Consider the following 113,835-nt stretch of genomic DNA (forward strand, 5'->3'; position numbering starts at 1 on the left):
AAATGAGTGTATATATGAGAATGTGTGTTGTGGGTGAAGTGGACACAGGGAGAATCCAAGGAGGATGTTATGGGTCAGTTTTTGTAAAGTGGAATAGGATTCAGGAATTTAGCATATTTCCTCTCTTTACTAATTAAAAAAAAAATCCTTTTCTAAAGGACAATGTATAGTTTTTTTCCCCTAATAATCAGAGTAGATGTGGTTTTGTTTAAGCATTTAGTGTTTCTAGTTTGATTTTAGGAGTATTTGGGTCAGAATAAGTATCTGTTGAAGTCCAAAATTCTTAACGTGGCTATCCTTAGATTTTGTGTTGCCTGTTGAGGTCATATTCGGAATGGATCGAACACAGGAGCAGTTAGAGCTCCCATAACTTCCTGCTAGTTGGAACTTACTAGGAAGTAATGTTGGAGAATGAATACTTGACGAGAAGAAAAAACATTCTATAAAATTAACCCTTTTGTGTGTGTGTGAGGAAGATCAGCCCTGAGCTAACATCCAATGCCAATCCTCCTCTTTTTTTTTTTTTTTTTTGGCTGAGGAAGATTGGCCCTGAGCTAACATTGTGCCTATCTTCCTCCACTTTATATGGGATGCCACCACAGTATGGCTTGACAAGTGGTGCGTCAGTGCGCACCCAGGATCCAAACCTGCGAGCCCCAGGCTGCCAAAGCGGAGTGTGTGCACTTAACTGCTTGCACCACCTGGCCAGCCCCATAAAATTAACCCTTTTAAAAAGTTACATGTTTCAGGTCCTAGATAGAGTTCCAATTTTAAGGCAGTATTAGGGAGCACTAGGATGAGAGGTGGAAAGAGACAAGGGTCTGCAAAAAGCTTTACGAAAACCCAGTACAACCTCTCCGTTTTTTAGAGATAAGCAAACTATAACCTAGACAGGTAAGGTTACTAATTCTTGGAGCAGGATGAAATCTGAAAAAAGCCTAGCTTGCCAGGACTGAGCAATGAAGACTTTGGGTGCTTGCTAGTAATCATTTCTGTATCTGTGAGACTTGGGAGCTAGAGAATTGAACTCATTTTTGATACTTCTTTTTTCCTGTGTGTGTGAGAAAAATGGGCCCTGAGCTAACATCTGTTGCCAGTCTTCCTCTTTTTGCTTGAGGAAGATTGTCCCGGAGCTAACATCCCTGCCAGTCTTCCTCCATTTTGTATGTGGGTCACCGCCACAGCATGGCTGACAAGTGGTGTAGGTCCACTTGTGTAATTAGAGCTGACATCATCAAGCCTTTACTAAGTCAGGCACTACTCTAAGCACTCTGCATGTGTTAACTCATTTAATAATTGTAGCACCACAGAGAGGTTAAGAAATTTATCTAAAATTGCTGCTGGCAAGTGGCAGAGCCTGAATTTGAGCAGTCTGATTCTAGGGGTCTTGCTCTTAACCATCACACTATCTAACAGAAAAGTGGAAAGTTAAGACTAAACAGTGCATTGGAATTGGCAATTAACAGATCATTGGTGCTTTTGTGTGTGTGTGTGTGTGTGTGTGTGTGAGGAAGATCAGCCCTGAGCTAACATCTGCCAATCCTCCTCTTTTTTTTTTGCTGAGGAGGACTGGCCCTGGGCTAACATCCGTGCCCATCTTCCTCCACTTTATATGGGACACCGCCAAAGCATGGCTTGACAAGCCGTGCATCAGTGCGCGCCCGGGATCCAAACCAGCAAACCCCGGGCCGCCACAGCGGAGTGCGCACACTTAACCGCTTGCGCCACCTGGCAGGCCCCCATTGGTGCTTTTTAAGAGAGTGTTTCCTCCGCACCAGTACAGTGACTATTTCACTGAGATGACAGAAGTAATTGAAGAGAATTTCTGCACATTCTCACCAACGAACCTACCAACCAACTTACCTGAATCTCTCCCTGGATGCACTACGTTCCTATTACAAGAAAGGAACAGTCTGTGGACCTATCACTTGATCCTACCCTTTCCCACCTACTGAAGGGAATCAATCCAGCAATTGTCCCATTTCTATCCTGTATCAATATTTCCCCCTAATGTATCATTTGCATCAGCTACAGTTATTTCCTATATTGGAAAAAGAAATGACCCCTTGAACTCACATTTCTCTCCAGCTTCAGCTCCTTCTCTGCTCCCATTTTATTTCTTGAAAGAGTTGTCTATTTGTGATATCTCCACTTCTCCCATTCTCTCTAGAACTCTCTCCAATCACTTCATTTCCTGGAAACAACCCTTGTCAAGACCACCAATGAGCACAGTGTTGCCAAATCCAGTGGTTATCTCAGTCCTCATCTTATGCAACCTACACAGCAACACCTAACAATTGATTACTCCCTCCTTGACAAATTTGCATTACTTGGCTTTCAGAACATTATTCTCTGGGTTCCCTTTTCACTGGTTATTCCTTTTCAATCTCCTTTGCAAGTTGCTCCTTATATCTCAGTCCTTGGACCTTTTTTCTATCTACACTCACTCACTTCCTGGGCAACTTCATCCATCTCTTGGCTTTCAACACCCTCTATATACTGACAATTCTTAGATTGATGTTTCCTACCTAGACCTCTCTCATGAACTTCAGACTTATATATCTAGTGCCATTTTTGTGTCTGATATCTTAAAGTCAAGATGTCCATAACTGAAATCCTAATTCCTACTCATTTCTCACAGGACTACTCCTCCCCCTAACCTCTCCTGGTCTATCTGAGAAAATGGCAACTCCATTCTTCTAATTCATGCATTCTCAATGGGGGCAATATCATCCCACAGGGGAAAAAATTGGCTCTGGGGAATGAAAATATCTTAGATATTACAATGGTTTGTGACCCTCAAAGCTCAACTCTACCTAACAAAATTTTATTCCTTATTATTTAATATCTCTCATTTTCTAGGGTATGACTACAAGCAGCAATGATATTGAGTTCATGGGAGATACACAAAATGCATGCAAGGTCAGTACTACAAAACTATGAGGAATAGATGGCTGTGATTGAAGAACTTTCTCTCCCTCTATTGCCCTATTTTTAAGTCCTAACACAGGAAGTGGCCTACACATGACTATTGGCTGTCATGTACCGCCTTGTGTGATTGATTCTCAGTGCTTCTGGCATATGACTTGGGCTTTAAAAAGCAAATAAAAATAGTTGATATTTTATTATTCTATAAAAGTTATTGAATGCATCATTAACTATGTCAAATGCTGAGAAGAAAAAATGTCAACAATATCTGAATACTAAGTGGCTAATAATTTTCTCATGTCAAGTAAAAGTTAAAAGTTCACTAAAAATTTTTAAGAAATTTAATTTTTTCAATTGTTTTACTTTCGCTGGAAATATAATAGTTTTGAATGATTTTTAAAAAGATTACATTGCTATTATGCATTTGTATGAATTGCTAATTTTCATATGTGATATGATAAATTACTATTTTTTAAATAAATACATTAAAGTTTACTCAGCAAATACAATTATAAAGTTAAGTTAAATATTAATAGCTTCAAAATTTTTAATTTTTAAAGATTTTAGTCATTCTTAATTCTGCATTGAATAGAAAGAGTAAACTTCATGCTTACTCTTGTATAAAGCACAGATATACATGCAATACATAAACAGATATACAATATATCTGTGGCATTAAAACTTCATGAGGGGGGCTGGCCCAGTGGCATAGTGGTTAAGTTTGCACGATCCACTTTGGCAGACCGGGGTTCGCAGGTTCAGATCCCAGGTGCAGACCTACACACTGCTTATCAAGCCATGCTGTGGCAGGTGTCCCACATATAAAGTAGGGGAAGATGGCCACCGATGTTATCCCAGGGACAATCTTCCTCAGCAAAAAGAGGAGGATTGGCAACAGCTATTAGCTCAGGGCTAATCTTCCTCACCAAAAAAAAAAAAAAAACAACCTCATGAGGGTTGGGGGGATTAGGAAAAAAATCTAAAAAGGATCTTTAGGGGCAACAATAATGAAAAAAAAGGTGGAGAAACACTGTTCTAATTGTTCAGGTCAAAAACCTCCATGTCATACTTGACTCATTTTTCTCATATTCCCCTTAAATCCATGAGTAATCCTTTTAGTTCTACCTTCAAAATATATATCCAGGATCTGACACCCCTTCTCATTATCTTTTTTGCTACAACTCTGGTAATGCCGCCATCATTTCCTTGTGTAGATTATTCCAAAAGCCTCCTTAACCGGTGGCTCTGAAGTCTATTTTCAACATAGCAACCAATGTGATTTTTTTTTTGTGGAAGATCAGCCCTGAGCTAAGATCCATGCCAATCCTCCTCTTTTTGCTGAGTAAGACTGGCCCTGAGCTAACTTCTGTGCTGATCTTCCTCCACTTTATGTGGGACGCAGCCACAGCAGCATGGCCTGACAAGCGGTGCGTCAGTGCGCGCTGGAGATCTGAAGCCAGGCCACCAGCAGCAGAGCGCCCCCACTTAACCGCTATGCCACTGGGCCGGCCCCCCAATGTGATCTTTTAAAAAGATCACCACGTAATTTCTCTGCTTAAAAGGGCTCCCCATCTCAGAGTTAAAAGCCAAAGTCCTTACAGTGGCCTGCAAGGCCCTACTCAAGCCCTCTCCTACCACTTGTCCCTCTCTTACTGTTCTCCAGCCACACTGGCCTCCTTGTTCTTCCTCTGATATGTCAAGACATTCCTGTTTTAGGGCCTTTGCACTTGCTGTTCCTTCTGCCAGCATGTTCTTCTCCACCTCCGCGATAGCTGCTTGGTTACTTTGTTCTTAACATTCAGATCAAGGGTCACTTCATTCCAGAAGATTTCCTGGATCACCAAACCACCATTCCCATCCCTATAGAGGATCACACACAATGTCCTCTCCCTCCCTTACCCTGCTTCATACTTCTTCATAGAACTTCTTACTCTCTGATATACATTTGTTTATGGTCTCCTGCCACTAGCCCGAAAAAGAAGGGATTTTTGTCCGTTTTGCTAGCTGTTATTCCCCAACATCTAGAACAGTATTTGGCACAAGACGTTCAGCAACTTTTTGTTGAATTAATGAATACTAGATATGAGCTTGATAAAACAGGTTCCCTGCATCAAGAAACGTGAGCCTACTAGGGAGATGTAAGAAAATTAAAATACAATACGTAATTGCATGTGTTCAGTGGAACACAGGAGCCTCCAAATCTGCCCAGAGGATTTGCATAGGCAGATGAGATGGAATGCTTAATCTAGGTTGTGCTAATCAATATAATAGATATCTAAGGCTCTGGTAAACTATAATGTATTATGCAATTGTGAGATTGCATCACAACTGAAGATGAGATCACACTTTGCCTTTTATTCTTTCCTCGTCTCGAAAATTTTACGGGGCAATTTTTCGTTTCACTTCACTTACTTCCTCTTCCTATAATCCAAATAGTTAAGTGACTGCGAGTGGTATCGTCCAAGGGGCAGTGTAAAATATTGTTTGGTCTAGAGTCTGCGTAGTGAATGGCTCGCAGGAGCTGGCGCATGCGCATCTTGTAAGGCAGGGCAAAATGGCTGCCAGCCCCTTTGTCGCCCGTTGGTGCTTCGAGGAGTTAGCGGCGGCGGCGGCGGTTGCAGCCGCCAGAGAGTAACAGTGCCCGCTGAGTGGGGGGAGTTTCCCGGCCTTGTTGTGTGAGCTGCACAGCCTCAAGAGACAGACCTCGCTAGGAAGCAGAAGGCGGGGCGGAGCGGTGAAGCCCCTCCCCCCAACCCTTCTCCTTAGTTTGACCAGCTCCCTCACCCGTCCCTCCCCGTTTTTCTTCTAACCCGCTACACGTTTATCTACTGCGCAGGCGCACAAATAATCAAAGCGCCTCCTTGGCCCTTGGGGCTTGCGGGCTCCTGCGCGCGCTTCCCGTTCTTCTCCCTCGATTGGTCGGATTGCCCCGCCATCACGCCTCCCTCTGCTTTCCAGGTTGAGAAGGAAGCGGAGGGGGGGCGGGGCCAAGCAGCGCGTGCGCGATACTGTTGCTGTGCCTTTGCTGCTGTTGCGTTGCAAAAAAAAAATCCTGACTAGGTAGCCTTGGGCCTTTTCTGTGTTAGAGGATCTAAAGGAGAGGGAAAGATTTCTGCAACTGAAGGGGCAGTCGGGTACTATTAAATTTAAGATATTAACGCCCGCCCTTACTGGAGTAAGTGGGAAGAGGAGTGGGGAAGGGCCTTAGCGTTGAGAGCCGAAGAGTATAAAACCATTAGTTTCGCGGCCAGGCATTTTGAGAGGCTTTGCAGGACCTGTTTTTTGCGTATTTCTTCCGTGATTACTGACTGGTTTAAACACAAGTCCTTAGAACAATTCTGATAAACGTTCGAAACGCGCAGCCCAACCTTGCAGCGTGTAGGAGCCGCCAGCGTGCCCAGCAGCTTGGTCCTCCCGTCCTACCTCCAGAAGAGCCTAGCGCGTGCACCACCCCACCCCCTGGCCTCCCTCCCCACCTACGGCTTTCACGCATTCGCAGTGATTGTTTTGCCCGCGTCCGCTCCCGCCGCCGCCGCGGCCGCCAGAGGAGCAGCAGCGCTTGTGCAAAGCGGGAAGATGGCGGCCGGCGGCGGCGGAGGCAGCAGTAAGGCCTCCTCCTCGTCGGCCTCTTCGGCGGGGGCTCTGGAGTCCTCGTTGGATCGAAAATTCCAGTCGGTAACTAACACCATGGAATCTATTCAAGGCCTGTCGTCTTGGTGTATAGAGAACAAGAAACACCACACTACTATCGTCTACCATTGGATGAAGTGGCTCCGGAGATGTGAGTGTTGGGGGTGACTGGGGAAATGGAAGGAAATACTGCTCGAAACGTTTGGGATTTTCCCACGGAGCCACTGCCTTCGGTTGGGGTTGTCTCCATTAAAGCTTTGGCTCGAGTGTTCCCAAACCTAGACTCCATTCCTAGCCAAGGGGTGTCCTGAACTGCAGGAGGCTCATTATTTCTTGGATTTTTTTAGCCACTGACTTGGTGTAACCTTGGGCCATCGGGCCCAGATCGATAGAGATTTATGTATTATTTCATTTCAGAGCCTTGTAAGGTGCTGTTGACTTTACTGAACCTTCACGTTAATTGTCGCGTCCGTTTATTTCTTATAGGCCTTGTCGTGTTAATGATTCCTGGTTTTCCTGAAGATAGACAAGCTATGGTTTAAGCAGTAGTAAAGCCACGTATTTCGCTGGAATATGTTCGACTACTTTATTTTTTGACTGATCTAAAACTTGTGAGGTGTAGTAAGAAAGGCTTACCTTGGTGAATGTTAAGAAGTAACATGAGCTCCATACGGAGCCGAGGCGACGACCTGGGGGTTTCCCTGTACCTGTGTTTGCTGCAGTAAAATCCAGGCTTCTTGATACTGACCGGAAACAACTGTAGTCTGTATCATCACTAATATCTTAAAGTGTAAAACATATCTGGCTACTTTGGAATCACTTGAAGTACCTTTTTAAGGAATTGAGTTTGGTTTCATAGGTAATCAAAATAGGAAATCAAGAAATGTGCTTTTTGAATACACCTATAGTACTTTTTTACCCAGTTATTGCTTTTTTGTTTTCATGGGGAGTTTTTTCCACTTTGCTGCTTTACTACGGAAAAGAGGTCTATTAAACTGTCAGGAAGCATGGATTGTTTGCAAAAGATTTCAAATCTTTTTGGAGGAAGTCTGGAGAAGTCACTGTTGCTTCCTACTGAGAAGAGGTTAACCTTAAATCCATATATCTATTTGAATTTTAGGTCTTTTGTTGCTTCCTGTCTATGGTATGTCACCAGTGAGACCCATCATCCAGTTATTCTTCTTCCACTTCTGCCATTGCCCCTGTAGTGTTGTGATTTGTTTACGTTTTAGGAAACCCAAGGGTAAAACCTGCAAAATCATTGGCCCCAGGTTTCAAACCATTTGTATACAAAGTTATTGTTGGGAGAGGTGTTTTGTGGCTCTTTGAATAATATATGCTGAAAGAGTTGTAGAACCAACACAGGATTACCTGTATTTACCAATAGCAGATTGAAGTTTCTTTCTTTCCAAGAGGTAAAATTAGAACATACAATTTCAAATATAACAGTCATCATCAAAGACTCTCACATATTAAGTATCTGCTATGTGCCCAGCCCTTTATTGTCATTTACAATATCTATTGCATTATACTTTAAAATAACCCCTGGTAGTAGATTTTTTAGTCATTGATTTACAGATGAGGAAACTAAGGCTCAGAAATGTTAAGCAAGTTGCTTAAGGTTAGACAGTAAAATGGTGGAGTTAGGATTTGACTCCACCATATCGGATAACAATGGCCACATTTAACTTTTTAAAATAATGTTTTGAAGATTATTCTTTCATGTACTTGGTACACCAGTGGTAGCAAGCAGTGCTCATGTAAGCCTGAGGACATATTCTCCTTAAACATATTCTCCTTCCTGTTTTAAAACGTTTTTACTAAATTATTCAAACATTTAACATTTCCTACCTTTGGACTCTGGTGCTTTAACTATATGGTTACATCATTTGCAAGAGTAAGTTGGTCCCCATCCCTGCCTTGTGGGATTACAGATGACAATTACAGTATTTTTTTTTTTTTAGTCAGCAATAATGAGATATACTGGAGCCAGAATTTTTCGGCCTCTACTGTTGTTGATATTGTGCCTGAGCTTATTTCCCTTGTTGATATCTTAAGAGCAAAAAAATGATTGCTCTAGGAAGACAATACTTAATTTGGAAGTGGATAGTGGATTATATATAGTTTATATAGTTAAATGCTTTTGGCTTTCTAAAAACCTGCTTTTTTTCCCTTAGTGAAATGGAACTTAGCTTTCTAAAATGGTTAAGGGTAGTTTTGAGTGGTTTTGTATTTACATTTAATGAACATTGTCTGTCTTATTGTAAATAAAGCCTTTTGAGAGAAGTATTCAGGAGAGTGGTGAAGGGCATGATGAAAACAGTTTATGCATTGGGCCTCATTTTCATTTAATTTTGTATTTCTTTACAGTTAATACTATTTTAGTTTGAGTTTGGTTTCTAAGTCAGCTTTAGGCGAATTTATGAAGTAGGTGTCTTTGGCATTCCCAGCCTTTTTTCTGTGCATTTTCTTTTTTTTTTTTTTTTGTTTGTGAGAAAGATCAGCCCTGAGCTAACATCTGCCAGTCCTCCTCTTTTTTTTTTTTTTTTTTTTTTTTTTGCTGAGGAAGACTGGCCCTGAGCTAACATCCGTGCCGATCTTTCTCCACTTTATGTGGGACGCTGCCACAGCATGGCCTGACAAGCAGTGTGTCTGTGCGCACCTGGGACCCGAACCTGGGCCGCCAGCAGCGGAGCACGCGCACTTAACCGCTATGCCACGGGGCTGGCCCCTGTGCTTTTTTTTTCTTTTTTTAAATTTTTATTTATTTATTTTTCCCCCAAAGCCCCAGTAGGTAGTTGTATGTCATAGCTGCACAGCCTTCTAGCTGCTGTATGTGGGACGCGGCCTCAGCATGGCCGGAGAAGCAGTGTGTCACTGCGCGCCTGGGATCCGAACCCGGGCCGCCAGTAGTGGAGTGCGCGCACTTAACCACTAAGCCATGAGGCCGGCCCCCCTGTGCATTTTCTTGATGCCACTTTTGCTTCTCTTTTTTCTTCTGGCTTCCATTATTTAGTAATTTATATTTAGACCTCAGTGTGAATTTATGTAACTATGTTAAGCTCTTCCAGAGATATTTTCATTTTATCCCTTATTTCATAATGTGTAATAAGAGACTTTTGTTCACTTTAAAGGAAATAATTTAGAGAAGGCAAGTAGGCTTCCTGAAGATATATACTCCATAGGTGGGTTCTACTGATTTTATTCAGGCTTCTTTTAATGTGTTTGACTGAAGCATTCATTACCGTCATTTTTTAAAGTGATCTTTCTGTAGCATAAACAGATGTCAATCCTGTGCTTTCTAGTCCTCTAGTGATATACCATTGCAACAGGGTTAAGATCTAAACTTCTTTTACTATGGTCTACAAGTTCCTACACCATCAGCCCTGCCTACTATGGCTCAGGCTTCTTCCAGTCTTGTCTTCTCATCATTAGATCCAAGCTCAATTATTACCTGCTCAGAAAGTCCTTCTCTAATGACCTTATTTCAAATGGTCCCTTCAGTTGCTTTCTATCACATCACTTTATTTTCAGTATATGAAATTACCATATCTATTTATTTACATGTTTATTGTCTGTCTTCTCCCACCAGGGCTGTCTTCTTTGCTACTGTATCCGCAAGCAACTAGAACGATGTTTGACACACAGTAGTAAGCAATCAGTAAATATTTGCCAATGTAATTTTGTGAAATAGTTAATCAAGTACTTGAATTGTTTTAATTTCTGTTTATCAGAAGGAAACGTTTATAATTTAGTGAAAGAATTGATAGATATGTTTGTTGGCAGGTTCAAGATATGGCTCTTCTACGGACTTGATGTACAATTTGACCAGATTATCATTTCTGTACTTCATTTGTCCCTCCCATTTTTAATGTAAAATGGGAATCAATATGGAAAAGTAGAAAAATACAGACTTTAGAATTAGACCTAGGTTCAGATCTTAATTCCGTCACTTAGTACCTGAGTGATTCTATGCAAAGTACTTAAATTGTGAGCCTCAATTTCTAATCTGTACATAGAGATAATTATTTCTCATAGGATTATTGTCTAAGAAGATAACGCATGTATTTTAGCATAGGTCCTAGCATATAGAAAACATTCGATGATTTATGATGATGACGATAGTACAGATACAGATAGTCTTTTTTTTTTTTTTTTTTTGATATCCGTCACTGTACGTTTGTGCCCTTTTACCCCTTTCGCCCTCCCCTTTTCCCCTCTGGTAACCACCGATCTATTCTTTGTGTTTATGTGTTTGGTTGTTGTTGGGTCACTCATATTCCACATATGAGTAAAATCATATGGTATCTCTGTCTGACTTATTTCGCTTAGCATAAAGCCCTCAAGGGCCATCTATGGATGGACCTTAAAGATAGTCTTAAGATCCTGCGTATTCAAAATATTACAGCAGAACTTTATTTTGGGTACAGTGCTGGAAATTGCATTCTTAGTCAGGGGCGGATGAATTGAACCAGCCTCTCTGTAGTGAATTAGCAAGTGCTCTGAAGAACTAGTAGGACAAAATGGAAAATAGTGTGTTTATGATATTTCCGTGTTGTCTTGTTTCTAACCATTGAATAGTTGGTCTGTTTTATAAGGTGGCATGAGAAGTTAAATCAATTTTTGAAGAAAAGGGGGATATAGGAAAGTAGAATCATTGGTAGAGTAGAAAATCTGTTAAGATTTCCCTTCAGCTCCTTTTGGTATAAACTTTAAATATGTCCAAGATTAGAAAAGTAATGACATCCCCCACTTGTACTGATCACTCCACCTTAGTAGTTAATCAACTTAATGGCCGATCTTTTCTCTTCCATCCCCTTTACTCCCTTGCCCCTGAAGCAAATCTCAATACAATCTGTTACTTTTTCTACAAGAGAGACTGTTATGTAAACATGGACTAGCAAAAAAAATTCTTCATACAGGATTAATTTGTTGCAGAGAATTTGCAAAGTGCAGTTAGCAGTTTTGATCTATGGCAATGGTTTCCAAGTTTGAGTCTTGGGATCCTTAGGTGGAACATGAAGATGGTAATAATTTCATAGCTAACTTCTATCAAGTGCTTACTATGTGCTGGGCATTGTTCCAAGCATTTTATACATATTAATTCATTCGACCCTCACAACTCTTTGAAGTAAGTATTATTATGATTCCCATTTTACAGATGAGAAAACAGAGGCAACTGAAAGGTTGAGTAAGTTGCCCATGGTTACAGGACTAGTAAATGATAGTGCCAGGATTCAACCCAGGCATTCCTAATTCAAAGTGTGCACTCTTAGCTGCTGTACTAGACAGCCTTTCCTATTCATCACATATTTTCTACAATGCAGAAAATCTTTGATAATGTGCTTATTTATTCAAGATGAGGCCAAATAGATTAATAGAATGTTGAGATTTTAAATCTTAGTGGGTTTTTTTGTTTTGTTTTTGCTTTCTGTGGCAAAACTGATTATCTTGTGTAGATTTGAAGTTCTGATAGGGATTTATTTATGTTTTCGATTAATAAAAAATGGAAAAACAAGTTGAACATGTTATTAAAGCTGACTACTAGATAAAAAATCTCTAAATATGAGGTGCATTTAGATTAAATAAAAGTTTTTTGGTGACAAAAAGTTTGGGATACAACACTGGTTAGTGGGGAGTGCAAGTCTTCTGTCTCATATCTGATATTCCACAAATCTGAGGGTCTGGGACCATTTTCTGCAGCTCTGGCCTCTGAAATGTAGCTATTCCTTTAACTGTTTACTTTCTTTGTAATCCATCCTTTGTAGCAGATATGTAGGCTTGACCTGAAGAGTATAACAATACTGCCATAGGCATAAAGCTTTTTAATCACATATCATATGTATACAAATGAGTAAGACAGGTGGACTAGATACAGATTCTAACTTTGAGTTCCAAGGTGAATTTTGCTTATAAGTCCCTAGTTTACATTCAGTTCTTTTAACAAATATTTATTGAAAACCTAGAGTGCCAGGCATTGGGGATACAGCAGGTGAATAAAATGGAGAAAAGTGTTTGCCCTCACAGAGCTTATACTCTAATAAGGGGAGACAAATGACAAACAAGTAAAATATTAAATATATTAGAAAGTATAGATGTTAGAAGTGCTGTACAGAAATATAAAGCAGGGAAGGGGAATACATAGTGTTATGGGAGTTAGCAGTTTTAAATTAGGTGGTAAGGGAAGGCCTTACTGAAAAGGTGATGTTTGAGCAGGGAGGTGAGGTATTAGGCAATATAGATATGGGAGTGTGAGGGGAGAATGTTGCAAGACTAAGAGAACAGAAAAATACAAGGGTCTTGAGGTTAGAGTGTGCCTGGTGAGCTAAGGAACAGCAAGAAAACTTTTGTGGCTGGAAAGAAGTAGTTAAAATGAGGATTAGCAAATGAACTCAGAGATGATGGTAGGTGATGGTGGGAGGAAGGGCAGATCACAAAGAGTTGTATAGGTGTTTTAAGAACCTTGGCTTTTAGTCTGAATGAGGTGGGGAGCCATTTGAGCAGAGGAGTGCTGTGAACTGATTTATGTTTTTGAAAGGTCCTTCTGGTTGCTACAGAAACAAGGATACTAGTTCGTTGGCTATTGTAGTAATCCTGGGGTAAGATGGTGGTGGTTTGGATCAGGTCATGGCCAGTGGAAGTGATAAGAAGTAATTTAATTCTGAATCTGTTTTGAAGGTAGATCCAACAGGATTTCTAGATGGATTAAATGTGGGGTAAGAGAGGAGAGTAATCAAGAATAACTCTGGATTTTGCCTGAGTGACTAGAAAGAGTTGACATTGATATGGGGAAGGCTGTAAATGGAGCAGATTTGGGGAGGAAGATTAGAAATTTAGTTTTGAATATGTTAGGTTTGGGTTGTCTACTTTTAAAAAAATCTTTTTTTTTTTTAATAATTTTATTTATTTATTTATTTTTCCCCCAAAGCCCCAGTAGATAGTTGTATGTCACAGTTGCACATCCTTCTAGTTGCTGTATGTGGGACGCAGCCTCAGCATGGCCAGAGAAGCAGTGCGTCGGTGCGTGCCCGGGATCCGAACCCAGGCCACCAGCAGCGGAGCGCGCGCACTTAACCGCTAAGCCACGGGGCCGGCCCTAAAAAAATCTTAATTAAGATATAGTTTACAAATATAAACTTCACTCATTTATAGTGTACAATTCAGTTGCTTTAGTATATTCACAGAGTTGTGCGACAGTCACCACAGGGTATCTTTAGTGTGTAGATTGTCTTTAGAGCCACAGGCTGGAAGAGATCTGTTAGGGGGTAAGTGTAGGTAGAGAAGTATAGTAAGATAGAGTGATAAGTGTAGATAGAGAAGAGGTCCAGCGAGAAGGTTCTGGAGCATTCTCGTATTTTAGATACCCCTTTGTACTTACTTGGTCTAATGTGTTCTTGGCTTTGGTTCTTTTTGAGGTTCAAGGTGAGCTTTATCTCAGCTCCCCAAAGAAGTAATAAATTTATTTTGACCTCTTGTGTGTTTCTGCTCTTGGTTTAGGCTTACTGGCACGTCTGGATTAGTTAGGCATTAGCTCTGTTATAATTCCCAATTGTAAAATTATTGCATAATCTGTCCTCTCCCCCTTGAATGTCACCTTTTCCTCATTCCATTGCCCTAGGTTCATAGAGAGGTAGATAATATTTTCTGTGTTTCTTGACAATGTTTCAAAACACGGAACTAACTTAATTATAATGTATAATTATTGTAATGGTGTATACTAAATGAGCCTTTTTACCTGTATTCTGAGACTTTACAAGCAGTTGTTGTGTTCTTCATTTAGCTGCTTTGTCTCTCAAATGCAGAAGGGTAGTATTATATACATGGCCCTTGGGGGTTTTGAAGCAATATGTAAAATATAATTTCACTATACATCCCATAGTAAGCTAAATGTTAAATTATGTAGCAAATAAACATTCCCATAACTCAAAGTGTGAAACAGTATTGACAAACTTCAAATGGTTCTGTGGTATGGAAATATCTTGAAAGGAAAATTTTATTGACAGTGGAAAAATACTAATATTAAAATTTGCTGAAGCAGGCCACCCCAAAATTACAGTTAGCTCCGTAGAGAAAGGGTGAGTGTATGTATGTGTGTAATTTCTTAGGGAGTGGAGGCTTACCAATTTTATTCTTAGTGATTTGGCTTCCCACCTTTCATAAACTAATACGAAATAGACACGTCCAAACTCCCTTTCCTCCTAGGCTTTTGTCAGTCAGTTATGATCTTTTTTTTTTTTTTTTTCAAGTTTATTGGTTTATAGCAGTACTTTAAAAAGTCCAAAGAGGATACTTGGGTTAGGTGTTTTAAAATTTCAGCTATCAGGACTGGAGATAACATGAGGCTTTTTAATGTGTAGAAAGAGCTCAGAGACCCTGGTAAAAATTATTCAAAAACTTAACACGGTTGTACACACCAGCTTGACTGAATTTCTCATCTGTTTTTCAAGGAAAGAAAAAGTAGTTGGTGTTTTATAGTGCTTTCAAATTCCACTGCCCCCACAGATTTTAATTATAGAATACTGGAGCAACGCACATCTTGTAGAGAAAGTAGTAGAACCTAGTTACTCCTTTTGGAAAAAGGCAACAATTCCATCTATGCTTTAGAACGTTGAAGTTCTGGCTAAGATAAAGATAGTTTTTTAAAAAAAATACCTCTTTTTATTCTTCTCTTAGAGAGAAACATTCAAATACAAGGTCTTTGATGAAAGAAATGAAATGTTTAGTGTGCTGGGTTTAAATTTTGGTTGTGAATTTTATCTTTGGTTTAAATTTTATCTTTCTTGCATCTCTCTTCCTCCCTCCACTTCACTCTCTAGTGATTAGTTTCACTTACTTTCATTCTATGGTTCTTTGGTCCCCACTAGCAGAAGGAGAGTGAGTGTTTCTTTATTACCCTTTTAGTAAAAGTTGCACTGTTAGACGAAGAAAGATCTTTTAATGTTAGGAATAACTTGACATTTTTAACTTTAAGAAGACCAGACTGGATCCTGTGCTGTTTTCGTGTTCTCTTTACCATCAAAATAGTTTTAATGCTGTAGCATAATGCATTATTTTAAAATGATAATTTCTGTGTCCAGGAGGCAATCAGTATTACTTGAGTTATTTTTTAATTTTATTTATTTTTTAATTTTTTTTTTATTTTTTGAGGAAGATCAGCCCTGAGCTAACATCCATGCCAGTCCTCTTTTTGCTGAGGAAGACCGGCCCTGAGCTAACATCTATTGCCATTCCTCCTCCTTTTTTTCCCTTTTTCTCCTCAAGGCCCCAGTAGATATAGTTGTATGTCATAGTTGCACATCCTTCTAGTGGCTGTATGTGGGATGCCGCCTCAGCGTGGCCAGACAAGCGGTGCGTCGGTGTGCGCCCGGGATCTGAACCCGGGCTGCCAGTAGTGGAGCGCATGCACTTAACCACTAAGCCACGGGACCGGCCCCTACTTGAGTTATTAAAATTACTTTTATAGTGTGTTCCTATGTCCAAAGTTACAGAATTCAGAAAATGAATTCAGAAATATTGAGTGCTTGCTCTATGTAAAACTCTGTATTGAATGCTGAAAGAGTTGGAATTACGAAGAATTTAACGTTTAGTGACTAAGATAAGAATTGAACAAAAATAACTGGTTCTGGGGAGTATGATAGTATGAGTTTCTATATGCTGTAACAGTTTAGAAGAGGGGTCACTTTCTGGTTGGAGAGAAGGTATTATTCACTGAGCACACTTACTAGATATCATACAGATGTTACCTATAATCCTGACATCAGCTCTGCAAGATATGTTATCCCCACTTGAAAAAATCTATAAACTGAGGCTCATGGGAGTTAATTGGTTATTTTGAGGAAATTGTCAGAACGTTTATAGCATAGGACAAGGAAGCCATACCTGGTTTCAGAGTGGCTAAGCATAAGCTTAATTTTGTTTTGGTTTTTGTTTTATGTAGGCAAATGGTGAGAGTGAGTGGAAGAAAGAAAAGAAATACAGTGGGTTCAAAGCCTGAGTTGCTTACAAGTACATTGTTATTATTTAACAATGTTCTTTATTAAATTTCCAGTCATTAACGTAATTAACTTCACAAACATATCACTAATAGATTTAGTAATAAATAGCTAGCATTTACTGAGTTCTTATCATGTGATCTCATTTAATATAATAATTCATGAGGTAAGTACTATGTATTTTTATTACTAAGTCTATTAGTGATATATATGTAAAATTACGCTGATGACAGGCAAAATAATAAAGAAAATATTATAAGTTATAATAAGTGAAGTACTTGCAGGATCAGTGAGGTAAAATAAATTGTTCAAGGTACACAGCTAGTAAACAGTAGAGCCAGGATTCAAATCTAAGCAGTCTTGACTCCAGAGTCTACACTCCACCACTGTGTTGGATTGCTTCCCACTTCTTTCAAAGTTTATTGGTATTTTGTAGTGTTCCATAGGCAGTGTGGTGTAATTAGTATAATGGTTCCCAAACAGCCTTGTGCCTGTCTATTTTTTTCCAGCGTTATTGAGATGTAATTGACATATAACATGGTATAAATTTAGGGTGTACAACATAGTGATTTGATACACATATGTATTGCAAAATGATTACCACGATAAGGTGAGTTAACACTTCCATCACCTCACATAATTACCTTTTTGTTGTTGTGAGAACATTTAGGGTCTACTCTGTTAGCAACTTGCAAGTAAATAATACCATATTGTTAACTATGATCATCATGCTGTACCTTAGATCTCAGAACTTACTCATCTTATAACTGGAACTTTGCACCCTTTGACCAACATCTCCTCATTTCCCCCACTCCCTAGCCACTAGCAACCACCATTCTTCTCTGTTTCTCTGAGTTCATGTGCCTATCTATTTTGATGATTTCACTGAACTGCAGAGTTTAAAACAATTCATTAATTCATGTATAGCAATAAGTTGAATATAGAAGCAGATATGAGAACCTAGCTGTCTTCTATTAAGTCAGACATTAAATAGATTTTCAAAAATGTAAAACAGTGCTATTCTCACTAAATTTTTTTGTTTTTCAAAATATATTTTTAATAAATATGTAACCTATTAACTGTAATGGTTTTATTATTGTTTAATGAATTAATACATATTTTTTAATTCTTAGTTTTAATTTCTAATGCGATAAATAGCATAGATATAACCCACATAAACAAAAACTCAATTTTTAGTGTAAAGGGATCCTGAAACTAGAAGGTTTGAGAAACATTGCTTTATAATGTAGAATGGCCTTTATCAAGTTTCTACAAGGACCACATCCATTGTCTCTCATCTTAATACTGCATATTGCCCAGTGGTTTCCAGACTTTATTTTATCAACCATTTAATTATTGTTTTTTACTTTGTGAGACTGTAAGTTTGCCAACGTTTTATTTTGCCAAATAAGGACATAAAAATACACTACCATTTATATTATCACCACCATTTTATAAACTACCACTTGATGTGAAAAAGTTGCCTTGATATCCTTGTCTTTCAGGTCTTAGCTCAAATGTCATCTCTTTAGAAATTTCCCCCTTATCGAGCTAGCCAAAGAGCTTCCCCCCTTTCCCTCCAGCCCAGCATTCTCTTACCACATCACCCTATTTTATTTTCTTAATACCTTTTCTCATTACTAGATACTACCTTATTATTTGCTTATTTACTGAGATACATGTTCCCTCCTCACCCCCAAGTAGAAGGTAAGCGCGTGACAGCAGGGAATTTGTTGTATCCACCACTATGTACGCAGCGCCTTGAAGATGGTGTGGAACATAGAAAGTGCTTAATTAATGAATTTTTCTTAAATCTGACCCCAGGCAACACTTTGAGAATTGCTGCTATAGAGGTTATTCCCGGTTTTGTTAGATCTACATACGTAGAGGGATATACAGTATTGTATAGTGATTAATTGGCAAAGATCATGGGCTTTGGACTCTGAGGTATTATAGCTGGCTACTTAACCTCTTAAAGCCTTTAAAAGGGGGGCCGGCCCCGGTAGCTTAGCGGTTAAGTGCGCGCGCTCCGCTGCTGGCAGCCTGGGTTCGGATCCCGGGCGCGCACCGACACACCGCTTGTCCGGCCATGCTGAGGCCACGTCCCACATACAGCAACTAGAAGGATGTGCAACTATGACATAGAACTATGTACTGGGGGTTTGGGGAAATAAAAGGAGGAGGATTGGCAATAGATGTTAGCTCAGAGCCGGTCTTCTCAGCAAAAAGGGGAGGATTAGCACGGATGTTAGCTCAGGGCTGATCTTCCTCACACACACACAAAAAAAGACTTTAAAAGGGGATAATAATAGTATAGCCCACCTTATATGATTGTTGGTGGTATTAAAAAAGATAATTCTGTAAAGTGCTTTGAAAACTACCTGACATTTAGAAAGCTGAGTAAATGGTAACTATTGTCATTTTTAAATGTAATTATGGTATCTATACATTTTATTACACTGTGTTTTCATGCAGGCCTGTGTGCTTAAGCTTTAAATTCTTCCAATTAATCCTGCATACCTGAGGTGAAATTTTAAGGTTAATAATCTGAAGGAATGAACATAGATTTTCTTAGTCTCTTCTATTAATGTTAGTGAATGCTGGAGAACACATTAATTTAGAAACTGTTTACTTATTTTGATTATTTCATGTATCCATATAGCAACATCTTGCAGTTCCAGAGATTCATAGAATTTCAGAATCTCTCATATGTTGTTAAAGCTATTGTGCTAATATGAAAATGCATCTCAAAGGAGGGATTTCAAAGGCACAGCAATATCTTTAGTATTGCTGGATTTTTTTTTAAATAACCTATCGAAAACAAGGGGTTTCTTTTTTTTTTTTTTTTTTTGGTGAGGAAGATCAGCCTTGAGCTAACATCCATGCCAATCCTCCTCTTTTTGCTGAGGAAGACTGGCCCTGGACTAACATCTGTGCCCATCTTCCTCCACTTTATATGGGACGCTGCCACAGCATGGCCTGACCAAGCGGTACATCGGTGCGCACCCGGGATCCGAACCTGGGCCACCAGCAGCAGAGTGTAAGCACTTAACTACTATGCCATGGGGCCGCCCCCAACAAGCAGTTTCTAAAAATTGAAGTTGGAGTAATAAAGACCAAATATTAATCATATTTTCATTTAAATTTAAAAAATTTTAGTTAAAGATTTTTTTATTGGTGTCATAATAGTTTATAACATTGTGAAATTTCAGTTGTACATTATTATTTGTCAGTCACCGTATATATATGCCCCTTTACCCCTTATGCCCACCCCCACCAACCCCCTACCCCTCTGGTAACCACTAATCTGTTCTCTTTGTCCGTGTATTTGTTTGTCTTCCACATATGAGTGAAATCATACCGTGTTTGTCTTTCTCTGACTGGCTCATCTCACTTAATACCCTCAAGTTCCATCCACATTGTTGCGAATGGGACGATTTTGTCTTGTTTTATGGCTGAGTAGTATTCCATTGTATATATATACCACATCTTCTTTATCCGTTCATGAGTCGATGGGCACTTGGGTTGCTTCCACATCTTGGCTATTGTGAATAATGCTGCAGTGAAAATAGGGGTGCGTAAGTCTCTTTGAATTGTTGATTTCAAGTTCTTTGGATAAATACCCAGTAGTAGTATAGCTGTGTCATATGGTGTTTGGATTTTTAGTTTTTTGAGAAATCTCTATACTGTTTTCCATAGAGGCTGTACCAGTTTGCATTCCCACCAACAGTGTATGAGGGTTCCTTTTTCTCCACGTCTTCTCTAACATTTGTTGTTTTTTGTCCTGGTAATTATAGCCATTCTAATAGATGTAAGGTGATATCTCATTGTAGTGATGTTGAACATCTTTTCACGTGCCTGTTGGTCATCCATATATCTTCTTTGGAAAAATGTCTATTCACATCCTCTGCCCGTTTTTTTTTTTTTTTCTTTTGTGAGGAAGATCAGCCCTGAGCTAACATCCATGCTAATCCTCCTCTTTTTGCTGAGGAAGACCGGCTCTTCTGAGCTAACATCTATTGCTAATCCTCCTCCTTTTTTTTTTTTTTTCCGCTAAAGCCCCAGTAGATAGTTGTATGTCATAGTTGCACATCCTTCTAGTTGCTGTATGTGGGATGCGGCCTCAGCATGGCCAGACAAGCGGTGTGTCAGTGCGCGCCTGGGATCCTAACCCGGGCTGCCAGTAGTGGAGTGCGCGCACTTAACCGCTAAGCCACGGGGCCAGCCCTTCTGCCCATTTTTTGGTCGGGTTGTTTGTTTTTTTGTTGTTGAGTTGTATGAGTTCTTTATGTATTTTGGAGATTAACCCCTTGTCAGATATATGATTTGCAAATATTTTCTCCCAGTTGATGGGTTGTCTTTTCGTTTTGTTCATAGTTTCTTTTGCCTCACAGAAGTTCTTTAGTCTGGTGAAGTCCCATTTGTTTATTTTTTCTTTCATTTCCCTTGCCGGAGTAGCTATGGCATTCGAAAATATCCTTCTAAGACCGATGTCAAAGAGTGTACTGCCTATATTTTCTTCTAGGAGTCTTATAGTTTCACATCTTACCTTCAAGTGTTTAATCCATTTTGAGTTAATTTTTGTGTATGGTGAAAGATAACGGTCTACTTTCATTCTTTTGCATGTGGCTGTCCAGTTTTCCCAACATTTACTGAAGAGACTTTCCTTTCTCCATTGTGTTTTCTTAGCTCCTTTGTTGAAGATTAGCTGTCCATAGATGTGTGTTGGAGTAATAAAGACCAAATATTAATCATATTTTCATTTAAGTTTTTAAATTAAAGATTTTTTAAAAAGAAAATTTCCTATCAAGTCACATTTTGGAAGATCAGTTTCACTTTGTTTTAAAAGACTTTAAAAACCTGGTAATAGAAAAGGGAAGAGCTTTTGAAAACCATTTATAGGACATGCTGACACATATATGCTGTGTTTAGTATCAACTAGTTTAAGAAGTCGTTTCTATCCTCTTAGGTTTCTCAGATTGCCACATGCAGTACATATGTATAAATTGACAAATGTGGATAAGATACAGAGAAAATAAAACATAGCATTGAGCAAAAATAGCAGTATGAATTTGTACAACAGCATTTCCCCAAAAGTGGTGACGTTTAGTTTAAGAACTACCAAAGTAAAGTTAAAGCTCGTTTCATGCTGTTGAACTTCCGTACCCCTAATAAAATGGGTCATGAATTTCCAGGAGGAGTGAGAGAGAGAATATTCTGCACTACCAAACTTATTTACCATGGAATCTCTTTCTTTTCTAGCCATCTTATGTGATTAGTGTTCTGTGGAATATGCTTTAGGAAGCTTTGTTATGGAAGTTTTCTAGGAAACCCCCAATTAAAGAACAGAAAAAAACAATTTATATTTGTGTGTGGTAAGAAAGATTTCATGGAGGAGACAGTTGTTTAAAAAAGATATGAAGCAGGAAAAAGAAGGCATCCCAAATCTAATCAAAAGCGTGAAAGAATCAGAAGCAGAGAGTGACAACCACAGGTACACATAGACAAGTGAGGACGGAAAAGACAAAGAGAAGGAATAAAAGGCATGATTTTTAAGATGTAAGGGAAGACAAGTATGTTAAAAAGAAAGTATGTGTAGGCACAAAAGCTATAGTAGATAGTGATTGTAACACTGGAGCAAACTTATTTTTTGTAATACTGGTATTAGTATAATTTTGGGTTTTATTCAAAACTTTTAGAATTCAAAAATTGAAATCAAGTAAGTGAGGGCAGATATTTCATATTTTTCAGATTACGATCATATTCTAAAACATCAAGTAAAAATACAAATTTATAAAACATAAATATTAAACATAGGTTATCATTCTAATATAAATCATCAGCTGCTCCTGGCTTTGCTGCTTCCTTTGACTTTGATCTTTTTGCCTGAGGCACCGTTATAATTGCCAGGTATGATGTAGCTGGTGGATTGGACTTCAGTATCTTCTTGCCATATTTAACTCCTCTGACCCGTGCTTTCAGAACCATCTGTCTCTGTTCATTAGTTCACAATTGCTGATGTTTTAATTTTTTTCTTGGCCAACTTGGGAAAGATTGCTCTAATGAAGGTCTAAATCCTTTCTTTCCCCAAGGAGAGATCCTTTGTTATGGAAGGTTCTTTCCCTCAAGTGCAGACTCACCCTATAAGTGGGAGGTGACAGCGGTAGAGGGGAGTGAGTCAGGAGGATTTCCTAAACTGGGTAGTAAATAGGGTAAGGAGTTTGTGGTGAAAGTGAGAGGAATGGGGGTGAGTGAGTAGGTAAGGAAGAGATAAAGAACCAAGAAAGATGAATGAAGCTGCTTTTGTACTAGGCCACCAAAAATATTGTATTTGGCGGGGGGTGGTCCGTGTGCTCCACTTCAGTGGGCCGGCCGGGTTCGGTTCCTGGGCACAGACCTACACCACTAGTCGGCAGCCATGCTGTGACGGCATCCCTCATACAAAAGAGAGGAAGATTGGCATGGATGTTAGCTCAGGGCCAATCTTCCTCACACACACACACACACACACACACACACACACACAGACAAAAATATATATATACACACACACACACATACTATATATATGTAGTATTTTGGTCTATAAGATAGCACAGTAAACTGCAATACCTGAAACTGATACTACAGTTACTAAAAATAAATAATAACATGTTTGGGGGAAATGTTAGGAGGCCATTATAATTAACCACTTGACGAAGATTTGAATTAGTATAGTGGTAGTGGAGAGGGCACAAAAGACTTGAGAGGTATTTAGCAAGTAGAGTTTGTCAGAACTTGCTGACCAGTGCATGTTGGGGATGAAGTTAGAGGAAAGCTTGGAAGATGGATGCTGTGGATTCTGTCTTGGGTGACAGGGAATTTGGGAGGAAGAGATAGAGAGGTGGTGAAAGCAGGTTTGAACAAATGGAGTTGGAGTATCTGGAGGGCATCTGAGAAGAGTTATTTAGTAGATAATTAACGATTTAGATAGTGCTTATAATTCTAATACAGGCTCATATTTATTAACAGTTGTGTACTTGATGCTATCCTAGAAATTTTACGTATATTATGTCATGTAATCTTGAATACAACCTTTGAATAGGTGGGTACTATTATTATCCCATTGTATGGATGAGGAAATCAGTGTTTTGAAAAGGTCGTGCAGTTGGAAATAGAGGCTGGGCTTTGAAACTAGGTTTGACTGACTTCTGAAATATATTCATAACCACTGTATTGTATTTGGGAGAGAGCTTGGACTAGAAATGTAGACTTGGGAATTGTAAGCGTATTGGTAGTAGTTAATAGATAAGCACTTCAAGGGACAGTGTTTTAAGTGAGAAGAGAATAGGGCCAGTGAAAGAACCTGGAAAATACCAGAGTTTCAGGGGTTAGCAGAAGAAAAGGTGTCCTAGGTGTGGAGGAGAGGATCAGAACCAAGTGATTTCTCTGAAACTAAGGGAAGAGAAAGTTTGCCAGAGGAGTTTCAGTGGAGCATGGTTCTGGGAGGAGCATGATTATATTGAGCAGAAGGGTGAATGGGATGACTTCTGTTTCTGGTGATGTGACAGGCTAGATATTTTGCAGGATCTTTCCACTAAACATACAACTAAATGCTGAGAAATTGCAACAAACATAATTTTTAAAAGTAAACTTTTTATTTTAGCATAGCTTTAGATTGACAGAAAACTTGCAAAGATAGCATAGAGTTCTTGTGTACCCTGAACCCAGTTTCCCCTGTTGTTAACATCTTAAACAGTAGTATGTTAACATCTTAAACAGTAGTATGGTACATTTGTTACAACTAATGAACCAATATTGATACATAACTATTAACTAGAGTCCACACTTTATTTGTGGATTTCCTTAGTTTTTGCCTAATATCTTTTTCTGTCCCAGGATCCCTTCCAACATTCCACATTATATTTAGTCATCAGGTCTCTTTAGGCTCCTTTAGACTTTAACAGTTTTGAGGAGTATTGATGAGGTATTTTGTAGAATGTCCCTTAATATGGGTTTGTCTAAAGTTTTTTTCAGTTAGGTGGGGTTATAAATTCTTGGGAAGAAGAACACAGGTAAAGTGACATTCTCATCACATCATATCAAGGGTACCCTATCAACTTGACTTATCACTGATGATGCTAACCTTGATTACTTGGCTGAAGCAATGTTTGTCAGGTTTCTTCACTGTAAAGTTACTCTTTTTCCCTCCCTTGTCATACTGTACACTTGGGAAAGAAGTCACTATGCATAGTACACACTTAAGGAGTGGGGAGTTATGTTCCACCTCCTTGAGGGGGCAGTATCTATGTAAATTATTTGGAATTCTTCAATATAGAAGGTTACAAGCGTAATTTTTAATGTATTACTAGGTACGCTAAAAAGTAAGGGAGCTCTCTAAGGGTCTATTCTCACTTAGAAAAGTGACGAGTCAGCTGAAACAGGAGCAATGAGCTGTGAGCAAACAGAAAAGGCAAGGTTGCCCCAAAGGCAAATGCCCATATTAGCGCTAATGGGAGACTAAGCCTTCGGCCCACAGCAAAGTGGAAGAGTCCTCTGAGAAGGATGCTAAATTGGACCAAGGTCAGTACTACCCCTGACTCTGCCAGAGCAAATGCAAATACGTTTTGAGAGAAAGCGTTTTCTGTCTAGGCTCTCTGAATTCCTACAGATAAAGTTCAACAGAATATAAGCTCACAATAAAAGAGAATTACCAAACAGAAAGAAATAAACCACTACGAGTGAGATTTGGTAGAAACAACCTCCTCAAGACTTAAACTATTGGAATGAAAAACATACAAAATATAAAATAATGGCATATGAAATTAATAAAAAATGGAATCTAAAATACCGCAAGAAATGAAAGACTCTCATACATGGGTATGTAGATTTGGAAAAGAACCAAAGTGAAATAAAGGAAATGAAAAATATAATTGTTGAAATTAAAAGCCCAGTGGATGGAGTAATGAACTGAAAGATACATGTAATTTCCCAGAATGTAATGCCAAGAGGTGAGTTGATGGCAATGATATAATAATGAAACTAACATATGTGTGATTGAAGTCCCAGAAGGAGAGAATGGAGAGCAGGCAATATTTGAGGGCTGAGAAATTTGAAGAATTAATGAAAGACATGAATGTATAGGAAGCAGAATGTATATGAAGGAGGTTAACCAAAAAAAAATCTGTACCTACACACTTTGCAGTTAAACTGAAGAATACCAAAGACAAAGAGAAGCCCTTAAAAACAGCTGGAGAGAACAGATAGGTAGCTTGCAAAGGAGTGACGATCAGACTGATAGCCACAATGGAAGCCAGAAGACATTGGAATAAAATATTCAAAGTGCAGAGAGAAAACAACTATCAATCTAGAATTGTATACTTACCGAAGCTATTTTTTAAGAACAAGGGCAAAATGAAGACATTTCCAGAAAGACAAAAGCTGGAAACCAACAGATCTTCACTTTATGACCTTCTGAAGGATATATATTGAAGGAAGAAGGAAAAGAATCCCAGGAGGAAGATCTGAAAGATAAAATGCAGTGCTGAGCAAATAAATTGATAACCATGAGACTAAATCTAAATGAACGTTATCTGTATAAAATAATGTTTAATTTCTGGAGTTTTAAAAAAGTCAGAGCTAAAATACTTGATAATATGTTGTAGGTCAAGAAGAGATTGATTTGAGATAAAAGTATTCTCAGATCCTTGTATTGTTTCAGGCGAGAGAGGATGTTTAAGATATTTAATTTGAGACTTTTATTTATATATATTTATATATATATATATATATATATGGTAAAATTTCAAGAGTAACTACTAAATGACTAGAAATAAAATATGTAACTTCCAGCCACTAAAAGAGAGAAAACAGAATTAAAAAACAAAAACTTGGAGCCGGCGTAGTGGTTAAGTTCACACGCTCTGCTTCGGCGGCCCAGGGTTCTCAGGTTTGGATCCCAGGCACAGACCTACACACTGCTCATCAAGGCATGCTGTGGTGGTATCCTACATACAAAATGGAGGAAGATTGGCACAGATGTTAGCTCAGGGACAGTCTTCCTCAAGCAAAAAGAGGAAGATTGGCAACAGATGTTAGCTCAGGGCCAGTCTTCCGCACCAAAAAAAAACACTTCCCAAAGAGGCATGAAAGGAGAATAGAGAAACATATGCACAGAAAAAGCAAAGCAAATAAAAAACACATCCAAATATATCAGTCACAATTAAATGTAAATGTAATAATCCTACCAGTTAAAAGACAGAAATGATCAGTTTGGACTTAAAAGAAAGTCTAAGTGTATATAGAGGCATATCTAAAATGGAAAAGTTAAAGGTAAAAGGCAATTACTAACCAAAAACAAACAATCAGAAACACACCACTATGGTAGCTGATTGAATAATAAAAAATAAGACTTGTTTTTTTTTTTTTTTGGCTGAGGAAGATTCACCCTGAGTTAACAACTCCTGCCAATCTTCCTGTTTTTGTATGAGCTGCCACCATAGCATGGCCACTAACAGACGAGTGGTGTAGGTCCATGTCCGGGAACCGAACCCAGGCCACTGAAGCGGAGCATGCTGAATTTAACCACTACGCTACCGGTGCTGGCCCCAAAATAAGACTTTAAGACAAAAAAACATTAGAGATAAAAAAGATTCCTAAAAGAGAGAACTGTTTGGTGGTTACCAGGGGCATCAGGGTTGGGGGGGAGTACAGAGGGTGAAGCGAGGCATTTATATGGTGATGGACAAATAATAATGTACAACTAAAATTTCACAATCTTATAAACTATTAAGACATCAATTTTAAAAAAAAAAGGACCCTAAAATGACAAAAAGTTTAGTGCACTACGAATATAGAATAGTTCTAAATTTGTATGCACCTAATAAAATAGCATAACTATATAAAGCAAACATTGGTATAGTAAAAGGAGACTTTATCAGCTCCATTATCCTAGTGGGAGAGTTAAAACATAGCTCTTAATTATTGGTAGTTTAAGCAGATACAAAATATGTAAAAATATACAAAATTTATACTATTACCATATCTGATTTAATGAATTCACATATAGGGAGAACCTTGGGCTCTAAAATTAGAAAACGTGCATTCTTTTTGAACAAACAAGGAATATTTAAACCCCTTAATGATGTGTAGTAGTCCCTAATGCAAGATTAATATAATTTCAAATGCTCTATATCATACAGATTCTTGTTCTTTAGCCATGGTACTATTGCCCTAGAAGTTAATAACAAAAACAGAAAGTTCTACTTTGTTTGGAAATTAAAATATGCATTTCTGAATAACTCATGGGTCAAAGAAGAAATCACAGAGGAAATTTTAAAAATACATGACACCGAATAGTAATAAGAATACTACATGTCAAAACTGGTGACTCATTTTATTGAGTGCTTACTATGTATGTGTCTTTTGGGATCCATCGGTGAATACAAGATTTCTGACCTTGTGGAGCCAACATTTGATAGGGAAAGGGGCAGACAATAAACATAACAAAAAAGTAAATTACCTAGTATAATAGAAGGTGATAAAGTCTTATGGGAAAAAAGTAAAAATAGAGCAGGGTAAAGGGCATTGAAATTAACTGGAGATGGAGGGACAGATTGTAGTATTAAAGGAAGCACTTAAGATAGGTTTCATTGAGAGAGCGAGAATTGAGTAAAGACCTAAAGATACTGAGTTAGCCAGGTGAATATCTGGAGGAAGAGGATTCTATGTAAAGGGCGCAGTTAGAATTAAAACCCTGAAGTATGAGTATATCTGGTATGTTCAAGGAACAGTCTTCCAGAATACCATGGCTGGAATGGAGTAAGTGAGGGTGACAGTAGGTGAGGTGCGAGAGAGAAGGGAGATGGCAGATCATGTAGGGCAAAGTCTTTGGCTTTTACTCGAAGTGAAAGGAGTAACCATTGGAGGGTTTTGAGCAGAGAATAACGTGGTCTGACTTACGTTTTAAAAGGATCCTCCACTGCCTTGGTAATAGACCATAACCAGGAAAGGACAGAAGCAGAGAGATCTGTTATAAGAGTAATGTAATAGTCCAGGTGAGAGATGATGGTGGCTTAGACTGGAGTGACAGGAATAAAGGGGATAAGAAGTAAATGATTTCTGGATATATTTTAAAGATAGAACAGATTACTGACAGTATGGGAAAAAGAGAGGAATTAAAGAAAATTGCAGGGTTTGTGTCCTGAGTGATAGAAGGATGGAGTTGTCATTAACTAAGTGATGAAGGCTTCAAGTGGGCAATATTTGGGGGAGATCAAGAGTTTAGTTTGTAACATGTTGAATTTGAGATGTCTTTTAGACACATAAGGGGAGATGTCAAATTATGTAGGTAGGTATATGGGTCTTGATTTAGGGAAGAGGTCTGGGCTGGGATGCCGTGAAGCTATACCTAAGGGAAATTTATAACCTAAAATGCAAGAGGTTGAAAATTAATGAGCTAAGCATCTCTTATAAAAAAATTAGACAAAGAACAACAGAATAAGCCCAAGGAAAATAAAAGGAAGGAGAAGATAAAAATAAGAGCAAAGAATAAGTACAAAAGAAAGATATAATACAGATCAGCAAAGACAAAACTTGCTTCTTCAGAAAACCTAGTAAAAGATAAGCCTTTGTCAAGATTGATCAAGGGGAAAAAAAAAGAAAGCATAAATAAACAATATTAGGAATGGAAAAGGGGGCATGCCTACAGAAAAACTCGAAATTTAAAAATTATATGAACAACTCTGCCAATACATTTGAAAACTCAGATGCAATGGACAAATTCCTTTAAAAAAATTAATAGTGATCCAAGAAGAATTAGAAAATTTGAGGGCCGGCCCCATGGCTTGGTGGTTAAGTGCGCGCGCTCCGCTGCTGGCAGCCCGGGTTCGGATCCCAGGTGCACACCGACACCGCTTCTCTGGCCATGCTGAGGCCGCGTCCCACATACAGCAACTAGAAGGATGTGCAGCTATCACATACAACTATCTGGTGGGGCTTTGGGGGAAAAATAAATAAATAAAATTATAAAAAAAAAAAAATTTGAATAGTTCTGTAGTTCATAAAATCTTCCTATGAAGAAAACATAAGGCCCATGGAACGAACATCTTGGGCCAGAAAGGAAGAAAAGTGCTCAAAGATGAATGATATCATATCAAAAGGATGTGAGAGCTGGCTCGAAAGGGATTTACTGGCTAAACATAGGAGGTTTGCACATTAAAAAGAATAATGACAGTAATGAATGAAGAAAAAATCCCTTAGTCCATAGTGATGTTCATTAAAAAAAGAGAGAGAAAGAGAACTCTTCTTTATAGAAGAATGTCAACTAATAAGTTACATACATTTTTTTGTATGTTCAGTATTAAATGACTAAAATTCTTTTTCTTTTTTTTTTAAAATAAATAGTGAATGGTAGGTGAGGAAGTGGAGAGATATCTGGCCATTGTACTAGACAGTTACTTCCAAATATTTGAATGAGAAGGGAAGGTAAGAAATAAGAAAGTAGCTGCGATGGATTATGTAGTTAGGGAAGGGTTATTTTCAAATGAGAGTCACTTCAGTATGTTAGGGAGACATTAACTAGTTTTGGTTTTTTTTTTGTTTTTTTGTTTTTGTGAGGAAGATCAGCCCTGAGCTAACATCCGATGCCAATCCTCCTCTTTTTGCTGAGGAAGACTGGCCCTGGACTAATATCCATGCCTATCCTCCTCTACTTTACATGGGATGCTGCCACAGCATGGCTCGACAAGCGGTGCGTCAGTGCATGCCCGGGATCCAAACCCCGGGCCGCCACAGCGGAGGGTGGGCTCCCAATTGCCATGCCACTAAGCCGGCCTTACCAGTTTTTTTGTGTGTGTGTGTGAGGAAGATCAGCCCTGAGCTAGCATCCATGCTAATCCTCCTCTTTTTGCTGAGGAAGACCGGCTCTGAGCTAACATCTATTGCCAATCCTCCTCCTCCCTCCCCCCCCCCCCCCCCCCGCCAAAGCACCAGTAGATAGTTATATGTCATAGTTGCACATCCTTCTAGTTGCTGTGTGTGTGACACAGCCTCAGCATGGCCGGAGAAGCGGTGCATCGGTGCGCGCCCAGGATCCGAACCCGGGCCGCCAGTAGCAGAGTGCGCGCACTTAACTGCTGAGCCGCGGGGCCAGCCCCCCACCAGTTTGTTTTTTAAACTACTGTATTATTATAAAAGTACACGGTAAATTCTAAACAATGCATGTGTTATAAAATGAAAAGTAAATTATCCTCCACCTTCTTCCTCTATGTGCCCAGTCCCATTATTAACAATTTCTTGTTTTTCTTGTGTACATTAACATTGTTGTACAACCATCACCACCGTCCATCTCCAGAAATTTTTTTTCATTTTCCCGAACTGAAACTCCGTACCCATTAAACAATAGTTCCCCATTCCTCCCATCCCTCAGCCCCTAGCAACCACCATTCTACTCTCTGTCTCTATGAATTTGACTCCTCTAGGTACCTCATATAAGTGGAATCGTACAGTATTGACCCTTTTATGACTGGCTTGTTTCATTCAGCATAATGTCTCTTCAGGGTTCATCCATTTATAGCGTGTGTGAGAGTTTCTGTCCTTTTTAAGGCTGAATAATATTCCATCATATGTATGATATCTATTATCTATATATTTATATCACATTTTGTTTACCCAATGTGTTCTTAAAAGAGGACTAACTATAGATATAAAGATTTTTTAAAATTACAAACAAATATGTATTTAACTTTAATGAGTTTGAAAGCCTAGAGGAAATGAAGAGAATGTCCATGAAAATATTAACCATTAATCCTATTGGCTCAAGAAGTAGAAAACCTGAAATAGGCCTCAGACTCAACTGGTTTAGCAGCCACACTTGTATGATCATGTATGTGTGTTTACTTTTATTTATTTGTGTTTTGTGGCTAAACATTAGTTTGAAATAATTTTTTTACCTTCAAAATTTTAAACAAGGCTGCTTTTCATATCCAAGTGGATGTCTTTGCCAGGCTACATCAGATCTCATCAAATTAAAAAAATCTGTAACTTAGATTCAAGAGATCCTAACTATTCAGGATTCAGTCTGTATTATAGATATTTTTCTATGATGAATAATATTGCTATGTACACTTTTATACTTGTATCCTGAGGCACATGTGCAACAGTAGAATTGCTGAATTAAAGGGGATGCAACTGTTTGATACTACAAGTACTGCCAATTTGTTTCCCATTTAAAACCTCATCAAAAGTACTTTGAGAGCCAGCCCTGATGGCCTAGTGGTTAAAGTTCAGTGCTCACTGCTTCGGTGGCCCAGGTTCACTTCCTGGTCATAGAACCACACCACCTGTCTGTCACTTGCTGTGCTGTGGCAGCGGCTCACATGGAAGAACTAGAACAACTTACAACTAGGATATATAACCATGTAGTGGGGCTTTGGAGAGGGAAAAAGAAAAAAACAAGGAGGAAGATTGGCAACAGATCAGGGTGAATCTTTCCCTGCAAAAAAAAAAAGTACTTTGAAATGATTAATAAGTTGATAAATCTTTAGCCAGACTAAGAAAAAGAAAAGAGAGAAGTTGTAAATTACTAATAACAGGAGTGAAAAAGGAAAACAGTACAGATCCTGCAGACATTAAACTTCCAGAAGTTTTATAGTCAGGTTTTACATTTAGGTGTATAATGTATTTTCAGTTGATTTTTGCAAATGGTACAAGGTATGGGTCAAGTTGGTTTTTTTTGTTTTTTTGTCTGTTTGTTTTTGTGGGTGTCCAACTGTTCCAGCACCATTTGTTGAAAAGACTATCCTTTCTTCATTGAATTGCACATGCACCTTTGTCAAAAACCAATTAACCATAGTTAATTAACTGTAGTCCAGTCTGTTTCTGGACTCTGTTTTGTCCTATTGATCTGTGTGTCCTATTGATCTGTGTGTCTATCTTTTTTCTAATACCACACTGTCTTGATGCTATAGCTTGTCTTGAAATCAGGTGGTTTGTGTACTTTAACAAAATTTTCAAAATTGTTTTGGCTGTTCTAGGTCTTTTGTCTTTCCATATAAATTTTAGAATCAGCTTCTTGATTTCTACTAAAAGCATGCTGGAATTTTGATTAGGACTATGTTGAATCAATACATTAATTTGGGGGAGAATTGACATCTTAACAATATTGAGTCTTCCAATCCATAAATATGGTATATCTCTCCACTTATTTAGATCTTTTATTTCTTTCATCAGTGTTTTGTATTTTTTTTTCTGCATACAGATCTTGTACATATTTTGCTAGGCTATGCCTAAGTCTTTCATGCTCTTATAAATGGTACTGCTTAAAAAAAATCATTTTCCAGCTATTATGTATCCTTATCCTGCAACTCTACTAAATTAAAACTCTTTAGTAACTCTACTAAACTGACTTATTTGTTCTAGTACCTACTTTGTAGATTCTTTGTGATTTTCTGTATAAAGTCATGTTGTCTGCAAATAGAGACAGTTTAACTTTTTCCTTTCCAATCTATATGCCTTTTATTTCTTTCCCTTGTCTTACTGCACTGGCTAGAGGAAGGGTGAGAATGAACATCTGTGCTCTGTTCCCCATCCTTAGAGTGACAGCTTTCCATCTTTCACCGTTATGTATGAGGAAGTCTTTGCAACCTTGGGCTAGGCAAAGATTTCTTAGATATGACACCAACAACACAATCCATTAAAATTTTTTTTTGATAAACTGGACTTCATCAAAATTAAGAAATTTTGCTCTTTTAAAGATACTATTAAGAAATGTTTATAATGACTTTGTAATTATCAAAAACAAAAAACCTCAAATATCCTTCAACAAATAGTGAAACAGACAAACTGTAAGACATCTCTAAAATGGAATACTATTTGACAATCAAAAGAAAAATGTTTTGTATATTTTACCATAATTTAAAAAAAAATGACTAAAAAGGGGGCCAGCCCGGTGGCGTAGTGGTTAAGTTCACACGTTCTGCTTCGGTGGCCTGGGGTTTGCTTGGATCCCTGCGCGGACCTACACACCACTTATCAAGCCATACTGTGGCGGCATCCCACATACAAAATAGGGGAAGATTGGCAGGGATATTAGCTCGGGGACAATCTTCCTCAAGCAAAAAGAGGAAGATTGGCAATGAATATTAGCTCAGGGCCAATCTTCCTCGCCAAAAAAAAAAAAAAAAGACTAAAAAAAATAAATGAAGTACTGGTATGCACAACAGAGACATATGTCAAATGCATTAAGCTAAGTGAAAGAAGTCAGACTCAAAAGGTTACATATTATATGATTCCATTTATGTGACACCCTGGAAAGAGCAAAACTATAGGATTAGAGAGTAGGGTGGAGAGAGGGGTTCACTAAAAATGGGCAAGAAGGATTTGGGGGGTAATAGAACTGAATCATAACTGTAGTGGTTACACAGCTAAATTTGTCAAAATTTATAGAACTATACATTGAAGGGGTGAATTTTGCTGTATGTAAATCATACCTCAATAAATCTGACTTTAAAAAAGAAAACAAAATACCAACAGACTAAATAAGACTTCCTATTTCTCCATATCTTCGTCAAATAAGTACTGTCAGTTCTCTTAAATTTTTGCCAATCTGTGGGGGTAAGTGCTATTTCATTGTGATCTTAATTTGCATTTTCCTGACTTTTAATGAAGTTCTTTTTTGATTATCGACTATTCAAGATTCCTGTTTTGTGAATTGCCTGTTTGTGTCTTTTGCCCACATTAGAAGTTACAAAGGGCTTCTCCCAATTTGAGGTATGTCTTTGTATTCTCTTTATGGTATCTTTTTGATGAAGGGAGAGTCTTAATTTAATAATATTGAGTTTATAAATGTATTGTGGTTAGCACACTTTTTCTTATGGTTAGCACACTATGTCTGGTTTAAGAACTCTTCCCTACCTTATGGTCATAAAGATGTTCTATATTTTCTCCTAAAGCCTTTTTTTGGTCAGCCTTTTGTATTTATCTTCATTCCATTCAGAATTGATTTTTATGTATGACATGATAGAGTTCATTTTCATTTTTTGTATATATAGAAACACAATTGTCCCTGTCCAATTTAATGAATAGTTTTCTTCTTTTCCCCGGTGATCTGCAATGCTACCCCTGTCATAAGTATCAGTTAACACACAGATCTGTTTATGGGCTTTTTTTAAATCAAGAGTTTTTCTGTAAATATAGTGAGTAATATTTATGGATTTTCTAAGGTAAAGCCACCCTTGCATTCTTGGGATAAATAAAATATCATCTTTATATACTACTGCTGCTTCTTGGATTTTTGTGATCCTCAGATCATGGGTCCTTATAATCTCAAGAAAGGAGTTTTCCCAGCACAGTTAGGACACAAGTCTAATTATTGATTGTAAAAAGCAGATTAAGCAGATGAAGTATTTAAGCATGCATTTATTTTGGTAGCTTACAATGAGTCAAGGTCAGAGAAGATCCACTGAACTAGTAGTTTCTAGACATGGGCCAATCAATTTAAGAAAATAAAAACTAAGGGTGCCATTGGGGCCAGCCTGTGGCTTAGCGGTTAAGTGTGCATCCCTCCGCTTCTGGCTGCCTGAGTGAGGATCCTGGGCGCGCACCGACACACCACTCGTCCGGCCATGCTGAGGCCGCGTCCCACATACAGCGACTAGAAGGATGTGCAACTACGACATACAACTACCTACTGGGGCTTTGGGGAGTAAAAGGGGAAAAAAAAAAAAAAAGGAGGATTGGCAATAGATGTTAGCTCAGGGCCGGTCTTCCTCAGCAAAAAGAGGAGGATTAGTATGGATGTTAACTCAGGGCTGATCTTCCTCACACATAGAAAAAAAAAAAACTAAGGGTGCCAAAACAAGATTGTTTATATTGCCAGTTAAGGACATTAGAATTGTTACCATCATTTCATAAAGATATTTTAATTACCATAAAAGTAGGAAGAAGATAATAAAGAACTTTTTTTTTTTTTTGTGAGGAAGATCAGCCCTGAGCTAACATCCATGCCAGTCCTCCTCTTTTTGCTGAGGAAGACCGGCCCTGAGCCAACATCCACTGCCAATCCTCTTCCCTTTTTTTTTTTTCCCCCCCAAAGCCCCAGCAGAGAGCTGCATATCACAGTTGCACACCCTTCCAGTCGCTGCATGTGGGATGCTGCCCCAGCATGGCTGGACAACTGGTGCACCGGTGCCGCCCGGGGTCCGAACCCCGGGCCGCCAGTAGCGGGGCACGTGCACCCAACTGCCAAGCCACAGGGCCGGCCCCAGAACAATCCTTTAAATTGGATACATTTCGTTTTAGGAAAAATAAGCTGCTGTGTCCTTATTTTTCTCATTTCTCTGCAAACCAGTGGAAATTTCATCACAGGCCAAGGCCAGAATTTGGAAACTACTGCACTAGGCCTTACTATACTGCTTCTTGGAAATTTTTCATTACTCATTAGATAGATAGGGGAAAAAGTCAGAGCACAGTATCTAACTGTGACAACTGGTTGGCTGACATTATATTATGCAAGTTTTATGGAAACTAATTCTTCTAAGTTTTTTTGTAAATGTATAATTTTGCAACTCCTGATCTCAGATATGCTTTGTGGGTGGTGGTGGTGGCATTGATGTTGAAATGTCAGATGATACCCTGGTTAATATATTGTTTTCTCACAAGTCATCCTTTCCTACTCTTTGGGGCATCTCTCTTCCTTACCTATTAAAGTATAAGCTTAAGCATATAATTCCCAAGGTAAATTTGTTAAAAGAATTGATATGATATGTTTTAAATGTATAAGGTAAGTGTTTTGGGAATTAGTTTGGATCAGCCACACTGTTTCCCTTCATTTTTGTGTTTAATAAGTAGTTGTCTTGTGCTAATACTCATTGAAGATGAAAAGGAATAATCTGGCTTTTTTGGCCTCAAGTTAGACCAAGGCAGACAGGCAGGCACTCAACAAATGCATATTAAAAGGCTAGTTTGTGTTCAGCACTATGGAAGATAGAAAAGAAGTAAAAGATATAATTCTGTTTTCAAAGAGTGTACCATCTAGCAACGGAAAAGCTGATGTGTGAAACAGTGTATGATATTAAATATAAGAAGAGTATGAGTTCAGAGCAAAGAAAGATGGAACTGATTTCAAGAGCTTTCATTGAGGACCAGGGATTTGACTTGGGTTTTGAGATGAGTGTTCAAATAAATGAACGGCGAAGAGTAAGGTCATTTTAGATGGAAGGAATAGTATAAACATTTTTTTAATCCGTGAGCAAACAGCTCGGGTATGTGATTAACCAACATTTGAATCATGCGTGAACAGAGTTTTAGCTGTAATCAACTTTTTAAAACATTTTGGTAATTAAATAATATGTGCATAGTTATTATTCTGCATAGCTTTTAGGTATAAGCAATTATTACAACTCCTGTAAATCTCTGTACTTAGTATTACTACAGGCAGACCAAACATTTCGGAGATCAGCTGAGAAGAAAACAGTTGGCTTGGGCTCTAAGACTTCTTTGAAGACTGAGGTTCCCAAGTGATTGGGCCTCTGATTTTTCTTTTTTTCCCCACAAGCCTCCTAGGTGTTAGGAGCCAGAACAGAGCAAGGGAGTCCTGGGATTGGAGGAGCTAAGAATCATAAAGCCTTTTTTCTCCCCATTTTCAGAGGCCAGAGTTAAGGAGGAAGAAACTATTGTCATATGTATCTTAATTTAGATTAGATTAATTAGATGGCATTCTCTTCTCATACTCACCTGATAATATACTAGCTTAGAAGGAAGGAAAACTGGGAGAAAACAACTACTGTTAGCGAAGTATTTGACTTGCTCTGTAACAGGTACTACAAACAAATATTTAACATATATTATTTATTCCTTCCAAAAGCCTTTCAAACTATTATATTCATTTTAAGATATGGAAATTCAGGCTCAGAGGCATATAATTTTAGTCAAGGTCATAAACCAGTTGGTTATTGAGGTAGAATTTGAATTGATACCTGTCTAGGTCCAATTTCTATTTTCTTTCTACTATACGATCCTCTGGAAGGAATGAGAATTCTGATATGTTGATTTAGCACCTAAGGTGGGAAAGATTACCTTATTTATTTGATATTCCTCTTTCCCCCAGCATTTTCATATTAGTGAAATTAGGTCAAACTTGAAAGAGTATATGTTATAAAAGAGCCATTTGGGCAGGGAAGTTGTTTAAGACTCTGTAATAATAGAGAAGATGGACTTGGGTAATAACGGTTGGTAATAACGGTCAGGAGTAAAAGATGCCTTCTCCTTCACATCCTAGACTGTTGCTTGGTGTTATCTAGGGGACCCCAAAACATTTGGAGGTAATTGATAGGAGAGAGAAGCAGATACTTTGAAGCATGGGGGAAAATGAGGCCTGAATGGAGGTGATTTTAGAAGGGAGGCTTTGGTTAGTATTCATTTATTCAGTAGAAGGTTTTTATTGTATACCTGCTCAGTGGTTGATTGGCATTGATGTGCAAAGCTGCTGTGCTCAAGGAGCTCATGGTCTAGTGAGGAGACATTTATAAATGGTTATTTTCAACTCCAAGTGAAAAGTACAGTATCTTTATACAAGATATTTTAGCAGTATTGAGGAGGGGCATAAAATCTAGCTTCATAGAGGTATTTTCTTTTTAATTTTTAATGTATTATTTTGAATAAGTAAATCCATGTCCAAGTGAGATTCCGGAAAGTGTACAATAAAAAATGAATTCCTCTATTCTGACTGTCCCAGTCTCTTTTGATCCCTTGGTTTCCTTCCGTAGAGGCATCACTGTTAACAGTTTCTTGTATATCTTCCCAGAGGTATTCTCTATGAATATAAAGTTTGTGCTTGTTTGTATTTTTTGTACATGTGTAGTAGCATTGTAGACCCATTGTATCTTATATTTTTCACTTTATATCTTGGAGATAGTTCTAAATGAACTATAGAATGTCCTTGTGTTTTTTAATAGTTCTTTGTACTATTCAACTGGATGGAGGTAATGTAATTTATCTAGCCAAGCCCCTAGTAAAGGGCTTTTAGGATATTTCCAGACTTCTGTTGGAATTAGTGCTGCAAAGAGTATCTTTATACATAAATCTTTGTACGCAGGGGCAAGCATATCTGTGGGATAAATTCCCAGCAGTCTGGAGAATGCACTGCAGGGTGATGAAATAGAGGCAGAGATCGGTTATTAGGAGATTTGTTGTAGTAATGATGAGAAACTGAAGTAAGGTAGTGGCAAAAGGAGTGGGGAGGGAGAGGATAAATTAGAAGTTATGTATTCCGTCAATTCTAAGATGCACATTGTTTTTTCGTGTTTTACTATGTTTGAAATCAGTGTATATTTTACAGTTGATGGTTTCATTCAACTAACTGGAAGTACTTTTTATTGTTGTTGTTGTTATTTTTGTTTTTGCTGAGGAAAATTCACCCTGAGCTAACATCTATTGCCAGTCTTCCTCTATTTTGCATATGTGAGCTGCCGCCACAGCATGGCCACCCACGAATGGTGTAGGTCTGCGCCTGGGAACTGAACCCAGACTGCTGAAGCAGAGCACACCGAACTTAACCACTAGGCCACTGGGGCTGGCCTTGCAAGTACTTTTTAAATTTCTTGGTGGTATATATAGAATGGTGACAGGACTTAGATGTAGAAAATAAGGATAAGCAAGAGTCAAGATTGACATACCTTTTTTGTTTTCTTCACTTTCAGTGTGTAAACCATTTTTCTGTTTTCTGCATGGTCTTCGTATTTGATTAGTGGTTACATTAATTTTGTGAATTTAATAAACCAGCTCCACTATTGGTGGGTATTTAGATTCTAATTTCCTTTTGACTTCTACAGGTCATTGATAACACTGAACAATTTTCTGTTTAGAATTAGGGAACATTTGGATTTAATAGATTTCTAGATAATTGTATGTAATGATATTTAACATGTTCTAGGTGGCAAATTATTTAAAGAACTTCTGAGTTGATACCTTATGAATGTTAAGAGACTTCTTTGAATTTTTAGTTTAGATGTGGCTCTTTCAATGTACATTGAAGTCATTTTACTTGGGACTCAGGTTCTAAAATCAGTACCTAAGACAAAAGATTAGCCTTAAAATTGTTTACTAATTACAATATCCATGATTTTTTGGTAAACAACTTTGTACAGAAATATATATGTATGATGTATTCCTCCACCTTTTTTTTTTTTGCTGAGGAAGATTTTCCCTGAGCTGACATCTGTTGCCAGTCTTCCTCTATTTTGTATGTGAGCTGCCATCACAGCATGCCACCTGATAGATGAGTGGTGTAGGTCCACCCCCGGGAACCAAACCCAGGCCACCGAAGCAGAGCACACTGAACTTAACCACTAGGCCACTGGGGCTGGCTCTGTATTCCTCCACCTTTGATTACTAAAAGCACACTTAGGGGCCGGCCCAGTGTCCTAGTGGTTAGGTTTGGCACACTCTGCTTTGGCGGCCTGGGTTCAGATCTCGGTCATGGACCTACACCACTCATCAAGCCATGCTGTGGTGGTGACCCACCTACAAAATAGAGGAAGGTTGTCACAGATGTTAGCTCGGGGAGAATCTTCCTCAGGCCAAAAGAGGAAGATTGGCAATGGATGCTAGCTCACAGCCAATCTTCCTCACCAAAAAAAAAAAAAAAGAAGAAAGAAAAGAAAAGAAAAGCACACGTAGACGCGAATAGTAAGATAAGAATAATGAATGTAATATTAATTGGTAGTATATAATTCCATAGAGTGAATCATTCAGAAATTAAATCAGTTGAATGTTCTGATGCTTGGAACTCCAGCAAATTTAGGGAGATTCAAACTTGCTGGTTCTTCAGTTTCTCTTCATCTTTGTGAAGATAATCTTATGATTTCTTCCAGTTCTTCATTAGTCAGTATTTCTCTGTGCTCTCCGATTTCTTTCTGAAATTTAATTGCCTTTGTCCCTGAATTTGTTTAACTTTGTTGTAAGTGTTTTTGCTCTTAAACTCTAAGTACTTACAGATGAATTCTTACAAGTTAAATGCAAATATGATGTGACCTCCAGTAACCTATAGCTCTTGAGATCTCTAATTTCTGTATTAGGATATTCTTTGTACTTTATTCTCTGGAGCATGTGATGTTAATATAAGACTTTTGGTTATTGGGAATGGAACATAGATTGCTCATACTCATGGCATCACTGAGTTAATATGTTGTTTCTCAGTCCCAACAAGAACATCTCATCAAGAGACAGGTTAAGATACGTTTTAAGTTTGTTGATGAATCTTTTCGCAGATAAACTTAATTGTAAATCTGAGCCCCCAACCAAAATATTCAGTTATTTGTTATTTAAAAAATAGTTTAGTAAACAAAGTAAGCATCTCTGACTTCTATACAGTATAGCACTGTTTAGTATTTTGAGTTCATAATTGAGAAAGAAAATTGTATTTTAGCTCCTAAAGGGGCCTTAGAAACTATTTAAATGCATTCGTTTTACAGAAGCTTAGGCTAGTTGGGTCTTAGCTCAGTACTACATGTAGGTGACCACGTGTCCTGATGTGATCAACACCCCTTTCTCTCTCGTAGTGTCCCGGTTTAGATGATGTATGATCGTCCTCACATAGTGGTAGATCCTGTGGCACTCAGATTTTCTACAGAACTCTCTGTAGTTCAGTGTTCTTTCTACTCTCTTGATGCTTTTTCAAATATTATTCTTTTGTTGTAAACCCTCAACAAAGCAACTAAGTGATTTTAAGTAAGTTGGAGGATTTATGTTTTTAAAGAGAAGATATGGATTCTTTGGGAAAAAGCGTAATTTTCTTCTCTTTAAATATTTATGTGGGGCCGGCCCCGTGGCTTAGCGGTTAAGTGCGCGCGCTCTACTACCAGTGGCCCGGGTTCGGATCCCGGGCGCGCACTGACGCACCGCTTGTCCAGCCATGCTGGGGCCGCGTCCCACATACAGCAACTAGAAGGATGTGCAGCTATGACATACAACTATCTACTGGGGCTTTGGGGGAAAAATAAATAAATAAAATTAAAAATATTTATGTGGCATTCCCATTGTTTGTACTAAATAGCCTCACAAATAAATATTTATTTCATTATAGGATATTAAGCCAGAGGGTACATTATAGGTAATCTAATACAAATTAGTTATTTTATATGCTTTCATTTTTAATATAAAGATCATATAACTGTGTTACAGAAAATTTAGAAAATAATCATCCAGTTTTACATATGGTTTGTGTACATTTTTCTTTCCTGTGTTTTTCACTAACTCTAATGCGAGCCTCTTCATCTTATTTACAGACACTTATCAACCATATAATATGGATGTACCTTTACTTATTTCCCTATTGTTATTATTTAGGGTTCTTCTAGTTTTTCTACAATTATAAGTAATATTTTTGTCCATGTAGCCTTTTCTTCTGTTTTTCCTTTCAACATCTTTCTTTTACAAATGAAGTCTAAAGCTAAATGAAACTTAATCCTTTTCAAGGGTTACAGTTCAGGTCCTCTGACTCTAGTGCTTGTGCCCTTTCCATTATACATAATGCTTATTCTCTGAATTGAAAGATCACTCAGGTTGAAAACACTTTCTATATTGTATCAGCTGCCTTAACCCATTTTTGGAACAAGGCAGGGCTGACATAAAATATTAATATTAACAAGGTAATATCTAACCCTTCTGCCACCAGGTTAACAGTTTTGTTTTGAAGGTACTTAAGCTTAAATCAGTAGCCCTCCCTTTCCTGTTGTCAGTCTCTTTCCCCTTCTTCATATGATAAAAAGAGCAGTGAGTGCCTTGTTTCCAGATTGTTGAGGAATTGCTATTGTGAGAACACTGACTTTATATCTAGATTAACTTCTATAGCAGCTTCTAGAATACCCATCTAGGGGCCGGCCCCGTGGCTTAGGGGTTAAGTGTGCGCACTCCGCTGCTGGCGGCCGGGGTTCGGATCCCGGGCGTGCACCGATGCACCGCTTGTCCGGCCATTCTGAGGCCGCATCCCACATACAGCAACTAGAAGGATGTGCAGCTATGACATACAACTATCTACTGGGGCTTTGGGGGGAAAAAATAAACAAATAAAATTATAGAATACCCATCTATCCCGTATAGTTACACAGAAGCCAGCTGCCCTATGGGATTATTAACCAAACTGAATAGAAGACTACTCATTTTTATTCCTTTTCTTCTTTTCCTTGTATTATCCTTCTCTTGTTTTCTAATTTATTCATTCAAGAAATAGTTACTGAAAGCCTACTATGTGTGAGGCATGGTCCTAGGTACTGAGAGTTCAACAGTAAACAAAAATGAGGCAAATCCTTGCCCTCATGAGGCTTACATTCTCATGAGGAGACGCAGGCAAAAAATAAAGTAAGTAAATTGTATAGTATATTGGGAAATATGTTATGTGGGAGAATAAAACAAGGAAGGATGATAGGAGTGTTGGTGGCTTGATGTTACAGTTTTCCTGGTCAGGGAAGTACAGGAAGTCACTGAGAAAGTGACATTTGGGCAAAGATTTAAAGGCAGTGAGAGAGTAAACCATGACAATATATGAGAAAAAAATGTTCCCATAAGAGGAAGCAGGGAGCTTAAAGGACCCTGAAGCAGGGAGTATGCTAGGGGTATTGTAGGTCTTGGAGCAGCAAGGTGGAATGGAATGGATGATGACCAGGATGGGAGATCAGAGAGATAATGCTGGGCCAGATGGGGTAGGACTATAGGCCATCATAAGGACTTGGATCTCTACTCTAAGTAAGAAGAGGCGCCATTATTGGAGAGATTTAAGCAGTGAAATAATGTGATCAGATTTATTTTTTAAAGGATCACTCTTCTGAGTTGAGATTAAACTGAAGTGAGGCAAAGGTAGAAGCAGCGAGACCACTTAGGAGGCTACCACAAGAATTCAAGCGAAAGATGATTATGACTTAGACCAGGAGGCAGTGATAAGTAGTAGTTGGAGTCTATGTATTTTTTTGTTATTTTTAAATAATTTCAAATTGAAAGTTGTGATTTATTATAAAGACCTCTTATGTACCTTTCACCCAGATTCCCCGATAATTAACATTTTACCATATTTGCTTTATCTCTTTTTGCTCTCGTTACACACACACACTTTTTTCTGAACTATTTGAGAGTATGATGCAGACATGATACCCTATTTAATACTTCAGTGTTTGTTTCCTAAAAACAAAGATATTCTTCTTATATAGTTGTATTAATAAGCTTGAGCTGCCATAACAGAATACCAGAAAACTGAGTGGCTTAAGCAACAGAAATTTATTTTCTCACAGTTCTGGAAAGTGGACAAGGTCTGACAGAGTTCAGTTTCTGGTGAAAGCTCTCTTCTTGGCTTGCAGATGGCCTCTTTTTTACATCCTCATATGATGGGAAGGGAGTTGGGGAATGGGGGAGATGGAGATCTCTGGTGTCTCTTCTTATAAGGACACTCTTATTTTCTTATAAGGCCCCACCTTTGTGACCTCATTTAACCTTAATTACCTCCTTATAGGCCCCATCTCCAAATATAGTCACTTTGGAGGTTAGGACTTCAACATATGAATTTGGGGGAGACACAATTCTCAGTACATTGCAACATTTGTGTAGCATCTGAACAACCATCAAAATCAGGAAGTGAACATTAATACAATACTACCTTCCAATCCACAGACCCTAGTTAAATTTTGCCATGTCACTATTCTGCTATCTCACTATTGGTCTTTAAAGGTCCAGGGCCATGTGTTGCAGTTAGTTGTCATGTCTTTTTAATTTTCTGCAGTCTGGAACAGTTCTTCAGTCTTTCCTTATCTTTCATGACCTTGACATTTTTGAAGAATATGGACCAGTAATTTGTAAAATATCCATAAATTTGTGTTTATCTGATGTTTTCTTATTATTAGATTCAGTTTATGCACTTTGGGGCAAAAATACCACAGAAGTGATGCTGTGTTCTTAACGCATTATATTTGGAGGAACATAATATCAATCTACTTCATTAATAGTGATGTTAACTTTTATCACTTGGTTAAGATGGTGTTTGCCAGCTTTCTCCACTGTAAAGTAAGTATTTTGTGAGGAAGTAGTTTGAGACTTTATAAATATCCTATTCCACATTAAACTGTCTCTCACTAACTTTAGCATCCATTGGTGATTGTTGCTTGAGTCAGTTTTTACTGTGATGGTTGCCAAATGCTGATTTTTTAAATTCTGTCATTCCTTATACATTTATTAGTTGGCATTTGATTATAAGGCAGGGCTTTCCCCTTCCCCTATTTTTTTATTTACATCAGTATGTATTCATGGTTTGCTTATTTATTCCATGGGTCATAATCCTTTACCATTATTTATTTTGACACTTAACTTGTCCATTCTTTATTTTATTATTATTATTTTTAATGATTTTATTTATTTATTTATTTTTCCCCCAAAGCCCCAGTAGATAGTTGTATGTCATAGCTGCACATCCTTCTAGTTGCTGTATGTGGGACGCAGCCTCAGCATGGCCAGAGAAGCAGTGTGACGGTGCGTGCCCGGGATCCGAACCCCGGGCCACCAGCAGCGGAGCGCGCGCACTTAACCACTAAGCCACGGCACTGGCCCCTTGTCCATTCTTTAGATTTGGCCAGTGGGAACCCCTTGAAGGTAGTGCTTGTGTGTGCTTTTGACATCATTCTTTGAGCACTTTTTTACTTTCTGGTACAAGATGTTCCAAGCTATTGTACTTTCTTTCCTGGCCTGGAATCAGCCATTTCTCCAAAAGCCCTGGTTCCTCTTAGAAACCAAGACCTAGGTATTAGGTACTGGGATATTCTTTTATCTAAGCCTTTTCAGTGGAGAGATTTAGCACGTAGTTGTATGTACACACACACACGCATGTTCATTCATTGTATGTTTTCTGTATATAACTGAGTTTCTACCAAGACTTCCAATTACAATCCAACACCACAGAGTTTATTCTAGCCTTCCCCCTTTCCACATTTGTAACTTCCTAAGTCTATATATTTCAAAGGTAGCATTAATGAGATCTGCATTGTGAGTTTGGATGTAGAAAGATAGAAAGGAGTCCAGGATGACTCAAGATTTTTTGCTGAAAAAAACCACCAAAAGAAAGGCCATTTACTGAGATGGAAAAGACTGTAGAAGGAGACAGTTTGGAGGAAGAGAGCAGAAAGTCGCATGTGAATCTGAGCTGTGTATTAGACATCCAAGAGGAGGTCTTGGATAGGCAGTTGGATATTTGAGTCTGCAGTTCAAAGAAGAGGTCCAGGCTGAAATACAAATTATTTCAAGACAACCAGTTAATGGGGCCGGCCCCGTGGCTTGGTAGTTAAGTGTGTGCGCTCCACTACTGGTGGCCCGGGTTCGGATCCCGGGCACACACCGACGCATCGCTTCTCTGGCCATGCTGAGGCCGCGTCCCACATACAGCAACTAGAAGGATGTGCAACTATGACGTACAACTATCTATTGGGGGGCTTTGGAGGAAAAAAAAGGAGGAGGATTGGCAATAGATGTTAGCTCAGTGCCCGTCTTCCTCAGCAGAAAGAGGATTAGCACGGATGTTAGCAGAGGGCTGATCTTCCTCACAAAAAAAAAAAAAAAGATAACCAGTTAAACTTTCTAGGCAAAAATGATTATATTTCTTTAATAATCTATTATTATGGAAGCAGTAAATATGTATTGTAGAAAATTAGAATACAGGCAAGCAAAAGGAAAAAAAATAGAGATCAGTACTGTTAAAACTTAATTCCATGTCCTTTCTGATCTCTTTTACAGATTTTTTTTCTAACATGAGATCATTCTGTAATAACTGTTTTTTTTCTCCAGTTGATGTTTTCTTTATTTCGATTTCAGTAAATTTTCATCTTATCTTCTCCCATACACATTCAGATTTCTTCACTTGATCCAAAAATGTCATTTACAGCTGGTTAGTCTAAACCTACATCCAATTCAGGAACACAAATTAATTACATCAGATTGCTATGTCCCTTGAGTCTCTTAATCTCTCCAGCATATTTTATGCCGCTGATTTGTTGATGAGACAGGGCCAGTTGTCCTGCAGAATATCTCACCTTCTAGATTTGTCTGGCCGCTTCCTTGCAGTGTTATTAGCTCTTTTTATTATTTTTAACAATAAAATTATTTGATGCTTTTTTCCTAAAACACACTTCTATATAAAAACTTTTCATGGCTTCTTGTTAGTCACAGAAAAAAGGCTAAAACTTTTCAGCTCATTATTTAAGTCCCGTCAGCATTTGTCATCTTTGCCTGTTCTCCCACTGTTCTTCCACCCAAACCTTCCTGGTCAGACAGAAATAGAAATAGATAATGGTTAAGAACACAGACTCTGGAGCCAAACTGTCTGTGTTAAAATCCCAACTTTACCACTTACTAGCTGTGACTTTGGACAGTTCACTTCACTCCATCTCTTAAATGGAGATAACAGTACCAACCTCATAGAATTGTTCTAATGGTATCAATTAATAATTGTATCATCTTTAGAACAGTGCCTAGCACATAGAAAGTGCTATATAAATATTTGTTAAATAAATTTAAAATTCTAGGCTAAGTTTCTCCCTTCTCCAAAATAAAAAGACACTCACTACACAGTCCTATTCAGCACCTTTGCTCATGACTTATTCTCGCTGGAGTACTCTTCCCCTTCCTTCCTGCCTATGAAAATTTAACTTCTTCTTCAAACATTTATCTAATATGTATTGAGCACCTACCAGACACTGATTTGTCATTGAGGACATGGCAATAAACAAGACAGAATCCCAGCCTTCAGGGAGCTTATACTCTGCTGGAGGAGGCAGATAGGTACACCACAATGTGATAAATGTTATGACAGGTGCAAGTTCAGGTTGCACTAAAGGCATAGTCTTGTGGAGTCAGGGGAAGCTTCGTGGATGTTTACATGTGATATGTAGGCTGAGACTTAAAGAAAAGGAATTAACCTATTGAAATATGGGCAGCAAGACAAGGGAAGAGGGTGGGGCTTGGAGATGAGAACAAAGTATTGTTCACTAAATTGGAGCTTTAAAGAAGAAAGTGGCTAAGTTGAAGCTAGACTGGTAAGCAAGAACTAGGTTACAGAGGGTTTGGAAAGCATTCAGGATGGGCCTTCTCAAATTCCACTGCTTTTAAGCATCTTCTTAGACTACCTCAGCCAGCTTCTCTCATTCTCCTGAATTTCTACAGTACTCTGACTAGAGTGGAGGGTTTGCCTTGGGAAGAAGTGGCAATAAAATAGTTTGGGGTGATTTTGTTTGGGGAAGAACAAGTAAGATGGGGGATCAGAAGACATGAATTAAATTTAAAATTTTGGTGTTTTTCCAATGGATGAGTAGAAAACTCTGAAGATTATTCAGAATGAGTTATCATAGAAAAGGAAAATTCTGAGAGAGAGAGAGAGAGAGAAAGTGTGCACGCAAGGTTTCTGGGAATATGAGTAATTCATTAAAGATGGAACTTTGAATTTGAAGGGGAAGAGACAGTAGGTAGGGTCCAGATCATAAATGGAGACTAAGATGTTTGGGGATTTTCCAGTAAGTAGTTGGAAATCATTGACAGATTTGATATGAGAAATAATTGGATAATGTTTTCATATTAGAAGATGAAGTTAGCAACATTGTGGAGAGTAAATTTGAGGGGACCAAGTCTAGAGGCAAGATAACCAGTTAGGAGGCTGTTGCAGTAGTCCAGGTCAAAAGTGATGAACCCCCAGCAAAGAGCAGTAGTAGGGAAAGCACAAGAAGAGGGGGTAAATTTGACAAAAATTATCGGAGATAAAATTGGCTGGACTTGGAGATTTATCAAATGGGAGTGAGGGTCAGATAGGGAAGAGGAGGAGCCAGAATAGCTAAAATTCTGGCTAAATACAAGAGCAATAACAGATGGAAGAGGAAGAAGATTATTAATAAAATATTGAAAAATCCATTTCAAGGTGCCTCTGAGATATAGAAGTGGATGTGTACATTGACTGGGAAAGGGAAATCCAGGCTTGATATCTGTGGATATGGGAGTCATTGATAACATAAGTGGTAGTAGTTAAAGCCATGGAAGTGGATGATTATACTGATAGTATTCCATTTTCTGTGTGCTAAGCACTGTCCTAAATGCTTAACATACACTGTTTCATTTAATTCTTATAACAACGCTAGTGAGACTGTCATTTTACAAAGAAAAAGAAAGTGACATATAGAAGAGTTAAGTAATGTATAAGACCCCAAAGCTAATAAATGACAGAGTCAGGAATGGAACAGACTACCTGATTTAAAACCTGAAATCTTAAAACACTGTGTTATGGGTGAATAGAGAATAGTGCTCAGGAGAGAACCCTGGGGAGCATCAATATTTAAAGGAGGATGATCATAGGCAGAGCTGCCTGCATATCCATGCCCACCTGTATATGTATGGGGGAGGAGCCAGAGAGGTAGGAGGAAAACCAGGAGAATGGTTATAGCAGAAACCAAAGGAGGAATTACTGTAACAGATAATTCTATGTGTCAAAAGCCGCAAAGAAATAACATTTTAAAAAATCTCCATTGGGGCAATGAAAAGAAAGCTGGGGTAGCAGTACTGATATCAGACAAAATAGACTTTAAAACAAAAACTGTAAAAAGAGACAAAGAAGGGCATTACATAATGATCAAGGGAACAATCCAACAAGAGGATATAACACTTGTAAATATCTACGCACCCAATGTACGTGCACCTAAATATATAAAGCAATTATTAACAGACATAAAAACAGAAATAGACAGTAACACAATAATAGTAGGGGACTTGAACACTCCACTTACACCAACGGATAGATCATCCAAACAGAAGATCAATAAGGAAAGATTGGCCTTAAACGACACACTAGAACAGATGGACCTAGTAGATATATACAGAGCATTCCATCCAAAAACCGAAGAATACACGTTCTTTTCAAATGCGCATGGAACATTCTCCAGGATTGATTACATATTAGGCCACAAAACAAGTCTCCATAAATTTAAGAAGATTGAAATAATACCAAGCATCTTTTCTGACCACAACGGTATGAAACTAGAAAGCAACTATAGGAAGAAAATCAGAAAAGCCACAAATACGTGGAGATTAAACAAAATGCCACTGAACAATGACTGGGTTAACGAAGAAATCAAAGAAGAAATCAAAAAATACCTGGAGACAAATGAAAATGAAAATACGACATGCCAGAATTTATGGGATACAGCAAAAGCGGTTGTAAGAGGGAAGTTTATAGCGATACAGGCCTATCTCAACAAACAAGAAAAATCTCAAATAAACAATCTAACAGTGCACCTAAAGGAACTGGAAGAAGAAGAACAAACCAAGCCCAAAATCAGTAGAAGAAGGGAAATAATAAAAATCAGAGCAGAAATAAATGAAATAGAGACCAAAAAAACAATAGAAAAAATTAATAAAACCAAGAGCTGGTTCTCTGAAAAGATCAACAAAATTGACAAATCTTTAGCTAGACTCACCAAGAAAAAAAGAGAGAAGGCACAAATAAGTAAAATCAGAAATGAAAGAGGAGAGGTTACAACAGACACCTCGGAAATACAAAAGATTATAAGAGAATACTATGAACAGCTATATGCCAACCAATTCGACAATCTGAAAGAAATGGATAAATTCTTAGAATCATACAACCTTCCAAAACTGGATCAAGAAGAAGTAGAGAATTTGAATAGACCAGTCACCAGTAAGGAGATTGAAACAGTAATCAAAAACCTCCCCAAAAATAAAAGTCCAGGACCAGGCGGCTTCCCTGGGGAATTCTACCATACATTCAAAGAAGACTTAATACCTATCCTTCTCAAAGTCTTCCAAAAAATTGAGGAGAGGGGGAAGCTCCCTAACTCATTCTACGAAGCTGACATTACCCTGATACCAAAACCAGACAAGGACAACACAAAAAAAGAAAGTTACAGGCCAATATCACTGATGAACATCGATGCAAAAATCCTCAACAAAATACTAGCAAATCACATACAACAATATGTTAAAAAGATTATACACCATGATCAAGTGGGATTTATTCCAGGGATGCAGGGATGGTTTAACATTCGCAAATCAATCAACGTAATACACCACATTAATAAAATGAAGAATAAAAATCACATGATCATCTCAATAGATGCAGAGAAAGCATTTGACAAGATACAGCATCCATTTATGATAAAAACTCTGAATAAAATGGGTATAGAAGGAAAGTATCTCAACATAATAAAGACCATATATGAGAAACCCACAGCTAATATTATCCTCAATGGTGAAAAACTGAAAGCCATCCCTCTAAGAACAGGAACCAGACAAGGATGCCCACTGTCACCACTCCTATTTAACATAGTACTGGAAGTCCTAGCCAGAGCAATCAGGCAAGAGAAAGAAATAAAAGGGATCCAAAGTGGAAAGGAAGAAGTGAAACTGTCACTATTTGCAGATGACATGATTTTATATATAGAAAACCCTAAAGAATCCACCAGAAAACTTTTAGAAGTAATAAACGAATATGGTAAAGTTGCAGGATACAAAATCAACATACAAAAATCAGTTGCATTTCTGTACACTAACAACGAAGTAGCAGAAAGAGAAATTAAGAATACCATCCCATTTACAATTGCAACAAAATGAATAAAATACCTAGGAATAAACTTAACCAAAGAGGTGAAAGATCTGTACACCAAAAACTATAAAACATTGCTGAAAGAAATTGAAGAAGACACAAAGAAATGGAAAGATATTCCGTGCTCTTGGATTGGAAGAATTAACATAGTTAAGATGTCCATACTTCCTAAAGCCATCTATAGATTCAGTGCAATCCCTATCAAAGTTCCAACAACATTTTTCACAGAAATAGAACAAAGAATCCTAAAATTTATACGAAACAACAAAAGACCCCGAATAGCTAAAGGAATCCTGAGAAAAAAGAACAAAGCTGGAGGTATCACACTCCCTGATTTCAAAATATACTACAAAGCTATAGTAACCAAAACAGCATGGTACTGGCACAAAAACAGACACACAGATCAATGGAATAGAATCGAAAACCCAGAAATAAACCCACACATCTATGGACAGCTAATCTTTGACAAAGGAGCCAAGAACATACAATGGAGAAAAGAAAGTCTCTTCAACAGATGGTGTTGGGAAAACTGGATAACCATATGCAAAAAAATGAAAGTAGACCCTTACCTTACACCATACACAAAAATTAACTCCAAATGGATTAAAGACTTGAATGTAAGACCTGAAACTATGAAACTTCTAGAAGAAAACATAGGCAGTACGCTCTTCGACATCGGTCTTAGCAACATCTTTTCAAACACCATGTCTGACCGGGCAAGAGAAACAATAGAAAAACTAAACAAATGGGACTACATCAAACTAAAAAGCTTCTGCACAGCAAAGGAACCCATCAACAAAAAGAAAAGACAACCTAACAATTGGGAGAAGATATTTGCAAACCATACATGTGATAAGGGCTTAATCTCCAAAATATATAAAGAACTCATGCATCTCAACAACAAAAAAACTACCAACCCAATTAAAAAATGGGCAAAAGACCTGGACAGACATTTCTCCAAAGAAGATATACAGATGGCCAACAGACACATGCAAAGATGTTCAAAATCACTAACTATCAGGGAAATGCAAATCAAAACTACAATGAGATATCACCTCACACCCGTCAGAATGGCTATAATTAACAAGACAGGAAACAACATGTGTTGGAGAGGATGTGGAGAGAAGGGAACTCTCATACACTGCTGGTGGGAGTGCAAACTGGAGCAGCCACTATGGAAAACAGTATGGAGATTCCTCAAAAAATCAAGGATAGAACTACCATATGATCCAGCTATTCCACTGTTGGGTATTTATCCAAAGAACTTGAAAACACCAATTTGTAAAGGTACATGCACCCCTGTGTTCATTGCAGTGTTATTCACAATAGCCAAGACTTGGAAGCAACCTAAGTGCCCATCCAGGGACGAATGGATAAAGAAGATGTGGTATATATACACAATGGAATACTGCTCAGCCATAAGAAACGATGAAATCCAGCCATTTGTGACAACATGGATGGACATTGAGGGTATTATGCAAAGTGAAATAAGTCAGAGGGAGAAGGTCAAATACTGTATGATTTCCTTCGTTAAGTAGTAGATACTAACAACAATAAACAAATACATAGGGACAGAGATTGGATTGGTGGTTACCAGAGGGAAAGGGGGGAGGGAGGAGGGTGAAAGGGATAATTCGGTACATATGTGTGGTGATGGGTTGTAATTAGTATTTTGGTGGTGAACATGATGTAATCTATGCAGAAATAGAAGTACAATGATGTACACCTGAAATTTTTACAATGTCATAAACCAATGTTACTGCAATAAACAAAAAATTAAAAATAAAAATAAATAAATAAATAAATAAAACAATGGAGGCCATAAAAAAAAATCTCCATTGGGTTTAATAAGTTGGAATTTATTGGTAATCTTGGTAACTGCTGCTTGAGTGGACTGATGACAACATAAGTGAAATAGCATAATCAGATCCGTGAATCTGAAAGATCTTAGCTGATTCAGGTAAGTTGATCTGGTTGGGTTTAAATATGGACACATTTTTTTGAGAGAACATAATTCCCATCTAATGATTTCTGCTTTCTTTGTGAAATAGCATATGTTTATCTCCTGAGAGTGAGAAGGAATGTAGTAAGATTAGGGGGCTTACCCTAATTAAGGACGTGTAGAAGGACTGTAGCATTGAGGACCCAGTGGAAGGAGGAGACTGAATTTATATGGTTTCAGTTTTCCTGGTGGTATGATTTTTCTTCAGCAGAACCCAGGAGCAGAAATAAAGGTACAGTAAAGGCGTTCAGTTAGATTGATGCAGATTTAGAATTTTGTTGAATGCACGTGACAGAAAGGGTAAATCGGGGGGAGGAGGAAGAGAAAATGAAGGTTCTGATAAAAGAGTGGTTTAAATAAAGGATCAAAGACTCTGGAATTGATAAAGAAAAAATTGAGTACTAGTAGAGACTGTAGAGTTAGAGAAAATAAAGAACTGAGATCTTGATGAAATTGAAGAACAAATATGGGAGAGAGAGAAGTTGTGATCAGACAAGGGGATTTTAAAATGTACAATGGAGTGGTTCTTGGAGGTAGCTGAATTTGAGATCAAGAAATTGAGAGACTAGAAAATGTGATAGATCATCCGTATAGACATTAAAATTGACCAGGACAATAGTGAAACTTGGGGTGGCTTTGCTTAAGGTTCCAGAAAGTAAATTGATTGGGCCTTGTCATGGGCCTTTGAAAAGGTTGACCTAGGTGTGTGTATGGGATCAAATTACTTATTCCCAGGACGTTCACCTAGTGATGAAAGTAGCAACAGAGCCTCTTTTTCAGTAGCTGAGAGGACTTAGGTGTATCTGAGTGGTATCTGGACTAGTTGATGAAAAGAATCTATCTACAATAATAATGTAGAGGAGGTTAAGCAATTTGCCTAAGGTCATATTCTGATTGGGTTCTAAAGGCTGTGCTCTTCTTACTAACCCTGGTATTTTTGCAACAGGTTGAGCTGCTTCAGCTCATTTTTTTATTCTTTCCAAATGTTTGGGATAACAGTCTTGTTTTATTTAAGCTTCTCCAGAGTTAATGAGTTTTTTAGTGCCAAACATCTACAAAGTGAAGTAGAAATCTACTCAAGGAGTACATTGAACAGAAGCTTAACCTGAAGCAGTCAAGATTTTTAGGCACTAGCTTCAATAAATTGGTCCATTAGTTCATTTGTCTGTTTATCCATCTATCCATCCATTCATCCATGTAATAGCAGTTACACAGTTTGAGAACACTGTATTTGGAATAAGTTAACTCAGTATAAATTGACTCACTTGGTTTTATTATTCTTTCATCATCTCTAGCTGCCTATCCCCACCGTTTGAATCTCTTTTACCTTGCCAATGATGTCATACAGAACTGTAAAAGGAAAAACGCCATCATATTTCGTGAATCGTTTGCTGATGTACTTCCTGAAGCAGCTGCTCTAGTGAAGTAAGTAAATTCTTACTGTTCTTTGAGATCTGTCTAAGCTTACAAAATTTAGAATTTTCGTTCCCCTTTTTACCCATTAGTAAGAAGTGTAATAGTTGCACATGCTTGAAGATCCAAGGATATTTTGCCCAAATTGTTCATTGTAACTCTCCTGCTAATACACACGTTTTTCTTTTAAAAACTCTTTCTTCCCTTTTTGAAAGCTTGTCTATTATTTACTGTGTCTTCTCTCCTAACTTGACCGTATATATCTCCTGATCATACTCTCTGGCTATACTTCCTTAACTGCTTCTTCTGTTTTTGTGTTTTTTACACATTTCCTTTCTTCTTTCAGAGTCTTCCTGAAATCTTGCTGCCTCCATTAAATCTGTATAATTAAAGAGAAATGGAAATATTTATTCCTGACTCCATATCGATTTATTCCATTCTAAGCAAAATTGTCCAGCATTTCCCAAAGTGCATGGAACACTTATATTTGATCTTATTTTTGCCCTATATTAATAGTGTTTTCCTTGTGTTTCATCCATATTTGTAAGTTGTTTGGTGCAAGAGACACACACACACAGTTGGAGGATAAATGGTTATATGGAACAATCAAAATAGCTAAATACTTCTTCAAATGATAAATTATTAGCATAATATTATATTTATATAAATATATGGATGTTATATATTATTGATCCATTTGTTAGTATTAACCCAGTTAGGACTGAAGGATCTTTGTTTTTTCCTTTGGATTGTTAACTTGGGATTTCTACTTTGGTATCACAAAAGATTAAAATATGGTCCTACTTGAATGTACTAAGTAATAAAAAATTTATACACGTCAGCAGTTCATAAAGTAATAACAATAATAGCACCAAACATTTATTGAACACTCATAATTGACCAGATGTTATACAAAGTGCTTTGTGTGCTTTAAGTCATTTAATCCTGAGAACAACCTTATAAAGTTGTTACCACTACTATCCTTATTTTAAGGAGGAGGAAACTGGCTTAGAGAGATTAAGGAGCTTGCCTAAACTGTCACAGCTACCTGTGGTGGGGCGGGAGAGGGTAGGCAGAATTCCCACCCAAGTTTGTCTAGACCCCAAAGCCCATATTCTTTGCCACTTAACCACCAATCTGTGCTGCCTCTTTACATATATAAACCCAGTATAATTTTAAGTAAGAAAAGCAGTATGCTGGATGATTGCACTTAGAGTTTCTGCCGTGAATACCAGTATAGTCTCTTTAAAACTTAACCTAGTGGGGCTGGCCCTGTGGCTTAGCGGTTAAGTGCATGTGCTCTGCTACTGGCGGCCCGGGTTCGGATCCCAGGTGCGCACTGACGCACCGCTTCTCCAGCCATGCTGAGGCTGCGTCCCACATACAGCAACTAGAAGGATGTGCAACTATGACATACAGCTGTCTACTGGAGCTTTGGGGAAACAAAAAGGAGGAGGAAGATTGGCAATGTATGTTAGCTTAGAGCTGGTCTTCCTCAGCAAAAAGAGGAGGATTAGCATGGATGTTAGCTCAGGGCTGATCTTCCTCACAAAAAAATAAATAAATAAAACTGTTTTAAAAATCAAAAATAAATAAAACTTAACCTAGTGTTTCCTAGACTTAGATTTCATGACCTAGTTCATGGATTAATATAGGGTTGTCAGCTTTTATTTTACCATGTAAAGATTTTTTTGTGTGTTTGAGGAAGATCAGCCCTGTGCTAACATCTGCCAATCCTCCTCTTTTTTTGCTGAGGAAGACTGGCCTTGGGCTAACATCCATGCCCATCTTCCTCCACTTTATATGGGACGCTGCCACAGCATGGCTTGCCAAGCAGTGCGTCGGTGCGCGCCTGGGATCCGAACTGGCGAACCCCAGGCCGCCGCAGAGGAGCGGGAGCACTTAACCACTTGCGCCACCAGGCCGACCCCTGTAAAGATATTTTTATTTTTATTTATTTATTTTTTTAAACATTTATTTATTTATTTATTTTTAAAGCTTTCAGAAGCATTTATTTATTTATTTATTTATTTTATTTTTTTTGCGAGAAAGATCAGCCCTGAGCTAACGTCCTTGCTAATCCTCCCCTTTTTGCTGAGGAAGACCGGCTCTGAGCTAACATCTATTGCCAATCTTTCTCTTTCCCGCCCCCCCCCCCCAGAACCCCAGTAGCTAGTTGTATGTCAAAGTTGCACATCCTTCTAGTTGCTGTATGTGGGTCGCGACCTCAGCATGGCCGGAGAAGCGGTGCGTCGGTGCGCGCCCGGGATCTGAACTTGGGCCGCCAGCAGCGGAGCACACGCACTTAACCGCTAAGCCATGGGGCTGGCCCTGTAAAGATATTTTTAAAAGCAGCTACTTTGTATTACTATTTCATAAAAAAAGGTGGGAAGGACATAATCTCAAAATAAAGTTACAGTCCTTTAAATTAAAATTTTAAGCTCTGAAAATGTTCTTAACCCAATGAAGGGTATCTTCAGAAACCTGTAATAAACATCAGACTTAATGGTGAAGCAATAAAAGCCTTCTAAGACAATGATGTCCTCTATTGTCATTATGCTGGAGATCCCATTTATTTCTAAATAAATTAATTAATTAAGAAGATTGCAGTTAGAAGAGACAGAATTGTCATTATTTGCAGATGATATGATTACTTACCTACATTAGGGATGGGCAACCTTTTTCTGTAAAGGGCCAGATAGTAAGTGTTTTAGGCTTTGCAGACCATAGAACTCTGTCATTACTCAACTCTGCCATTCTAGCATGAAAGCAGCCATAGACAATACATAAACAAATGGGTGTGGCTGTGTTCCAATAAAACTTTATTTACAAAAACAGGCAGAAGGCCCAGTTTGGCCTGAGGTTCATAGTTTGCCAATGCCTGGCCTACGTAGACTCAACTAATAAAAGGGTTCAGTTAAATAGCCAGATTCAAGTTCAACATACAAAATCAGTAGCTTGCCTATATATGCTAGTAGTAACCAATTAAAAAATGTAATTAGAAGAAAAGATTCCTTTTGCAACAAAAAGTACTGCCCCCTCAAATAAAAGAAACTCTACCCAAGAATAAATGCAATAAGTATGTAAAGCTTTTATAAAGAAAATTTTTAAACTTTACTAAAAGCTGTTAAAGAAGACTTGGATAAGTGAAGAGATATATTTACCATTTTGAAGGGAAAGATTTGGTATTGTTAAAAATATGATTCTTTCCTAATATGTAATCTGTAAATTCATTCTAATCCCAGTCAAAATCTCAATAGGATTTAATGTAGAAGGATAAATATCAGATAATTTTTTAAAAGAACAGTAGAATTCTCCTATCAATTATCAATGTGTATTTTAAAACAATAATAAAAGCGAGAATAGAAGACTATGTCAGTGAAACAGAATATATTCTTGCTTATAAAGTCTGTGATAAATGAGAGGACATTAAGATAAGAGCTTTAGTATTCCATAAATAGCCCCATCCTAACCACCACTATCCCCTTTTAAATTTCTATTCACAGTTATACTTTAGACTTATTTCTACCGTTTTGTGAATTCTGTTCTCTTAATTTAAGGCTATCATTTTAATCTCTTTAATTAAGGAGGGGCAAATGTCTAGAAGTTCCAGGCAGGTAACAGATGAGTGAAGTGGGTTGAATGTGAGGAAAAACCCATTTAAAGGGGCGGCTTTCCTCATCCCTAGCCTATGGCCATAAAGAAGTGTGAGTCCAGTGTTAACACATGCTACCAGACCTTCCAAAGACTTTTCTTACTTTTTAAGCTAGGTCAGAATCTGGCTTTTTATGTGAAGTCTCCCAGTTTTTAAACGTGTAAAGCTAAATCACATTTAAAAATATATATTGCTAGCCAGACAAAACACATCTAATGACTAAATTTGAGCCATGGGCAGCCTATTAGAGACCTCTGCATTAAGGCGTTTCCTTTAATCCCTTTAAGGAGTTACTCGATTTCAGTTGATTAGAAGTTGGTATGGGGTGGACTCACAGCCGTATGTTAAGAGATGACCCAAGAGGAAAATTAGTGCTTTCAGATGGGTTGGGAAACTTTTTCTTTCCAAATAATTATCCAGTTATTCCAGTTCCTTTTTATTAAATTTCAATTTATCCTTCCCTCGCTGGTTTGAAATTCCATAGGCTGACAACGGAGATTTTGTTTTAGACATGCTAGTTATTATTGTAATGGAAATACGTATGTGAGAGGGAGGGGCATAAAAAAGTAAACCAACCTGATGATATTTATTTGTCATTTGTGTCCTAAAGAGCCTAGGTGAGGGACAAAAATGCCAGTTCATCTGAATGTGTACATCTTGGTAAGAACAGAATAGTTGAAACTTGAATTGGAAACACAGGGAAAGCATCATTATGAATGTCAGAGTTGAGTTACCACTTGGAAAACTATGGACTACTCTGCCAACAGCAGTGACTTCAATAAGTTTATATACACACATATATTATATATAGACTATAGAAGAATTCCTATAAGAACTGAAGGTTTACTTGTATTGTGTGAGTGTAGGTATATCTTTGATGTGGGTGGAACTTTCCTAAGGCCTGTTGCTACCCCAAACCTTCATAAAAGGCAGTCATTCTTGCTTTTAAATTCTCACCTTTAATTGAACTGAAAAGTGAATTTATGCTAGTTGTTATCATCAGAGCTTAAGGTGATTTCGTGGGTTTTTGTTTTTTTTTTGACTGCGGGTGTAGAGAAAATTGTATATATGACCTTTGTTGGGAAAAGATGTCATGACAGATTTGGAGGAAATGATGTGCTTTGTACTCTGAAATAAACCCAACATAAAAAGGGTTTCACATGACCTCACAGCTAGTTGTTGGTTAGTGAGGAAAGTCTTAAAACCATTTGGGAGTTTGGATTTTGGCAATTTTCTCACTTTCTGACTGAACTGTCAGACCCGCATTTCTTCTGTCTTTACACACTTTCTCTCGGAGACTTACCTACTCCTGCATTTAACTGTTATATCTATTTCTGCTATATCTATTTCTCTAGGTTTTTAACTATGTCTTCAGCTGCTTTCTGGGAATTACTGCTTCATTGTTATAGGATGATATTCAGCTCAGAATGTCTAAAACAACAATATACCTTACATTTGTATAAAGCTCTACTCCTACAATTTGTGTGAAAGTATAAGTTAAAAATTGTTATACCAATGTTATTTGAAACTCACAGTAACCAACTTTGCAGGTAAGCAGATTGGCTATTATTATTCCTTTTTACAAAATGAGAAAACTGAAGCCCAGAGCAGTTAAGAAATTGCCCAAAGTAAAATGACAGTTTAGTAAAAGAGCTGAGACTGAAACTGAGATATTTCTGACTCTTAGTCCTCTATTATTTCTATTGTACCACATAGTCCTCCTAACTGTAACTTCAAGTTTTTCACCTTAGTAATTTTAAATTCTTGTCCCTTCGTTTCTTTAGTCACTTACCAGGGGCTGATTCTTTTGCTGTTTCTTCCTCCTTTTTTGTCTGCCTTTTAATTTCCCATTCTCATCTCCGTTTGACATATTTATATTATTATAACAGCCTGCTAAGTAGTTTCTCAGTTTCTGATATCCTTTTCATTCACTTTAGGCTACATACACATTGATGTCCAGAGATATAATCGTTTAAGACCATAGGCTCTGGAACCAGTGTACATGGGTTTGAGACCTGGTTCTGCCCCCTCCCAGCTCTGTAACTGTAGGCAATTTTAATTAGCCTCAGTTTTCTTATCTATATAATGGAGCCAATAATAGTACCTATCCCATAGAGTGTGGGAGCTAAATGAGTTAATAATACATATAATGAGCTTAGAACAGTGATTGGCATATAATAAACACTTAATAAATATTAGCTGCTGTGATGATGATGATGATTATGCTTACTATTTTTGTTAACAGATTAATGTTACCAAATCACTACTCTGATCATTCTTTAAAATATATATTTTTTTATATTACTTTATGATTTAACAAATTTCTTTCCATCTTTGTTATTTTCTTTAATTCTTAAACCAACTATATAATATAATTAGAGGCAAAGATTATTATCTTCATTTTACAAATAAGGATACTGATAATAAAATAAGTAATATAAAACTACCTTAAGATAGGAAATTGAACATTTAAAAAAATTAAGAAAGAATATGATCATGTCATTCAGTAGCCTTCACTGAGTTCTTTTAGCTTGCTGGTACCATTATCCAAGCTCCTTGGGAAGGCACTTAAAGCCCTCTACAATCAAATCTCAACCTTTCTTCCCCTTCCTGTGACCAGCTCTCCCATCTCCTAGTAATGAGCCCATTGCTCTAGCCAAACGCTCAAACTGTATGTCTTAATATAAGTGCTTGTGAATTTTTCTTCCTGGGATAGCTCTTCTTTCTTGAAAAGCAGTGGAGGTTAGAAGTTAAAAATGCAAGCTTTGGAATCAGGTTTTTTTAGGTTCAAATCCTGGATCTATCGTTTGTTAGACTAGTTATTTAGTTGTTCTGTGTTTCAATTTTCTCACCTGTAAAATGAGAATAATAGTACAGCTTTTATAGTAGAGTATCTCAGGGTTATTGTGAGGATTAAACAAGCTAATATATGTAAAGCACTTATAAAAGTATCAGGAACATAAAAGTGCTCCAAGAATTAATGAGCTAAGTGTCTATCTCAAGAAGTTCAAACAAGAAGAGCAAAATAAGCCAAAGGAAGGAAGGAAAGATATAATAGCAAAAACTAGTGAAATAAAAAAACCAAACCTACAGTAAAGTACCTAGAATAGTCAAATTCATAGAGAAAGTAGAATGATGGTTGCCAGGTGCTGGAGGAAGGGGGAAATGGGGAGTTAATGTTTAATGGCTATAGAGTTTCAGTTTTGCAAGATGAAAAGAGTTCTGGAGATGGATGGTGGTGATGGTTGCACAACAATATGAATATATTTAATACCACTGAACTGTACATTTAAAAATGGTTAAGTTGGTAAATCTTATGTGTATTTTACCACAGTAAAATAAAATTGAGGGAAAAAAACATAACCATACATACAAACATACAGTAGAAGGGTTCAACAAAGGAAATGTTGGTTCTTTGAGAAAATAGTAAAATTGATAAACTTTAGGTGAGATTGATCAAGAAAAGAGAGAAGACATAATTAAATGGTATGAGGAATGTAAAAGGTGGACACAATTACAAATGTGGCGACCATAAAGAGAGGATAATATGAACTGCTTTATGCCAATAAATTTGAAAATTTAGACAAAATGGTTAAGTTCTTCAAAAAATACAAATTATAAAAATGGCTCAAAGAAAAAATTGAGGATATTATAATCCTATAACTATTGAATAAATTCAGTTAGTAGTCAGAAATCTTCCCATAAGAACATCCCCCTTTTTCACAATGAATTTGCCATAAGAACACAGATGTCGTGAAAACCACGACTAAAGCTAAGCCAGATAAAGGAAAGGACTTGTACCACCATCATTGTCATTGGACACAAGTCCACTGTTACTGGCCATCTGATCTACAGATGTGATGAGATCGACAAAAGAACTGTCAAAAAATTTGAGAAGGATGCTGCTGAGCTGGAAAAGGGCTCCTTTAAGTATGCCTGGATCTTGGATAAACTGAAAGCTGAATGTGAGTCACCATTGATATCTCCCTTTGGAAATTGGAGACTGGCGAGTATTAAGTGACCATCAGTGATGTGCCAGGACACAGAGACTTTATCAAAAACATGATTATAGGCACATCTCGGGCTAACTGTACTGTCCTGATTATTGCTGCTGGTGTTGGTGAATTGGAAGAAGATATCTCCAAGAATGGGCCTGCCCTTCTGGCTTACACACTGGGTATGAAACAACGATTTGTTGGTGTTAACAAAATGGATTCTATTGGACCACCCTACTGCCAGAAGAGATACAAGGAAATTGTTAAGGAAGTCAGCACTTACATTAAAAAAATTGGCTACAACTCTGATACAGTAACATCTGTGCCAATTTCTGCTTGCAATGATGACAACGTGCTGGAGCCAAGTGCTAACATGCCTTGGTTCAAGGGATAGAAAGTCACCTATGAAGATGGCAGTGCCAGTGGAACCATGCTGCTTGAAGCTGTGGATTACCTTCTGTCGACCTATCCAACTGACAAACACTTGTGTCTGCCACTCTAGGATGTCTGCAAAATTGGTAATATTGGTACTGTCCCTGTTGGCCAAGTAAAGACTGGTATTCTCAAACCCAACATGGTGGTCACCTTTGTTCTGGCCAGCGTTACAACTAAAGTCTGTTGAAATGCACCCATCAATCTTTGAGTGAAGCTCTTCCTGGGGACAATAGGGGCTTCATTGTCAAGGAAGTGTCTGTCAAAGATGTTTATCATGGCTCAGGTGATTATCCTGAACCATCTAGGCCAAATCAGTACTGGCTATGCACCTATGCTGGATTGTCACACAGCTCACATTGCTTGCAGGTTTGCTGAGCTGAAGGAGAAGATTGATCACCATTCTGGTAAGAAGCTGAAAGACGGCCCCGAATTCTTGAAATTATTAATATTGTTCCTGGCAAGCTCATGCATGTTGAGAGCTTCTCTGACTGTCCTCCTCTGGGATGTTTTTGTTGTTGTTTTGCTTTTCGTGATATGAGACTCATCGTTGCTGTGGGTGTTATCAAAGCAGTGGACAAGAAGGCTGCTGGAGCTGGCAAGGTCACCAGGTTTGCACAGAAAGCTCAGAAGGCTAAGTGAATATGATCCCTAATATCTGTCACCCCAGTCTTAATCAGTGGTAGGAAAACTGTCTCAGAGCTGTTTGTCTCAATTGGCCATTTAAGTTTAATAGTAAAAGACTAGTTAATGCCTCTAAAAATAGTCTGTTAAATTTAAATGATTACATAAGTGATAATAAAAGCTAAAAGACAATACAAAAATAATAGGACTGGTTTATGATAACAGTGCATCATAAAACCTTCAGAAGGAAAAGAGAACGTTTTGTGGACCATTTGTTTTTGTGTGTGTGTGTGTGGCAGTTTTAAGTTATTAGTTTTCAAAATCAGTGTTTTTTTTGATGAAGAGGATCAGCCCTGGGCTAACATCTGTTGCCAATCCTCTTCTTTTTGCTGAGGAAGATTGGCCCTGGGCTAACATCTGTGCCCATCTTCTTCTCCTTTATACGTGGGATGCCTGCCACAGCATGGCTTGATAAGCAGTGCCCAGGATCCAAACCCATGAACCCTGGGCCCTTGAAGCAGAGTGTGTAAACTTAAGCTGTACACCACCGGGCTGGCTCCTAAAAGCAGTACTTTTCAGTGGACACAATTTGACCAAAAATCTGTCACAAAATTTTGAGACCCATTAATACAAAGTTTAATGAGAAAAAAACATCCCTGACCTAGATTCTTCACCAGCAAGTTCACCAAATATTGAAGGAAGAAATAATTCCAGTCTTACAAACACTTGGTCAGAGAAAAAAGGAGAATGCACCTCAGCTCATCTTAATGAGACTAGTATAACCTTGACACTAAGACTTGACTAGGAGAGTATGACAAGAGAAAATTTATAGACTATCTTATTCATGAACCATAGATGCAAAAAACCACCTCAGTCTAGTGGAACATAAAGAGTATAATACATCATAACTATGTGGAGTTTATCCTGGGAATGGAAGCATGGCTTAATATTGGAAAATCATATAATTTACTGTGCTTAAAAATTAAGAGGGGCCGGCTGGGTGGCATCATGGTTAAGTGCGCATGCTCTGCTGCTGGCAGCCCAGGGTCCGATCCCAGGTGCGCACCGACGCACCGCTTGTCAAGCCATGCTGTGGTGGCGTCCCACTTACAGCGGAGGAAGATGGGCGCGGATGTTAGCTCAGGGCCAGTCTTCCTCAGCAAAAAGAGGAGGATTGGCAGATGTTAGCTCAGGGCTGATCTTCCTCACACACAAAAAAAATTAAAAATTGTATGATGATCTCAAAAGGTACAGAAAAAATGAGTAAAGATCCATTTTTTATAAAACAAAACAGAAATAGAAAGGAACATCTTCAGTCTAGTAACACATTATTTTCCAAAAATAAAAACCTACAGCAAACATGCTACTTAAGAGGGACAAAACAAGGATAATGCCCAATATCAACATTTCTGTTCAACTTTGTAATGGAGTTCCTAGCCAGAGCAGTAAGGCAAAAAAAAAAAAAGGAGTAAATGAAAGGATTGGAAAAGGAAAAAACCAGAATTGTCATTAGTTGCAGATGATATGATTGTATGCATAGAAAACCAAAATATCTACAGATAAATTACTGGTGTTAAGAGAGTTTAGCAAGATTGCTGGGTTCAAATCAATGTGTTAGATTAATTATTTTAACTATACATCAGAAACAAAGTAAGAAAATGAAAAACGTTTGAATTCTTTATACTGGAAAAAAAATACAGTTGATTCTTATTATTCACAGTAATTATGTTCCATAAAGTTGCCATGAACACTGAATTAGTGAATACTGAATCATTGCTCCTGGGGAAAATACAAGGTTAGGTTCCTACAAGCCCCTGGTCACAGTATTTTCGTCAACTGATCAATGCATAACCTTGTTTTATGTGTTTTTCTATATAAAGATACTTTAATATATATATTAATACATTGCTGATTCATTAACATTGAATTCACGGCTAACAGCACTATAACTAATGTCTGAAAAAAGTTTATCTAATACATGTATTTTCTCTATAAGGTACAGTACAGTCTTCTTGTGCTTAGGAACACTAGGCAGAACTTTAATACTATGCGTGGGTGCCATTTTAAACAGCTAAATCATCAACAAAAAGCACAAAAATGCAAAGAAATGTAGCACTAAGTAGACTATGAGAAGGACATTTGTTTCTAGTATCATAGCTGAAACAAGATGGTAGAGCATCACCTTGTTTGACCTCATCTGGAAACACACACATTGGCCAACTCAGATTTTTCACCACACTGTACATGTCCAAGAATGATTGCAAAAGCACAACAGGTACTGCTTTGGGATTACAAATAAATGTTAGTGCAAGTGGGTGAATTTGTAAACACAGAATCCATGCTTAATGAAGATCACCTGTACCTAGAAATAAATCTTAACAAAAGATGTGTAAGTTCTCTATGGAGAAAATTATAAACCGTAATTGAGAAACCTTGTAGAAAACCTAAATAAATATTTGTGGGTAAGAAAGACTCAATATTTAACAATGTCACTTCTTCCCAAATTGATTTGTAAATCCAGTGCAATCTTAATTGAGGTCTCGGTAGGGTTTTCTTCCCCCTATTTTACAAATTAACTCTGAATTTTATATGGAAGTGCAGACAGCTCCCTCCTTCCCCTCTCCCAAAAAGAGAAAGCGGAGAAACTCTGGAAGAATAACAGTGTGGGATGCCTGGCTCTACCAGATTTCAAGACATATGGTAAACTGTGATAAATAAAGCAGTATGGTATTGGCCAGAGATAGCCAAAGAAACCAGTGGAACATAATACAAAGTCTAGAAACAGACCAATGTATATGTATATTTGGTCTGTGTATGAAACTACAGGTAATGGAAAAAGAAGAACTTTTTCATAAATGTTGCTGGGACGGTTGGCTACTTATATAGAAAAAAGGGAAATTAGGTCCTGTGCACAACATATACAAAAATTAATTCCCTGTTAAATACCTAAATGAGAAAGAACTATAAATCTTTTTTATTTTTATTTTTATTTATTTTTTTGGTGAGGAAAATTGGCCCTGAACATCCGTGCCAATCTTACTCTATTTTGTATGTGGGATGCCGCCACAGCATGGCTTGGTGAGCGATGTGTAGGTCTGCGCCCGGGATCCAAACCTGCGAACCCTGGGCTGCCGAAGCGGAGCATGCAAACTTAACCACCACACCACCAGGCTGGCCCCACCTATGAAACTTTTTGAAGACAATATAGGAGAATATCTCATGACGTTACCTCATAAGATTGATAAATTCAGCTACGTTAAAAGGAAGACCTTCCGTTTATCTGAAGATACCATAAAGAGTCAAAAGACAAGCCACAGAACAGGAGAAAATATTTAATGCAGTCAGCAAAGGGTTCGTATCCAGAATGTATAAGGAATTACAAAATAATATGACAAAAAAAATTAGAAGATCTTACCTGGCACTTATCATATTAGAAATTAAAACAGAAATTGTTTAGATATTTATTAATCACTTTTAAAACAATAAATGTAAAAAGCAAAAATAAAATAAAAATTTTTAGTGAGAAGAATGGTGGTTTACATTCTCGCAGATCTCTTTAATATCTTGTTTAAAGACAGCTAAATTCTTTTAGCTGCTTCTGCATTCAGTCTGTTGTGATATCACATGTCATATAGCCCTAGAGCTGCTGAGATATATCATTACATACAATATAAGGCAAGTTCCAATCAGGAGAGAGAAACCACACGCCAGTAATTTAAACAGGGAAAATTTAATATAAAGAATTGTGAAAAAGTAGCTAACTATCAGGAGGAATAAAAGAACTCTAAGGTGTGATGGGATAGTATCTGCTGAAAGCAGCTACTACCTCTGGAGCTGAGGGAAAAGTGAATAAGGAGCCCCCCCACCCAGCTGAGGTTCAGACCTGAGGAAAGAGTGAATTGCTGCGTTAACATGCTGCCTACCACTGTAGTGGCTAAGAAACAGGCTGGAGAGCACTCGTTGCTGAACTGCAAGAGCAGCCCTCCACTTGCTAAAACATTGCCAGGATGCCTGTATGCTGATCCACTTGAGAACACCAAAAGAAGAATCCCTGTAGCCTCTTCCAGCCTCTCAGTGTCACTCTAGGGCCCTCTATTGGCAGAGTCTAACACTGAGCAAAGGAGAAATAGAGTTTGCAGAGTCTGACTGTAGTATCACAAGGAAGGGTAGGTTTAGAGCTGAGAGGCAATAAATTAATAACTGGCACACATACATACCAGATAGGGCATAAACTCTCAAATCCACCAATACCAACATTAGTAAGATTGTGGCACAGTGGGAGCTCTCATAATGTTGGTTTGAGGCTTGATTGGTGTAAAACAGCCTCCTTTTAAAAACAGTTTGTTATGTACACCTTATGATCTTGCAGTTCTACCCGTAGGCTTTAAATCCTGAGAAACTTTTGCATATGTGCAGTAGGATCAATGGAAGAGAATTTTTATAGCAACATTGTTCGTGATAAAAAATTGGAAACAACCCAGATATTTTTCTGCAGTGAAATGAATTTGTGGCATGTTGGAATACCAGACAGCAAAGAAAATTAATGAATTTGTTACATGCAACAACATAGATAAATCTCACAAAATGTTGATCGAAAGTACAAAGGAATATTTATAGTATGAGTCCATTTATATAAAGTTCAAATTTTGCAAAAATAAACTATTTATGCATACCTAGATGTTAAAACTATAAAGAAGAGTAAGGAAATAATTACCACAAAGGTTTACCATCTCAGGTAAGATGGAAGGGATTGTGATCTTGAAGGGGCCCACTCAAGTCTGCTGGGGAGCTAGCAATGTCTTATTTGTTGGCCTGGGTTATGATTACAAGGGTATTCACTTTATAATTATTTTTTGAATAATTATATGTTTTATGCAACTTTTCTGTCATGTTTATTTCATAATTTCAAAACGTAACCATTTAAAGAGATTGAAATAGAGCACAAAAATAGGCTTATTTGGACTGACCATGATTTTCAAATTACAGTATTGAGTAATGAAGAAGTTGTTTCCTTTTGAAAGTTAAATTGGCACCCTAGAAGACCAAGTTGTGTAATAAGCCATAGAGCAGTATTGTAGTCTCAGTTAGGAGATAAACCCTGTAGGATTTTGGTCACTCCATGCCTCCACCTTCCTTAAAGATTCAGTATCCTCAAGAAATTTTCTTTTCCTGACTTCTACTTCTCAGTCGGGATTAAAGAATTCTTTTTCTTTGCTACCATTATACTTTGTCTCTTCTTCTATTATGGCACCTAACATACTGCATCGTAATTGATACAGGTGCCTTTTGTCACAGTTTCTATCCCCCGGGCTTTGAGCTTCTGTTCCCAGCACAATGCCTGGCACTTGATAGATGATTAGTAAATGCTTCTAAAATGGATCATTGATGGATGGATGGAAATACCATGGAGCGCTGTAAATCAGTGTTTCTTAACTACAGGCATATATTCCTAGGTGGATCCGTGGATGTAGTCTCAAGAGTCTAAGAATTGTCTATAGGAAATTAAATTTAAATTTTTAATTTATGATAATTCAAAAGTAATTGTAAGCATATTCAGTATCATCTGTATGATTACCTTACAACAGTTCTATGACTTATTTTCATGGCTATGTTGACATGTGTTTGTGATTGTATTTTGGCATGAGATAATATTACTTTATCAGAGGCTAATGAGGAAAGATTAAAGATGGCTTTAATATGTAAATAATTGTTTGCATCAATTGTGAAGGCACTAATGGTTTCACCATACACTATGAAAAAAATTTTCATAGTAGTTCAAATGAAGAAAATGGTGAAATAATTGAATAATGTGTATGCTTGATAAAACAGTGTATATATTCAATGTATATATTCAGTATCATTTTTACTTTGCAATTTGTAATTAGTTTCAACAAAGTGTCATCTATGACTTTAATGTTGATATGCATGGTATTTGCTTTATTTATATTTAATTTGTAAATTCCAATTTACAGTTGTTGAAGAACTATAAAATGTAATCAGTGGAATCACCTAAGGATAAAAAAGACTTTGCGATAGTCTTCATAGGAAATCCAAGAGAATTTACAGACTAAAAAGGATTTAGCAAAGTTATTGGGTACAAATTAACATAGGAATCAATAGCATTTCAGTACATCAGAAATAACCATTTAAAAAATATAATATTTAAAAAATATAATAGATAAAAAGATATTAACTAACAGGAAAAGCTATATAAGATACCTAGAATAAAAGTGTGTTAAAAACTTTTTGGAGAAAATTATAAACTGTTATAAAATTCAGCATGTAAATACGGAACACTTTAATCAAAATCCCAATAGGACATTTTAAGAAACTTGTTACACTTATTCTGAAATTCATATAGCAGAGTCTGAAATTCATATAGAAGAGTCAGTGTAACAATGTGGTATTAGTACAAGGATAGACAAATAGATTTAAGGAACAAAACAGAAAGCCTAGAAATGGATTCATACATATATGGAAACTTTGTAAATGGTAGAAGTTGCATTACAAATCATTGGGAGAAAGATGAACTCTTCAGTAAGCCAGGGACATAGGCTTTCCATGTGGAAAAAATAAAATTAAATGTCTGGTCTTTTCCTACACCATACACAAAAATATATTCCAAATAAATTACCTTGGTGTATAAAACAAAACTTTAAAATGTTAGAAGAAAATATGGATATTTTATGACTATTGAGGTTAAAAAGCTCTTAAGACACACAGAACAGATAATAAAGAAAAGTATTTATGAATTTAATTACATCAAAATTAAACTACTACATTATAGAAGCCACCATAAAATTAAAGATAAGTGACACACTAGGGATGATATTTGTTAGAGGCAAATAAAAAAGATAAGTGGTATAAATGGGGGATTATTTTAGGAGATATAGAGGAGCAAGTTTTTAGAAATAAACTCTGTCTCCCTCTGATTTCTGAGCTCCAAGGTTTTTTGATTAAGTATTGACTGCCTCCTCCTTGAGTTGACCCATTATTTAATCTTCCATTCAGTCAGTTAGCAAATATTTGCCAAGAATCTGCAAGATACAGCACGTTATTCTGTTGACGTCCCAGAAATAAGATATTGATAAAGAAAAGATACTTGGGCACCTCCTCTTGTACTCTTCATCAGCTTTATGCTTTGAAATAACTTGTTAATATCTTGCTGTTTTAAAGGCGGGGGATGGGAGAGGGGGTTGCTAGCAAAGGAAGGATCCATTGAACCTCCTAGGAATCCTGCAAGGTCAGCCAGTTTTTGTTACAAGTCAAACAACAAAGTTTGTAATTAATTTGTTGTGTGTTGTGTGTGGTGGTAATTGTACATTCTGTAGAAATTGAGGTTGTGATCAGTAATGGCTAAAATAGAGGTCTAGAGTAACAAGTAAAACTGCTATTTTAGATTTTGTTTTGGTTTTATTTTAGGAGAATTCTTATTTACAAGAGATGGTTGAATTGTAGAAGTTGAAGAGTTCTGTGTTTGTATAAATACAGAACAAATCCAGCTAAGAATTTTAGAGCCAACAGAAATTATCTAGTAAAAATCATTTTACAAATGAGGAAACCTAGCCCCCAAAGACTTCTTACTAAAGCTGGAACTAAAAGCCTCTAGTTTCCCCATCTAGTGCTATTTTTACTATATTATACCCTAGTCTTATGTGTATATTTTCTTAGCGGTTGATGTTTTTCCAGCGTATTTTCCTTGAGGACTTTGGTAAATAGCTGTTGGGACTTCATAATGAATAGTTTGGTTTGAAAATGACAAAATCCAATTGTCATTCATTCAGTTACTATTTAGTGAGCACCTTGTAGGTGCCAAAGAAACAATGAATAAGTTACAATCTCTGATGTGAAGAGGCTGGTAGTCTAGTTGAAAAAACAGATATTTACAGATTGTGACGTAACTTCTGGCTGAGTGGCCAACCAACTATTCCAAAGGGTTCTTTTTTATAAAACAATTACATCCTTGAGAAAATATAAGCTGAACCAGCCACAGAGGACATATTACAGTGGCACAGCTGACATTACCCAGTATGCCCATATCAGAACCGTGTGATCTAGGCAGTTAGACTGAGACTCTGGAGAAGGGATAAAGTGGTCTGGAGTCATAAACTACTCCTGGTTTCCAATACAAATTTTCTCTCCAGGAACATATTTCTCTCCAGGAATAACTTAGACCACCAGGACTCCCATAGGTTAAGATTAAACAAATATGTACTCACAGTCAAAGATTACCAAACACATTAGGATTAGGAAACAAACCACTGTGAAGGAGAACCAGCAGATTTAGATCCCACCACAGTGAGCCTCAGGTAGTAAAATTATCAGACAGAATATGTAAAACAACTCTGTCAGAAATGTTAAAGAAAGATTAAATTGAATAAAATGAACAATGGATAAGATATTTGGACCGATTTGAAAAGAACCAATAGGAATTCTAGAAAGGAAAAAGAGACTAAACTAGAAAATAGTTCTGAAGAAAGTAGAATGCAGCAATAGAGAGAAGGAGGTAGAAAAATGAAGATTAGAGTGAGAGGCCTAATTAACATCAAATTAGAATTGAGGAGGAGAGAACCTCTGAGTTCTTTTGAAGAGATAATGGGTAAGAATTCTCTAAAAGTGATGAAAAACATGAATTTGCAGATATAGGAAGCACAACACATACTAATAAGCAGGATAAATAAGAAAGAAATTCACACCTAGTCATTGCAATGGAATTACACAACAAAAAGGTTTTAAAAGCAGCCAAAGAGTTCACACCTACTAAGATAACTGTAATTTGTAAACAAAACCAAACCAAAAAAATAAAAAGTGTTAGAGAGGGTGGGGAAAAAAACCTACATTTCTGGGAAGAATGTAAAATGGTGCAGCAGATGTGGAAAAAGTTAGGTTTTTCCTCAAAAAGTTAAACGTAGAATTACTATATGATCCAGCAATTCTACTTCTGGGTATATACCCAAAAGAAATGAAATCAAGAACTTGAACAGGTATTTGTACGCTTATATTCATAGCAGCATTATTCACAATAGCCAAAAGAGGGAAGCAACCCAAGTGTCAATTTTCAGATGAACAGATAACCAAAATGTGGTATATACATAAAGTAGAATATCATTCATCCTTAAACAGGAAAGAAATCTGACACATATACTACAGCATACATTAAACCTTGAAGATGTTATGCTAAGTGAAATATGCCAGTCACAAAAAGATAAGTATTGTATGATTCCAATTCTGTGAAGTAACTACAGTAGTCAAATTCATAGAGACAGAAAGTAGAATGGTGGTTGTAGGAGGAATGAGGAGATGTTGTTTAATGGATATAGAGTTTTAGTTTTGCAAGAGTTGTAGAGATGATTATGCAACAACATGAATGTACTTAACACTATTGAACTGTACACTTAAGATGGTTAAGATGGTAAATTTTATGTATATTTTACCACAGTTTTTTTTTTAAAAGGAATGAAGTTCTGAGACATGCTACAATGTGGATGAACCTTGAAAACTTTATGCTGAAACAAGCCAAACACAAAAAGGACAAATATTCTATGATTCCACTTATGTAAAATATCTAGAATAAGCAAATCCATACAGAGAGAAAGTAGATTAGATGTTATCAAGAGCTGGGGGGAAGGGGTAAAGGGAACTTGTTTAATGGGTACAGAGATTCTGTTTAGAATAATGAAAAATTTGGGAAATAGATAGTGGTGGTGGTTGTACAACATTGTGAATATAATTAATGCCACTGAGTTCTATGTTTAAAAAATGGTTAAAATAGCCAATTTTATGTTATTATTTTACCACCAAAAAAAAAAAAATAGTAAAAAACAAAGCAGCCAAAGAGAAGGACAGAAAGATCACATACACAAGGACTACAATTAGACTGACAACATACTTCTCAATAGCAACAGTGGAAGCTAGAAGGCAGTTATGAAAAATATTTTTATAGCATTGATAGAAAATAGCTTTCGGGGGCCAGCCTCATGGTGTGGCAGTTAAGTGCCTGCGCTCCGCTGCTGGTGGCCTGAGTTTGGATCCCAGGCGGGCATTAATGCACCGCTTGTCAGGCCATGCTGTGGCGGCGTCCCATGTAAAGTGGAGGAAGATGGGCACAGCTGTTAGCCCAGGGCCAGTCTTCCTCAGCAAAAAAAAAAAAAAAAAAAAAAGGAGGAGGATTGTATGGGGATGTTAGCTCAGGGCTGATTTTCCTCACAAAATAAATAAATAAATAAAATCTAACTTAAACATTGAAGTGCAAAATGAGGAAAGATTTGTAATGTTGGCAAAATAATATTTTTACATGTAAAACTTAATAATTAGAAAAACACTAAAATACTAGTGAGCAGATAGGCACAGTTCACAAGAGACTATACCACCTCAACCCATTGATCAATCTTAGTATTATTAAAGGTGGGATAACCAGACATTGTATATGTCCTGATGGGATGCAATATAAGCATATAGCATCATTTATTAAATATTTTTTCCAAAATTTTGAACATAGATGTACTCTGATTTTCATCTAGAGGAAATTCAGGAATTGGTGGAACAAGGTAAGTGACACTAAAGAAAGCAAATAAAGCTAGAATGTGGGACATTCTGCTGCACAGCTAACCGCTTGACTGTAACAAGACAGCATGGAAAAAATACTGAGAACAATTTAATCTAATTGCTTTAGATTAAAGGAGAGTTAAGAAACATAGCCAAATGCAGCATGTTGACCTTCTTTGGATCCCAGTTCAGACAAACTAACTGTTTTTTTTTTTTTTTTTTTGTGAGGAACATCTGCCAGTCCTCTTTTTCTGCTGAGGAAGACTGGCCCTGGGCTAACATCCGTGCCTGTCTTCCTCCACTTTATATGGGACGCCACCACAACATGGCTTGCCAAGCAGTGCGTCGGTGTGCGCTTAGGATCCGAACCGGCAAACTCCGGGCCGCCCCAGCAGAGCGCGCACACTTAACCACTTAACGCCACCGGACCGGCCCCCAAACTAACGGTTAAATGACATTTTTGAAACATTCATGGAAATTTGATTATAGAATGAATGTAGGTGATACCAGAGAATTATTGTTAATTTTATTAGGCATGGTGGTAGTATTATAGTTATATAACAAAATGTTAGAATTTTTTTAGAGTAGGGATAAAATGATATGATAGCTGGGACTTGCTTTAAAATACTTCAGCCAGGGGGCTGCCCCAGGACCCCAGGGCATAGTGGTTAGGTTCGCGAGCTCCACTTCAGTGGCCCAGGGTTTGCAGGTTCAGATCCCGGGCACAGACCTGTGCACCTGCTTATCAAGTTGTGCTGTGGTAGATGTCCCACATCTAAAAAGTAGAGGAAGATGGGCACGGATGTTAGCCCAGGGCCAATCTCCCTGAGCAAAAAGAGGAGGATTGGCAACAGATGTTAGCTCAGGGCTAATCTTCCTCAAACAAAACCAAAATAGTTCAGCAAAAAAGAAAGAGATAGATGGAGAAAATGTGGCAAAATCTTGATAATTTTTTGGATCTGGGTGATTCTGCTTTTAAGTATATTTGAAACTTTTGATACTAAAATTTTTTAAAGAAAGGGAAATGGTTAAATTCAGATTACAAATGCAAACTGAAGTGAGACTAACCATTGCTGCAGAAGTATGGTGGACGGTATACTTCATACTGGTGGTAGCAGTATAAATTGGTACAACCCCCTTAGAAAGCATTTTGGCATTATTAAGGAGAAAAAGAGGCTTTGACCAAAAAATACTCATTGCAGCATTAATTATAATAAATTTAGAACCTACCTAAGTATCCAGTAGTAGGCAGGTGGTAAATTTTGGAGCAGTCACATGGTAGAGCATTGGGTAGTCATTAAAAGCAATGCTGATAAAGAGCAGATTGGAGGGGGCTGGCCCGGTGGCACAAGTGGTTAAGTGCGCGCGCTGGGCTATGGTGGCCTGGGGTTCGCTGGTTCGGATCCCAGGTGCGCACCGACGCACCGCTTGGCAAGCCATGCTGTGGCGACATCTCATATAAAGTGGAGGAAGATGGGCATGGATGTTAGCCCAGGGCCGGTCTTCCTCAGCAAAAAGAGGAGGATTGGCAGATATTAGCTCAGGCTCGATCTTCCTCGCAAAAAAAAAAAAAAAAGAGTTGATTGGAACATTGGGAAATGCTTGTTTTGTTTAATGAATAGAATAAAGTACAATTATGCATGCACACACACATACAAAATTGGTTTCAAATACAATACTAGCATCCATAGGGGAAAAAAAGACTAGAAGATAGTAATGCTGAGATTGGTATACTATAAATCTCCACTTGATGAAAATGAGTGCAGTTTTTCTTTATACTTTTCCATAATTTTCTCAGTGTTATGTATACATACATTTATAGTATTTGTAGTATAGTATATAGTATATATAGTAATATATATGGTATTTATAATATATATTCATATATTATAGTGTTTATATGACATAAGTGCTATATATACTACTCTATACTGTAAATACAATAAATACTACTATATAAATGCTATATGTACTACTATATATAAATGGTATATATACTACTACATAAATATATATATACTTACTATATATGTAAGTATATATCTTTCTTTTATAATGAGAGAAAGAGTATCAGCATAAAAAGCATAAAAAAGAAACAAGAATAGAGTCTGTCCGTTCTGGTTAATAAATCTCTAGAAAATACAATTTTCTAGAAGTTTAATATAGTTTTCTCTGTTTCCTATACGTGCTGTTATTAGGCAAAAAGAAAAAGTCCTTTGTTGGGCCGGCTCCATGGCTTAGCGGTTAGGTGCGCGCGCTCTGCTACTGGCAGCCCTGGTTCGGATCCCGGGTGCGCACCGACGCATCGCTTCTCCGGCCATGCTGAGGCCACGTCCCACATACAGCAACTAGAAGGATGTGCAACTATGACATACAACTATCTACTGGGGCTTTGGGGGGGAAAAAAAAAGGAGGAGGATTGGCAATAGATGTTAGCTCCGAGCTGGTCTTCCTCAGCAAAAAGAGGAGGATTAGCATGGGTGTTAGCTCAGGGCTGATCTTCTCACAATAAATCAATAAATAAGTAACTAATTAACTAACTAAATAAATAAATAAAAGAAAAATTCCTTTGTGAGCACATGGTGTTACAGATTCATAGACTCTTGTGTTTGAAAGGGGCCATAAAGTTGACATAGCTCAGTTTCTTATCTTCAGTCTTCTTATGGGTTGGTAGATTCACCTGGGGAAAGGCTAAGTTCCTGTTTTGTCTTTTGTTTTTTCCTGCCATTTTGTCTTTTGACAGATCTGTTAAGAATGTTAGAATGTTCTCAGTTCTTTGACAAATTGGTTAGAATGAAATTTCTTTCCCTACAACTTCATGCCTTTATCCTTATTTTGCCTCCTGGGATCACACAAAACCAGGTTGATTCCTCTTCTTTACAACGGTTAATGCCCTCCCTGCATTGTTTTCTGTTTCTTCTATAGTTCCACGTAAAATATGATTTTAATTTTTGCTTCCTGGTAATTATTTGTCAAGCATTTCTACTTTAACAGTTTTCCTCCTAAAGTAAGATGACCAGCCTGACACAGAAGCTCATCTGTGAAGCAAACAGAGTAAAGTGATACTCCTCACCTCCGTCATTCTGATATGTATTAGATGATAGCTTTTTGGAAAACATGCTGTGGTACATGATTGTTTCATGATTGTTTTCAACCAAACCTTTAAGAAAAAAACAAACCTTACAGTATTGCTAAACCTTTGTCTTCTCATTTATACTAGTGCAGTTGGTTTTTTGGACCAGCTTTTTCCTTATTGGATTTCATCTTACTAGATTTGACCTCTGTTTTGGGATACCAGTTGTGTCAATGAGACATCAACTAGCCCTCTCAACTTCATATCCATCTAAAAATTCAGTGTGTCATTCGTAGCCTCATCTATGTCATTGATAAAAAGTGTTGAAAAGAGTGTTTAAGATTTTAGTTAGTCCTAGGCAATGTAGAAAGAAGTGTTTTAAAATAAACATCAGAAGACGTTTGGAAAATAATTCTGTTGACAACTTTATCTTCAGATTTCCAGTTTAAGATATAAGGTAACATTTTTATATGTCTGTCTCACGTTTTCTTTCTCCTCAGGGATCCATCTGTCTCTAAGTCTGTAGAACGAATCTTTAAAATCTGGGAAGATAGAAATGTATACCCGGAAGAAATGATTATGGCATTAAGAGAAGCTTTGAGTAAGTGTCTTTTCTCTCCTAAAAGAAAAACTTGAGTCATTGTTTAGTCTTTAAAATTATATACATTTTATAGATCTGGCCTTGTTGCTTAATAACGAAAACTAAAGTTTTGGATGTAGCCCCGTTTGTATAAAATTAAATACTTATAAAAATCTGTTTAAATTGAAATTTAAGTAGAACAGTTTTGGGGGAGGGTTGGATTTTGTTTTTATTGACTAAAGAAAGTCAAGCATATTAAGTAATGATGGCCATCTGATTATTTTCCTGCATTTACTTTACTTTGAGTGTTTTAAACTGTTCATGTTTGTGTTTGATAATTAGCTGTCCTCTTCTCCTACTGTTGGAGGATTTTTGGACAGGGTTCCAGTTTTTACTAAGCTATTTGACATTAAGCATATGTCAGCATTCTTCAGTCTCTGTTTTGGTTTAGATTTGCAGTAAGTTGTGTACCTGTTTCTTAAGTTATTTAGTTCCTATATATTAGATGCATGTAATTAAGTCATTGAATAGAAGCTGCTGATATTTGATACCATGACCATTATTTGACTAGAAGTTTCCTTTAAAAATAATATCTTCTAAGAAGCTGTTAAATTCTTCATTTGAATGTGTTAACTGGTATTTTTAGCTTATTGCCCTATTCTTCTCCAAATCAATAATTTCATTGATTATAGAAATCATGTTTATTTGACAGCTTCTTAGATCTGGTGGGTGTTTTTATTTTATTTTTTTGTAAAAATGAAAGAAAAGGAAAGAAAGAAACAACACAGTCTCGGATTGCCTTTTTTCATGCTACAACTTTGACACTGAAGTGGACAGACAGAACAGCTTCCCATAATGCCAGATTGCAAAAACTGAAATGTTTTCCAGGTACCACTTTCAAAACTCAGAAGCAGCTGAAAGAAAATCTGAACAAACAACCGAATAAGCAGTGGAAGAAATCACAAAGTAAGGAACAAAATCTCAACTAATGTAAAATTACCTCCTCTTTTTGGAGCAGAAGAAAATGTAGACCATTTGACATCGTACCTGGCATAAACCATGGGCAAGCCTGTGTTTTCCAGGCCTGGGAGGCTCCAGTGACTTACACTAAACAAGCCATCATGGAGTTACTTCTTTAAAAAAAAACTACTTTTAAGCAAAGGAAATGCAGAAAAAAGGTTTAAATGAGTGAAGATTCAAGAGTAGTTGGGGGATTGAAAGAAGAAAAAAAAATACTTGATAGTGTCCAGGCTAACTCTCAGGTTCAAAGATATATGAAGTTAGAGACAGCTGGCATTAAACAACAGAGCTGAAGAGGAGACTAGGCGTTAAGAAGCGTTTCTGTGGGAGCCATGAAATCCTTCAGATTTGGGGATACACTCTACCGTTAGACATGGGCCTCAAATCCTGGCCCAGAAGCCCATTCTCTTAACAGGAGCTCCTGCTATGTTTATCATGTTTACCCAACATGAGATCAAGGGAGTGGAATACTGCATGTTATAGGCTGCTGTGGGCCAAACTGAGGAATATTGAGAAAGACGTGAAGGTGTGGAGGGAACGAGGTAAAAGACAGTGAGAATTGGGAGGTGAAACAAGACACTTGGGATGGTTTTGCTCCAGCAAGTATATGATATTCATCATGATAAGGGAGCCCTCTGACATCCTTTTGGTTATAAGTTGCATGCTTAGGAACAACAGGAGTCATCATTTCAGCCAAAGTTCAACCACAGTGGTAATGTACTTAGAACTTTCCCTGCCTGTTGTTACTGTCAATTGAGTCAGCAGAAAAAGAAATCTAAAGCTAAATACATAGGAATGGAGTTGATGTTTGTAAGTAATTTTCTTCAGCCAGTGCTCAGGATTAACTTGATGTCCTGCTCCTGAACACTCTTAATTTGAAGTATTGAGATCCTCTTACACTCAGTCAGACTAGGAAAAAAGGTACTTTATGTATCTCAGTATCTCCAAATCAATAATTCTAGGACTTTATGACTTAAAGGTTCTGTTGAAGGTAAGTAGGTTAGACTTATCTAAATAGTATATTTTTATATTGACCATGCTTAAGAGTGTTTAAATTTCATATTCCACTGTTTATTCTAGGAATTATATTATGATTTAAGTGTGCATGTTTGACACATGTTCAAAGATTACACCCTTAACTATAGAGTTGAAAATTTTCCTGAATATTAGTTAATTTTTTGTGTCTGTATTCTTAATTACCTATTGTTTAATTCCAACAGCATCCATGAATCCAAAAGCTGCTCTCAAGTCTAAGATAGTTGCTGAATTTCGAGTAAGTTACAGAATATGTTTAACATGACAAAGTCTTATTCACGTCTTTTGTGTTACAGTTTCCTGTATAGTCCAGTAGAGTTTATTTTTATTCAATTGCACATGAACTATATTTTAAACATGTTTGAACTGTTCTAAAGGAACCCAGATTAGGATCAGATTACTTGAAGTTTTATCTGTTTCCCTAATGGAAGAAATAACCTTCTTCCAGAATATCTATTACCAGCTGAGTTCTATATTGAACTCCCCAACAAGGGGTTCATCTTTCTAAATTAGAATTTTCTTAGAGTTAACATAATAAGACTCTGCTTATCTAATTAAAATTTAGAGTGGAGGGCCGGCCCCGTGGCTTAGCGGTTAAGTGCACGCGCTCCGCTACTGGTGGCCCGGGTTCAGATCCCAGGCACGCACCGACACACTGCTTCTCCGGCCATGCTGAGGCCAAGTCCCATATACAGCAGCAAGAAGGGTGTGCAACTATGACGTACAACTATCTAGTGGGACTTTGGGGGGAAAAAAAATTTAGAGTGGATCTAAGTGGACCTTTGTCTTTTCAGTCTTAACCCTGTATCCATAAGTTAGCTTTTTTTTTTTTTTTTTGTGAGGAAGATCAGCCCTGAGCTAACATCTGCCAATCCTCCTCTTTTTGCTGAGGAAGACTGGCCCTGGGCTAACATCTGTGCCCATCTTCCTCTACTTTATATGGGATGCCGCCACAGCATGGCTTGCCAAGCCGTGGGTCGGTGCGCACCCGGGATCCGAACTGGCGAATCCCCGGCTGCCGCAGCAGAGCGCATTCACTTAACCACTTGCGCCACCGGTCCGTCCCCCATAAGTTAGCTTTAAATAACAAGGAAGGGCCGGCCCCGTGGCTTAGTGGTTAAGTGCACGCGCTCCGATGCTGGCGGCCAGGGTTCAGATCCTGGGCGCGCACTGACGCACCACTTCTCTGGCCATGCTGAGGCCGCGTCCCACATACAGCAACTAGAAGGATGTGCAACTATCACATACAACTGTCTACTGGGGCTTTGGGGGGGGGGAATTAACAAGGAAAAGGGTCTTTTAAAGTATATAACAAAATATGATTTTAACATGAGAATTGATATTGATATCTGATTATGAAGAAATGTGAAGGATTTTTTCCTCTTGGCTTTTGTTAGATTTTAGTCATGTTTTATTTTAATGGGGAAAGATAGAAAGGTGAGTGATCTCATAAATGAAATATGACTTTGGTGTATGTTCAGTCTCAGGCCCTCATCGAAGAGCTGTTGCTGTACAAGCGCTCAGAAGATCAGATAGAACTGAAGGAGAAACAGCTATCAACAATGAGGGTGGATGTCTGCAGCACAGAAACTCTCAAATGCTTAAAAGGTAATACTTATATCCCTTTAAATAGAATAACTCAGATTTTCTTTCCACATCTGTCGTTTTTAGATCAGACTGGCTTCTCCCATAAAGAGAACTTTAGGTTGTGGAGAGCAGTTTTGGCACCTCTGGTTTCCCAGGTGGTGATTTCATGCATATACTTTTCATAAGTATATATTTCATACCTTCACATTGTGCACCTTAGGCTTACACAGTGTTATGTGTTGATTACATTTCAGTAAAGCTGGAGAAAAAATAAAAGAAATAAAAACAAGCAAATTCTGTCCTTTTCTCCATTTCTAGTGCTTTCTTGATGTATTGGGTTATATAGAGACAAGTGTATTTCACATGTGTAATTAACTGGTTTGGGTGTGATCTTTAATAAGGTCACTGTAATGCCTCATAAAATTTAGTTGCTCTCTCTTATAACTGAATTATAAGTGATAATCATACTAATAATTTTTTAGAATGTAAATCTCATGATGGTAGAAATTATCGTTATTTGTTCATTGAAGGTAGAAATTATCCTTATTTGTTCATTGCTATATCCCAGTGCCTAGAGCAATGACTGGTACATAATAGGTATTTGATAAATATTTTCGAAATAATGAGTAAATGGCTACTAGTTATTCATTTTGGCACCTATTTTGTTCTTGCACCATGCTTTAAATTTAGCGTGTGTTATCTAGTTTAATCCTCACAACAACCCAGAATCATATTAAAAAACCTCCATTTTGTACATGGGAATTCTGAGGCTTCAAAAGGAGATGACTAGCTTGCCCAAGTTACACAGCTGATAAGAGGCAAAGCCAAAATTTGTGCCCATATCTAAAGCCATATTCCAACAGTCATGGGGAAAGAAGTATATTTAGGAGAGTAAGTAACAATTTGTAATGTCACTATTGTTGGAAAAATAATTTATGGTTTATACTCTTCTGATAGGAAATTATCAGGGATCTTCTTCAGATAGGAAAGAATTTTTAGTATGATACACACAGTGGTCACTTTATCTTTACTTTTTTGAACCTTAGTTTTCTCATCTAAGAGATGTATCTTATACATTCTATACAGTAAAAAGTAATGGTCTAAGTGAACAGAATTGAGCCTCATTCCATTATTCCTAAGTAGCAGTGTGGTATCAAATTTGTGAAAAAAAGCAATCAACAAACTTTCTTTTAGTTGGACTTTTCCCCCCCCCCCCCGAGGAAGATTCACCCTGAACTAACATCCATTGCCAGTATTCCTCTATTTTGTATGTGGGCCACTGCCACAACATGGCCACTGACAGATGAGTGGTGTAGGTCCACACCCAGGAACTGAACCCTGGGCCGCTGAAGCAGAGCACGCCAAACTTAACCACTAGGCCACCAGGGCTGGCCCTGGACTTTCTTTTCTTTGCCTTAATTACAGCTGCCTTCATAATGCACTCTTGCTTAACTCTAGCAGATTCACATGAATCATTTTAGTAATCTGTTTTGTGATTTTTGTGATTTGGAGAAGCTTCTTTAAGGTGAAACTATGAGACTAAGAATATTACACACTAAGGCAGCAAGAACAGGTTCACAGGTCATCTAGAGAGGGATTTTCTTCAAAAGATTAAATTTTTTTACTTTTTCTTTTTCATCCTGAAATGAATACTTCCTCTGTTATTTTAGATAAGACAGGTGGGAAGAAGTTCTCCAAAGAATTTGAAGAAGCAAGCTCCAAGCTGGAGGAATTTGTGAATGGATTAGATAAGCAAGTGAAAAATGGGCCCTCACTAACAGAAGCACTGGAAAATGCTGGAATTTTTTATGAAGCACAGTACAAAGAAGTAAAAGTGGTGGCCAATGTGAGTAATAATTAAAGCTATCTTATATGGATTGCTTTACCATATGTCAATGACTGTTTATATGTGTTATCTAGCTCTATGAGGATAAGCATTATTATCTCCAGTTCACAGATGAAGAAGTTACTTTTGAAGAGGGTTAGTAATCTTGTATAGGTAATATAGCTAGCAAGTGGTGGAGTCTGAGTTAAGACCTGGGTATGCTAAAGCTTATGCAGAGCCTGACCATTGTGCTTTACTAATGCCTCATGTCTTAGCATTTCAAAGGGATTGTGCCAAGTTACTGTTACAGGATATAAAATTAGGCAGAAGTATATACACCTTTTTTTTTAACCAGAAAACTAGATGGAAACATTCTGTTACTAAATTTTATGTAAATTGACTGAATTAAGGACCCTCTTGCTTCCTACCTTCACTGGGAGGGGTGTTGGTAGTTGGACATTTGCCTAATGGCCTCTGAAAGAAACTGTCCATTTTATACTTAATTTTTTAAAAGTTTTAATCACTATATATGATCATTAAAGCATATGGTACTATAGATCCCACCAGTCCCACTTCCTAGAAGCAATTTCTTTTGACTCATTTTGATATTTTTTCTGGCATTTGCTCCCATATTTCTAAGTAATATGCCTATATTGTTCTTTCTCGATTTATCCTATTTAAGAAATATTACCTTCTTGGTATGATAAATGAGAATTTAGCTTATACTCACTTGCCTTCCCCCTTCTCCCAATATCATTATATAACTGTTTTAAATCTATTGATTACCTTTGTAAATTGAACTACTATATGTACTGTTTTTTGACCACTAACTCTAGACTCCTCACTTTGCAAAATGAGGATATTAACATCACTATTCTTTCCCATTAGTTTTCATCTATCCCTTTACTTTCCCAACTTCAGTAAACTATACATTTACATTGTCAAGGTTGATAATACTTACATTCCATTCTATAATCATAATTGTCTTCCTTGCTTTAAAGGTTAAAAATTAATAGACAAAGCTTACATTATAACTATGTAAACGTTGTTCACTGCAAGGCCTTATGGTAACTATGGTTATACTAGAGATTTGGGGGGTTTTCCTAGAATTTCTTTTTTTCTTGCATTGTTGGCCTTCCCATAGCCTGTTTTTTATTTTTTTTCCTCTCTCTCTCTTTCTAAATTTTCTATCACATCAGATATTCTGAATCCACAGTTTCCCCAGAGACCTCCCTACCTGAACTTTCATTCTCTTGCTCTGGTTTTAGATCTCTAGATCTCATCCTAGGACCACTCTTTACTGCTATTTTTATATGAGCCCTCTATTTTCCAGATTCCATGTCTTCTTTTCTTGATTTTCTCTCTTATTTTGCTGGAGCACATCCTCAATTAATTTCCCAAAAAAAAGGTTTGTGAGAGAGAAATTTTTTGAGTCCTTATGTCTAAAAATGTCTTTATTCTGTTTTCACATTTACTTTTGATAGTGTGCCTGGTTGAAAATCAAGACATTGATTTAGACATTAGAAGACATTACTCCTGGGCTGGCCCCGTGGCTTAGCCGTTAAGTGCGCGCACTCCGCTACTGGCGGCCAGGGTTCAGATCCCGGGCGTGCACCGATGCACTGCTTGTCTGGCTGTGCTGAGGCAGCGCCCCACGTACAGCAACTAGAAGGATGTGCAGCTATGACATACAACTATCTACTAGGGCTTTGGGGAGAAAAAGGGAAAAAAAGGAGGAGGATTGGCAATAGATGTTAGCTTAGGGCCGGTCTTCCTCAGCAAAAAGAGGATTGGCATGGATGTTAGCTCACGGCTGATCTTCCTCACAAAAAAAAAAAGAAGACATTACTCTGTCATCTTTAGTATTGTTGATATGAAGTCTTTGCAAGATCCTTTGTATATGACTTTTTCTATCTGGAAGCTTTTGGGGATTTTATCCATGGTTTTCTGAAATTTTTATAATGATGTGTCTACATGTGAGATTTTGTTTTTCATTCACCGTAGGTTACTTGGTGTGCTCTTTCAGTCTGAAGATTGGTATTTTTGAACTACAGGATAATTTCTTTCTCTTTCTTTTCTCTTTCTGGAACGTTGGTTAATCAGATGCTGGACCTCTTAGATTAATCCTTTTTGTATCCTATGTTTTCTCAACCTTAATCTTTTTGTTCTGCTTTCTGGAAGATTTCAACTTTTTCTTCCAGCTTCATCTTTTCATATTTTTATGTTTGACATTAATATTTTAAATTTATAAGAATTCTTTTCTGTTCCCTGTTCCTTTTTTATGGCAACTCTTTCTGATTTTATGGATACAGTATCTAGTGTCTCTGAGGATACTACAACTTTTTTATCTTTCCTGAATCATCTTATTTTCCTCTAGAGTCTTTTTTTTCCCCCTCTAGTTATCTTGGTCTTTCTCTTTTATGATTCTGCCTTTCCTCAAAAATCAGATAATGTCTCTTCGTCCATTCATATTTAGGAATGGGGTATGAAAAAATTGAAGGGCTCTCTGTACATAGGTAGGGATTATCTACTGTTGGGTTTAACAATTAAAGTCTGTGTAGGTGAGGAGCTGGCTCTTAGGGCAGAAGGAGCCCTGAATGTCAGAAGGCTAGAGTCTTTTTGCCCAGATATTTTAACTCTTGAGAAAAGAACTCATATTTTTTTGCCTGGGGCATAGTGCCTTGGCTGCCAAGTATGAAGATTGCAGAGGAGGTGGTATAGAGTGTTTGGTATTCACATTTTTACTTAATTGTTGTGACATCAATCCTACTACTCACTCCACCCTTTTATACTCATCATTTCCTGGATCAAAGTTTCTCAGGAATTCTGCAAGACAAATCAGCTCCTTTCTCAGGTGTAGCTCTCTTTCTGCTTACTTCTAACCTCAATTTTTCTCTACCCTGCCTCATCACTTCTCACTCTTCCATTCACTTTGTCTTCTGAAAATTTGTAGAAATCTTTTTCTCAGGTATGTTTCTTATTGTTGGTTTATACCTTTGTATTTCTTTACATTTCATTTTATAGGAGTCTCAGGAGGGAGAAACGATGAATGGGAATGGTCAGTTCACCATTTTGACCAAAAGACCGTTTTATAATTTTTGAAGAGTGACCTGTAATCCCTAGCCCCTTGTATATGAAATCATATAAAATCATTTAGTCTGCTCTGGAGGCTCCTCAACAAATGGCTGGGAGAGGTTTATTCAGCAAGCATTTATTGAGCATTCATTGTGTGCCAAGCATTGTGTAATACAGAGAAAAGCGACAGAGACTCTACTCTCATAGAACTCTTTTGATATGATGGAGAAAATGCAATGAAAACACATAATTGCAATTCTGTGTGATAAATGCTATAATAGAGGTAACCATGGGGTACAGTGAGAACAGATTGAATAGGTGCTTTAGCTGATTTGGAAGAGGGGATGGAAGATACAGATAAAAATTTCCCGAAGGGGACCAGCCCCGTGGCTTAGCGGTTAAGTGCGCGTGCTCCGCTACTGGCGGCCTGGGTTCGTATTGCATTTTAGAATCAAAATAGCAGAATGGAGAATATTAGAGGCAGGGAGACAAGAGACAAGTTAGGAGGTTGTTGAAGTAATCCAGGTTGACTTATGTTGAAAAACTAAATCTCGGACCGGCCCGGTGGCTTAGCCGTTAAGTGCACACGCTCCGCTACTGGCGGCCTGGGTTTGGATCCCCGGTGCGCACCGATGCACTGCTTCTCCGGCCATGCTGAGGCCGCGTCCCACATACAGCAACTAGAAGGCTGTGCAACTATGACATACAACTATCTACTGGGGCTTTGGGGGAGAAAAAAAAAGGAGGAGGATTGGCAATAGATGTTAGCTCAGAGCCAGTCTTCCTCAGCAAAAAGAGGAGGATTAGCGTGGATGTTAGCTCAGGGCTGATCTTCCTCACACACACAAAAAAACCTAAACTAAATCTCTAAGCAATATTTTCTAAAAGATTTTGACTACAATCCACAAGAAAGATTTTACGTGGAAACTGAAAACCACACACACATGCATGTGCATATAGACAGCAAAAGTTTTACAAAACAAAACTTGCTCTTGTTATTTGCAGTACACTGGGAGATATTCTTTCTTCTGCATTATTTAATTTCTTTCTTTTTCTAATTTATTAGGATGAATATTTAGGTAATTGATTTTCAGCTTTTTAAAAAATGTGTTATTTAATACAATAAATTTCCTTCTAAGCTGCATCCCATAAGTTTTTATGTTTAAGTGTGTCTTTTACAGTGTATAGTTGGATCTTGTTTTTGTTTTATTGTTTTTTAATTCAGTCTGATAATCTTCGCCTTTTAATCAGAGTGTTTACTGCATTTATTGATTTGCTTGAGTTTAAGTCTACCATCTTGATGCTTGTTTTCTGTTTGTCCCATCTGTCCTTTGTTTCTTTGTTATTCCTTTTCTGCCTTTTTTTGGTTAAGTAATTTTTAGATTCCATTTTCTCTTCTTTTTGCTCTCTCTTCCTCACTTTCCTTCCATCCCCCACTCCCTCTCTCCTTTCCTACCTATCTGTCTCTCACTCTCTCTCTTAGTGGTTGCTCTGGGGATTACAACATACATCCCTAACTTATCACCTTAAATTAAATTATCTTAATGTTAATATCTTAATATTGTTTATGAAGATTCCTTACATTAAAATTCTATCACTTCATATACAATGTAAGAACCTTACAATAATAGAGTCCCCCTCCCCCAGGTCTTTATGCTATTGTTATCTATTTACTTATATATATTTTATATAGTTTATAATTTTTATTATTTTTGTCTTAAACAGTCAATAGACTTGTAAAGAAATTAAGGGAAAAAATAAGTCTTCTATATTTACCCACATATTTACCATTTCTGGTGTTCTTCATTCCTTTTTGCAGATCCACATTTCTATCTGGAATCATTTCCCTTCAGCCTAAATCCTTTAGCATTTTTTGTAGTGCAGGACTGCTGGTGATAAATTTCTCAGATTTTGTTTATCTGAAAATGTCTTTATTTTACCTCTGTTTTTGTGAAGTATTTTCTCTTGATATGGAATTGTAAGTTGACAGTTTTTTTCTTTCATTACTTAAAAATGTTTCTTCATTCAGGCTTCTCTTGTTGTAATGAGAAGTCAACTGTGCTTAGATGTATTCTTCTTTGTAGTTATTCTCTTGAGAGTTCACTGAGCTTTTTGGGTCTGTAGTTTGATATCTTTTATCAATTTTAGAAACTATTTGACCATTATCTTTTAGAATATTTCTTCTCTTCCGTTCTCTTTCTTCTCTTTCTGGGACTCCAGTTACATGTCCCTTGTGGTCTTAAATTTCTGCTCTGTTTTATTTGTTTTTTTCCCTCTGGACTAATTTTTGGCTAATTTATATTTACTTGTCTTCAGGTTCAAATATCCTTTCTTCTACTGAGTTCAGTCTGCTAAGAAAACCCATCTAATGATTTTTTAATTTTAGATATTATATTTTTCAGTTTTGCAATTTTCATTTGATTCTTTTTTGGAGCTCCTTTTCTCTGTTGAGATTTCCTACCTGTTCATCCATTCTTCATCTTTTCCTAAAAATTCATTAACATATTTGTAATCACTGTGTTAAAGACCTTGTATGTTAATTCCGGTGTCTGGGTCATCTCTAGGTATACTCCTGTTGACTGTTTTATCCATGATTTTTTTTGTGTGTATTTTAATCATATTTATATATTCTGTGTGTCTAAGAATTTACTTTATAGTAGACATTTTGGGTGATAACTTGTGGAGACACTAAATTGTGTCATTTTTCTTTAAAAAGAATTGATTTTTTTTCTGGCCATCAGTTTAATTATCAATGGATCACTATGACGTAGAGGCTTGGTTTTGGGCTTTGTTAGGGTAGGTTTGTTTGGACATGACTTTTAGTCCTGAGACATGGTTCTTATTCCTAAGACATGGGCTTTGTGGGGTTTTAATCAAAAGTGAAGGTGTTTACTAAGCCTCTCTAATTTGACAGTACTTAAACTCTAGCCTTTGTCTACCTGGCGCTGGGCAGCTGCTGAAATCTCTCCTCAGATCTTTAGCTTTCTAGCTGCTGCTGCTTTTGGGTTCTTTGGAGTTATCATCAAAGGAACTATATCCACCATCCCAATTTATATATTTTTATTGTTGATTATTTTAATTATATATAAAGTTATGCATTGCTTAACGATAGTGATACAGTCTGAGAAATGTGTTGTTAGGCGATTTTATCATTGTGCAAACATCGTAGAGTGTACTTACACAAACCTCGATGGTATAACGTACTGCATACCTAGGCTATATGGTACTAATCTTATGGGACCACTGTCATATATGTGGTCCATTGTTGACGGAAATGTCATTATGTGATACATGATTATATATACACGCATGCATACATATATATACTATAATTGTTTTACGTAGTCAGTGGTTATTTATTTAGTGTTTATTAGACTTACCATTTTTATTGTACTGCATTAATTTGTACATCTTTGACCTTCCATCTGGGACAGTTTTCCCTCTGCTGAAGAATATTCTTTAGAATTTCTTTTACTACACATGTGATGGTGGCAAACTCTTTAAATTTGCTTTTTTGTTTTTTTGTTTTTTTTTTTTTTTGTGAGGAAGATCAACCCTGAGCTAACATCCATGCTAATCCTCCTCTTTTTGCTGAGGAAGACCGGCTCTGAGCTAACATCCATTGCCAATCCTCCTCCTTTTTTTTTTTCCCCAAAGCCCCAGTAGATAGTTGTATGTCATAGTTGCACATCCTTCTAGTTGCTCTATGTGGGACGTGGCCTCAGCATGGCCGGAGAAGCGGTGCATCAGTGTGCGCCCGGGATCCAAACCTGGACTGCCAGTAGCAGAGCACGCGCACTTAACCACTAAGCCATGGGGCCGGCCCCAAATTTGTTTATTTGAAAACGTCTTTTTTTAATTAGGTGTAGAATTCTAGGTTGACAGTTATTTTCTTTCAACACTTTAAAGATGTTATTCTGTTGTCTTGTAGGTGTCCATCATTTCAGTGGGAAATCAGCCATCAGTCTTAGTATTTCTTCTTTGACTATGTCTTTTTTCTCTGGATGCTATTAATATTTTCTCTGTTTTTGGTTTTTAGTAGTTATACAGTGATGTGCCTAGGTGTGCTCTTCTTCATATTCATCTGGTTTGGAGTTTGCAGAACTTTTTGAATCAATGGTGTATTAGTTTACCAGGGCTGCTGTAGCAAGGTACCTCAGACTGGGTGGCTTACACAAAATTAATTTACTGTCTCATACTTCTGGAGGCTAGAAATCCAAAGTCAAGATGTCAGCAAGGTTGATTTTTGCTGAGGGCTGTGAGGGAATGCTCTGTTCCTGGCTTCTCTCTTTGACTTATAGATGGCCATTTTCTCCATATGTCTCTCCACATTGTCTTCTCTCTGTGTGTATCTCGGTGTCCAAATGTCCCCTTTTTATAAGGATACCAGTCATATTGGATTAGGGCCCATTGTAATGACTTCATTTTAACTTGATTACCTCTATAAAAACTTTGTCTCCAAATAAGGTCACATTTTGAGGTACAGGGTTAGGATTTCAACATATGATTTGGAAGGGGGCACAATCAACCCATAACAAATGGCTTGATGTTTTTCATAAATTTTGAGAAATTCTCGGCTGCTATCTCTTCAGATATTGTTTCTATTCCATTCTCTCTCCTCTCTTCCTGAAAGTCTATTTATATATATATTAGATCTCATCACACATGTTCCAAATTTCATATTTCTTTATTTTCCATCCTTTTTCTCTCAGTGCTTCCTTCTTGATATTTTCTATTATCTAGCCTTCTGATTCATTAATCCTCTCTTCTGCTGAATCTTATCTACTGTTAAACTCATCTATTAATTTTGGTTGGTTTATTTTTCAGTTCTAGAATTGCCATTTGATTCTTTCTTAGAAAGAATCAAACTTTCTGGTAAAATTCTATCTATCTGTTTTCATTTTTCTCTAATTTTTTTTTTAATCCTTTTTTATTTTGAAATAATCTCAGAAACTTAAGTACATTATGAAAACTTTTTTTTTCCTGAATCATTTGAAAATAAATTGCTGACACCCTATCACCTCCAAATATTTTAATTTATATATTTCCTACCAGGCAATTATATTCTCCTTCATAACCCATAAGGTATAGCTATTTAATCAGGAAATTAATTGAAATGTTGACACTTATTATTATCTAATCCTCAGACCCTATGCAAATTGACTAGTTTTTATAGCAAAAGATCCTGTTCAGAATCACAAGTTGCATTTATTGTATTTCTCTTTATTTTCCTTTGATCTGAAATAGTTCCTCAGTCTTTTCCTTGACTTGCATGACCTAAATATGTTTGAAGATTATAAGTCAAATATTTTGTACAATATCCCCCAGTTTGGATTATGTGGTGTTTTTTGTGATCAGATGCATCTTCAGTAGGAATATCACAGAAGTGAATGTATGTTCTTCTCATTTCATCCTTTCAATTAGCACACCAGTTGGCTTTGTTTTACTATCTGTAATCTTTCCTTTGATATCTTATTAATGTGGCATCTTCCAGGCTTGTCCATTGTAAAGTTTTCCTTTGGTAATTGCTATGGCTTTAATTGTATACCCCCAAAAGATATGTTGAAGCCCTAATCCGCTATACACCTGAATGTGACCTTACTTGGAAATAGGGTCTTGTATAGGGAGATGTAACCAAGTTAAGATGAGGTCATTAGTGTGGCCCTTAATCCACTATAACAGATGTCCTTATAAGAGGGAAATTTGGATACAGACACACACAGGGAGAATATCATATGACAACTGAGACAGATATTACAGTGATGCAGCTGCAAGCCAAGGAACACCAGGGGTTGATGGCCACCACCAGGAGCTAAGAAAAGGCAAGAAAGGACTCTGCCCATTCTCAGAGGGAGCATAGCCCTGCAGACACCTTGATTTTGGACTTCTGGCCTCCAGAATTATGAGACAATAAATTTCTGTTGTTTTAAGCCATCCAGTTTGTGGTACTTTATTACCACAACCCTGGGAAACTAATACAGTAATTAATAAATGTTTTCTGGGGAGGTATTTTAAAACTATGTAAATATCTTATTCCTCATCAAACTTCCATTTATTCATTTATTTATATCAATATGGACTCAAAGAGGTCTGTTTATGCAATGTTTTAATTCATTACTACCAGTATTTGTTTTGACACTTAAATTGTCCCAGATTTGGCCAGTGGGACCTCCTTTTAAGTTGCTTTCTGTTTCTTTTGACGTGTCCTCATCATTTTTTGAGCGTTTTCTTACTTTTGGAACAAGGTGTTTCAGGCTCATCTTGCATTTTCCTGCCCAGCCCTGGAATCAGTCATTTTTCCAAGGACTCCTGGTTCCTTTTAGTGAAAAATCGTATTTAGAAACCAAGATTTGAGTACTAGGTGTACTCGTTGCTTGTGGGGATATCACTGCTGCCAGATCGTATCAGTGTACAGAGCTAGGAAATAGATGTATATATACATGTACTTAACCTATATACACACATTTACATCAATATTTCTGTACCTGTCTATATTATATTGAAAACCATGAGTTCACACTGTTATCTCCAGTCCCAATCCAACAACTCAAGGTTTGTTCTAGTTTTCTCCCTTTCCACATTTGTAATTGCTTTTTCTAACAGTGTAAAACCTTGCTTCCATTATCTTCAATGTAATCACTTATTTGATCAACCCTCTTGTGTGTAGCCAGTCTCCCAGCACTTCCATTCCCCCACCTCTACCCTCGCCCCCCAAAACACCTCTATCGGCTTTCTCTTTATTTTGCTTAGGCTTCAACATCCATGCAGTTCTTTCTTCCCATGCAGACATTTTCCTCACCTCATTTTGGCTCTATTATCTTCTTCTAGGCCACCTACGCTTCTCCTTCCGCCCCAGCTAATGAGTTTTGAACTGAATTGTTCAAGGGAAGGAGGAGGGATTTTTCTCTGTTTTCTTGAACATATAAAACATGGTTATTTGGAGTTTTGTCGGATAATTCCAGTATTGGCTTCACCTGTTACGAGTCTGTTTCTAGTGTCTGTTTTTTCTTTTAGGTCATTTGGTCCTATCTCTTGGCATGCTGCTAATTTTGTATTGAATTCTGAACATTATATGTGAAGTATTTATAGTATTTATAGAGTCTCTGGATTTCTCTTCCTGGGGAGGATTCACCGTTTCCTTTGCTAGGCAGATATTGTGATAGCTGATCATATTAATCAAATCGGAAACTGAACTGACTTAAGGCTGAATTGCAGTTTGGGCAAGGCTTTGTCTTCCTCTGGTTCATCCCAGCTTCTAGGACATGGATTTTTCGCACTGAGAGCCTGGAGTGATCACTAGGGCCCCTCCTCTGTGGTGTGATTTGAACTCTAATCCTTGTCTCCTCAGCACCATGAAACCGTGTTAAATTCCACTTTGCTTTTTAGAGGTCTTCTGCTTGGCAGCTTCAGAATTCAGCGAATATCTTGAAGGAAAAACAGTAGCATATTGTTGAGCCAGTTCTGTCCTTCCTCTTTCATCAGAATTTTGGCCTTTCAAGTCTCTAATTTTTATCTATACAGACCAGCAAGACGGTTAAAAGCTCTGCTTTTTCCTTTATATTGAGTAGTGGCCCTCTGCCTTGTCCTTTTTCCTGAATTCTCAAATTCGTGCCTAGCTCCTAAAAATCAACCCTGAGAGAAAAAGCAGCTGCAGAATGTCAGTTTAGCTCTCCTCATGGTTCCCCCCGCTACAGGATTTGCCACTTAGGGTTTGGTTGCTTCAGCACGCTCCAACACGTTCAAACATGTTTGCACGCGCATGCGTGTATCTATAAATATGTATGTGTATAGATCTGGCCTTTCTAGCTGTTATTAGTGGGAGCATTGCTCAAGCTACTCAATTATATCCAGAAGCAAAAGCTCTATTCTAGTATACTTTTTTCTGTTCCATTCCATTTTTAAAATAATGCTTCTTGAATGACCAACCAGAACGATTTCACAATCCTAATGGTCCAAGGCTCTTAACAACAAAAAAGGAAAAGAGACATAGCTTTAAGGCATTGGCAGTTAAGATAATCAGATTACTAGGATTTAAGCCAGGTGATCAAGGTTAACATCAGCAGTGGTACATCATATTGATTGTGTGTAGTCTTGATGTGATGTGATGACAATAGCACTTTGCCTCTGTGGTCTTTCTCCCAGAAACCCATAACTGTAGTCTAATCATAAGATAAACATCAGACAAATCTCAATTGAGAGACAGTCTACAAAATACCTGACCAGTACTCTTCAAAACTGTTAGAGTCATCAAAAACAAAGTCTAACAGTCACAAACAAGAAGAGCCTAAGGAGACATGACTACTAAATGTACTGTGGTATCCTGCATGGGATCCTGGAACAGAAAAAGGACATTAGATAAAAACTGAGGAAATCTGAATGAACTATATGGACTTTAGTTAATAATAATTATTGAAATTCGTCCCTAAATTGTGACAAATGTATCATACTAATGTTAGATGTTAATAATAGGTAAAATTGGATGTGGGATATGGGGGAACTCTTTGTTATCTTCACAGTAATTTTATATATCTAAAACTGTTCTAAAATAAAAAGTTTATTTTTAATAAAAAATCTATAGTATTTGACCTCCCAGGCTGTACTTTATTTATGTATCTGATTTTTGTCTGTCATCTTAGTCATTGCTGTATCTCCAGTACCTCGAAGAATGGCCAGCACATTTAGGCTCTCAATAAATATTGGTTAATTGAATGGATAGAAAAGAGCAAGGGCCAGGGGCCGGCCCCGTGGCTTAGGGGTTAAGTGCGCACGCTCCGCTGCTGGCGGCCCGGGTTTGGATCCCAGGTGCACACCAACGCACCGCTTCTCTGGCCATGCTGAGGCCGCGTCCCACATACAGCAACTAGAAGGGTGTGCAGCTATGACATACAACTATCTACTGTGGCTTTGGGGGAGAAAATAAATAAATAAATAAAATTATTTTAAAAAAAAAAAAAGGAAGGGCAGATGAATTACAGATAACCTCTAGGTTTCTAACTTAAGCAACTGTGTGGATGGTAATATTCACTTAGGGAATACAAAAAGTAGAGATTGGAAACTACTCCGTGCTTGACAAATGATGATATTTTCCTGTTTTGTTATCAGTCTGATTAAAGTCAAAATGGTAGCTTCTTGGTCCTTTTCTCAGAAGAGTAAACTCTTCTTTTCCTCTTTTAGGCATATAAAACCTTTGCTAATCGAGTGAACAATTTAAAGAAAAAGCTGGATCAATTGAAGTCAACCCTTCCTGATCCTGAAGAATCACCAGTCCCTTCCCCAAGCATGGATGCTCCCTCCCCGACTGGTTCTGAGTCTCCTTTTCAGGGAATGGGAGGTGAGGAATCCCAGTCACCAACCATGGAGAGTGAGAAATCTGCGACACCTGAGCCTGCAACAGATAATCGTGATGTGGAAGACATGGAACTCTCAGATGTGGAAGATGATGGGTCAAAAATCATTGGTATGTCCTTATGTGATGAAAAGACAACTTGTTCCTTATCTACTTTGCTTTCCCACTGATGAATCTTATCAAAGGCAGGTATTAAAAGATAGTTCAGTTCTTATAAGATTAGAACACCAAGGTAGCATTGTTGTCTCTAGAGCAGTGGTTTAGGATTTGGTATGCCACATGGGTGAAGAATTATTGCTCAAGATCTGTGCTGTTCCGGGCTGGCCCCGTGGCTTAGTGGTTAAGTGCGCATGCTCGGCTACTGGCGGCCCGGCTTCAGATCCCGGGCACGCACCAACGCACCGCTTCTCCGGCCATGCTGAGGTCACGTCCCACATGCAGCAACTAGAAGGATGTGCAACTGTGACATACTGCTATCTACTGGGGCTTTGGGGAAAAAAAAGGAGAAGGGTTGGTAATAGATGTTAGCTCAGAGCCGGTATTTCTCAGCAAAAAGAGGAGGATTAGCACGGATGTTAGCTCAGGGCTGATCTTCCTCACAAAAAAAGAAAAGATCTGTGCTGTTCAGTATGGTAGCCACTGGCTATATGTGACTATTGAGCATTTGAAATACACACTGGATTCTAGAAACTTAGTACTTAGTGAAATGTCTCATTAATAATTTTTATATTTATAACTTACTGAAATGAAATTATTTGGGATATATTGAGATAAATAAAAAATGGTTAAAATTAATTTTACCCATTTTTTTGTCAATATGGCTACTAGAAAATTTAAACTTGACGTGTCTCGAATTATATTTCTATTGAACAACATCGCTCTAGAGGGAGGGGCATTTATACTGGAATTCCTTATTTTCTGTCGTTCTTGACCTTCAAGATTCCAAAGCCATATTTTGTTAACCATACTTTCAGAATTAACCTGGATTGGTGAATTATTTTTCTGAGATCCCCTGCTTTTGTAATTATTCTTATTAGGTAGTTTGACTTCTGTTGAATTTAATGCACTATTCATATAGTGCATAGCCTTTAAAGTATTAAAAGGAGTATACTGCAAAGGCAGCAAGAGTTAAAACATTGCAGTTTCAAATTAGTGCCTTATTGTACCCCCCAGTAGGCCAATTTCAGGAAGCCAAAGGAAAATACAATAAAGTATGTACAGAGTTTATTTATTTATTTATTTTTCCCCCAAAGCCCCAGTAGATAGTTGTATATCATAGCTGCACATCCTTCTAGGTGCTGTATGTGGGACGCGGCCTCAGCATGGCTGTACAAGTGGTGCGTCAGTGCGCGCCCGGGATCTGAACCTGGGCCGCCAATAGCGGAGCGCGTGTGCTTAACCCCTAAGCCACGGGGCCGGCCCGGGTACAGAGTTTCTATCTCTTAGAAAGCTCTCAGGTTAATGGAAAAGACAAGACAGGACAATTTATGACGTAAATATCATTACCAAAAGACAGAACACAAGTGTGTACCAAATAATAATATGCTCCCAGAAATGTACAAATTTATTACACAGATGGTAAGAAGATGCAAGGAAATCCAGAAAGTAAGATAAAAAATGAATTTGGAAAAGCAGATATTGAAGGTGGAAAGGATAAGTTATAAGGAGTTTGGCTTTTTAAAAAATCATGAAGTGAGTGGTTTTCTCTAAAGCATAGTGCTTTTTACCCCTAAATGAGGAAACATTAGGACATGTTGTTTCATACTGGAAGTAGAGTCTGGAAAGTAGTAGGATGCAATATCATGTCTTTCCCTTGTTTAAACAGTAGAGGACAGGAAGGAAAAACCTATGGAGAAGTCTGCTGTATCCACTTCTGTACCTACAAAGACAGCAGAAAGTATCTCAAAGGCCTCTTCATGTACCCCAGTGCCTGTGACCATGACAGCAACTCCACCTCTTCCAAAGCCTGTGAATACTTCTCTTCTGTCCCCTTCTCCAGCATTGGCTTTGCCAAACCTGGCTAACGTGGATCTGGCAAAGATCAGTTCCATCCTTAGCAGCCTGACATCAGTCATGAAAAATACTGGTAAGTAAGCCTAGTAAAGAGGATAAAAAGCTGATTTCCATCTTTCCAATTGAACCATCAGTGTGTGTTTTCTGTCAATTTTTTTGAATTAAAAGTAATTTTCAAATTAAAAAATAAAAATAAAACCAACACATGGTCATTATAGAAAAATTAAAAAATAAATAAAGAGAATAAAATAAATATCCATAATCCTACTACTCCAAAGGGGAAACTACTTGTGTCTAACCATATAAGTCTACATGTTTATGAATGTTTGGGAAGATTAAATATTTATAGTAATTTTTCTTTGAATAATTGAAGCATATTTCATATACTGTTTTGAACCAGCTATTTAAAATTTAACTACATATCATGAATGTTTTTGTCATTCAATATTCATCTATATCATTTTTAATAGCTACCTAGCATTTAATAATTTAAGTCTTTATTATTAGATATCTAGAATGGTTCCAATTTTTCACTGTTATAAAGAATACTGTAATGAACAACCCTGAAGCTAAAATTTTATGCATAACCCTTCCTAAAAGGGTTGATGACTATATAGGTTTTTCTTTTTCATGGGAATTTTAATGAAAATGTACAAAAATTAGAGCACCTCCACGTACTCATCACTCATGCTCAGCACTGTGAACACATAGCCAGTCTTGTTTCTGCTATGCCCAACCCAATCCTTATTATTTTGAAGAAAATCCCAATTATTTTATTTCTTCATAAGTACTTAAATATATATTTCTAAAAGATAAAGACTCAAAAAAAAAAGCAGCATATAGGTTTTTTAAGTCTTTTCATGTTGTAACTAAAATGATCTCCAAAAATGTGCTATTTTACATTCCAAGTAGGGGAAAGTTTTCATTGTTCCTCACCGTCTCCAACACTATTTTATTTTGTTTTATTCTTTGTCAAATTCAATCTTAAAAAGTCTTTTGTTTTAATTTGTATTCCTTTGATTAAAGATGTGGTTAAAATTTTTTCATTCGCTTATCATTTACTTTTCTTTGTGAAATACTTGTTCATATTTTTAAAATGTAAAGGAAGTTGCTTATATAATCTCATTTAAAAGGCCATTTCAAAAGCAAATAACTTACTAATCATGTAGAATTATGCAATGGTTGAGTTAAACAATTGTAATGGCCCTGATCACAGTCAGCCAGCGGTATTCATTGAGCACCTATAGGACTCTGAGGTGTAGGTGCCATGTGGTAGAGAAAAAAGAAATAAGTTCTCTGGCCTCTTTTCTGTTGAGTCTTTCAAAACTAATGAATACATATGAAAAAAACTTAATACTTGTTTATTTTAGGAGTGTTCCAAATAGACGGGAGCAAATCCTGATCTGATTTTCAGATTTTTTTCTTTGTACAAGCCATGATATGGATCATTTGTTGATCAGTCATAAAAGAATTCCAGTTAAACATACCAAACTCCTTTAAGTGAGTGGAAAGTATCATGACTTCAAAGGTCATTTTTGAATTGCGTTTTCTTGAATTAATCTTTCTGCCACCAGGGGTCAGTCCTGCATCAAGACCTTCTCCAGGAACTCCTACAAGTCCCAGCAACCTCACCAGTGGCCTGAAAACACCCACACCTGCCACAACCACATCTCACAACCCTCTGGCAAACATCCTCTCGAAGGTGGAGATCACCCCAGAGAGCATTCTGTCTGCTCTTTCCAAAACCCAGACACAGTCAGCCCCTGCACTGCAAGGTAAACAGACATATGCCAGAGGGACTTGAAATGTGAATGTCCATCTCTGGCTTAATCCTGGATTTGATTTCTGAGGAATCCAAAGCCATGAAATGTATAATGCAGTTAATTCGTATTCTCTGTATGTTTATCGTCTACGAGCTGGCATTTATAGAATTACGAAATATCAAAGCTGAAAGAGACTTTAAATATCATCTAGTCTAATCCCCTCCTTTACAGATGAGGAAATTAAGGCTCAGTGAGGTGATGTGACCTGCTTAAGGTCACACATCTGTTTGTTCAGTGATCAGCTGAGACTAAAAGCCAGATTTCTTGACTGGAGTCCAGTCTTCTCTCACCTACACCATGACACCCCCAGGGGCTGCATTTATCCCAGCTCTTAGTACAGGTTAGTATATGCTAGGTTTACATATTTTAATGTTAACCAAAGCTAAAGACAGTAAGAAAGGTCAATCTACTATCAAAAATCTTATGAGACGTGATTACTCTTTTTTTTATGTCCTAATGTTTTGTAGAGGCCTGTATTTATAAATATAGTACATCTTTTTTGTTTTATGCTACCTATAATCTCTACTTTATTTGAACCTATTTGAATTAGCTTTGCTAATTATCTGTTTTGCACCTACAACTGTCTGCTTCTACCATTTTTTCATAAAGCTTACCTGCTGTCTGTTCTCAGACCCTCCAGATGTCAACACAATCTTTTTTAAGCACCTCAGTATAATTATTCAATGCATTACAAATACCAGAACAGTATCTTCAATATAGTGATTTACTCTATATCAGTAGTGCTTCCAGGGCACATTTGGCAATGTCTAAAGACATTTTTGTTTGTCACAACTGGGGTGGGGGTGCTACTACATCTAGTGGGTAGAGACCAGGCATGCTGCTAAACATCCTACAATGCACAGGACAGCCCCAACAACAAGGAATTATCCAGCCCAGAATGTTGGGAGTGCTAGAGTTGAGAAATTCTGCTTTATATGAATAGAGAGCAGTACAGCTATCTATTAATTTTCTTATTTCCTAAACTGTTGTGTAGGTGGGTCAGCCAAGCACTATATTATAGTGAACTTAGTCTTAAGATATAGGAGAATTTTGTTACACAAAACTATATACTATTAAATAATAATCCACAGCCCCCATATATTGGCACCAGCAATAAAGAATTGGTGATAATACTACAGCACATCTTACACTACTAATGTCAGGGGTAATTAGTTTGAGACATTGGCATATTTATGATTTCTCCCTTCTAGTCCCTCTTCTATCACCATCCTGTAATTGTAGTAAAAATCTTGGGGGGCCAGGTCTGTGGCGTAATGATTAAGTTCTACGTGCTCTGCTTCAGCGGCCCAGGGTTTACAGGTTCAGGTCCCGGGCGCCAGACCTACATCAGTTGTCAAGCCATTTTGTGGCGGTGACCCACATACATAATAGAGGAAGATTGGCACAGATGTTAGCTCGGGGCTAATCTCTCTCAAGGAAAAAAAGAGGAAGATTGGCAACAGATGTTAGTCCAGGGTGAATCTTCCTCACCAAAAAAAAAAAAATCTTGGGCCGGCCCCGTGGCTTAGCGGTTAAGTGTGCACGTTCCACTACTGACGGCCCGGGTTCGGATCCCAGGTTCGGATCCTGGGCGCGCACCGACGCACCGCTTCTCCAGCCATGCTGAGGCCACATCCCACATACAGCAACTAGAAGGGTGTGCAACTATGACATACAACTATCTACTGGGGCTTTGAGGGGGAAAAAAAAGGAGGAGGATTGGCAATAGATGTTAGCTCAGAGCGGGTCTTCCTCAGCAAAAAGAGGAGGATTAGCACGGATGTTAGCTCAGGCCTGATCTTCCTCACGGAAAAAAAAAAATCTTGAACTCACTTGTATTTTAGCTTCTTATATAGATATAATACGTCTTAAAGAAGAAACTTTTCCTTTCAGCATATTGTTGCAACAGTGTCATGTGGACTTTCTCATCAGAAAAAATTTGAATAGAACTGTGTTCTGACAAAATGAGAAGCAGGAACTCCAGAAAACAACCTTTGTAGAATAACAGGGTAGTTCATTGCCTTTCATTTCTTTATGAAAAGTGGAATTCTCCTTGACTTTTAAAAGAACTGTGTCCAACAACTTAAATAGATGTGTTTCTTCAAAGACTGTAAAGGAAATCTCTTAGAACTGTCTTCTGATTGTGTCACCCACAGCCTTTATTGACAGATTTTCAACACAAAAGAGCGACTTCAGTGAGCAAAGGGCCATAGAGTATGGCTTGTTAAGATAGAAGAAAAGTAATATTTAGTGGTAAGAAATTATTTCACCTATTATGAGGAATCTGAGTAGTATTTATTAGGAAGGGGAAAATTCTATAGCCAGGGAACTTTTTGGAAATGAAACATGATTTTTTTTTTCAGGAGGATAATAAACAATATTTCAGTTATTTGTATATTATTAAATATCAGATAACAATAAAAAACGCACACCATTATTTAGAAGCAGATGGCAGTTAAAAATGTTACAAGGATGGAGTGGCCTTCAAGTTCCTCACACCTTAAATCTCTTAGCAAATATGGATTAAAATTGAAATTCTGAAGAAACATTAATTCAAGTATTATATGAAATATTATTTTCTTTCACCACATCATTAGCAAGGAGCGGTTTTAGTGTATGAGTTAAAGCTGTAAATTCGAGTAAAATGTACATAGAACTATGTTTTCATTTATGACCAGAAATTGGGTAAATTTTCCAAAATATGATTGACTTTATAGGACCTTCTGTTATCTCTGTGTCAAGTATTTTTCTAAAAAGTTTCCTACAGGAGCCGTTTGTTTTGGTGGACTTCAGCCTTTGCCCCAAAGAATTGTTTCTCAGTGCTTCTGAGGTTTTGTCTATCAGTGAGTAGGGTTGAATCTAATCAGTGTCAACCTGGGTAGATCAATAATCCTTGAATTTTCTAAGCTCTAAAATAGGGATTATGTGTTTTCTTGTGAAAGGATCAGTGCCCCGGATGGTCTAGCTTTGTAAGTCTTTGTGATGTATGTTTGTATATTTATTCTTGCTACATTTTACAACCAAAAATGATAATTAAAGCGTTGTTTCTCCAAAGGTAACACCAATCTAACAAGAGACGCTTCTTGAAAAAACTGTTGCTGTTCAAATAAATTTCTGCAATTTGCATCTGCTCTCTCCCTCTTTAGAATAACAGTGTACATTATCATATTAGAGACAGTTGTGGAGTTTGGAAAGGAAGGGTAGGGCAGAATATCTATTTGCATTTAGATAAACAGTTCCACAGAGCAAACATTATGAAATACTGGCTTAAAGTGTTATTTTAAGAATAATTTTGCCTCCTTTTCTTGCTTTGTCTTGTTTAGACTATGAATGATTCTGACGCTCAAATCTCCCCCTTTCCTGCTGCCTTTTATTATGCCATGTTGGACTTGTTTCATGACTGTACTGGAAACAGTTCAGTGATTTTCTCTCTTTATATTGATAAATAGGTCCAGTGTTTTCTATGAAATTTAGTCATTGCTTGTTTGGTCTGGATTCCCTTAGGCCTCATATTTTAATGTCTGTCTGGTTCCCACTGGAATGAATGAGAATATCCTATTAGCCTACGTTGTTTTTATTGTAAGGTTGGGAGTTGTTCTTTTTAATTCCTGTAATCTTTGTTTCTACAGGCCTCTCATCTTTACTTCAGAGTGTTACTGGGAACCCAGTTCCAGCCAGTGAAGCTACATCCCAAAGCACTTCAGCTTCCCCTGCCAACACCACAGTCTCTAGCATAAAAGGAAGAAATATGCCCTCCAGTACCCAATCCTTTATTCCCAAAAGCTTCAACTATTCTCCTAATTCATCAACTTCTGAAGTCTCTTCAACTTCAGCCAGCAAGGCCTCAATTGGGCAAAGCCCAGGGCTCCCAAGCACTACTTTCAAACTACCGTCCAACTCTCTGGGGTTTACAGGTACTCACAATACTAGCCCTGCTGCCCCACCTACTGAAGTTGCCATGTGCCAGTCTTCAGAGATCTCTAAGCCAAAGGTGGAGTCCGAGTCCACCTCCCCAAGCCTGGAAATGAAGATCCACAACTTCTTAAAAGGTAATCCTGGTTTCAGTGGCTTAAACTTAAATATCCCAATCCTGAGCAGTTTGGGGTCCAGTGCCCCAGCAGAAAGCCATCCCTCAGACTTCCAGCGTGGCCCTACTAGCACGTCAATTGACAACATTGATGGAACCCCTGTGCGGGATGAACGCAGTGGGACACCCACCCAGGATGAGATGATGGACAAGCCCACATCCAGCAGTGTAGATACCATGTCCCTGCTTTCTAAGATCATTAGCCCTGGTTCCTCAACACCCAGCAGTACAAGATCACCACCCCCTGGGAGAGAGGAAAGCTACCCCCGGGAGCTCTCCAATTCTGCATCTACATATCGACCCTTTGGCCTGGGGAGTGAATCACCCTATAAGCAGCCTTCTGATGGAATGGAGAGACCATCTTCCCTGATGGACTCTTCACAGGAAAAGTTCTATCCAGATACTTCTTTCCAGGAAGATGAGGATTACCGAGATTTTGACTATTCAGGGCCTCCACCCTCTGCCATGATGAACCTAGAGAAGAAACCAGCCAAGTCTATCCTGAAATCAAGCAAGCTTTCTGATACCACCGAGTACCAGCCAATCCTGTCCAGTTATAGCCACAGGGCCCAAGAATTTGGGGTAAAGTCTGCCTTCCCTCCATCTGTAAGGGCCCTCTTGGACTCTAGTGAGAACTGTGACCGTCTCTCATCTTCCCCTGGGCTATTTGGTGCCTTCAACATAAGAGGGAATGAACCTGCGTCTGACCGGTCACCATCACCGAGTAAGAATGATTCATTTTTCACCCCTGACTCCAATCACAATAGCTTGTCTCAATCTACCACTGGGCATCTCAGTTTGCCACAGAAGCAGTACCCAGACTCTCCTCACCCAGTCCCACATCGTTCCCTTTTCTCTCCGCAGAATACCCTTGCTGCTCCCACGGGCCACCCACCCACATCAGGCGTGGAGAAAGTCCTGGCCTCCGCCATTTCCACCACGTCGACGATTGAGTTTAAGAATATGCTTAAAAACGCCTCACGAAAGCCCTCAGATGATAAGCATTTTGGCCAGACTCCCAGCAAGGGCACTTCAACTGATGGTGTCAGTCACTCAAACCTCACCCAGCCCAGCTTGACCACCACTGATCAGCAGCAACAAGAAGAGCACTACCGCATAGAAACCCGAGTCTCCTCCTCATGCTTAGACTTGCCTGATAGTACCGAAGAAAAAGGGGCCCCTATAGAAACCTTGGGTTATCATAACACATCCAATAGGAGGATGTCAGGGGAGCCAATACAGACTGTAGAGTCCATCCGAGTTCCTGGGAAGGGAAATAGAGGACATGGGCGTGAGGCTTCAAGGGTGGGTTGGTTTGATCTGAGCACCTCAGGCAGCTCTTTTGACAATGGCCCCTCAAGTGCCTCTGAGTTGGCATCCCTTGGGGGTGGGGGCAGCGGAGGCCTCACTGGCTTTAAAACAGCACCATACAAGGAACGGGCACCCCAATTTCAGGAAAGTGTCGGCAGCTTTCGTCCCAACAGTTTCAACTCAACATTTGAGCATCATCTCCCCCCATCCCCTTTGGAACATGGGGCACCCTTCCAGAGAGAGCCAGTGGGGCCATCATCTGCCCCACCTGCCCCTCCCAAGGATCATGGTGGTATCTTCTCTCGAGATGCACCCACTCATCTATCCTCTGTGGATCTTTCGAACCCCTTCACAAAGGAGGCAGCCCTGGCCCATGCTGCCCCACCCCCTCCTCCTGGAGAACACAGCGGAGTTCCTTTCCCCACCCCACCCCCTCCTCCACCCCCTGGGGAACATAGCAGTGGTGGGAGTGGTGTCCCTTTTTCTACTCCACCTCCTCCTCCACCTCCTGTTGACCACTCTGGGGTTGTGCCCTTCCCAGCCCCACCACTGGCAGAGCACGGAGTGGCAGGGGCCATGGCAGTATTTCCCAAGGACCATAGTTCCCTCCTTCAGGGGACCCTGGCTGAGCATTTTGGGGTGCTCGCAGGACCCAGGGACCATGGAGGCCCCACCCAACGGGACCTCAACTGCCCTGGCCTTAGCCGTGTACGCGAGAGCCTGAGCCTACCTTCCCATTCTCTGGAGCACCTGGGCCCAGCCCATGGAGGAGGAGGTGGGGGAGGCAGCAACAGCAGCAGTGGCCCCCCCTTGGGTCCCTCACACAGAGACGCCATGAACCGGAGTGGTATGATTTTGCGGAATCCCCGGCCAGACTTTCGGCCTAGGGAACCTTTTCTCAGCAGAGACCCGTTCCACAGCTTAAAGAGACCCAGGCCACCTTTTGCTAGGGGCCCTCCGTTCTTTGCACCAAAACGCCCATTCTTCCCTCCCAGGTACTGATGGAAACCAAGGGAAAGGCATTCTGAACAGTCTAGAGAGCATTGGAAGTAGGAGTTTGGTTTATTATTGTTGTTGTTTATATTTGTTTTCCCCTTTTTTTTTTTATGACAAAGGGCCTCTCTTCCAAATTAAAAAGTCATATATGCTTACATTTCACTATTCCATCCAGTCCTTCCTCCCACTGCAGTTACCTACCTTCCCCAAGTTGTTTGTATTTTACAGGGGAGGGGGCAAAGAAATATAACCAAAGCCACTTCATTCGGCTGGGGGTTTGAGGGGAGGGGAGGAAAACAAATCTTATTTTACCCCATCTATTGAAGAGTATTATTACATTTGAAATAAAACTTCCATCAGTACAGATAATAACATGTGCAATGTTGGGATGTTATTTTGGGCTTGGCTTATCAAGTAGTCAATGGAAGGATTCCTGTCCCCTTCTCTCTACAGCTAAGTAACTGCTGTAACCAGCTTATCTCCCTTCCTTGTGTGCTCTGTGCCCTGCTGACGGCCAAGAGATGTTGCAAGGAAGGAAATGTGGGAGACCTTGGTCCTGTCAAGTTTGTTTGTTTTTGTTTTGTTTATATTTTTAAAGGCATGTTGAAGTTGAATTCTTTACCTTTCTCCTGAGATCTTAAATTTTTTTTTTTGATCAGCCTCTTCTCCTAAAGTACTAACAGGCAGTAGCTTTGGGGAGATAAAAACCTCATTCTATCCTAGTAGAAATTTTTCCTCTTTATCCTTGGAATGAAGGAAAGGGGGCCGGATATAATTTCCAGGCTAAAATAAGGAGTAACTACAATATGGAGAGTTAGAGAAAGGAACCATTAATGGTTTGATGTGACCTGCCCTTCCTTCATAAATCAGAGAGAATGGGACACATTTTCGAGGTAGTTTCACATGTCTTGCACCAAGCTCTTGCTTCCTGCTTTTCTTTCTTGACTGTCTTTTTCTCCCTCAGTTTTCACTTCTACTTTGGCCAGAAAGAAAGTCACTACAATTGACAGTTGCTACAAAGGTGCAACTGAAATATTATCCCTGTATTTTTTAATATAAGTAGACATTTTTACCATGGTGCCTCCCTAATGTGAGTGAGATTTGTTGGTGGTCTTCAGCAAAGGTTAACTACTAGGGAAAGGGTGTTTTTATCTTGCTTTTCGCCTTGCCCTAGTACTGTATTCACCCCTGTTCTTGGTATTTCAAAGGAGGAGGTTCAATAGCATTTTCTTTATATTATCCCTCTTTAGATGGATGTGTCTTAGTGGCAACTGGGTATTACTATACGTATCTTTACAGAGAAACAGGAGACCTGATAAATCCAAATTTACCCCACTCTGCAGATAGCCTGTCACATTTCCTCAAGCCGTATCTTCACCTCCCACTTCCAGTAGGAAATAATGTTTCTACCCTTAGTCATTTTATATGAGAAGGAAGAGCTTTTCTTCTCCCTGAACTGAAAGGCTTCTTGTTTGTATTTCTACAGCTAGTACTGGGTAAAAGACAATCGCTGCACTTTGCGTGTTTATATCTTTCTATCTAGGGACACTGAAAAGCAAATGTTACTTTACTACTATTTTTTATTTAGTGTCTTACCCCAAGATACACACTGGTAATCCCCAGCTACATGAGTCAAACAGTATGTGTTGAGTTTTTTAGGGAATCTCAGCAAGTTTCCTATTTTCTTTTAGTATAGAACTAACTGTAGGAAGTATGGGGATTGCTTTTGGTTCCTCCCGTGAAATATTAAAGATGAGGAGAGTGGGCAATGTAGTGACAGAAGATGATGGTCTCAGAATAAACCTGCTTTTAAGATGCAGAGCAGCTTAAACCAGTGTGTGACATAGTTTGGGAGTTTTTGTGTAATTTATTCCATGTTATTTATTTGGGCTTGCCATGTGTTCTGTAGTTAGGGTGCTGCAAGTCATTCATCTTCCTAATGCATTTCTGGTCTTAAGCCAACTGTTCTTTCTTTCTTTGACCCTCTCAAGCATCTCTGCCCTGTAGTTCTCCCCACAAAAATGCATGATACCATGACCTTGTACATGGGATGGGGTATATAGTGTAGCAAAGCAAAGAAACAATATAGTTATACTGAGTCCTAAGACATTTATTTAGGGAAAAGTATGAGAGAGTGAGGGTGGGGGGAGGGGGAGGGAGAGTTCTATTTGACTTAAAACAATTTTTTTTTTTTTTTGCAGAAATTAAGTGGGATGTTTTTCATTCTAGAATAAAAGAATGTGAATTCTTTCTGCTGCTCTTGTTTAAGCTAAGTAGTGTTTACTTGAAAAGGCTCTCTGACCATTTGATTTTATGAGAATAATATGGGGATGTCAGGAAAGTGGCTTCCTGAATGTTGGGGCAGGGTCATTGTCCTCAAAAGCATGATGGCTAATACACGAAAGGAAGACCTTGTTGTACAGTTTAAAAGATGGACTTTTAAGGGTTGGTTTTTTTGTGGGGTGTTTTGTTTTTTAAACCACAGAATCCTCAATGCGTTTGTTTCAGGATGGAAGTGAGGATTTGTATGTGACTGTCAGCTGTTAAGGAAATCTGTCTATAGCAGTAAATGAAGACGACAATGTATATATGTGATATAGTGAAACAAAAAAGACAATTCTGATCTTCATAACGTGAAACAAAGGGGTTTTATTCTTTCTGTGTCTGTGATTTAAAACTCACGCCCATGCTCTGACTTTTGTATTTCAACCTGAGTTTAAAAAAATAAACAAGATATTTTTTAAAGCAAGCATAACATAGTGTGTCTTGGCAAGGACATGATTCATATGAAAGCAGAATATGTGACGTTGTACTAAGGTCCTTGGTGCTCACTGTAAAATCACAGACAGAGAATTTGGTGGGGTCGTGAATACACTGGTACCACTTAAAACTCAGTGACACAGTATCAGAAATTGAGTCCTTAAGTATTTTCTAAGAGTTTACCCTTCAGTCAAGCATAGATGAGAGCTCTCCCTGCACCCCTCTGCCCTCCCAAAAGTTGAGAGTAAATAGAATTTGGTTTGATTCCAGGGAGGGTAAAATGATCAGAGAGTAGGACTTTTACCCTTTCTGATCCCAAGAATACAATGTGATATATATGGTACAGCAAACCTATCTAGATAATGTGAATATGCTAAACTTCCTAATTGCAAAATAGTCACTACCAATCTTGAAGTTACTGGGTCATGCAGAATTAAGCTCCAGCTGTTATTGTTTTGAAGCCGCTGTAAATTACTGCTTTTTCCTCTTTTTTCCTGCCCTTCCCCCCAAACCTTTTTTTGAATGGGCACGGGTGCCTGTTAAGATTAAAATTAGATATGTTGGATTGATATTCTCACGTGTTCAGTGTGGAAAACAAAACAAGTACATGCTTTAGAGGCAACAACAATGAAATCCTTTTGAAATGTGTATTAATATCATTTAATAAAATAACTAGTTCTAAAGGTTTGATATTTTTCTTTGAGATATGGGGCTTTGACCAAGGGCCCCTGGCTTCTCTGGTGAGTGCAAATAGGAGGGAACTTCTCCAGGAGTTGAAACTGCTGCTTTGTGGAGAAGGCCTGTGGCTGAAAAACCTAAATTTTCTCCAGCAAAGACCTTACACGACTGTCCAGGGCTGAAGGTGAAACCAGCTACAGAATGCAGAAAGAAAAGCCTGGATATATCTCTGAAGATACGATTGTATTGGCTTTTGGTGTAAGAGTGCGTGCGGGGATAGAGGGGGTGGTGTGTGTGCCTGCACATTTCTGAGGCACACACAAAGATACCACTGACCACCTATCATCCCGTACTTGTTACCACTTGCACTTTTCTCTCTTCCAGCCATTCCTTTTTTTTTTTTTATCTCTTTGTCCCCAATATTATGTTTTTGTTTTCCAGTTTAATAAAGTATGGTTTCCTTTGTTGTGTGGTTGACTTTTCCCCTCTCACATTGATGTGGTCCAGCTGTCCCATTTGACTTCTGCACTCAGTGTCACTGAAGGCAGTCTGAGCCTCTGAGATCTTCATGGCCTTGTGGGTTTTCTGTTTGATCCTTTGTGTAATTCAGTTTTGGAAAGGAGGATGGGTGGGGTGAGATCAAGATGTTCAGGGAGTGGTTGGTAATGAAATGGGATATACTGTATGCATAATTATTTGTGTATGTCTTCAAAAAGTACACTTGTAAGCAAAGAAGCATTTTTAAAGCAAGCATGGAATTGGGGTGGTGGTGGTAGGGATCATTCTGGCCAATCATTTGCCCACATCTACCCTTCTTGCTGCATATTGGCAATCTGTCATACAGAAGCCACACTTAACCCTTCTCTCTTGCCCCATCCATTTTTCATAACCCAGTGAGGCTTAATAAATGGAATGTTGGCTTTAAGGGTAAGGAGAGTCACCGCGTGTAGACCAGGCCTGGGTCACTGGCAGGGTAGAAGTCTCTAAATAGCAACCTTGATTACGTGAAGCTACACAGATATGTCACCAGACACTTCAGAAATAGCAGTGGCCCAGCAACACCCAGCAGGTAGGGTGTACTACTGTGCTGGCTGCTTCTGGAATCTGGCTCACCCTTTCTTCCTTGTCTGCTCTTGGGACCTTGACTTACCCACCTGACTCCTGTATCCACCCCCAAGGAAGCAACTGCTTTTAGACTTGCTCATTGACCTTTCTGGGCATGTTGAAAATGCTTAAGTTCCTCCCCCTAAATTGTTTCATTTAAGCCAATCTTGTATAGGAGGGATGAGTTACCCGCTCATGTATGTAGACAGTAAAACAAACACCATCCAAATGGGTTTTGGAGTATTGGGGCATTTCTCATACTTGTTTACGAGTAACTGTATGGACAAGTCTGGGCAGCTGCTGTTCACAACTGCTGAGTAATAACTCATTGAGGCCACATAGACAAAGCTATGGGAAGGACACCTGTAAGTGAGATGTGGGCTCTTAAGTAAACATCCTGTTCTCCCTTCCCCCATGTAGAAGTAAAGAGAAGCACGTATTCTTTAAAGGAAAGGAGCAAGTGTGATGTAAAACTAAATCAAATTATTTCTGACTAACTGCTGAGGAGACAGGAGAAACCATTTCTGCTTAGTTATAAGCTTGAGGGGAAGAGGATAAGGCTGAGATCTATTTAGAAATGGATATTGCAGTTACCTTACAGTTCCATTATTTTATTTTATTTTTTTCTGTCCTTTGTTCTCCCTGTGGAAAGAGTTACAAGGTCAGAATAACAGATGTGGGTGGAGGGGGCTAGTGAGCAGTGCCAACAGAAAAACAAATACAGACTACAGTTTTTGGTGTTTGACTCAAAAGGGTGTTGGCTAAACCAGTCCACCCTGGATCTCTTGGGGTTCATAGCAGATTAGATGTTCCAGCAACTTCCTTCTTCATCCCCAATGTGTCGCCTATTTTTGAGAATTACTCAAGTCCTTTGCCACGTAATTTGTGGAAGAGAAGAGATAAGAGGACTTGAAACTTCCTACATTTTTCTTGGGGGTATTTTGGTTGGAATGGGTAGAAAGAAAGGAGATGGGCAACATCCAGTCCTTTCTGTTTCCCCCTCTCCTGGCTAGCAGTCCTTTGCACCTACACGATACAACACTTAAGGTCCCATATCTTCTAAGTCGCCAATCATTGCCAAGTGCAGTAGAGATTAATAAAGGATTAGTTTGAAATCTTGGCTATTGGGTAGTGGGCCTTAGTTGTATATTACCTTCCATAGATGTATCTAGGACCTTCTTTCAGAGTACTTTGCTCTTTCCTTGGTTTTTTACTTCAGCATCGAACCTAAGTTGACATGCCTGCACTGGCTCCTGTGTTTGAGAGACTTCCTTATACTTTTTACCTTCGCCTTGACCTGACAAGTCAGGTCAAGGTCAAGGTTGGGCTGGAGGTGACTGTTTCATTGTTTGTCTTCTACAGACTTAAGGGATGTCTTGGAGAGGGAAATCTCAGTAGATATTTTAGGTGAGCCCAAGGCTTTGTTTTTGAAGCAGAGTTCAACTTATCCCCATGCCCCTGATAGGAAGTTTCCCCTCTATTTACTCAGCAAATTTGGCTGGACTTTTTCTCCCTTTGTGGCATCTTAAAGCAAAGTAAAAGCTAGTCCCCTTTCTAGATCTTCACTGCTAAGGAAAAATTTTTTTAATACACCTAACCTCCCCATACCACCTACTGTACCTTTGGAACCAGTAGTTCTTTGGGCCTCAAAAGCATTTGGTGGCAATGATATAAACCTTCCTTTATATATTTTACCTTTTTAAGTTTCTCTTTTTTTACGTCCAGTATCTTTTCTGCCTCTTTAGTGCAGGGAAATTTTGCTTCTAAGAGCTAAGATAGATTTGGAGGTATGTGTTGATCCTGATGAAGGTATTTTGTCTTTAATGGAGAAAATTCTTACATATAGTTTAAGATTATAAAAACAATTATAAAAACCTCCTCATCCAAAGCTTTAGCTAACTTAAGATGTCTATTCTAAAAGTGGAGTAAAGCTGAGAATTTCCTAAAACTTGTCTAAGGGTCTAGGATACCCTTCACTGAGGATTCCCTTTTCCCTAGACTTCAGTGAAATCTTCTGGCATTATTTCCTAAACACTTCTTTTTCCTTAATGTTAGGCTGGTAGAGAAAATTTGGTAAGACACCTAACTTTTGTTGGCTTTTTATTGGACTCATCTCTCCACCCTACGTTAAAGGCCTCTTTGGCACCAAAGGCTCCAAGTAGTATACCCTGGAGAGAAAAAGGGAGCTGTGCTGCCACACATGATGCATTATGACTATTCTGGTCCCTGAGAGACAGCATGTAATGACATAACACAGGCTTTGGATTCAGAGAGACTGGTGCTTGATTCTCTGAGGATCATTTTCCATGCTTTAAAGGGAGCATAAGAAGAGCTACTACTTGTCAGGGTTGTTCTAAGAATTAAATGAGATAGTGAAGGCATAGCACTTGGCACATAGTAGTTGTTCGCTGATATTCTGGGTGGAAGGTAAGAGCAGTTTTAGGCATAGATAGACGTTTCCCAGACAGACCAATGGGTTAAAATTCCCTGAGGCTGAGACATGCTAGTCACAAATCAGAAGTTGTAGAACCAATGATTAATGAATTGGCCTCAGCTAGCTTGCTTCTTGCTTGCTTGCTTGTTGGCTGGCTTGCTACAGGGGGAGGAATGGAATAACTCTTGACATTCCTTCCTCCACTGCAACACAAGTCACAATAGGTGATGATGTAGTAGTTGATTGATCAGCATCTGCTGAGCACCCAGCTCAGTGCCTTACACACAGTAAGCAGCCTGTAAATGTTTGAGGGATGTGTGCAGGGAGCTGCCATAAAAGTGTAGCCTATTTATTACACTGTGTACTATCCTTACAAAAGAAGACAAGGTAGAATGATTAAAGAATGTGTGTCAGTACATGTATCCTTTGGGGTTTCAAGTCAATACAATGATTGGTACATTGTTAATTCAGTATTTATTGAGCACCTAGCATTTTGTTGCCTGCAATAGAACACTCCCCTGTCCCTTTTGTTGCAGAGCCATGGGAGAAGTTCTGCCTGTTGCCACACTTTCTGAATGCCATTTTAAAATTCTCATTACCTTTTCCTAACCCACCCCCCCCCCCCACACACACACCATCTTCCTCTTCCACAGTCTTGTCTGTTTCTTTTTGTATTTCAGAGTGTCTAATATATCAGAAGATGGAGCCAAGATCCAGAGTGGTGCCTTTGACTCAGATCAACTGCTGCCTCCCAGACAGAACCTCTGGAAAACTAGATTAAACAGCTTTCTCTGACAGCTCTTCTTCCACAGTCCTTGACTCCGTCACCATTGGAAACTTGAGAACCAGCTCTAACCATCCCCATCCCCAGGTGAGGGGACTAATGGGAATACTGAGAACCTCACAGCTGCTTCCAAGTGCATTTCCCCTCATACTTTACTACAAATCTGAACATGTTTCCATTTTTATTGTGTAAAATAAATCAAATATACCTAGTCTTGTAGCCTAGATATAGTAGGGGAAGGAAGAGAAGGCATAAAGAAAGTTGAGAGCTAGGATGGGAATGAGAGGCAGAGGGCTTGCGTAGGAAGCAGAGAGCTAAGATTCTAGGGTCAGGCATCACTTTCTGAAGTGATGGGGGAGTATATTGGAAGTAAACTCTATTACCAGAGAAAGCCTGGTGTGGTAGAAGAGTACAAGACTTGGATTTAGAATCCAGCATCAGCGCTTACTGTTTGACCTTAAATCACTTACCTTCTCTGACCTTAA

The 113,835-nt window shown here is 38.1% G+C and overlaps 1 protein-coding gene across 8 annotated transcripts; it reads left to right on the forward strand.

Annotated features, from left to right (window-relative positions):
* Positions 1–5,922: 5,922 nt before the first annotated feature.
* RPRD2 (regulation of nuclear pre-mRNA domain containing 2) lies at positions 5,923–107,731 on the forward strand. 8 transcript variants are annotated; one of them, XM_058539044.1, is made up of 12 exons: positions 5,928–6,709; positions 54,451–54,580; positions 77,393–77,493; positions 78,361–78,438; positions 79,713–79,765; positions 81,009–81,135; positions 82,785–82,960; positions 95,189–95,471; positions 97,186–97,446; positions 98,948–99,148; positions 102,826–104,007; positions 104,148–104,301. In XM_058539044.1, the coding sequence occupies exons 1-12, from the start codon at positions 6,505–6,507 to the stop codon at positions 104,234–104,236; spliced, it is 2,886 nt and encodes a 961-aa protein (XP_058395027.1). In that variant the 5' UTR covers positions 5,928–6,504; the 3' UTR covers positions 104,237–104,301. The 8 variants fall into 8 exon arrangements, with proteins under 8 accessions (XP_058395026.1, XP_058395024.1, XP_058395025.1 ...); XM_058539040.1 differs by having other exon boundaries at positions 5,926–6,709; positions 102,826–107,731; XM_058539046.1 differs by lacking the exon at positions 98,948–99,148.
* Positions 107,732–113,835: the final 6,104 nt, after the last annotated feature.

This window comes from Diceros bicornis, chromosome 4 (genome assembly GCF_020826845.1).
Source record: "Diceros bicornis minor isolate mBicDic1 chromosome 4, mDicBic1.mat.cur, whole genome shotgun sequence".
Lineage (NCBI taxonomy): Eukaryota > Metazoa > Chordata > Mammalia > Perissodactyla > Rhinocerotidae > Diceros > Diceros bicornis.

What these genes read in the sequence shown, in the direction of transcription:
- RPRD2 (XM_058539040.1), top strand. Translation starts at nt 6,505, where the DNA reads ATGGCGGCCGGCGGCGGCGGAGGCAGCAGTAAGGCCTCCTCCTCGTCG. An exon ending in ATCAGTCATGAAAAATACTG is followed by an intron (nt 97,447 to 98,947) that starts GTAAGTAAGCCT and finishes TTCTGCCACCAG; the next exon opens with GGGTCAGTCCTGCATCAAGA. An exon ending in GTCAGCCCCTGCACTGCAAG is followed by an intron (nt 99,149 to 102,825) that starts GTAAACAGACAT and finishes TTGTTTCTACAG; the next exon opens with GCCTCTCATCTTTACTTCAG.